This window comes from Hypanus sabinus, chromosome 7 (genome assembly GCF_030144855.1).
Source record: "Hypanus sabinus isolate sHypSab1 chromosome 7, sHypSab1.hap1, whole genome shotgun sequence".
NCBI lineage: Eukaryota > Metazoa > Chordata > Chondrichthyes > Myliobatiformes > Dasyatidae > Hypanus > Hypanus sabinus.
The window spans coordinates 90122596-90260377 of record NC_082712.1 but is presented as its reverse complement, the minus strand read 5'-3'; the positions used below and the strand labels follow the sequence as shown (position 1 = coordinate 90260377).

At 44.2% G+C, this 137782-nt stretch overlaps 2 protein-coding genes across 7 annotated transcripts; one reads left to right on the top strand and one right to left on the bottom strand.

The window, feature by feature from the left end:
- Nucleotides 1-35892: 35892 nt before the first annotated feature.
- On the bottom strand, nucleotides 35893-96711 carry LOC132396978 (coxsackievirus and adenovirus receptor homolog). Of its 6 annotated transcripts, XM_059975144.1 has the most exons (6): nucleotides 96600-96694; nucleotides 85341-85448; nucleotides 58921-58994; nucleotides 56782-57108; nucleotides 38482-38808; nucleotides 35893-36201 (listed from the first exon to the last, which is right to left on the bottom strand). In XM_059975144.1, exons 2-6 carry the CDS (start codon nucleotides 85385-85387, stop codon nucleotides 36104-36106), a joined length of 873 nt encoding a protein of 290 aa, XP_059831127.1. In that variant the 5' UTR covers nucleotides 85388-85448; nucleotides 96600-96694; the 3' UTR covers nucleotides 35893-36103. The 6 variants fall into 6 exon arrangements, with proteins under 6 accessions (XP_059831127.1, XP_059831128.1, XP_059831131.1 ...); XM_059975145.1 differs by lacking the exons at nucleotides 85341-85448; nucleotides 96600-96694 and adding an exon at nucleotides 76376-76558 and having other exon boundaries at nucleotides 35894-36201; XM_059975148.1 differs by lacking the exon at nucleotides 85341-85448 and having other exon boundaries at nucleotides 35896-36201; nucleotides 96600-96711.
- Nucleotides 96712-97428: 717 nt separating this feature from the next.
- Nucleotides 97429-124826, top strand: LOC132396980 (uncharacterized). The gene is made up of 5 exons (XM_059975150.1): nucleotides 97429-97634; nucleotides 108593-108678; nucleotides 114350-114700; nucleotides 115415-115513; nucleotides 124097-124826. Exons 1-4 carry the CDS (start codon nucleotides 97429-97431, stop codon nucleotides 115486-115488), a joined length of 717 nt encoding a protein of 238 aa, XP_059831133.1. The 3' UTR covers nucleotides 115489-115513; nucleotides 124097-124826.
- Nucleotides 124827-137782: the final 12956 nt, after the last annotated feature.

The window sequence follows — 137782 nt, the reverse complement described above, 5'->3', positions numbered from 1 at the left end:
ACTCATGTCCTCTTGTTTGAATCTCCCCTACTCTCAATGGGAAAAGCCTATCCACTCAACTCTATCTATCCCTCTCATAATTTTAAATACCTCTATCAAGTCGCCCCTCAACCTTCTACGCTTCAAAGAATAAAGATCTAACTTGTTCAACCTTTCCCTGTAACTTAGGTGCTGAAACCCAGGTAACATTCTATTAAATCTCCTCTGTACCCTCTCTATTTTGTTGACATCTTTCCTATAATTCGGTGATCAGAACTGTACACAATACTCCAAATTCGGCCTTACCAATGCCTTGTACAATTTTAACATTACATCCCAACTCCTATACTCAATGCTCTGATTTATAAAGGCCAGCATACCAAAAGCTTTCTTCACCACCCTATCCACATGAGATTCCACCTTCAGGGAACTATGCACCATTATTCCTAGATCACTCTGTTCTACTGCATTCTTCAATGCCCTATCATTTACCATGTATGTCCTATTTGGATTATTCCTACCAAAATGTAGCACCTCACACTTATCAGTATTAAACTCCATCTGTCATCATTCAGCCCACTCTTCTAACTGGCCTAAATCTCTCTGCAAGCTTTGAAAATCTACTTCATTATCCATAACACCACCTACCTTAGTATCATCTGCATACTTACTAATCCAATTTACCACCCCATCATCCAGATCATTAATGTATATGACAAACCACACTGGACCCAGTACAGACCCCTGAGGCACACCACTAGTCACCGGCCTCCAACCTGACGAACAGTTATCCACCACTACTCTCTGGCATCTCCCATCCAGCCACTGTAGAATCCATTTCACTACTTCAATATTAATACCTAACGATTGAACCTTCCTAACTAACCTTCCGTGCGGAGCTTTGTCAAAGGCCTTACTGAAGTCCATATAGACAACATCCACTGCTTTACCCTCGTCAACTTTCCTTGTAACCTCTTCAAAAAATTCAATAAGATTTGTCAAACGTGACCTTCCACGCACAAATCCATGTTGACTGTTCCTAATCAGACCCTGTCTATCTAGATAAATATATATACCATCTCTAAGAATACTTTCCATTAATTTACCCACCAGTGACGTCAAACTGGCAAGCCTATAATTGCTAGGTTTACACTTAGAACCCTTTTTAAACAATGGAACCACATGAGCAATATGCCAATCCTCTACATACATGGTAAATGGTAGGGCATTGAGGAATGCAGTAGAACAGAGTGATCTAGGAATAATGGTGCATAGTTCCCAAAAGTGGAACCTCATGTGGATAGGGTGGTGAAGAAAGCTTTTGGTCTGCTGGCCTTTATAGATCAGAGTATTGAACCATCCCCATTTCTAATGACGTTTGAAATATTTCTGTCAGAGTCCCTCCTATTTCTACACTAACCTCCCTCAAGGTCCTAGGGAATATCCTGTCAGGACCCGGAGATTTATCCACTTTTATATCCCTTAAAAGTGCCAGTATTTCCTCCCCTTTAATCGTTATAGTTTCCATAACTTCCCTACTTGTTTCCCTTACCTTACACAATTCAATATCCTTCTCCTTTGTGAACACCGAAGAAAAGAAATTGTTCAAAATCTCCCCCACCTCTTTCGGCTCCACACTTAGCTGTCCACTCTGATTCTCTAAGGGACCGATTTTATCTCTCACTATCCTTTTGTCATTAATATAACTGTGGAAACCCTTCAGATTTATTTTCACCTTACTTGCCAAAGCAACCTCGTATCTTCTTTTAGCTTTTCTAATTTCTTTCTTAAGATTCTTCTTACACTCTTTATATTCCTCGAGCACCTCATTTACTCCATGCTGCCTATATTTATTGTAGATATCTCTCTTTTTCCTAACCAAGTTTCCAATATCCCTTGAAAACCATGGCTCTCTCAAACTTTTAACCTTTCTTTTCAACCTAACAGGAACATAAACATTCTGTACCCTCAAGATTTCACCTTTAAATGACCTCCATTTCTCTATTACATCCTTCCCATAAAACAATTTGTCCCAATCCACTCCTTCTAAATCCTTTTGCATCTCCTCAAAGTTAGCCTTTTTCCAATCAAAAATCTCAACCCTGGGTCCAGTCCTATCCTTCTCCATAATTATATTGAAACTAATGGCATTGTGATCACTGGACACGAAGTGCTCCCCAACCCACATCTCCGTCACCTGACCTATCTCATTCCCTCACAGGAGGTCCAACACTGCCCCTTCTCTAGTTGGTACCTCTATGTATTGCTGCAAAAAACTATCCTGGACACATTTTACGAACTCCAAGCCATCCAGCCCTTTTACAGTATGGGCTTCCCAGTCTATGTGTGGAAAATTAAAATCTCCCACAATCACAACCCTGTGCTTACTATAAATAACTGCTATCTCCTTGCAAATTTACTCCTCCAATTCTCACTCCCCATTAGGTGGTCTATAATACACCCCTATAAGTGTTACTACACCTTTCCCATTCCTCAATTCCACCCAAATAGCCCCCCTAGACGAGCCCTCTATCCTGTCAGAGCTCCGCTGTAATATTTTCTCTGACAAGCAATGCAACACCTCCCCCTCTTGCCCCTCTGATTCTATCACACCTGAAGCAACGAAATCCAGGAATATTTAGTTGCCATTCACACCCCTCCTGCAACCATGTTTCACTAATAGCTACAACATCATATTTCCAGGTATCAATCCATGCTCTAAGCTCATCCACCTTTCTTGCAATGCTCCTAGCATTATAATAAATGCATTTAAGAAACTCTCCACCTCTTCCTCTCTGTTTATCTCTAACAATACAAATAACTCTTCTGTCTTCTTTTTCTTCCTTCTCCCATACATCTGTTCCTACACTCTGGTTCCCCTCCCCCCTTGTATCTAGTTTAAATCCACTGGAGCCTCTCTAGCAAACCTACCTGCAAGAATATTTGTCCCCCTCCAGTTCAGATATAAACTGTTCCGCCGGAACAGGTCCCACCTTCCCTAGAAAACTGCCCAATTATTTATAAATCTGAAGCCCTTCCTCCTGCACCATGTCTTCAGCCATGTGTTGATCTGCACCATCTTATTATTTCTAAACCCACCTGCACATGGCACTGGTAGCAATCCTGAGATTGCTATCCTGGAGGTCCTGTCCTTTAACTTGGCGCCTAGCTCCCTAAACTCACCTTTCAGGACCTCCTCACTCTTCCTACCCATGTCATTGGTCCCTATACGGACAACAACATCCAGCTGCTCACCCTCCCTCTTGAGAATACTGAGAACTCGATCCGAGATATTGTAGACCCTGGCACCAGGGAGGCAACAGACCATCTGGGATTCTTGATCTCTTCCGCAGAACCTCCTATCTGTCCCCCTAACTATCGAATCCCCTATCACTACTGCTCTCCTCTTTTCCCTCCTGCCCTTCTGAGCTGAGGGTCCAGTCTTGGTGCCAGAGACACAACCACTGCAACTTGTCCCTGGTAGGCCGTCCCCACCAACGGTACCCAAAACGGTATACTTATTGTTGATGGGAATGGCCACAGGAGTCCTCTGCTCTTCCTGTCTATTCCCCTTCCCTCTCCTGACAGTCACCCAACTACCTGTCTCCTGACTCCTAGGGGTGACTACCTCCCTGAAACTCCTGTCTATTTCTGCCTCTGCCTCCCGAAGGATCTGAAGTTCATCCAGCTCCAGCTCCAGTGCCCTAACACGGTTTGTCAGGAGCTGCAGCTGGATGCACCTTTCGCAGGTGTAGGGACAGCTGTGCTCGCCCTGATTTCCCACATACTACATACGGGGCACTCAACTGCCCCATCTGCTGCCTCCATTACCTACTCCTAAGCTAACTAGATTAATTAAAGGAGCTTACCCGGTCTTACCTCACCTGGAGTGAAGCTCATACTCAGCCTCTGCTCACCTTTTAAATTCCCTCGCCACTTCACGGGCTGACTTCCACGCGCTTGCGCAGTTGTGCCCCGTTCAACCTCGCCTCTGCCTGATTGAGCCAAAGCCGGTCCACTCCGACGATGGCTGCTGTATATGGCGGTCTTTCTTTTTAAACCTTTGGCACGCTACATCATGCGCCCGTGCAGTTTAGCCTCTTTGCCGTGATCAGTTTTAAAAAAACAGCTTCTCTCCGAGCTTCTTTTACCTCTTCCCTTTCCGCCTCTTGCTGCGCTTTAGGAGAAGAGAGTGGGCAATAGGAGAGAGGGAAGGAGAAGGGACCCAGGGAAGTAATAGGCAGATGAGAGGAAGTAAAAGGTCAGAGTGAGGAATAAAGGAAGGGGGGGGGGTGTAAATTTGTTCACCGGTAGGGGAAATGGATATTCACGCTGTCAGGCTGGAAGGTACCCAGATGGAATATAAGGTGTCGCTCCTCCACCTGAGAGTGGCCTAATCTTGGCACGAGAGAAACCAAGGATCAGCATGTCAGAATTAAAACGTTCGGCTGCTTGGAAGCCCTACTTGTGGCGGATGGCATCGAGGCGCTCGGCAAAGCAGTCCTGCAATTCACGACAGGTTTCACTAGAGGCCAGATCAGGAACAGTGGACATAATAGGCGACCCCAGCAGACTCACAGGTGAAGTGTTCCCTCACCTGGAAGGAGTGTTTGAAGCCCTGAATGGATGTGAGGAGGTGCAGAGATAGTTAGGTGTAGCATTTAGGCCTGATGGGGATGTACCAGGAGGAAAATTAGGGGGAGAGACAAATGGACAAGGGAATCATGGATGGAGTGATCCCTGTGGAACGGCGGTGGGGGGGGGGGGGGAGAGGGTAAGTAAAGGTAGGTTTGGTGGTAGGATCCCTTTGAAGATGGCAGAAGTTGTGAGGATAATGGGGTGGTAGGTAACTCAAAATGACTAATAAATTTGCTTTGATTAACAGAAAATTTTGGAGGAACTCAGCAGGTCAGGCAGCATCTGCAGAATTTGAGTTTAGGTTCTGCCTGACCTGTTGAGTTCCTCCAACGCATTGTGTGTGTTGGTCTGGATTTCAGACTCAGCAGGTCAGGCAGCATCTGCAGAATCTCTTGTGCTTAGATGCTGTCTGACCTGCTGAGTTCCTCCAATATTTTGTCTGTTGCTCTGGATGACCCATAATGAATTATTTAAACAAACAAGAATGCTTAATCAACCCCTTCTGGTTAGATGCTGCCTGACCAGATGAGTTCCTCCAGCATTTTGTGTGTGTATTACTCTGGATTCTGCAGGCTCCCCTGTGTTTACTATTTACTTCAAAAATTATTTCCCTCCATAGATCAGGGGTCATCAACCTTTTTTGCACCGTGTACCGGTTTAATATTGATAATATTCTTGCGGACCGGCCGATGGCTGGGGGCGGGGTGGGGGATGTTAAACACGACCGGAGTACAGCAATACTCGAAGGAGGTTCCTTATGTCTATTCCACAATTTGGTTTTCATGACTCTCAACACTTGCTTCTGTCCCGCTTGCTCACGTTTTTTTCCGCTCAAAAAACTCAACGGGTTTGTCTTTAAGTGCAGGGCGCTTGGACTCAAGGTACCGAAGCAGTTCTGAGGCTTCATTGCCTCATTCGACAGCCTCCCGCCCGCCGCCCGAGGCCTTGGCCAGGTGCGGCTGGCCGTGGGTGGGGTGAGAGGACGAGGTCAGGGCCGGAGCCGCAGCGATCGCAGTCCGGAGAGAGTGACCGACCGAGCGGGGAGAGCGGCAGGGCGCCCGCCCGCCCGCCCGCCTGCCTCGCTTGTAGGATCTACCGGCCGAGGGGTGACTTTCAGTCCATCGCAGCGAGGTAGCTGCTCTGCTTCTTCCGAAACCCTGAGCCCGAATTCGGTCGTCTGCGAATATTTTAGCACCGGGTTCCCCACGACCATTCGGTGTGGTGAAGAGGTTTGGAGGCGGCGCCACCCGTCCGCGCTCCGGGCCGGTACCAACGGCGCTTCCCGCCGGCCGCGCGAGGCGCCGGTTGCCCGAGGCCGACCGGTGATCCTGGCGCGAGGGTGCCGCTGCGGTTAGGTGCCTCGCCTGGGTGGTGACTCTTTCTTGAAAGCATCCAGAGAATTGACCTCCACTGCCTTCTGAGGCAGAACATTCCACAGATCCACAACTCTCTGAGCGAAAAAGTTTTTCCTGAACTCCGTTCTGAATAGCCTACTCCTTATTCTTAAACTGTCGCCTCTGGTTCTGGATTCCCCCTACATCCAGGGCATGTTTCCTGCCTCTAACATGTCCAATCCCTTAATAATCTTATATGTTTCAATCAGATCCCCTCTCATCCTTCTATGTTCCAGTGTATACAAGCCCGGTCACTCCAATCTTTCAACATATGACAGTCCCGCCATTCCGGGAATTAACCTTGTGAACCTATGCTGCACTCCCTCAATAGCAAGAATGTCCTTCCTCAAAATTGGAGACCAAAACTGAACACAATGCTCCAGGTGTGGTCTCACCAGGGCCCTGTACAGCTGCAGAAGGACCTCTTTGCTCCTATACTCAACTCCCCCTGTTATGAAGGCCAACACGCCATTAGCTTTCTTCACTGCCTGCTGTACCTGCATGCTTACTTTCAGTGACTGATATACAAGAACACCTAGATCTCGTTGTACTTCCCCTTTTCCTAACGACACCATTCATAGAAACATAGAAAATAGGTGCAGGAGTAGGCCATTCGGCCCTTCAAGCCCGCACCGCCATTCAGTATGATCATGGCTGATCATCCAACTCAGAACCCTGTACCGGCTTTCTCTCCATAGCCCCGATCCCTTTAGCCACAAGGGCCATATCTAACTTCCTCTTAAATATAGCCAATGAACCGGCCTCAGCTGCTTCTTGTGGCAGAGAATTCCACAGATTCACCACTCTCTGTGTGAAGAAGTTTTTCCTCATCTCAGTCCTAAAGGCTTCCCCTTTATCCTTAAACTGTGACCCCTTGTTCTGGACTTCCCCAACATTGGAAACAATCTTCCTGCATCTAGCCTGTCCAATCCCTTTAGAATTTAATATGTTTCAATAAGATCCCCCCTCAATCTTCTAAATTCCAGTGAGTATTAGCCTAGTCCGGGGGTCGGCAACCCGCGGCTCCGGAGCCACATGTGGCTCTTTTACGTCTGTGCTGCGGCTCCCTGTTGCTTTGGGAAATAATTGGTTGTGGCGACCCTTTTCCTGGCACATCCGAACCGACTCACAATTAGATAGCCTACGGGGGTTTGCGAGCACAGAGCTTTGGAGCCTCTGCGCCATGGGGGGCCGGTTGACAGAGGCTTAAAAGTGAGGCTGAAGATTTCGAATAAAGTTTTTTCCTTCGACTGCAGTTACCGACTCCGTGTCGTAATTTTAGCGCTGCGTGTAGCACACCGCTACATGGTCAGTATTTAATTAAAATGTATTTTATGTTAGTTTGTTAGTTTTTGAAATGTAAATCTAAATTCGATGATTTTGTGATCTTGTACAATCTAAATAAGACGTTGTGGCGACCCATTTCCTGACACATCCGAACCGGCTCACAATTAGCCAGCGTTCAGGCTAAGGGAGATAGCCTACGGGGGCTTGTGAGTACGTGTCTTTTGCAGCATCCGCGCCCATGGGGGGCGGGTTGAGGGAGGCTTAAAAGCAAGGCTGTTTAGTTCGAATAAAGCTATCTTTGACTGCAGTTTACTGACTGCGTGTAGCACACCGCTACAACGTGTTTTTATCGCTGGCTGTCCAGAGGGAAGGTGCTGAAACGCTTTGTCGCGTGTCTGGAAGAAGTGAAAACTTTCCTGGGCAGCAAAGGGCTCAACTTTCCTGAGCTGGAACAGCCAGAGTGGCTGGAAAAGCTACACTTCATGGTAGACATGACAGCGCACCTGAACACGCTGAACACAGCTCTTCAACGGGGTAAGGACGTACAGCCCTGCACATGTTGGAGGATGTTTTGGCATTCGAGCGCAAGTTGACGTTGCTTGCCAGAGATTTACAGAAAGGCACATGGTCTCACTTCCCCAATTTGAGAGAGTTCAAACAATGTCACGACATGATAAATTCGGAGTATTTACATTCTGCAATCATCGCAATGCAAACATCGTTTGGGAAACGCTTCTGTGAGTTCAGAGAGGAAAAAAAACACATTATCCTTCCCGGTCACTCCCCTAAGCATCGATCCATCCCTACTGAATACGACTGCATTGTCAGGTGTGAGTCAACCTGAACAAGTATGATAAATATTTTAATTGCCTATTATTTTGTATATTCATATGTTTTCATTGTTCACTGAAATAGTCCTTTTATTTTTCAGGTTGACAGCTGGCTGACGTTATTTTTGGTTTGCTCCTGGCGGCAAATTTAAGTTTGGCGTTTTTCATAAATACAAGAAGGACTCAAATAGACGTTGAGTATTTTACTTAAAAGTAACCTTCAATCCAACGTCTTTTTTTCGGAGTTCAAAATGTTTTTGTTGCATGCAGAAATGTAATTTCATTTTCTCTGCAGGAGTTCATCAATTTCATAAATGCAACACATAGCATAAAGGCAAAACAAAATGTTGTATGCAGTGTTATTTCATTTTAAATGTCAAACGGGTTTTGCGGCTCCCAGTGTTTTCTTTTCTGTGGGAAACGGGTCCAAGTGGCTCTTTCAGTGGTAAAGGTTGCTGACCCCTGGAGTCGATCCAGTCTTTCTTCATATGCAAGTCCTGCCATCCCAGGAATCAATCTGGTGAATCTTCTCTGTACTCCCTCTATGGCAAGTAAACTGCCTTCCTGTTCTTGCCACCAAAGTGGATAACCTCACATTTATCCACATTAAATTACTGCCCACTCACCCAACCAGTCCAAGTCTCCCTGCATTCCCCTAACATCCTCCTTATATTTCACACTGCCACCCAGCTTTGTGTCATCAGCAAATTTGCTAATGTTACTTTTAATCCCTTCATCTAAATCATTAATGTATATTGTAAATAGCTGAATGAGGAAAGGTCCGGCTGACTCATATCGTCAAATCACATCGTTTCCTTGTGGCCTGATAGCACATGCTTTGCAGTCCAGTGGTTGACGACCACTGCCATAGATGTCACCTGACATACTGAATTTCTCCAGCAATTGTGTATGATGCTCAAGATCAGCTAAAGTTTAGCTGACTATGTGTAGAGGGATGGGAGCTTTGCAAATTAAGCTAAACACTGGACTGCAATCCCGTGATATGCAAGGAGTATGAATGTCAATTAACAACAAGTTCTAATGAACCAAACAGCTTTATGAATGCAGTTGGAGGGAATAAGAATTAATGAAAGACTGCACCAACTTGGGTGTTCAATCACTGTGCAAAAGACAAACTGTGCAAATACAAAAATAAGGAAATAATAATAAACAATAAACATGGAGAACATGAGAGGAAGAGACACTGAAAGTGAGTCCATACATTTCAATGATGAAGTGAAGTTGAGTGAAGTTCCACAACCAATGGACTCACTTGGAAGGACTCTTCATCTCATGGTCTTCTGTGACCAGTGGTGTGCCTCAGGGATCTGTTCTGGGACCCTTACTCTTCATGATTTTTATAAATGACCTGAATGAGGAAATGGAGGGATGGGTTAGCAAGTTTGCTGATGACACAAAGGTTGGAGGTGTTGTGGATAGTGTGGAGGGCTGTCAGAGGTTACAGTGGGACATTGATAGGATGCAAAACTGGGCTGAGAAGTGGCAGATGGAGCTCAGCCCAGGTGGTTCATTTTGGTAGGTCAAATATGATAGCAGAATATAGTATTAATGGTAAGACTCTTGGTAGTGGGGAGGATCAGAGGGATCGGGGTCTGAGTCCATAGGACACTCAAAGCTGCTGCACGAGTTGACTCGTAGTTAAGAAAGCATACAGTGCATTGGCCTTCATCTACTGTGGGATTGAGTTTAGGAGCTGAGAGGTAATGTTGCAGCTATATAGGACCCTGGTCAGACCCCACTTGGAGTACTGTGCTCAGTTCTGGTCACCTCACTACAGGAAGGATGTGGAAATGATAGAAAGGGTGCAGAGGAGATTTACAAGGATGCTGCCTGGATTGGGGAGCATGCCTTATGAGAATAGGTTGAGTGAACTCAGCCTTTTTTCCCTTGGAACGACGGAGGATGAGAGGTGAGCTAATAGAGGTGTATAAGATGATGAGAGGCATTGACAGTGTGGATAGTCAGAGGCTTTTTCCCAGGGCAGAAATGGCTAGTATGAGAGGGCATGATTTTAAGGTGCTTGAAAGTAGGTACAGAGGAGATGTCAGCGGTAAATTATTTTTTTACGCAGAGTGGTGAGTGCGTGGAATGCGCTGCTGGCAACAGTGGTTGAGGTGGATATGATAGGGTCTTTTAAGAGATTCCTAGATAGACATATTGAGCTTAAGAGAAATAGGGGGCTATGGGTAACCCTAGGTAATTTCTAAGGTAAGGACATGTTCAGCACAGCTTTGTGGGCCAACAGGCCAGTTTTGTGCTGTGGGGTTTCTATGTTTCTATGCCTTGATATTAATTGTTTATTTAGTTATTGTTATTTCTTCTTCTTTTGTATTTGCACAATTTGTTGCTTTCTGCACTCTGGTTGAACTCCCTGGCTAGGTGGTCTTTCATTGATTATGTCATGGTTATTATTCTATAGATTTATTGAGTATGCCCACAAGAAAATTCATCTCAGGGTAACATATAACTCATTTGATAATAAAATATACTTTGAACCGCTCAGCCAGCAGATCTATCTCATTCCTCTACACCTCCTCATCACCAGCGATTCTGCCAGCATTAGTTGCATTGGCGAATTTATAGATGGTATTTGAACTGTGCCTATCCATACATTCAGGAATTCAGTGTCGAGCCGTGGGCTAAGCACGCTTTCTTGAGGTGCACCTGTGTTGGCTATCAGTGAGGAGATGACTGATCTGCTCTGACTGTGGTTGCCCGACAAGGAGGTTTAAGATCCAGTTGCAGAGGCCCAAGTTATGAAGCTTGTTGATTAGTACTGAATGGGTGATGGTGCTGAACACCGAGCTGTAATCAGTAATCAGCAGCCTGACGTAGGTATTGCTATTGTCCAGGCAGAGGGCCAGTGATCAACACCAGCTTCTGCTCCTCTTGAACTTCCTGCCCCCACTCTCCATCCCCCACTGAACCTTTCGCCCTCACGTCTCCGGTGTTCATCTCAGCCAAGCTCTGTACAACTCAGAGAGCTGCAACTGTGAAACCCAAATACCGGTCTTTTGGAAAATGGCCCCTCACAGCACAGGCGGCAGCAGGAAATGAGCCTGAGTCGCCTGTGCTGTAAGGTGTTGTGCTAACTACTACACCAGCGTGCTGGTCATTTTGAGAGCTGGGTTGATGGATTATTTTTTGGATGCAGGCTTATTGCTTATATGTAAACATTACATTTGAAAGCCCCGAGGAATGCTGTGTCCAAACCATTGGTTGCTGGACTAATGGGTAAGGACAGACTATTAAAGTGTCTGACTGATTTATGGGGCTTTGTTGTTTAAATGAAAGAAACCAGCCTGAGTTAATGTACGAACAAAGAATTTGCCTTGTTTCTGGCTCTCTTTGCCTTGTAGGGCTACCTTTCCCAGTTCTGTTGGAGTTCAACCAAGAGCTGGAAATCTCAGTGGTTTCACGAGTCTGAACGTGGAGAAGAGCAAGGAAATCATTGTGGACTTCAGGAAGGTGCAGATGAACCATGCCCCTCTGAGAATACATGGCTCCTCCGTAGAGAGAGTTAAGTACACCATGTTCCTGGGAGTCCCCATCACAGATGACCTCACTTGGTCCCTTAATGTCACCTCCCTGAACAAGAAGGCACAGCAGACTCTCCCTGTCCTAAGGAGACTGAAGCAAATGAAGCCCCCTCCTGCCATCTGAACTGCGTTTTACAGGAGCACCATTAAGACCGTCTTGACAAGTTGCATCTCCATCTGGTATAGGAGCAGCTGAGCATCGGACCGGAAGTCCCTACAAAGGGCTGTGAGATCATAGGGGTCTCCCTACCATTGATCAGAACTGCAGCTTACGCAGGGCCCTTAGTATTATTAAAGGTCCCACCCATCTGTCCAGCATCCTGTTTGACTTTCTACCATCAGGCAGGAGACTCGATGCATCAAGACAAGAACGGTCAGGATGGGAAACAGTTTCTTCCCTCAGGTCATTAGGCTTCTGATCTCCCTGCCACATCAAGTGTCAGTGGTAAATCTGTTCTGTACCTTACAATATTTCATTTGTGCCCTTCAGTTTATTTATGCATAATCCACCTGTAGCTTTCATCCTTATTTTCATGAGCTATGAGTCTTGTGCGTTATGCATTCCGCAATGCTTTACACCCTGGTTCGGAGAAACATTGTCTTGCTTGATGGTATAAGTGTGTTTAGTTAAATGACAATAAACTTGACAATTTGAGCGAGTCAGAATTTGGAGTTCCCCTGACAACAGCAATAATCAAGTGGTGACTAAGAATCACGAGCCCTCAAATCTTAGTGTTTTGCAGAAGTCTTTGTAACTTGCTCTGTATTTTGTGTGGTTTATGTGTGCCGCACACTTACTACCACATCTCCTATGCACCCACGTAGTTTGCGTATGATGAAGGCAGTCCCTTACACCCTTTCACCTCCTGTCCTTATTAAGTTTGCCTTCCCTAATGCCCATTTAAGGCAAATGGTCTTTGACCTGAAATGATGCAGTTTTTCTTCCCACACAACCCCAGCATTTTGTGTTTGATGCACAGTTTTAAGCTCTCATGATGGTACACAGCAATGAGGTACTTTCCACAGTTATGTAACAGTTAGTTTAACTCTATCACTGTACCAGCGACCTGGCTTCCAGCCCTGCTATTGTCTGATTCGGGTTGCTATGTTCTCACTGTCACCTCGTTTCCTCCCACTTTCCAAAGACGTTTAAAGTAAGTTTCTTGGCCGCATGGGTAAAATTGGGTGACGCTTGCCCAAAGGGCTCGTTACCTCGCTGCATCTCTGGATAAAGAGGGCAGGAATTGGGGGGAAAGGGAGAACCGGGGTCTCTGTGAGCTCAAGGGCTGTGCGGCAAACTGCCTGGTAAGCCGGATGCTATCCAGAACAATCGGGATTTCCGAATAGCTGGGCAACATAATCAGAATGATCCGGGCGGCAGTGGGGGAGAGACACACGCACACCCGCCCAATTTCAGGAACAGCTTCTTCCCGCCCGCCATCAGATTTCTGAGTGGATAGTGAGCCCATTGAGACTCCCTCAGTTTTTTTTTTACTTTTTTCCACTCATTATTTAATGTATATATATCTCATTGTAATTTATCGCTTTTAAAATTATGTATTACAATGTACAGCTGCCACAAAACAACTCGCACGACCCAGTGGTATTAATCCTGATTGAAAGTGGCAGCAGAAGTGGACAGGATGATAAAGAAACTGCATGGGGTGGGGGGAAGAGTTAAGAGGGAGAACAATCAACTGTGATCAGATGGGCTGAATGGCCTAATTCTGCTCCTTATGAGCTGAGCTCACTGACTACAGCAAGTGGCTCTGACATTTCCTCAAGCAGCCTGCAATGCACTTTGCATTAACCAGTTATATTTCCTTTAAAATATAAACGCTGCTACACACCCCCTTACCAACTTGTCAAAACAGCTCGGGCATGCGGTCTATCTGGACACAAGTCTTAGAAATGATGCGGCAGCTGATAACAAGCCTTCCAGTAACTCCCACATCAAGTGACGCCCATGATTGGCAAATCACACCACAGCAGCACATAGAGTCTGTGAGGAACCAATGGTGGGAGGAAGTCAAGTGATAGAGATGGTTATGTTGTAAGTGAAGGTTCTTAGAACCCCTTTAAACCCACTGGACTGGTGCTGCCCCCGCTCCTTGCATTCTTACTAAGGCACCCTTAGTAATAATACAAGTCTGTGGTAACCATTTTCCATACTTCCACTGAATATAGAAACATAGAAAACCTACAGCACAATACAGGTCCTTTGGCCCACAAATTTGTGTCGGAAATTTCCCTACCTTAGAAATTACTAGGCTTACCCATAGCCCTCTATTTTTCTAAGCTCTATGTACCTATCTAAAAGCCTCTTGAAAGACCCTATCGTATCCGCCTCCACCACTGTTACCGACAGCCCATTCCACTCACTCACCACTCTTTCTTGTAAAAAACTTAACCCCTGACATCTCCTCTGTACCTTCTCCCCAGCATCTTAAACCTGTGTCCTTTTGTGGCAACCATTTCAGCCCTGGGAAAAAGCCTCTGACTATCCACACGATCAATGCCTCTCATCATCTTATACACCTCTATCAGGTCACCCTCATCCTCCGTCGCTCCAAGGAGAAAAGGCCGAGTTCACTCAACCTGTTCTCATAAGGCACGATCCCCAATCTAGGCAACATCCTCGTAAATTTCCTCTGAACTGTCAATTCTTAAAAAAATATAGATACAGTATAATAGTCCCAAGGGTAGTCCTCCTCACCAATATCCCCAGAATTCCAGCCCTTGGTCAATGGATCCTTGCCTAGAGGTCCTCGTTTATTTATTGAGATACAGTGCGGAAAAGGGCTTCTGAGCCACACTGCCTAGCAATCCCCAGTTTAACCCTAACCGAATCATAGGACAATTTACAATAACCAATAAACCTACCAACCAGACTGTGGGAGGAAACTGCAGCACCCAGAGGAAACCCACGTGGTCACGGGAAGAGTACAATCGTGGCAGGAGGTGGGAACCTAGGCAGCGGCAGGATTTGAACCTGGGTCACAGCATTGTGCCAACCATGATGCCAGTGTGAATCCAGAGGTCCTAGATTCAGGGTAGAAGGTGAAATATTTAAGGAGAAATCCTTCACTGAGAGGGTACAGAGAGTGTGGAATGAGCTGGCAGCAGAAATGGTGGACTCAATTGCAACATTTAAAAAGTTTGGATGGGCTGGATATGGAGGGCTATGGTCTGGGAATGGGTCGATAAGAATATGCAATATAACAGATTGACACAAGCGAGATGGGCTGAAGGGCCTTTTTATATACTGTATGACTGATTTTTAGACAGCATCTGGAGAAACCTGAAAGCAGTTGTAGAGATTGATGGGGTGGGTGAGGAAGGCGTATGACATGTTTGCCTTGATTGGTCGGGGTACTGAGCCCAGAAAATTACACATACAAGGGAAAATCCGCAGATGCTGGAAATCCAGAGCAACACAGACACACACACAAAATGCTGGAGGAACTGGGTTAGTAAGAAGTGGCAGATGGAGTTCAACCCAGATAAGTGTGAGGTGGTTCATTTTGGTAGGCCAAATATGATGGCAGAATATAGCATTAATGGTAGTGTGGAGGATCAGAGGGATCTTGGGGTCTGAGTCCATAGGACACTCAAAGCTGCTACACAGGTTGACTCTGTGGTAAACAAGGCATACGGTACATTGGCTTTCATCAACCGTGGGACTGAGTTTTACAGCATTTGGAGTACTGTGCTCATTTCTGGTTGCCTCAATGCAGGAAGGACGTGGAAACCATAGAAAGGGTGCAGAGGAGATTTACAAGTTCGTTGCCTGAATTGGGAAGCATGCCTTATGAGAATAGGTTGAATGAACTCGGTTTTTTCTCCTTGGAGTGAAGGAGGATGAGAGGTGACCTGATAGAGGTGTACAAGATAATGAAAGACATTAATCATGTGAATAGGCAAAGGCTTTTTCCCAGGGCTGAAATGGCTAGCATTGAGGTCATAGTTTTGAGGTGCTTGGAAGTAGGTACGGAGGAGATGTCAGAGGTAAGTTTTTTACGCAGAGTGGTGAGTGCGTAGAATGGGCTGCCGGTGGAAGCAATAGGGTCTTTTAAGAGACTCCTGGATGGGTACATTGAGCTTAGAAGAATAGAGGGCTGTGGGTAGGCCTAGGTAGTTCTAAGGTAAGGACATGTTTGGCACAGCTTTGTGGGCTGAAGGGCCTGTATTGCGCTGTAGGTTTTCAGGCAGCATTTATGGATAAGAGTAACCAGTCAACACTTTGGGCTGAAACCCCTCACCAGAATTGGAAAGGAAGGGGGAAAGATTCAGTAAGAAGGTGGCAGGAGGGGAGGAAAAAATACAAGGGGGCGGTGATAGGCGAAACTGGGAGAGGGGGAAGGGTGAAGAGCTGGGAAGTTGATTGGAACTAGAGAAGGACATAAGAAAGGGAATGGGGAGAAGCATCAGAGGGAGCTGTTGGGTAGGTAAGGAGATAAGGCAGGAGGAAACCCTGTGGAAGGGGAATGGGTAATCAGTGCTCACTCACTGCTGCTGGAAGAAGGCATCTGTATGACATTCTCTCTCCCTCTCTTGCTGCTCCTAAAGAAAGGTCTCTGCGTTTAAATGGTCCCTCTCCCTGGATGCTGTCGGAAAATGATGCTGGAGTCCTGGGGTTCTGGGCAAGTTTTCATGGATGTGGTTTAGGGAGTGGATATTGTAGTTCACTTTTTGAGGTGCTTCTGGTTTCTGTTGCTATTTTAGGTGACTTTAAATTGGGGCAGCCTGCAGATAACGAACACTGAGCTGAACTGAATATGCCTGGATTCTTTTGATTTTGTGTTTTATATTTTTTGTTTATGTTGCCATTTGCTTGATATTAATTTTTTGCACAGTGGGAAATTGATGTTTTTTTCATAGTTTATTCAATTTTTTTTAAAAGAAGAAATATAAGGACTCAATTAATACAACATTTGATACACATTGAAAAAAATTAATTCAAATAGATTAATAAATCCAAGAGGAAAAAGAACACCTATCCCAAAACATAAGAGACAGAGGAAAGAAAGGAAAGGAGAGAAGAAGAAAGAAAAGAGAAATAAAAAGTAAAAGAGTAGGCATCCAGCTCTCAGAGTCAGTTTAAAATACAAATTTAAGAAACTAGCTTATAATAAGGGATATATTAATTTAAAAGAATTAAAATAAGTAAGTTAAACAATCCCGGCATTTAAGTAATCCAAATATGGTTGTCAAATCTCAATGAACATAGCGTATCTATTCCTAAGGGTATCAATAATCTTCTCAGGGGGTATACAACTTTGCATTTCTTTATTCCACAATCAATATGTACAAGGGAATTGGATTTCCATGTTACCACTATGCATTTCCTGGCTACTGACAATGCAATTTTAATAAATTTGGATTTATTCCTAGAGAGGCTAGCTTTCAAAACTGCCAAATTCCCCAGAGGAAACAATTCTGGGTCCAGGGGGAAATCCATCCCCAGAATCTTTCCCAGTACATCCCCCAAATCTATCCAAAAAGATCTGAGTTTCATACATAGCCAGGTGGAATGCACAAAGGTACCAACATCTATGCCACACCCAAAACACTTGTCAGAAATTTCATGTATTTTTTCAGGTGTGAGACATAAGTGATATAAAAAATTAAAATGTATCATTCTGTATCTAGAGTTCATAAGAGTGGTAACACTATCCAAACACAGATGTGACCAGCATTGGTGATCAATTACAATGCCCAAATCCGACTCCCATCTTTCCGTCGAACTATATATACCAGACTTTGGGCATTGGTCCCAGAATAAAGAATACACATTAGAGATAAATTTAGTTATATTCTCCTTTTGAATTAGAATCTCCATGTCTGAGCAACTTGGTATGGCCAGTGATGGACCCAAACAGACCCTCAAAAGAGATCGTAATTGGAGATAGCGGAAGAATGTATTATTAGATAAATTATATTTATTTTTAAGCCCCTCAAAAGGCATAGATTGCCTCTGCTGATTATAACAATCTTCAATGCACCTGAGACCATGTTGATACCAGGTGACTAGAAATTTATTACCCAGAGTCATGGGTATTAATCCGTTCTGAGATAGAGGCGCCTTTGAGGATATTCCTTTTTTCAGACCCATAAATTGTTTAATTTTTTTCCCAGACATAAATTACATGTCTCAGTAGAGGACTGATTGCTTTCTTTTTAATTAATTTGGAGTCCCATTATATATAAATTCTTCTGGCATCTCTTCTCCTACCATATGAAAGCCAATTGTAACTCAAGAAGGAATAGTCGTCTCATCAAAAAAAAAGAAGCAATGAAACGTGCTTGTGCAGCTAAACAATATTTTTTAAAATCTGGTAATTTTAACCCTCCCAATTTATAGTCCCAGGTCAATTTTTCCATGGAGATTCTAGATATTTTACCTGACCATAAAAATTATCGAACATGTCCATTGAGAATCTTAGAAAAATTATTAGGTAATGGGATAGGTAAAGACTGAAAAAAATACTAAGTCTTGGCATTATCCTCATTTTTATACAGCTTACCCTGCCCGTCAGTGTGATGGGCAGGTTTATTCACCGATATAGGTCCTCCTCGACATTCTGCAGCAAGGGGAGATAATTAAGTTTATAAAGGTCATCCAAATTACGATTAAATTGAATTCCCAGATATTTCATGTTGGAATTAACCCATCTAAACTGAGTGCCATATTGATATTGGGCATAGTCTCCTTTACCTAAAGGTAACATTTCATTTTTATTCCAACTTATTTTGTATCCCAAGACTATACCATAATTGTCCAGCAAGGCCCTAAGTCTTACCAAAGAGCCGGCCGGGTCAGCCAAATATACTAAAATGTCATCAGCAAATAAATTAATTTTATATTCTTCCTGGGTCACTTTAAACCCCTTTATGTCTGGAACCCATCCATCAGCCTCCGCCAATGGCTCTATTGCCAAAACAAATAGAACTGGAGATGGTGGGCAACCTTGCCTACTAGATCTATGTAGAGAGAAAACTGGTGAAATCCGCCCATTCGTAATTATTTTGGCCTTAGACTGGTGGTAAAGTGTTCTTATCCAATTTATGAATATTTGGCCTAGACCAAATTTTTCCATTGTTTTAAATAAAAAATCTCATTCAAGCCTATCAAAGGCCTTTTCAGCATCTAAAGCTGCTGCTACAGTTGGGTCCACCTTCGTCTTAGCTAAATGTAATATAGTCAATAGTCTGCCAATATTATCAGACAATTGTCTGTTTTTAATAAATTCTGTTTGATCGGATTTAATCAATTTTGACAGACATCGGGCTAATCTATTAACCAATGCCTTTGCTATAGTTTTATAGTCCGCATTTAAAAGTGAAATAGGCCTATAAGATGCTGGTTTTAGCGGATCCTTATCCTTCTTAAGAATTAATGTAATAGTTGCTGTTGAAAAGGAATCTGGTAGAGTATGGGTCTCCTCAGCCAGAGTCACAACCCTCATAAAAAGGGGCATTAATTGATCCTTAAATTCTCTATAAAATTCAGGGGGAAAACCATCATCTCCCGGCGATTTATTAGCCTGCAGCAAGCCCAGGGCTCTTTCAATTTCATCCCTAGAAAAAGGGGCATTTAATTCTTCCTGATCTTGTTGACCCAATTTGGGAAGTTGTAAATTAGACAAGAAATCATCAATTTTCGATGAGTCTTTCTCCAATACATTTAATTCTGTTACATATTTATTTTTTATACCCTTAACATATTCAATTATTTGTCCTCTTAAATAAGCTTTTAATGTATCCCATAATAAAATATTATTGGCAGTAGAGGGAGAGTTCATCTCACAGAACAGTTCTAATTGAGCTCTAATAAAACTGCAAGCTCCTTGTCTTTTCAACAGCAAAAGATTAAAACGGCACCTATATAATGTTTTTTGTTTATCAGGCATTTCAAGTGATAAAATTAAAGGTGAATGATCCAAGAGTAGTCTAATAGCATATTCTGTTTGAATGATCCTACTTTCTAATTTAGCTGATATTAGGAATAAGTCAATTCTAGAGTAGGAATCATATTGTTTTGAATAGAAAGAGTAGTCTCTTTCCCTTGGATGGTGCCAACTCCAAGCATCTATTATATTCAAGTCTTTCATGAAGGCCAGGGTGGTTTTTGCTGCCATGACCTTCATGACTTTTTTAACTGATCTGTCTAAAATTGGATCCAGACAAACATTGAAATCCCCTCCAATTAAGATATTTTCATATCCTTGTTTCAGAAAAATATTTTGAATAAATTTCTCGTCATCATAATTGGGGGCATATAAATTCAAAAGTGTCCAGAACTCTGAATATATTTGACAATTGACCATAACAAATCTCCCGGCTGGATCTATGATAGTACCCTCCACTTTCACTGGCAAATTCTTCCCTATCAATACTGCCATTCCTCTGGCTTTAGAATTAAAGGAGGACACTATTACTTGACCAACCCATCCTCTCTTTAACTTGTTCTGTTCTGTCACTGTAAGATGAGTTCCTTGAAGAAAGTTAATATTAATATGATATTTTTTGAGATATGCCAAGACTTTTTTCCTTTTTATCGGTCCATTTATCCCATTAACATTAAGACTTAAAAATTTAATTGCTCTATTCATAGTTATCAGATTTTATTAGTTGATAAATCCTGTCTACAAAAAAAATATAAATTAATCCCATTTCTTTGAGTGCCTCTGAGATATTTGGTGCCTTTCTCAATAGAGTATAGAAAATAGAAAGGAAACCAGAGAGGAAAGAAAATAAAAGAAAAAAAGAAATTAAAAAAAAAGAAAAAAAAAAGGAGAAAAACCCTCCCAACTGGCGCTCCAAGTCCACGGGGCCTTAACCCCTCTTACTGTGGGGTCCAATAAACATTGCACTAAAGATGGACATTCTTTAGCATGTAACATAATTAATCTTTTTTTTTAAAAAAGTGAAAAAAGATGATCCAGTCCCTAATAACTCCTTAATTAAACATCTGTAAAAAAACTAAATTATATTCCACACCCATTATTACTAAATATCTAACTAATCTATAATATTGAAAGCAAATATCATTAATATAGCAGTATATCCAAATAAAGAAGAGAATTCAAAGAAACTTCTAAATATAACCTTAAATATTATTATTTAATACATATCCAGCATACAAAAAATTAAACATATCAAAAATGATATCTATATAATCAAAATGATTCATACTAGTTATAACAAAATTAGATAAACTACATAGTTCCTAAGTAGTATAATTCAAAAGGATCCAGAAAGAAAAAAAACCTATATAGACTTAATAGGAAATTAATAGTCCTAGTGATTTCCATCCATAATCACATGGATTTTAAGTTCAATATTTTAAATCATAATAGTCTTCATCCATAATCATATTGATTCAAAGTTCAAGACTATAATGTTGTTAAAGTTAATCTATATTAATAAAGAAAATCAAATAATCTTCTTCATATATTTTGTCCAAAATACATCTTTCTAAGCTTGTTCCAGAAGATCTTCGGAATCACGATGTCTCAGATATTTTGAAAAAAGTTTATCGCCTCCTGGGGGTTAGTAAAAAATTTCCTCCCTCCATTAGACAGAGTAATTCTCAGCTTTGCTGGGTATAATAAAGAATATTGAAGACCTTTATTCTTTACTACGCTCCTTGTTAAGCCAAAGTCTTTCTCTTTTCTTAACAAGGCCACACTAATATCTGGAAAGAAGAATATCTTTCCCCCTGTAAACTCTAATAGGCTATTTCTCTCTCTGGCCTCTGTTGCTGCAGCTCGTAATACTTTTTGTTTATCTCGATACTTCAAAAAGCGTATAAGTATAGGACGCGGCCTTTGCTGTGGAAGTGGTCGGGGTTGTAAAGTCCTGTGTGCCCTTTCTATAATTAATTCTTTGTCAAAATGCTTTTTCCCCAGAACTTTGGGAATCCATTCTTGAAAGAAAGTTTCTCCGTCTCTTCCTTCCAGTCACTCTTTTAAACCCACTATTTTGATATTATTTCTTCTTCTATAGTTTTCAAGAGAGCCCAGTTTATCCATTATTTTTACTTTCTCAATCCTCCAGGAATCTTTTTCTTTTTCCAGGCTTTGTAATCTATTCAGAACATCATTCATATTATTTTCTAAATCCTGGGCTCGCAAATTTAAAGATTCCAAAGTCTGCTTCATTTCCTTAGATTCTTGAATGATAAGGTCTAAGTGACTCTCGAACTTGTCCATCCTACTGGTTAAAGTCCGGACTGCATCGGTCAACTCATGAATCATGGCCGCGAGGTCACTGCCTGAGCCAGCACTGCGTCGTGCTGCTGCAGTCTTCTGCAGGCTCGGAGGAACCGTCCGATGATCAGGCCTTATTATCGCTCTCGTGTCTCTGAACTCCATATGCCCCCGGGAGTGCGGGGCCAGCAGCACTAGCGCCAGTAGGATTTCCATGATTTTTCCTTTTAACCATCGCTTTTGTTAAAGTTATGTAAGAGCCTTATAAACAGGTTGTAAAGAACATTTTGTAGGAGTTATTCAGGGAAGCGCCCGATCAATGGCATGACATCACGTGAACCCCAGATTGATGTTTTTTAAAATGGATTTGATGTTTGTCTTTGTTTTGTGGCTGTCTGCGGGGAATATGAATCTCAAGGAGGTAAACTGCACGCACGCACGCACACACACTTTGACAATCAATGTACATTGAATCTTTGAATTGAATGGACTTTATTTCTTACAAACCATATGCATAAGAAGTAATAATCTTCATGTCACATTTCCGTCTAAATGTGCAATTTACAGTAATTTATAATAAATAGTATGTACAACAGGACAGTCAATATAACATAGGAATACAATTGTATCAACATGAGTTAATCAGTCTAATGGCCTGGTGGAAGAAGCTGTTCCAGAGCCTGTTGGTCCTGGCTTTTATGCTGTGGTACGGTTTCCCAGATAACAGCAGGGGAGTACATTGTGGTTGGGGTGACTCAGGTCCCCAATGATCCTTTGGGCCCTTTTTTCACATCTGTCTTTGTTAATGTCCTGAATCATGTGAAGTTCACATCTACAGATGTGCTGGGCTGTCCGCACCTCTCTCTGCAGAGTCCTATGATTAAAGGAGGTACAGTTCCCATACCAGGCCGTTGTTATGTACCCAGTAACTGGGTGTCTGACCAGCAGAGAAAGAAGAATCCATTGGAGTCTGGTGGTACTATATTTAAAGGTGTTTATTAATAAAAATAAGCAAAACCATATCAATAATGCAAATATACATATAACACAAGGTAGCAGTAATAAACCTAAAAGTGTAGGAATGGTAATAATCATTAATAAACAAGCTCTATCGATGTCTATGGGTAAATGAATTGTCATAGAATATAAAGTTCAGTTCAGTTCATGCGTGCTGAGGTAGTTATGCTTGTTGAGTTGTAATCGTTGGAGCGGGAGAGAGAGAGAGAGAGAGCGAGATGTAACAGCTACAGCAGCCAAACTTTCCTTTGCTTTCTTAATCCGTCGTATTGTTGCGGTCATTCAGTTATGACCCCTCTGGTCTTCAGCCATACCGTTCTTCTGTGGTGGACTCGTCATTCTGGCATGAGTGGACACACACACAAGTCCCCACCGGCCCTGCTGTTACACTGTGAGATTTACTGACCGATCTCCTGATTCGGTCTCCGAAGCCCCCACCTTTCTTGTGGGTTTCAACACTCAATCAGTGTCCACTGGCGTGTCTGGAGGGTGTCTCTCCAGACCTGTCTTTTTATCCCTACTCACGGGGTCTCAGCTATCCATCAATTCTGAATGACTGTGTTCATCAAATTAGACCACTCCTGCAGTCCACTGAGGAATGTTATTGAGCAAACTATTGGCCTTGCAGCGAAACAGTAAATAATTCAAAAAAGAATCACAATATGGTTAATCAGCAATTTCCCCCTCTCTCTTATCTGTCGCGGATGTTCTTGCCTGTTTTTCGTCTCTTTCTCATGGTCAGCATAGCAACAGTAATAGTTCGTGTTTCTCAGGGGGGGAATGATTAACTCTTTACCTCATTGTCCATCAGGTCTGTTCATCACTCATAACACCCCCATCCTTCTGGGAATTTTCACCAGGGGGAAAATTAACTAATAAAGCACATAACTGAATTACAGAGTTTAACAAAATACAAAAGTTGTCTTAACTACATGAATAATACAGATACACGTTAAAATTAACATCTAGATAAATAATCAGCAATAACATTATCACTCCCCTTTACATGTTGTATTTTAATATTGAATTCCTGTAACAACAGACTCCAATTTAATAATCGCCTACTTTTTACTTTTCATGTTAAAAAAATTCTAAAGGGGTTGTGTTCTTAGCTTAGGTGTATATTACAAAGTGTGAACCAATACATGCGTGATTATAATATAGCACATTACAAAAGTTTGTGCAAATACTAATCTCTATTTTACTTTTAAACTTAACATTCAAACAGTCAATCTTCCATGGTGTTTTTATCTTTCACATGCTTTGTCAAATTCCCTCAAAACCAGATCCTGTTATTCAAAGTGGCATTTGGTCAACCTTTGTCCCTTTTCCACTGAACTCTCACGTGGTTAGCTTGCTCACCAGTGTGGAATAGGCCTTCACAGTCTCCTTTCACAGGAGCTATCTTATCACCAATGTTTTCCAAACTAAGCCCATTTGTTGAACTTCCACATAATTTGTTAATTTTAAGCAAGTCATTAATTTTATCTTTAGGATCTTTCATTCTATTTGTTTTCAGTTTAACAGCAGCAGATGATCCCTCTTGGTCAAAACAACATTTCAAGTTCTGCCTCTCCAAATCACATACTTGAATAACATCAGCAAGTTGTTTATCTTTAAATTTCCAAACAAATTGTAATTGATTCACAGGCACCTTGTTCACAGGCCATTGTTCAGTTAATGGTCCCTTCCCTTTTGTCAATCCTTCTGAAACCAATTCAGACTTTAAATTTTCTTTATTCAATTCAGGAACAACACCTTTCCCTTCTCCTTCAATAATAGTCACATCACCAGCTTTTATCTCATCATTAATTTTTAACACACCTTCTAACACAAACAACTGAGAATTGTCACTTTCCACTGGTACCAAGGTTAACCCTTTCTTCACTGAACCAAGTCCATCTGACCCAAAAGGACTGCATTCCTTTTCAACTAAATCAGATACCGCAGACTTTTCCTGAGTTTCAATACTAGGTTCAGTACCCTGTGCATCCACACCCTTCACACCCTGAACACACGCAAACGGGACACCTACCTCTTCCAGGCTTTCAATACCAGTCCCCTTTTCAAATCCTAAATTCCTCTGATCCTCCCAGTTACTCTCTGGGCACCTTCCATCTGGAGTAAACTCAACCTTGCGGGTTAAAACAACCTTGTCTGCTAACCCAGCAGACTCCCTCAAGGTAGCGGCATCCTTTTCATCTAGGACAGCCATACATCATTATCGGGAACACATTTAAATTCTTCAACTGCAAACTGCTCTGTCAAGCCAGACAGATCATCCGTGTCCAACCCTGGACCTTCTAACTGCCTTATCTGTTTCTCATCTTTACCCTGTGCCTCCATAAAGTCCCTCCTGGCTAAGGGTGCGTAAAGGGGGTTTCTTCTTTTTTCTTTGTTACTGTGTATGTAATCAAAAGGGCTTCTTAGTTTTGTTAACTAGCAGGAATGCTTCTTTGTTGTGAGAGAGTGCTGGAAGCTTGTTGGGAAAGGGCTTCTTTGTTTTGTTAAAAGCAGGAATGCTCCTTTGTTGCGAGAGAGTGCTGGAAGCTTGTTTGGGTTAAAATTTACTGATAACGAGAATTGTATTCCTTTGTAAACCAAATGGGGATTAATGTTGTTCTTTCTTCTGAGTCTGTAAGCGGTTGTTGACGGGCTTTTGGGCAGATCGGCGCGAGGGGGTGTGAGAGAGAGGACGCAATGCTGTAAGCTGGGTGAGGATCGGACCCCAAGCGGGGGTCCGAGGCCAGGAGGTACTCCGAGGAGGGGGGATGAAGCTAGATGTGCTTGGTTGACCACTCGGAGGGTCCTGAGCTGCGAGTCGAGGAGTTCGGAGGGGAGCGAATGGTGGCCAGAAGACTTCAGTAATTGAGCTCCAACGGTTGTGCACGAAGTGGTTTGGACTTTGATAAGTTTGGCGCCTTTTCTTTATTTTTTTCTCTTCATATATACTGTATCATTATTAATCACTTAGTTATAGTAACCTTTATAAATTGTACTCATTTAATCGCTTATGGTGTACTGTCTGGTTTTGGGCGAGGTGGGGACATCACACAGCATCCACACCAGCTGATTACCCAGTTTGGCGGGGCCGAAGGCTGCTCCCCCTAGACGGGAACGAGCTGAGCGAGCCTGAGGTGACCCAGGGGGTTACAGGTGGATCTACCTCCTCTCCTTTACTCTCTTTCACCCCACTATCCTTTTCCTTCTCATCCGGTACCCCTTTTCATACAAGGTCAGCAAAAATGTCTCCGCTAAATCAACACTGGATTCATTTAAACTGGCTCTTTTCTCAGCCGCCTTTCTAGACATGCTGCGAGTGATTGCGAATGCAGGATAAATCTTAGAATCTATGGGTGGGTCCTCAGCATTTACAGGCTGGCTTGTCAGTTTCACTGCTGAATACACGTCACCACCGGCCAGATCGTTACCAAGTAGGACGTCCATGCTGTCCATCGGTAGTTTTGATCTCACCCCTATTTCGACTGGTCCAGATACCAGGTCACATTTCAAAAATATCCTGTGCAAAGGTACGACCTTGGTCCCTTTTCCGATACCTCTTCACACAGCCTCCCCAGTCTGGATCTCAGAACCAAAATCTAATACCTTCTTTGAAATCAATGACTGACCAGCCCCAGTATCTGTCCAGTTCCGCACTGGAACTGGTGTTTCTCCTTCCTTCACAGACACCGTCCCTTTCGAGATAAACCTCACGCCCTCTTGTGCTCTACCTACCTTTGCCTTCCTCATCGATCTGTTGACGGACTCAATGCAACCAGTAGGGATTGCTGTTTTCCCTTTTCCCGTCTCATTTTTCGGAGCAAAGCATTTAGAGGCTATATGACCAGCTTTCCCACAATTATAACAGGTAAAGCTAGGAACCTTCCTGCCAGCCTGCTTTTCCTCCTCCTTCCCTTTTCCACTAGCTCCCAGCTTATTCTCTGCCTTAGTCGGTAGGCTTTCTGTCCCTACTGCCTCTCTGGTAGTTATTTGAGGAAAACTTTGACTTGTGGGTTAAAGCATACTTGTCTGCTAACTTGGCAGTCGCAGACAGTCTCTGAATCCTTCTCGTCCAATTACGTCTTCATACTCTCAGGGATACAACTTTTAAATTGCTCCATCAGTCTTAACTGTAACAGTTTATCATAATCTTCATCAACCCCTTTTGAGGTGCACCAACGCTCACAATATATTTGCATCTCACGGGCAAACTCTAAATACGTGTGGTCCTACGGCTTTCTCAAGATCCGGAACTTCTGCCGGTATGCCTCTGGCACCAACTCGTAACTCCTCAGTGCAGCCCTTTTTACTTCCTCATAGTCCCTAGACTCATCCATGGACAATGCCGAATACGCTTGCTGAGCCTTCCCCCGAAGTACGCTCTGTAACAGAACAGCCCATTTCCCCTCTGGGCAGTTCTGATTCACAGCCACTCTCTCAAAATGGAGGAAGAACTTATCAACATCCATCTCCTCGAATGGAGGTACCAACTGGATCTCCTGACCAATCTTGAACCCCTCATTTGGGTCTGCCGCCCGGTCTCTTCCCTGCTGTACCTTTAATCTCTCTATTTCCAGCGCATGCTGGCTCTCTTTCTCCCTTTCCTCCATCTGCCTTTCAGCTTCTTCCTTCTTCCTCTCAGCCTCCTCTCTCCTCCTTTCAACCTCCCTCTCAGCTTCCTCCCTTCACTTCTCAGCATCCTGTCTTCACCCTGCAGCTTCTCTCTCTGCTTCCAGCTGCCTTATCCAAAGTTCATGCTGCCTCTTCCTCAGCCAACCTTAATTTTACTATCTCTAACTGAACCTCCCCCTTGGCTGATTTCCTCTCAGGGAACAGGTCCAATACATCTGGTGTGAACACACCCTTGGATACATAATGCATAGCTATTTCTCTCTGTATATCCACCTTTCTCACCGACGATTTCACCTCTGGGAGATCTAATCATTTTGCATCATTCACCAATTCAGCCTTCCTGGCAACCTCCAATGCCCCTGCAGTCGGGTCTTTTAAAAATTTGACCATGTCCATCTCTGCTGGTTTCCCGTCTGGTTAATCTCACAACCAGATCAGATAAGGGACTTTTATCCCGATTCACTGGCCCGTTAATTTGGTAATCAAATCTCGAGACGAGGCCCCAATTTGTTACGTACCCCGTAACTGGGTGTCTGACCAGCAGAGAAAGAAGAATCCATTGGAGTCTGGTGGTACTATATTTAAAGGTGTTTATTAATAAAAATAAGCCAAACCATATCAATAATGCAAATATACATATAACACAAGGTAGCAGTAATAAACCTAAAAGTGTAGGAATAGTAATAATCATTAATAAACAAGCTCTATCAATGTCTAGGGGTAAATGAATTGTCATAGAATATAAAGTTCAGTTCAGTTCATGCGTGCTGAGGTAGTTATGCTTGTTGAGCTGTAATCGTTGGAGCGGGAGAGAGAGAGAGAGCGAGATGTAACAGCTACAGCAGCCAAACTTTCCTTTGCTTTCTTAATCCGTCGTATTGTTGTGCTCATTCAGTTATGACCCCTCTGGTCTTCAGCCAGACCGTTCTTCTGTGGTGGACTCGTCACTCTGGCATGAGTGGACACACACACAAGTCCCCACCGGCCCTGCTGTTACACTGTGAGATTTACTGACCGATCTCCTGATTCGGTCTCCGAAGCCCCCACCTTTCTTGTGGGTTTCAACACTCAATCAGTGTCCACTGGCGTGTCTGGAGGGTGTCTCTCCAGACCTGTCTTTTTATCCCTACTCACGGGGTCTCAGCTATCCATCAATTCTGAATGACTGTGTTCATCAAATTAGACCACTCCTGCAGTCCACTGAGGAATGTTATTGAGCAAACTATTGTCCTTGCAGCGAAACAGTAAATAATTCAAAAAGGAGTCACAATACAGTTACTCAGCAATTTCCCCCTCTCTCTTATCTGTCACAGATGTTCTTGCCTGTTTTTCGTCTCTCTTTCTCATGGTCAGCATAGCAACAGTAATAGTTCATGGTTCTTGGGGGGGGGGGGATGGTTAACTCTTTACCCCATTGTCCATCAGGTCTGTTCATCACTCATAACACCATGATGCAGCCAGTCAGGATGCTCTCATTTGTGCCCCTGTAGGAAGTTCTTAGGATTTAGGAACCCATTCCAAACTTCAACCGTCTGAGGTGACAGAGGTGCTATTGTGCCTTTTTCACCACACAGCTGGTGAGTACAGACAACGTGAGGTCCTCGGTGATGTGTATGCCGGGAACTTAAAGCTGTTCACCCTCTCAGCCCCAGATCCATTGATGCCAATAGGGGTTAGACCGTCTCCATTCCTCCTGTAGTCCACAACCAGCTCATTTGTTTTGCGATGTTGAGGGAGAGGTTGTTTTCTTGACACCACTCTGTCAGGGTGATGGTTTCTCTGTAGGCTGCCTCGTTATTGTTTGAGATTAGGAAAGTGTAATGTCGTCAGCTATGTTAATTAGCAGATTGGAGCTATGGGTGTGACACAGTCATGAGTATACAGAGAGTAAAGGAGGGGGCTTAGGACACAGCCCTGAGGGGCACCTGTGTTGAGGGTCAGAGGGGTGGAGGTGAGGGAGCCCACTCTTACCAACTGCTGGCAATCTGACAGGAAGTCCAGGATCCAGCTGCACAAGGCAGGGTGAAGGCTGAGGTTTCTGAGCTTCTTGTCAAGCCATGATGGAATTATGGTGTTGAATGCTGAACTGTAGTCCAAGAACAGCATTCTCACATAAGCATTCTTCTTATCCAGGTGCATAAGGATGGTGTGAAGAGCTGTGGCTATTACATCATCTGTCGATCAATTGTGTCAGTGGGTGAATAGTAGGGAGTCCCGTATGGGTGGTAGTGTGCTGTAGATGTAGTCCCAGACCAGCCTCTCAAAGCATTTGCTTATTATTGAGGTGAGTGCCACAGGACGGCAGTTGTTCAGACATGTTACCTTGGACTTTTCATTACAGGGACAGTGGTAGATGATTTGAAGCAGGAGGGCACTCTACACTGGAAGAGGGAGAGATTAAAAATGTCTGTAAACACACCTGCCAGTTGTGCCGTGTACATCCTGAGCACTCACCATGAGATGTCGTCTGGTCCCGCAGCCTTACAACTGTCCACCCATTGGAGAAACCTGCGTACTTCGGCCCCACAGAGGACCAAGCTGCATGTCTCCTCAGGGCTCAGTATTGGCAACATTGAATCACGCATAGAAAGATTTAGCTCATCTGGGAGACGGGCAGCAATGTTGGGAATTCCACTGCGTTTAGCTTTGAAGTCTGCGATGGTGTGGAGACCTTGCCATAAGATGCGTGTGTTGCTGGTGGAGAGTTGAGTGTGGATATTGTCCCTGTATTGTCGTTTTGCTGCCTTGATGACTTTGTGCAGATCATAGCTGCATTTCTTGAGCTTCTGTTGGTCACTGGCAACGTAAGCTCTGTGTCGCGCAGTAAGAACTGCTCACATGGAATTGATTTGTTCTGCTTTTCTGTGTGAACAACACAAAATTTCCATGTTGACGGTGTTTTGATTGTACTGGAGAATCTAACTGAGGAAACAGCAAGCTCCGAAGTACAGCTCTGACAAAACTTCATGCAGCATTGTGCTGGTTCCATAGCCTTTGCTGTAGACAGTGGTCTCAGGCAGATAATAGCTAGTGAGGACCAGAATCTCAACATTAAAACTAGCTTTACATATAATGAAATGCATTGTTTGCATCAAATCAAATTAGCAAAGATAGTGCTGGGGCAACCTGCAAATGTCATCATGCTTCTGGCACCAATGTAGCATGCTCACAACTATTAACCCTAACCATACGTCTTTGGAATGTGGGAGGAAACTAGGGCACCCGGAGGAAACACATAGGGTCACAGGGAGAACGGACAAACGCCTCACAGATGGTGGCAGGAACTGAACTCTGATTTTACAGCTGGCACTGTAGAAGCATTATGTTAATTGCTATGCTACAAGCGGAAACTTTTGACAGTTCATCCACTTGGTACTTCTAGAACTTCCGCCTCAGTAGCTCTGACTCATGAGCAAGGAAAAGAAAGGATGTGTTGACTTTGGAGAGGGCCCAGAGGAGGCTCATGAGAAGATTTCAGGGAATTTCAGGGTTAAGATATGAGGAGGGTTTGATGGCTCTCAGCATATACACACTGGAGTTTAAAAGAATGAAAAGGATCTCTTAGAAACTTATTGAATACAGAAAGGCCTAGATAGAGTGGATGCGAAGAGGACGTATTGTGGGGGAGTCTAGGGCCAGAGGGGAAAGGCGTCTGTAAGGGCTTCTCTGTAATGTTAACTGCTGAGGTAATGGTTTCTCTGTAGCGGTAATGTTTGGGTTATAACTAAAGATAACGGTTGGCTATCCAATGGGAGAAATGGTTTTCTTCCTTGTGTGTCAGAAAGCTGTTGGCTTTGCGGGCTTTTGCCAGCAGGTGTGAGGGGAATGAAGTGAGGAGACGCGACTTGAGCGAGACGGCGGGCTGCCCGACCGGGTGGACTCCGGGCGGGAGCGCGGGGTTCGTCAACACCCATTGGAGATCGAATGGTGGACAGAAGATCTTGCTGAGTGAGCTCCAACAATTTGTGCGCAGACTGTTCTAATAAGATTGGCATCTTTTTCTTTCATATTTTGTTCTCTACTAACCACACAGTCAGAGTTATACATAGAGCCATAGAATACTACGGCACAGTACAGGCCCTTCAGCCCTCCATCTTGTGCCAACCCATATAATCCTTAATAAAAAAAGTACTAAACCCACACTACCCCATAAGCTTCCATTTTTCTTTCATCCATGTGTCTGTCCAAGAGGCTGTTAAATACTCCTAATGTTTTAGCCTCCACTACCATCCCTGGCAAGTCATTCCAGGCACTCACAACCCTCTGTGTAAAAAACTTACCCCTGATGTCTCCCCTAAACTTCTCTCCCTTAATTTTGTACCTATGCCCTCCGGTGTTTGCTCTTGGTGCCCTGGGAAACAAGTACTGACTATCCACCCTATCTATGCCTCTCATAATCTTGTAAACCTCTATCAAGTCCCCTCTTATTCTTCTACGCTCCAAAGAGAAAAGTCCCAGCTCTGCTAAACTTGATTCATATGACTTGTTCTCCAATCCAGGCAACATCCTAATAAATCTCCTCTGCACCCTTCCTTCCACATCCTTCTTATAATGAGGTGACCAGAATTGAACACAATAGTCTAAGTGTGATCTCACCAGATTTGTAGAGTTGCAACATGATCTCTCTACTCTTGAACTCAATCCCCCTGTTAATGAAGCCTAGCAACCCTTTGGCCTTCTTAACTACCCTATCAACTTGTGCAGCAACCTTGAGGGATGTATGGATTTGAACCCCAAGGTCCCTTTGTTCATCCACACTCTTAAGTAACTGACCGTTAATCCTGTACTCAGTCTTCTGGTTTGTCCTTCCAAAATGCATCACCTCACACTTGTCCGGATTGAACTCCATCTGCCATTTTTCTGCCCAACTCTGCAGCCTGTCTATATCCTCTTGTAACCTTCGACCACCTACAGCTCCAACCACAACTCCTCCAATCTTTGTGTCATCCGCAAACTTACCCATTCTTCTGCCTCTACATCCAGGTCATTTATAAAAATCACAAATAGCAGGGGTCCCAGGACAGATCTCTGCGGCACTCCACTAGTCACCGACCTCCAGGCAGAATACTTTCCTTCCACAAATACCCTCTGCTTTCTTCCTTTAAGCCAATTTTTTATCCAAACAGCCAAGGTTCCACTTATCCCATGCCTCATGACTTTCTGCATGAATCTCATGAGGGACATCTTAATCGTTTAACCACATAATATGTACTGTTCGTTATTTCTGGGTACTGATTTGAAACAGGGGACACATCGTGCAATATCCACCCAAACAAGACTTATTAGGTTTAGTCAGGCATGGTGAGGTGGTTATCACCCCCAAGGTTAAGCCGCTAGCTGAAGCGAGTGTTGCACGTCCCTTTAGAACAGAGATGAGGAGGAATTTCTTTAGCTAGGATTTGGTGAATCTGTGGAATTCATTGCCACAGACAGCAGTGGAGGTCAAGTCACTGGATAAATTTAAAGTCGAGCTTAATAGGTTCCTAATTAGCAAGGGCATCAAAGTTTACAGGGAGAAGGCAGGAGAATGGGGTTGAGAGGGATAGTAAATCAACCATGATCGAATGGCGGAAGAGACTCAATGAGTCAAAGCGGTTCATATTGCTCCTGTGTCTTATGGTGTTATAAAGGCAAACAATTATCTTGTGAAAGGGATTTCTTCTTTTATGTTACTGTTAAGGCTAATAAAAATGCTTCTTTGTTATGGTAACTGCAGAGAAAGTGCTTTTCTCTCACAGCTTGTTTGGGTTATAATTACTGATAACGAGAATTGTATCCATTTGTTAACCAATTGGGATAGATGTTATTCTTTCTTGTGGGTCTGTAAGCAATTGTTTCGCGGGCTTTGGGGAGAAGGCACAATGGGGATAGAGAGAGGAGACGTGATGCTGTAAGCTGGGCGACAGAACGGATCCTGAGCGGGGGTCTGAAGCCCAGGGTTTAGGCGAGGAGAGGAGATGAGGACAGATTCATGTGGATTGTGTCTGGTCGACAACCGTTGTTGGTCTGAGGTGGCGGGTCGAGGTCAGAGGGGATCGAATGGTGGCAAGAAGACTTCGTTAACTGAGCTCCAACAGTTATGCATGAAATGGTTGGACTTTGATAAGTTTGGCTCCGTTTACTTTCCTTTACTTTTGTATCTCTATTAATTACATTGTTCCAGTACGATCTATAAAGTGTAATAATTTAATTGCATACGGTGTACTGTCTGTGATTTGGCGTGGTGAGGACATCACACAGCATCTACACAAGCTGATTACCCAGTTTGGCGGGGCTAAAGGCTGCTCCCCCTAGACGGCAGCATGCTGAGCGAGCCTGAGGCTTACCAGGGGGCTACATTGTGGGGGCTCATCTGGGATTGGATTTTGTGGAAGCTGTGTGATCGCCCTCTTTAAATTATGCATGCTGCGGGGACGGAAAACTGGTGTGCGATTGCTGGTTATCACTGCATGCATGTTGGGTGGGGTGGTGGTTGGTACCCTGGGGGTTGTTGTTCGAGTTTAGACCAGCAGGAAATGGTGGTGGGACCATAGGCTGTTCATACTGTTGGGATAGAGAGGAAATACTGGTCGGAATGTTTCAGCTATGGTAGACCGGCTATTGGAATAATGTCCAGCCCTAAAGGGGTGTAGGCATGGGCAGAGCGGATCTCTCAGTTGTTAGGTGTTTGGCAGTACTTGGCTGAGGGAAAGCGACAGGGATTGATTGGAAATTTGAGTAGGCAGGCTGGTGATGTTGTTAGATCTGTCTGGTCCAATTACCTCAAAGTGACAACAGCCAGTTATCTGAAAGCGGGGGAAAATGTGTTTAGTTCAACTGGAAGTAAAATGCCGCAGCTGGGGGACTTACCATATCTGTTTCAGGAGATTGGTGGAAAGTTTTCAGGGTATCTTCTTTGGCTTGGGGGGGGGGGGCATAAATTGTTTGTGGTGCCAGGGGGATCAGCCCCTCCCTCAGTTGTTCAGCTGATCTGAGCGGTGTCAGGAAACTTAGAGGAGGCCTAGTGGGGGAATGGCTTGGGGTCGCATGTTCTCAGCAATGTACCAAGGAACTCCTGAAAGGAACAGACCCTCTTCCTGAAGGCTTAGAGGGACCATGCACTCGGGTGTTGTTACGGATGGATGGTAGCTACGCTAAAGCCCTCCTCGACACCGGGGCGCAGGTCAAGTTGCTGTACAGTTCATTTTACAACCGGTATTTGAAGCATTTACCCCTGTCAACATTGAGGGCAACTGGAGATTTAGGATACCAGTGCTGGTGATTATCCAGATGACGGTTATTGGTCAGTGAAACTGGAGTTCTTGGAGGCCAATTTGGGGGTGACTGAGGTTCGTGAATCATTAATGCTGATGTGTCCGGACACTGTCGAGATGGGCAGCGTTTCGATTCTGGAGGGAACCAACACCCCGCTGGTAAGGAGGCACATGGGGGCCTGCCAGGAGGAGGCGGATGAGCGCTGTTTGGAGGCATTGCCTGTGCACCCAGTGTTTCGAGCTGCTTGTGAGGACATGTGTAGCAGCATTGGGCCGGTACCAAATTTAAACGAGAGCTGGTGGTGGTACAGCCTCGGGGGAGTGCCTGAGGGTGAGTCCCTCTTAGTGGACGCTCTGAAATACCACGAGGGAGGGGAGTTGACTGCTGAAGACACCTCAGTGAGAGAGAGGTCGTGGCAACTGGCCCCATGGAAGATGTAGGCAGTGTGTGTGTGGATTATAGGACTCTGAACAGGCTCTCTGTCATTGACCAGAATACTGTCCTGAGGGCCGAAGAGGCGATGGTCTGTCTGAGTGGTGCAAAGTGGTTTAGGGTGCTGGATCTGAGGAGTGGATGTTGCCAGATCCCGATGAGTGAGGCCGACAAGGAGAAGACGGCCATTATAGGTCCTCTAGGATTCTTCCGGTCCAAAAAGATGCCACAGGGCATATCCAGAGTCCTTGCAACCTTCCAGCAGGGCATGTGGAAGACCATGGGGGATGTGGAGGTGTTTGGAGTTTTGATGTATGTGGACGATCGTCTACGGTTTGCGTTCACCTTGGGGAACTATAATGCGAGGCGAGTGCCGGAGCCCGGGTGACAAACAATTAATGAAGTGGGATACCTGAAAGATGACCTGGAAGAAGTCATTAGGAAGAAAAAGCTGGAGATAAGTTCAGTGAACACTAAACGGGAGGCTGACCAATCTTTAACGGCTGCTTTTCAGGTCAGGGTGCAAGAAGCTGGTGGAGTAACTGTGTTCCAGATGGAGATAAACATGAAGCGTGAGTCAGAACTGCTGAGACTGTGGCGAGAGTTGGAGGAGTCAGAGAAGAAGCTGATGTCTCGATTGCAGGAGGCTGAAGAAAATCAAACAGCAGCTACTGATCACTGCTCCCCCCAGACGGAAGTGAGCTGAGCGAGCCTGAGGCTTACCAGGGTGGGGGGGGGGGCTACACTTGGTTTCACCAACTTTATTTTGTGTTGATTTATTTCCACTGTAATCAGTAATATGAGGTACAAGACTCCATCTTCACAGGCTCGAGAAAAATTACACGGACTTCCTCTAGATCTTCATTTTAACACAGAGTCATCACACAGCTGAACAGAACCACCAGCAGTAAGGTTAACATGGAGTGATTGTGAATCAGAGTTGATTCTGCGCCGCTCCAGTTCTCTGTTGGAGAGAAGACAAACTGGATGAAAATTCGGGCACTTCAAGATCTGAGTTCCCTTCCCATTTCCACTCCACCCACTAGCAGAGAAACGATGCAGAAGCATGGCTTTATCTCCTGGAGAGCAGCCCAGTGCCCCCCCCATTAGACACCAGGAATCTTTTGACCCCTCCCACTCTGCTATCCATTCCCTCCCCCCCCACTCCCCAAACATGTAGCCATCTCCCCAGTGCTGGTGTACCTGTCCAACCAATTTTTGTAAGAGCAGAAAAAAATAGGAGCACAAGTTGGCCACCTGGCCTGTTGAGCCTGCTCTATTATTCCATAGGATCATGTCTGATCTGGTCATGGGCTCCTCCTCTTCGACATAACTTAATTTAGGCAAAGATCCATCTAACTGCATCCTAAATATATTTAATGGGGTAGCCTCTACTGATTCCCTGGGTAGGAAATTCCACAGATACATGACTCTCTGGGGAAAAAGTTTCTCCTCATCTTGTAACTTCATGGCCAATGATATTATGCTGATGTGGCGATCAAGAAAGGGCATCGACTGATCTACTTACACGGGCGTCTGTGAAGATTTGTATTGTCCATAAGGAATCTATTGATAAGGCAAGACAGGCTGCATCTCATAGACACAAGAAAGACTGCAGATATGGATGTTTTGAGCAATGCACATAAAGCACTGGAGGAACTCAGTGAGTCAGGCAGCATCTAAGGATGATTCCAGGAATGAAAGGGTTTGATGGCTCTGGGTCTGTTATTTTTGGAATTCAGAAGGATGGTGGTGGGGGAGTGGGATCTCATTGAAACCTTTCAAATGTTGAAAGGCCTTGACAGAGTAGATGTGGAAAGGATGTTTCCTGAGGTGGGAGAGTTTCGGACAAGAGGGCACAGCCTCAGGATAGAGGGGTACCCTTTCAAAACAAAGATGCGGAGAAATTTCTTTAGCCAAAGGGTGGTAAATTTGTGGAATTTGTTAACACTTGCAGCTGTGGAGGCCAAGTTGGGTTTGTTTAAGACAGAGATTGATGGGTTCTTGGTTGGACATGGCATCAAAGGTTATGGGGAGAAGGCTAGGAAATGGGGTTGAGGAGGAGAGGGAAAAAAAAAAGATCAGCCATGATTGAACGGCAGAGCAGACTTGATGGACCAGATGGCCTAATTCTACTCCTATGTCTTATGGAGAATGATTACTATTGCCAGTACTACCATCGGGGGGGGGGGGGGGGGGGGGAAGAGTTACAAGAGCCTGAAGACTCACACGCAACATTTTAGAAACAGCTTCTTCCATTACACATGGAAACAGAATTAGGCCTTTCAGCCAATATGGTCTGCTCTGCCATTTGATCATGGCTGATTTTTTATCCCTCTAAACCTTCTGCCTTCTCCTCCTAATCTTTGACACTCCGATTAATCAAGAAACTACCAACCTCCTCTTTAAATATACCCAATGACTTGACCTCCACGGCTGTCCATGGCAATTAATTCCAGATTTACCAGCTTCCGGCTAAAGAAATTGCTCCTCATCCCTTTTGAGGAGAGGCATCTTCCCTGTCAGCAGATTTCTGAATGGTTGCTGAACCCATAGCACTTCCTGACTATCCCTCATTCTGCACTAGTTATTTATCTACTTATCTATTTATTTATAGTTTTTTTTATTGGAACACAGTTTTTTTTGTCTTACACTATACTGCTGCTGCAAAACAACATATTTTCTGACATTCATTCTGTGGCCATTTTATTAGGTAAACCTGCTCGTTAATGCAAATATCTAATTGGCCAATCATGGGGCAGCAACTCTAAGCACAAAAGCATACAGACATGGGGAAGAAATGTGATCTAAGTGACTTTGACCGTGGAATGACTGTTGGTGCCAGATGGGGTGGTTTGAGTATCTCAGAAACTGCTGACCTACTGGGATTTTCACACACAGCAGTCCCTAGAGTTTACAGAGAATGGTGTGAAAAACACATAAAAGACCAGCCAGTGAGCGGCAGTTCTGTGGGTGAACACGCCTTGTTAATGAGAGAGGTCAGAGGAGAATGGTCAGACTGATTTAAGCTGACAGGAAGGTGACAGTAACTCAAGTAGCCAAATGTTACAACAGTGTTGTGCAGAAGAGCATCTAACACATTGAACCTTGAAGTGAATGGGCTACAGGAGCAGAAGACCACAAACTTAATAAGGTAGCAACAAGAGGCACCTAATAGCGTGGCCACTGAGTGAACGCCAGTGATCATAAACCCGATTCTGAAGCAAAGACTATTCCAAGTTACCTGTGATGACAACATTTATGACCGCACAACGTTCTTCAGTGGAGGCGTAATCTTTAAAGCAACATGTGTAGTTGCCTGCTTGGGAAGGTGTGATGTTTTGTAGCAGCAGAGTGGCATTTCCATTAATATAGTTGGCCGAAACACCAAGGTTCTGTTTTACTTGTCGCTCCTGGCCAACGCTCATGAAAGCAACCAAGTTTCTGTCTTGCTTCCAGGTTAGGTGTAGATTAGATGTAAAACATTTCAGATTGTGGGAAAAATGGAGGGTTAGATTTTCCCCTGCTTTTACTGTGACCTCTGTGGAGTTTGCCCAGACATCTCTTTCACCTAGGATGAAAAGAACATTTAACTATAAAGCAACAAGTTGTGCTCACCTTTCAACCTACCCTTAGTTCCTTCCCTCCAAGGTAACCCTCCATTTTCCTTTCATCCATGTGCCCAAGTTCTGTTGTTGACCTTGCTCCTTTCCACGCTTTGTGGCACATTGGGTGGGACCTTGCTGGTTCTTTAGCATTTTTTATCTGTTTCTCTTTACCAGGCCGAGTTGCTAGCTTGATGCTCAACCCAACACGGATGGACAGTGTGCAAGGAGCTGGCCAGATTTGAACAAAGGACCACTCACCTCAAAATCTGGTGCAGATGCCACTTTGCCACCGGCCGACAAATAATCCTCCCACATAATTCTCCAATTTTCCAATCATTCTTGTGCCTAAGTGTCTTTTATATGCCCCTGATGTATCTGCCTGTACCACTATTCCTGGCAGAGCAATCTACACACTCAGTGTTAAAACAAGAGTTTTAACAGAGAACTGACATACAGTTCCTCCCGCTGATCACCTTGAAATTATGCCATCTCGATTTAGCCATTTGTGACTTGCTGGGTGTCCATTCTATCCATGCCTCTTAAGTCCTAGATCACTCAATCTATCCTCATAAGACTTGCTCTGTACTCCAGGCAATATAAAAGTAAATCATTTCTGCACCCTCTCTAAAGCTTCCACATCCCTCCTAAAATGAAGCAACCATAACTGAACATAATACTCCAAGATGCTGTCTAATCAGGGCTTTATAGATCTGCAGTATTACCTCATAGCTCTTGAACTCAATCCCCCAACTAATGAAGAAACACCCTCCACCTTCGCAACAATCCTATCAACTTCCATTGCAACTTTGAGGGATCAAAGTTCATGCTGTACACCTCTCATCCTCCAACAGAGATTGCTGTTACACATGTTCATCATATCAACAATGATATTTTACCCCACTAATTGTAGGGAGGTTGAGGAAGGCCAGCAGACACATTGACTCCTTCAAATAATCTTCCCATTTGCCCCAATCTCACTGTTTTGTCATTGTCTCTAAGTATGGACTTAATGGACTTTTGAAGGCTTCTAATTAATCTGTCCTTAGTTATGAAATCATGTAACTTGTTTACTTCATACTGGTTAACATGCAGTACTGTGCAAAAGTCTTAGGCACATATATATAGCTAGGATCTATACCAGTTCTCAAAACAATGCCATTTCCCGACTTACTCCTCTGTAACAAACTGACTGTCTCTCATATACCCTTCAGCTTCTCCCAATTCTCCCACCTACTTCTGAGGCCTTGGTCAGCCAGAGTTGACCATGGATATTGCGTCCTAGCTGTCTAGATATGCAAACCTGGGCAGTATGATAGGGAGAGCAAGTTGTTGCCCATGTAGCAAACGTACCTTCCTCACACATTTGGTGAACCCAAAGGAATGGCAGAGTTTGGTACCAGCAGCGTCACAGGAGTTGCCAGTCAGCATTGAACTCAATGTCGAACCGTCTTAGGGACTCCAGCTCTGGATTTTTCCCCTCAGGGTTTTTCTCCCGAATCCTTCCCCATGACTGGATTTAGCCACAGGGCAGTGGAGGTTTGAGATTAGAGTTTTTCTTCTCCTAGAACAGCTGCCAACCATGGCTGACGAGCCCTATCTACTCGAAGTAACAGGTTTTAAGGTGCCAGTAACCCGCCTTTGCCCCTTCTCCTGTCAGAAACTGGTCCGCGGGGCTTAGTAGCTAGGTCACATGTGAAGGCCAGGAGCTGGACTTGGTTGACAGAGCCTATTTGAGGTGCACACAAATAGGAACATTTAATAGGCAGTGTGATCTTGGCCCCATTACCACCCCCAATGGGTGGTAATGGTGGTAATTACCACCTCACTCCCAATTGTGAGGGGAATCATGATTGGGAAGAGGGGAAGCACCAGACAGACATTCTGTAACAATCAATAAACCAACTGTTTGGATTCAGATGACCTTGCCGGTGTCTCAAGGCTGGGCGTGTCTGCACAAGTGCCACCCTCTGGTATTCCTCCATCCCACAGCCCTCCCGCAGCATTCCCAACATCCTTTGCTCCTGCCAGATTTTGTAACTCACCCTCCGCTCCATGTTGACAAATACAGTATTGTGCAGAAGTCTTGGGCACCCTGGCTACAGTATATATATGTGCCTAAGACTTTTGTACAGTACTGTATATGCACCCTGCAAGGAGTTTCACCTGGTTTACCACTGCACTTTAGCTATGTCCAATACTGCCTTCAACGTGACCTGTTACTCTTTATTGAAACATCTAATCTTTCAGTAATATTATCCTCTTGCTCAAGATACAAGAGACAGAATTATGCTTTGAGAAGAATGTACATAAAATACTTTGAAAAGAAATCAATATAGGGAAAGGCTGGAAGGCTAGGTCTTTATTCCTTGGAATGTGGGAGAATGAGAGGTAAACTTATAGAAGTGTTTTAAATTATGACAGGCAGAGATAAGGCCAGTGGTAAAAGTCTTTTCTCCAGGGTAAGTGGACACACATTTAGCTTGAGAGGGGAAAAGATTCAAAATGGACCCGAGGGGTAACTTCTCCACTCGGGGTGGACAGTATATGGAACGAATGGCTGAGGCAGGTACACCAGTATCATTTAAAAAGCACGTAGATAGTTAGGTGCAGGAGTGGGACTTGGAGGGATATGGGCTGGACGCAGGAGCTGAGAGAACAAAAGGAAAGGAAAATGTAGTCACAGTCATTTCATACTCAGACTAAAGATAACCAAAAATTCCAGTGTTAACAATGAACCTATAGGTAGGTAGGCCTCCGTTAGTCTCAATAGACCATGGATTTGCGTCTTGGAAAGTTTCCAGGGCACAAGCCTGGGCAAGGTTTTCTTTTTATGGATGACAGGCAGTTGCCCAAGTTGCAAGTCTCTCCTCTCCACGCCACCGATGTTGTCCAAGGCAAGGGCATTAGGACCCATACAGCTTGGCACCGGTGACATCACAGAGCAATGTGTGGTTAAGTGCCTTGCTCAAGGACACACATGCAGCCTCAGCCAAGGCTCGAACTAGCGACCTTCAGAACACTAAACAAACGCCTTAACCACTTGGCTATGCGCCAACACTATTAACCTATAACACTGCCAGGTTCAAGAGGCAAGACACATGCTACAGAAAATTACAAAGTTTCTAGAAAAAATACAGAAACAACTTTACCATAAGTAATGGCAAATTCACTGAACATGTATATGTATAGGTAGAAGTGGAAAGAGTGAACAATTTCAAGTTTCTGGAATTCCCACGTCCAACATATCGATGCAGTTACCAAGATGGCAGGACAGCAGCTATACTTCTTTAAGAGATTGAGGAGATTTGGTATGGTACCAAAGACACTCGCAAATATCTACAGATATACTATGGAGAGCATTCTAACTGGTTGCATCACTGGTGTGTGTGTGTGTGCGGTTGCTGCTAGTGCACAGGACTGAAATAAGCTACAGAAAGTTGTAAAATCAGTCAACTCTATCATGGGCACTAGCCTCCCCAGCATCCAGGACATCTTCAAGGAGCAATGCCTCAAAAAGGCAGTGTCCATCATTAAGGACCCCCATCACCCAGGTCATGCCTTCTTCTCATGACTAACATCAGGGAGGAGGTATAGAAGAAGACACAGTCTCAATGTTTTAGGAATGGCTTCTTCCCTTCTGCCATCTGATTTCTCAATGGACATTGAATACATAAACACTAAATACATAAACACTATCTCACTACTTAATAACTGTGTGTGTGTGCACGTTATATACATATATAATTACTGTAATTCCGTTTTTATTATCATATATTGCATTGTACTGCTGACAAAAAACAAATTTCATGACATATGCTGCTGATGTGAAACCTGATTCTGATACTTTTAAATTACAAACAGGCATAGCAAAGTTTAACTACAAGGAAAATAACAATTTCATTCAGGTCCTACACTTGTCTTCAACAAATTTTCTTTTTAATATTTGTGGAAGCATTTAGAAAAAGCAAAGATAAAGATCATCTTTTATCCATTCTAATATGCTTCCTCCTACACAAGTTTTTATTTTCTGCAGTAATCTTTGAGACAGGCCCTAACTAAATGCCTTCTGGAAATCTAAGAATAGTACATCCACCCTCATCTGGCAGTTCCCCCTTGATCCACAGCGTATTATTTATTCAGAGAACAGTCAAGTGTTCTAATGTGAATCCCGTTTCACTGATCCATGTTTACTCCGTGTGGTTACCTTCAATTTTTCAAAGTACCGTGCTATGACAGTTTAATAAGAGTTTCTAATATTTTCCGTGATGTTAAACTAATTAGAATTTGGTTTCCTTCTCTTTGAGTAATGGTTACTTTTGCTATTTGCTTCTGGTTGTTACCATCAGGAAGGAGATACAGAAGCCTGAAGGCACACACTTAGCAATTCAGGGACAGCTTCTTCCCCTCTGCCATCCAATTCCTAAATGGACATTGAACCCATGAACATTTCTTCACTTCTTAAAAATATGTATTATTTCCACATTTGCATTATTTTTAATCTATTCTATATATACACATACACACATATATATATATATTTACTGTATAATTACTTAATCTTTCTATATTATGTATTGCATTGAACTGCTGCTACTGCTAAGTTAACATATTTCACAACACATGTCGGTGATAATAAACCTGATTCTGATTTTTCAAATCTTGATGGAGTCTTCCATTAGTTGGGGAATACTAGAAAATCAGAACTAACACATCAGCTATCATGTTAAGCCACTTCTTTCAAGCCCCCTAGGATGAAGTTCACTGGGATCCTTGGACTAGTCAGCATGTAGCTCTGACAGTTTGCTCAACACCACTTTCTTAGTGATTGCAAATTTCCCCAGCTGCCTCCATTTTGCTCCCTATTGCTAATTCCTGGGGCACATTTTGAAAATGACCAAAGGTCACTTTGTTCAAAGGGAGTAGGTTTAAGATCAGAAGCAGGAGATTTAGAAGGAACATCAGGGGCTGCTTCAGCACGCAGAGGGTGGTGCATATTCGGAAAGAGCCACCAGAAGTAGTGGCACTTTAACGACATTTAAAAGCCATCTGGATAAGTACACAAATGGGAGTTTCAGCAGGCTAGGAGCCAAACGTGGGCAGATGGGACTAGCTCACTGGCCAACATAGTTGGCATGGATGAATTGGGCTGAAGGCCTACTTGCATGCTGTAGGATTCTATGACTCAAACTAGTTATCCGTTCTTACATTTCTGCTTTGTTTAATCTCATACTCATAAACGTTTCTCCTTAGAGTGAGAGGAGCTCTATGGAAATCAAGAATCCTACAAGAGGTGCAGGTATGAGCTCCGGAATGCCACCTCATGGGCAAAGTGGAGATTCCGGACTAGACTGGAATTAAAGAGGAATGCTCGAGAAGCGTGGTAGGGTTTGAACGCCAAAGTTAAATCTGGCCACATAGGGAAGAGCTGGGCTTCACTAACAGATGAGCTCAATGCCTCCTATGCTCGCTTTGACCGCTAGAACAGGGAGTAACCATTGCGCACCCCCATGTCTCCTGATGATCCTTTGGTCTCAGGTTCTGAAAGTGACGTGTGGACTGCCTTTGGGAGAGTGAATCCAAGGAAAGCATGCAGTCTGGATGGAGTACTGATGGTCTGTGCTAAAGGTTCAAAGGTTCATTTATTATCAACATAGACAACTCTGAAATTCTTCTCCAGATAGCCATGAAACCAAGAAAATCGTCAACCCCCAAATCCCTCCTCCTTTGCACAAAAGAAAATGAAACAGAAACGCCAACCACCAAATACCCCTTTCCCGCAGGAAAATAAGATGAGAAAGATCGGGTGAAAAACACAAGATTTAAATAACTATAAGATTAAAAAAAAGTCCATAGCCCAAGTCCATATCCATATCCAAAATGCAGAAAACTTTGGGCACAGTGGCAGGCCACACAGTTTCCTCTCTCCGATCCCACTAGCGATCAAAAAGCAGGCAGTCAGCGCTCACCACCTGCATTTGCCTCGATGTTTCAATCTCCCTTGCCGCTTTAATCGGCGAACAATGGAAGCTTTATTCAGCGAAATTAAGTCTCGATATTCCAATCTCCCTCATCATTTTAATCAGTGAACCAGGGAAGCTTTAATCAGCAAAATGGAGTCAAACATTGGCTCACAGCCTCCTCGCCACGAGGCTTGCGTTCGCTGCCTCTGTGTCCTGGAATCCTCTCGGAGACGGCAGAGTGCTGGATGTCCCAAACAATCGTCAGACTACAAATCACAGGCTTCAACAGTTCCAGAACCGCATTCAAGATGAAAAACAAGCGTAAAAGACATGAAAGTGAAATAAATAATTTCATGGTCTATCAGAAGATGTTGACCATGAGAGCATTGTACTCAGCTGCCATCTTAACCTGCCTTAATGGCAATCATCCAATGGGCCTTACATCCACAGTGATGGAGTGTTTTGAGAGGCTGGTGTTGAAACATATCAGCTTCAGTCTGAGTGAAGACTTGGATCTGCACCAATTTGCCTACCAAAGCAACAGGTCCACAGCACATGCTGTCTTCATTGTCTCTTCACTCAGTTATGACTAAGAAGGTGCTCAGGAAGCTTAACGGTCTGAGGGTGGATAAATCTCCTGGACCTGATGGAATGCACCCTCAGGTTCTGAAGGAAGTAGCTGGAAAGATTGAGGAGACATTAACGATGATCTTTCAAGAATCGACAGATTCTGGCATTGTACCAGATGACTGGAAAATTGTAAATGTTACTCCACTATTTACGAAGGGTGGGAGGCAGCAGAAAGGAAACTATAGACCTGTTAGCCTGACATCAGTGGTTGGGAAGTTGTTGGAATCGATTGCTAGGGATGAGATTACGGAGAACCTGGAGGCACATGACACGATAGGCCAAAGCCAGCATGGTTTCCTGAAAGGAAGATCCTGCCTGACAAACCTACTGCAACTCTTTGAGGAAATTACAAGCAGGGTAGACAAAGGAGATGCAGTAGATGAGGTGCTCTTGGATTTTGAGAAGGCCTTCAACAAGGTGACGCACATGAGGCTGCTTAGCAAGATAAGAGTTACAGGGATGTTACTAGTGTGGGTGGAGCATTAGCTGGTTGGCAGAAAACAGAGAGTGGGAATAAAGGGATCCTATTCTGGCTGGCTGCCAGTTACCAGTGGAGTTCCACAGGGGTCGGTGTTGACCACTGCTTTTTACAATGTATGTCAATGACTGGGACTATGGTATTAATGGATTCGTGGTTAAATTTGCCAATGATACATAGATAGGTGGAGGAGCAGGTAGTGTTGAGGAAACAGAGAGCCTGCAGAGAGACTTAGATAATTTAGGGGAATGGGCAAAAAAGTGGCAAATGAAATACAGCGTGGGAAATTATATGGTCATGCACTTTAGTGGAAGAAATAAACAGGCAGACTATTATTTAGATGGGAAGAGATTTCAAAATGCAGAGATGCAAAGGGACTTGGGAGTCCTCATGCAGGATACCCTAAAGGTTAACCTCCAGGTTGAGTTGGTGGTGAAGAAGGTGAATGCAATGTTGGCATTCATTTCTAGAGGTATAGAATATAAGAGCAGGGATGTGATGCTGAGGTTCTATAAGGCTCTTGTGAGACCACACTTGGAATATTGGATGCAGTTTTGGGCTCCTTATTTTAGAAAGGATATACTGACATTGAAGAGGGCTCAGAGAAGATTCACGGAACTGATTCCAGGTATGAAAGGGTTACTGTATGAGGAACATCGGGCAGCTCTTGGGCTGTATTCTCTGGAGTTCAGGAGCAGGAGGGGGGATCTCAAAGAAACATTCTGAATGTTAAAAGGCCTGAACAGATTAGATATGGCAAAGTTATTTCCCACGGTAGGGGATTCTAGAACAAGAGGGCACGACTTCAGGATTGAGGGATGTCCTTTTAGAATGGAGATACGGAGAAGTTACTTTAGTCAGAGGGTGGTAAATCTGTGGAATTTGTTGCCACAAGTGGCTATGGAAGCCAAGTCATTGGGTGTATTTAAGGCATAGATAGATAGGGTCTTGATTAGCCAGGGCATCAAAGGCTATGGGGTGAAAGCAGGGGAGTGGGGATGACTGGAAGAATTGGACCAGCCCACGATTGAATGCCTGAGCAGATGCGATGGGCTGAATGGCCTACTTCTGTTCCTATATCTTATGGTCTTATGGTTATAATCCTGGAACACTTGGACTGCAAAGATGCATACATCAGAATGCTCCTTGTTAATTATAGCTCAGTACTCAACACCATCTCCTCTAAGCTAATCAATAAACTACAAGACCTGGTCTGCAATACCCCGTGTGAAACTGGATCCTGGATTTCCTCACTTGCTGAACCCAGTCAGTTTGGATTGGCAAAAGCATCTCCTCCACAATCTCCAATGTGTACTTAGCCCCTGCTCCACTCGTTTTACATCTATGATTGTGTGGCCAAGTACAGCTCCAATGCCATATTCAAGTTTGCTGATGACACCACTGTTGTGGGCTGTATCAAAGGTGGTGATGAGTCAGCGTACAAAAGGGAGCTTCATAATTTGGCTGAGCAACAACCTCTCTCTCAATGTCAACCAGCCAAAGGAACTGCAGGGACTACTTGTAAACTTCAGGAGAGGGAAACCAGAGGTCCAAGAGCCAGTAATCATCAGAAGTTCAGAGGTGGAGAGGGTCAGTAACTTTAAATTCCTGGGTGTCAGAAACCCTGTCCTGGATCCATCATTTCAATGTAATTGCAAAGAAAGCATGGCTGTGCCTCTACTTCCTCAGGATACTGTGGAATATCATCAAAAAACTTGATAAAACTTCTATATGTGTGTAGTGGACGTGTACTCAGTAGCTGCGATAAGCCCTGGTAGGGAAATACCAATGCTTTTGAGCAGAAAATCCTCCAGAAGGTAATGGTTTCGGCCCAGCACATCATGGGCAAAGTCCTCCCAACTACTGAGCACATCTACATGAAATGTTGCCGTAGAAAAGCAGCATCCATCATCAAAGACCCTCACCACCCAGGCCGTGCTCTCTTCTCGCTGCTGCCATCACGTAGAAGCTATAGGACCCTCAGGACTCACACCATCAGGTTCAGGAACAGTTACACCCCTCAACCATCAGGCTCTTGAACAAAAGGGGATATCTACACTCAGTCTATTTCTGGTGTTCCCACAACAGATGGTCTCACATTAAGAACTGTCTAATCTTGTTTTATTTTCTCTCGTTATTTATTGATATTTTTATTTGCATTTGCACAGTTTGTTGCTCGTTGATCCTGTATGCAGTCACTGCCCTACAGATTTGCTAAGTACAATTGCAATACCTGCTTTTCTGCATTAATTACTCAGAAAATGTGGCCTGGTGTGCATGGGAGGGGGAAGGAGACTTCAGTATTTCCCCACCACCTCCCACCCCCATTTCATGGATGTCTGTGGAGAGTATGAATTTCAGGTTGGCTACTGTCTACATTCTAGAAAAACACAGAAACATAGAAAACCTACAGCACAATACAGGCCCTTTGGCCCACAAAGTTGTGCCAAACATGTCCCTACCTTAGAAATTACTAGGCTTACCTATAGCCCTCTATTTTTCTAAGCTCCATGTACCTATCCAAAAGTTTCTTAAAAGACCCTATCGTATCCGTCTCCACCACCGTTGCTGGCAGCCCATTCCATGCACTCACCTCTCTCTCGAGTAAAAATCTTACCCCTGACATCTCCTCTGTACCTACTCCCCAGCACCTTAAACCTGTGTCCTCTTGTGGCAACCATTTCAGCCCTGGGAAAAAGCCTCTGACTATCCACACTATCAATACCTCTCATCATCTTATACACCTCTATCAGGTCACCTCTCATCTTCCGTTGCTCCAAGGAGAAACTTCTCTGATATTGAATTGAACCATTAATTCTCAAGTTGTTTTACATTACTTCGGACAATGACATACCCTTTTCATCTCCAAGTCTGGGACACTGTCTTTAATTTTCCTTAGTTACGACAGATGGTGACTCCTCCTCTGAAATGCTCCCTCTACTTGGAATGTGTTTAATCTCTCAATTCTGAAATTTAAGATCCCCTTAAACGTTTGCCACTGAGTCATGATTCCTTAACCCAATTTGTTAGTTTATTTCTTACTGCTCTACTTTCACACTTGTGAAACTGCTTCTAATTTTAAAAAATCTAGTCTTTGTGCAATTTTTCTTTCTCCCTGACTTCCAAGATATCACAAGCATGCCTACCTTGGTGTGCCCTTCATTATCAGCTGGAGACACAGAACGTGGCTTGTGCACCTGTTAGCGTAATGTTATTACAGTGCCAGCATGCTGATTTCAATTCCTGCTGCTGTCTGTAAGGAGTTTGTATCATCTTCCTGGAAATCCGGTTTCCTCCCACATTCCAAAGATTTAGAGGGTTAACTGCTGGTATGGGTGTAATTGGGTGGAGGTGTAGCCTCCATTTACCTGCAGGTCAACCTTGAGCAAGGCGTAGCACCTGCTTAACAAACCTCACCTCCCCGCCCACCCCGATCAGGATCACATGAAGCCCTGGGAGCAGGTGGTGAATGGTCGTACGGGCAGCCGGTGCAGATCACAAGTCCTGGTTATGTGACCACTGACACCAGGCAGACAGGCTCTGAAGAGTGTTGATAATGGCCGGGGTCACCCGTCTTGTAAAGACTCTGCCCAGAAGCCAACACCAAACCACAAAGTGGGCAAGAAAGGTGGGCTCTCTATAACTAAATAAATAAACAGGCCCTTCAGCCCACTGAGTGCATGTTGACCACCAATCACACGTTTTCACTAACAGTACAGTTTAAGATCAGTAATCTATCCAAGTTGAGTATTAACCAGCTTTCTGGTTGGATTCAGAATGTAGACTTCTGAGAGACTGCCCCAAAGATACCATGATACTATTCCCCCAGGTCCAAATTAATCCCTTAGTTGGCTTCAGAAACTGCTTTTCAAAACAGTAACACTTATAACATGGCAACATGGGCAGGTGAACCATACTGTGAGGATCAGTGGCAAACTCAAGCGCAGGAGTCACAGAGACTTTGGCAATTCAAACCAGACTAAAGATTTAATACAGGCAGTCCCTGGGTTACGTACCAGTTCCGTTCCTGAGTCCGTCTTTAAGTCGGATTTGTACGTAAGTTGGAACAAATACATCCAGTATTATTTAGCATCAGTTAGTCAAACGTTTGTCTTAGTATATAGGATATATTTTACCTTTCTATGCATATAAAACCCTTAAGAAACATATCTATTCCAATAATTAAACCACTGCATTGCTTAGTAATATTTGTAGCTTTCATAGGGGCAGGGCCTTTCACATGCTCCATTATTCTCACTTTATCCTTTAAAATTGTTCAGATCTTTGACCGACTGTAGCCTAACAATGACCAATGACGTTTCAACTCTTTCCAATTGCTTTATTATTTCCACTTTATTTTCAATCGTGATCACTTCCCATCAACGGAACAGAAACACTGCAGGCCGGTCCCGAGTTCTGCCAGCTCCTGAGGTCCGCTGGGTCCTAAGGACCACTGCATTGAATTTCCCCGGGTCCGAAAGTTCATTGCACTGAGACAGGTTAAATGGGACAAGTGGGGGCTGTGCTGGGTTTGGGTACTGTATTTGATCCTCCACAATATTCTGTGTGGGAATTTAAACTAGAGGTGGCAGTGGTTTTTTTTTTACGAGGTTGTGTTGCGTGCTTGACGTCAACCCAGCACGGATGGTACGGGAGTCACTGGGACAACATCAACCCAGCACAGGAGTGGACTGTCACTTGATCGAACTTGGGAACCTCCGTTCTCCAGCCCGGCGCTGATCTCACTGTGCCACCAGCCAACCGGAAAGGAGTGGGAGTCAGGGAGAATCTTCCTAAGAAAAATTTAAGCCAAATACAAAGTTACACACTCAACACAGTGCCAACGGCAATGACTTAAAATGGCGGATGGCATCGCAATCCAACTTAAAATGGCGGATGGCGTTCTCCTTCCTCGGTTCGTAAGTACGAGTTGTAAGTAGGACATTTGTAATTCGGGGACTACCTGTACGTAAACTAACCAGTAAAACTAACAGGAGCTCAAACTGTACAGAATCCTGATGAATAGAAATCACTAACGATACACAGAAGAACTCAGTCTGAGATTCACATGACAAGGAATCACAGTGACACAAAAAAGAGGGGGTGGCATGCCCCCCCGAAATACACATGAAGGAATTCCAGACACTGACAATAACATGCTAATTCAACTACCACAATTTGAATAAAAGTGATTAAACATAGAGAGGTTAACAATCCCCACGATCCCAAATGAGACACCTGCAACACACAGTGAAGACCCAGAGCTCGTCCAAAGACAAACGATTAGACATAAATGCGAAACAATCCGAGGACATCACAGACCCATGGGTTGATACTGAGCAAATACAAACCACAGAGTAACTGACACAGAAATAACTGACCAAAACACGGCCCCTGGTTGTGACAAACATGAACTATTCATAACATATAGTACAGGGTGAGACAAAAATAAACTTAACGACATTAGCACACATTGAGGGAAGTGGACTCTGTGCTGCAGCCACCAGGCAGTGAGTAGGAACACTTGGGGTTCCCCAGTTGCCGAACTAGCGAACTCTGAAGAAAGATTTCATTGAATTACAACAATGCAGCCCACTCACAGAACAAGTGGCAATCCCCGGTGTCCGCGCATCGTGACCCCGAGGCAGTTCCTGAGTGAACTCGAGGGGAACCGTCCAACAGCCAGCACCACCATGTGGTGGGGGGTGGAATCGCAGGACATTGATATGCTTTTGGGACAGAAATACCTTCAACCCCCTGTATCTCGAATATTCACTCCACACTGCCAAATGGAGAGGGGGAACGTGTAAACATAGACCTGAATTGGGCCACTTCCAATTTTTTTTCTGATTCTTGCCCAAGTTCCATTTTCGTGGCATAAGGCGTCTGGCAGATGCTGGAAATCTTGAGCAACACATCAAAATACAGGTCAGATAGCATCTATGGAGGGGAATAAACTGTCGACGTTTTGGGCCAAGATCCTTCATTGGGAGTGGAAAGGAAGGGGCAGAGGAGTAGAAACTGGCAGGCGAAAAGTCAGACCAGGTGAGGGGAACGGGGGTGGCTGGGGAGTGTTTTGAAGCTGGGAGGTTAGATGAAAGGGGTAAAGGGTTGAAGAAGAAGGAATCCAGTTGGAGAGGACAGTGGACCATGGAAGAAAGGGCTGGAGGAGGGGAACCAGAGGAAAGTGATGAACAGAGAAGGGATGAGAACTACTGTGAACTCAAGTGCAGGAATCACGGAGACTTCAGCAAGTCAAACGAACTAAAGAATTATCACAGAAATTAACTAGAAAATCTAAAGAGAGCTTGGGCAAACTATACAGAATCTTGACGAGCTGAAAACACTCCTGATTCGCAGAAGAACTTGGTCTGATTTTCACCCGACGAGGAACCACAACGACCCAACAAAGAGGCATTGGCTAGCCTCCCTGAAATACACCCTGGAGCATGTAGGAATTCAGGGCCACTCAGACAACACAGATGACCAGACAAAACAATAATCCTCAAAGACAGCAGCTACAATGACAGACATCGACAATAATGCACTGATTAAATTATTCCAATTTGAATAAAAGTGATTAAAAACAAAGAGCTTAACAATCCCCACGATCCCAAATGAGACACCTGCAACACACAGTGAAGACCCAGAGCTCGTCCAAAGACAAACGATTAGACATAAATGCGAAACAATCCGAGGACATCACAGACCCACGGGTTGATACTGAGCAAATACAAACCACAGAGTAACTGACACAGAAATAACTGACCAAAACACGGCCCCTGGTTGTGACAAACATGAACTATTCATAACATATAGTACAGGGTGAGACAAAAATAAACTTAACGACATTAGCACACATTGAGGGAAGTGGACTCTGTGCTGCAGCCACCAGGCAGTGAGTAGGAACACTTGGGGTTCCCCAGTTGCCGAACTAGCGAACTCTGAAGAAAGATTTCATTGAATTACAACAATGCAGCCCACTCACAGAACAAGTGGCAATCCCCGGTGTCCGCGCATCGTGACCCCGAGGCAGTTCCTGAGTGAACTCGAGGGGAACCGTCCAACAGCCAGCACCACCATGTGGTGGGGGGTGGAATCGCAGGACATTGACATGCTTTTGGGACAGAAATACCTTCAACCCCCTGTATCTCGAATATTCACTCCACACTGCCAAATGGAGAGGGGGAACGTGTAAACATAGACCTGAATTGGGCCACTTCCAATTTTTTTTCTGATTCTTGCCCAAGTTCCATTTTCGTGGCATAAGGGGTCTGGCAGATGCTGGGAATCTTGAGCAACACATCAAAATACAGGTCAGATAGCATCTATGGAGGGGAATAAACTGTCGACGTTTTGGGCCGAGCTCCTTCATTGGGAGTGGAAAGGAAGGGGCAGAGGAGTAGAAACTGGCAGGCGAAAAGTCAGACCAGGTGAGGGGAAAGGGGGGTGGCTGGGGAGTGTTTTGAAGCTGGAAGGTTAGATGAAAGGGGTAAAGGGTTGAAGAAGAAGGAATCCAGTTGGAGAGGACAGTGGACCATGGAAGAAAGGGCTGGAGGAGGGGAACCAGAGGAAAGTGATGAACAGAGAAGGGATGAGAACTACTGTGAACTCAAGTGCAGGAATCACGGAGACTTCAGCAAGTCAAACGAACTAAAGAATTATCACAGAAATTAACTAGAAAATCTAAAGAGAGCTTGGGCAAACTATACAGAATCTTGACGAGCTGAAAACACTCCTGATTCGCAGAAGAACTTGGTCTGATTTTCACCCGACGAGGAACCACAACGACCCAACAAAGAGGCATTGGCTAGCCTCCCTGAAATACACCCTGGAGCATGTAGGAATTCAGGGCCACTCAGACAACACAGATGACCAGACAAAACAATAATCCTCAAAGACAGCAGCTACAATGACAGACATCGACAATAATGCACTGATTAAATTATTCCAATTTGAATAAAAGTGATTAAAAACAAAGAGCTTAACAATCCCCATGATCACAAATGAGACACCTGCAACACACAGTGAAGACCCAGCGCTCGTCCAAAGACAAACGATTAGACATAAATGCGAAACAATCCGAGGACATCACAGACCCATGGGTTGATACTGAGCAAATACAAACCACAGAGTAACTGACACAGAAATAACTGACCAAAACACGGCCCCTGGTTGTGACAAACATGAACTATTCATAACATATAGTACAGGGTGAGACAAAAATAAACTTAAGGACATTAGCACACATTGAGGGAAGTGGACTCTGTGCTGCAGCCACCAGGCAGTGAGTAGGAACACTTGGGGTTCCCCAGTTGCCGAACTAGCGAACTCTGAAGAAAGATTTCATTGAATTACAACAATGCAGCCCACTCACAGAACAAGTGGCAATCCCCGGTGTCCGCGCATCGTGACCCCGAGGCAGTTCCTGAGTGAACTCGAGGGGAACCGTCCAACAGCCAGCACCACCATGTGGTGGGGGGTGGAATCGCAGGACATTGACATGCTTTTGGGACAGAAATACCTTCAACCCTCTGTATCTCGAATATTCACTCCACACTGCCAAATGGAGAGGGGGAACGTGTAAACATAGACCTGAATTGGGCCATTTCCAATTTTTTTTCTGATTCTTGCCCAAGTTCCATTTTCGTGGCATAAGAGCTCTGGCAGATGCTGGAAATCTTGAGCAACACATCAAAATACAGGTCAGATAGCATCTATGGAGGGGAATAAACTGTCGACGTTTTGGGCCAAGATCCTTCATTGGGAGTGGAAAGGAAGGGGCAGAGGAGTAGAAACTGGCAGGCGAAAAGTCAGACCAGGTGAGGGGAACGGGGGTGGCTGGGGAGTGTTTTGAAGCTGGGAGGTTAGATGAAAGGGGTAAAGGGTTGAAGAAGAAGGAATCCAGTTGGAGAGGACAGTGGACTATGGAAGAAAGGGCTGGAGGAGGGGAACCAGAGGAAAGTGATGAACAGAGAAGGGATGAGAACTACTGTGAACTCAAGTGCAGGAATCACGGAGACTTCAGCAAGTCAAACGAACTAAAGAATTATCACAGAAATTAACTAGAAAATCTAAAGAGAGCTTGGGCAAACTATACAGAATCTTGACGAGCTGTAAACACTCCTGATTCGCAGAAGAACTTGGTCTGATTTTCACCCGACGAGGAACCACAACGACCCAACAAAGAGGCATTGGCTAGCCTCCCTGAAATACACCCTGGAGCATGTAGGAATTCAGGGCCACTCAGACAACACAGATGACCAGACAAAACAATAATCCTCAAAGACAGCAGCTACAATGACAGACATCGACAATAATGCACTGATTAAATTATTCCAATTTGAATAAAAGTGATTAAAAACAAAGAGTTTAACAATCCCCATGATCCCAAATGAGACACCTGCAACACACAGTGAAGACCCAGCGCTCGTCCAAAGACAAACGATTAGACATAAATGCGAAACAATCCGAGGACATCACAGACCCACGGGTTGATACTGAGCAAATACAAACCACAGAGTAACTGACACAGAAATAACTGACCAAAACACGGCCCCTGGTTGTGACAAACATGAACTATTCATAACATATAGTACAGGGTGAGACAAAAATAAACTTAACGACATTAGCACACATTGAGGGAAGTGGATTCCGTGGTGGAATTATGGTTTTGCAAGTGGTTTCAGGAACCTGATGGCAGAAGCTATTTTGAAACTTGAGCTGAGATGTGGGTTTTCAGACCTCCTGACTGATGATGGCATCGAGAAGAGGGCACAGCTCAGACAGTAGATGCTGACCACAAGGTTTCTCCCTCTCTGGCCCTCTCTCGCTCCCACCCCCCGCGCCCTCTGCTGAAGTATCCCGCTGTTGCTTCATCGTCACCGAGTCCAGATACCGGGAATCTCTCCCCGACAGAACCTTCACCAGAAGGACAGCCGCACCTCATGGACACAGCTCACCCTTCCTACACCCTCCCCACCACTCACATTCCTCAGGGGCAGTTAGGGGCGAGCAATAATTTCCAAACTGCGGGACACAGAGACAGCAAACAAGAGAGGGAGAGAGAGGTTTAGAAAGAGAAGGAGGAAGGGAGAAAGAGGGTGAAAGGTAGAGAGGGAGGGAGGAAGAGATTTAGGAAGAGAGAAGATGAGGCAGGAAATGATCTAGAGATAGATAGAGAGGAAGAAAGATTTAGAGATGGGCAGAAAATGAGAGAGTGGAGGTTTAAAAAGATAGGGAAAGGGGGAGAGTGACAGAGGAAAGAGATACTGTGAGAGAGGGGAAGATCAATAGGCTGGGTGAGACAGTTCATTGCATTTAATATCGGAGAACATACAACCTGAAATTCTTACTCTTTGCTTACACCCACAGAACAGAAAACACCAAAGAATGAATGAGAGAAACGCATTAGAACTCCAAAGCCTCTCTTCCCCCCCCCCCAGTTCCAGCAGGAAGCATCAGCACCCACCACCCATCAAGTACCCCAAAGAGAGTCCAATAAAAACCATTGTTCAGCCAGCCTTTCGATCTGCCACAAGCTCTCCATCTCTCAATAACAAGGGAGAGAGGTGTCACCCTTCCCACAGCAAGAGGGAAGACAAGCAGATCGCTGTTTCAGTGTTACAGTCCGAGTCCGAAGCGACACCATTTCGAGATTCATTACATGTGCATCCCATTTGTACAACTTAGGAGTTAGACCATACAACATAGGAGATGAATTAGGCCATTCAGCCCTATTGATTCTGCTCTGCCATTCAATCCTGGCTGACTTATTTTCCCTCTCAACTCTATTCTCCTGTCTTCTTCCCATTACCTACGACACCCTTACTAATCAAGAACCTATGAACCCAAGGTTGAATTCTTACCTGGATCTACCTCCAGGGTTACCGTGGAGTAAATTTCACTTTTGGTCTTTGGATTCAGACGGATGTTGCACTCGTAGGTGCCCGAGTCTGTCACTCTGAGGTCGTGGATAGTCAGATTGGCTGCTCCCGTTTTGCTCCATCCCAGTTGCATTGTCGTCCGGTTCCTGTACTGACTGCTTGGCACACCATGTGATACGTAGACCACCAACAGAGGTTTCTTCTTCTGCCAGGTTACCCTCATTCCCTCTCCTTCACCTGTGAAGGGGCAGGCAAGTACCGTGGTGCTCCCACAATTGGCTCGGGTGGTAGAGGTGCCTTCCGGTTGAACTGTAGGTGGTGGTGGGAGGGGGGTGATGAGAAACAAAAAGCAGGACTTGCATTTCAATAAAATCCGTTACAAGTTCAGACCATCCCTAAGTGATGCAGTGTCAATTTAAGGTGGAAATACGGCAGCTAATGTGGACGTTGCACCATCCCGCACACAGCAATAGTGTTAGTAGGATCCAAAAACATGTAGAAAACTCATCTGTTGGACAGATCCACAAGGTTTGTGAACTCAAGAGACCCTGCAGTTGTTTGAAATCTGTGGGAATACACACAAAATCCTGGAAGGACTCAGCAGGCCAGGGACCATCCACGGAGGGGAATAAATCGCCAACGTTTTGGGCTGGGACCCTTCGCCAGAACTGGAAAAGAAAGAGGCAGGAGCCAGAGTAAGGTGGGTGGAGGGAGAGGAAGGAGAACAAGCTGCCGGTCACAGGGGCAAGATGTATGGGAGAGCTGGGCCAGGGTGGGGGGGGGGGAGCGGAGGTCAGAGTTCAGACTGGAGACAAGTATTAGGACAGCCGAAGTTCCATTCTAAAGAATCTTGGACTCCAAATTATAAACATTTCTCCATCTACACAGCAAATTCCTCAAAGAAGGGAGGATTCCTTGCTGCACTTGGAGCAGAGTCACCTTTTTTTTATTGTCATTTCGACTATAACTGCTGGTACAGTACATAGTAAAAATGAGACACATTTTTCAGGACCATGTTGTTACACGACACAGTACAAAAACTAGACTAAACTACGTAAAAAACAGCACAGAAAAAAACTACACTAGACTACAGACCTATCCAGGATTGCACAAAGTGCACAAAATAGTGCAGGCATTACAATAAATAATAAACAAGACAATAGGGCAGGAAGGTGTCAGTCCAGGCTCTGGGTATTGAGGAGTCTGATGGCTTGGGGGAAGAAACTGTTACATAGTCTGATCGTGAGAGCCCGAATGCTTCGGTGCCTTTTGCCAGACAGCAGGAGGGAGAAGAGTTTGTATGAGGGGTGCGTGGGGTTCTTCATAATGCTGTTTGCTTTGCGGATGCAGCGTGTAGTGTAAATGAACAAGAGAACAAGAGAAGAACAAAACCTGACGGCAGCAAAACAAAGTTCTGAAGAAGCTTTACAGGATAGACATTATGAGTACATTCCCCAAGAGGAAGTAATCGGACACTGGAGACCTGGTCTCAGGATAACGAATCACTCATTTAAGGCAGAAATTAGGAGTTCTTTTTCTCAAATGCTAGCAATATTATAATCACATACAGCAGAGGATCCCAAGTTATCAAGTCTATGACTGATTCTTGGCCTCTTTTAATCTCAACGGTACATAGGGATGCTGGGTGGCAGGGTGGAGATACGCCAATACCAAAGGAGATGTAAGGCACTCCTTCCCTCCTCTAGCTTGCAGGTCACCCTTGGACAAGGTGTAGCACCTGCTTAGACCACCCCCCGCACACCTGTGATCAGGGTCACATGAAGCCATGGGAGCAGGTGGTGCATGGTCGTATGAGCAGCTAGTGGAGATCACAGGTCCTGGTTATGTGATCACTGACAATCTCTGGAGAGTATTGATAATGGGTGGGGGTCACCCGTCTTGTAAAGCCACTGCCCAGAGAAAGGCAATGGCAAACCGCTCCTGTAGAAAAATTTGCCAAGGACAATCATCTTTGCTTACGTCATTTGACATGGCACAATAAGAAATAAATGAACACAGGGATAGTGATCAGGGTGAGGATAACCACAATACATTTGGATTGAGGAAGATTTGAAGAGCCGTGTGGCAGACTCCTGTCCCCGGTGTAGTTCAGATTCTTACCATCATGGACGAGTGCACTCAGACACAGCACTTGAATCAAGAGCAGCATAGAAGAAGACACCTTAGACCTGAAACTAAAGCAGCAAGGGACATCATGTAACTGAGGGAGATTACCTTCAAAAAGACATTCACAAATCGTTCATGGTATAAGTTAAGTTTATTATTGTAAGCAATCGCCATTGTTTAAGTTTATGCCCAGGGTATAAATGCTATGTGAATCGTTTTCTTTTGCAGTAGCAAGCACCACTGGACATTACAGACAAGCACAAGTTAAAATAAACTGAAATTCACACCATTTTTCCAGAATTTACATTACAAAATAGGCATGATGACACTTGTGCAAGTTAAATGACAAAAAGAAAATAAAGGGTTAAAAGAACTGGATATTGCTAAAGCTTTATGACATCCTGTATTTTCCCAATTAAGCTGCAAGTTTACATAACTGAGTCTCAACATCAGTACAACCAAAGAGCTGATAGTGGACTACAGAAAGGGTAAGTTGAGGGAAGACAAACCAATCCTCATAGAGGGATCAGATGTGGAGAGAGTGAGCAATTTCAAGTTCCTGGGTGTCAATATCTCTGAGGATCTCACCCAGTCCCATCATAGTGATATAGCTATAAAGACAAACAGCAGCTTTATTTCATTAGGAGTTTGAGGAGATTTGGTTTGTCGCCTAAAACACTCGAAAACTTCTGCAGATGCACTGCAGAGAGCATACTGACAGACAGCATCACTGTCTGGTATGGGGCAGGGGACAAAGAAACTGCAGGAAATTGTAGAATTAGTCAGGTCCATCATGGTATCATCCTCCATAGTATCCAAGACATCTTCAAGGACATCCTCAGAAAGGCACCTTCATCACCCAGGACATGCCTTCTGTTACTATCAGGAAGGAGATACACACACACACACACACACACACACACACATACAACGATTCAGAAACAGCTTCTTCCCCTCTGCCATCCAATTTTTAAATGGACATTGAACACACAAATGCTATCTCACTTTTTAAAAAATTATTTCTGTTTCTGCACAATGCTTGAGTTAACTATATTTTATATATAATTACAGTAACTGATTTATCTTTTTCCTATATTTATCATGTATTGCACTGTACTGCTGCCGCTACGTTAACAAATTTCACGACGTGTTATTAAACCCTGATTCTGATTCAATGTGCTGGCCACAACTATTCCTTAGAGAGGTAACACAGCTGCACAGACAAGACAGATGAGCTACAAAACAACTTCTTGTCTTGCGAATGGGGGCGGGAGAGGGGGTGTTGACTCCACTCACTTGTCTGCCACCAGATATAAACACAAACAAGAGAAAATCTGCAGATGGTGGAAATCAGAGCAATACACACAAAATGCTGGAGGAAGGTGAGGGAGCATCAGAGTAAACAGCCGACGTTTCAGGACGAGACCCTTCATCAGGACTGAGAGAAAAGATGAAGTCAGAGTAAGAAGGGGGGGGGAGGGAGGAAGAAATACAATGTAGTAGGTTATAGGTCAAATTTAGGAGGTGGAATGTGAAGTAAAGAGTTGGGGTCAATTGGTGAAAGAGATACAGGGCTGGAGAAGGGGGAATCTGATGGGAGAGGACAGAAGACCATGGAAGAAAGGGAAGGGGGAGGAGCTCCAGAGGGAGGTGATGGGCAGGTAAGAGAGAGAGGAAAATAAGAATGGAGAACGGTGAAGTGGGGGCAATTACCGGAAGTTCGAGAAACCAATGTTCATGCCATTGGGTTGGAGGCTACCCAGAATATAAGGTGTTCCTCCAACCTGAGTGTGGCCTCATCACAGCAGCTGAAGTAGCCATGGACTGCCACTTCGGAATGGGAATGGGAAGTGGAATTAAAATGGGCGGCCACCGGTGACTCCCACTTCTTCTGCTGTATGGAGCATAGGCGCTCGGCAAAGTGGTCTCGCAATCTCCGTCTGGTCTCACCGATATTGTGCAGGCCACGCTGGGAGCACCGGATACAGTAGACGACCCTAACCAACACTCAGGTGTAGTGTTCCCTTACCTTGAAGGGTTGTTTGGAGCCCTGAATGGTAGTGAGGGATGAGTTGTAGGGGCAGGTGTGGCACTTGCTGATATCTTTGCAACTCTGAGTTCCACACATGTGGACTCGCCGTCATACCAGGTATCGAGCTTTATTTTAAGAATTCTCCAAAAGTAAAATAGTTCGAGGTAGTGTGAGGCTTCTCGAGGGTCAGTTCAAGAACCTGATGGCGGTGGGGAAGAAGGTGTGGTCGAAGCTTGAGTTATTTATCTAGAATCTAGATTCTAGAGGCTCCTGTACCTCCTGCCTAATGGCAGCATAGAGAAGAGGGCATGACTTGGAAGGTAGATCACTTTAGATCACCACTGAAAGATATCAATATACTTTCCCCTCAGGCCAAGTCAAGTTTATTGTCATTTAACTACATACATGTATACCGTCAAACCAGACGACATTTCTGCGAACCAGTGGACACATAACACACAGTACAGGTTTCCCCCGCTAGCTGAAGGTAGAGTGTTCCCATGAAATGGTTTGTAAGCCGGAATGTCGTAAAGTGAAGGAGCAATTACCATTTATTTATATGGGGAAAAATTTGTGAGCATTCGCAGACCCAAAAAATAACCTACCAAATCATGCCAAGTAACACATAAAACCTAAAATAACAGTAGCATATAGTAAAAGCAGAAATGGTCTGATAAATACACAGCCTATATAATGTAGGAATATTTTTCTGCAATTATTGCAGCACTGTCCACCGCAGCGAAAATCTCATGCAAGCACTCCCGGCAAAAGCACTCTTTCCAGAGCCTGATGATTGAGGGGTAATAACTGTTCCTAAACCCGGTGGTGTAAGTCCTGAGGCTCTTACACCTTCTTCCTGATGGCACAGTGAGAAGACAGCATGACCTCGGTGGTGGGCATTCCTGATGATTATTAACTGCTTTCCTGTGATAACGTTTCATGTAGATGGCTCGATGGACTTTACCTGTGATGGACTGGGCCATATCCAAAACTTGCACCTCACACTGTTTTAAACTTTCTCACTCTCACCTTAAATACATGTCCTCTGGCTTTTGACTTTTCTACTCTGGGGATAAAACACCCTGTCTACCCTATCACTGCCTCTCATAATTTTAAAAGCCACCATAGAGTTTCAGGTAGACAGAACGCTTCTTTCACCAAATCACTTCCATTCAAGCTGCTAGCATATTCTGGCAACATAATTACTAGGCATAATGTTCAAAATAAATTCTCAGTTCAGTATAGCTGCACTTTCCACAGAACATTACCACAGATGGCTATAGAAGCCCAGTCATTGGATATATTTAAAGTGGAGTAGACAAGATTCTTGATTAGTAACAGGAAGGGATCAAAGATTATGGGGAGAAGGCAGGAGAATGGGGTTGAGGAGGACTATAAATCAGCCATGATGGAATGGAGCAGACTGATGGACCGAATGGCCTAATTCTGCTCCTAGTCTTATAGGACACCCACAGAGAAGTCACATAATAGAAACAAAATTTATTGTTCTGGATTTCCAGCAGCTGCAGAATCACTTGTGCTTATGGTTTACAGTGTCCCTTTCCTGGCCTTCACATAAATTGTCCCTAGAGAGGCAATCCACTTTCCATCTCCAGGTATCGGGTCAGCTTGGACTGTGGCAGCACAGGGGTGTAGTTTGGGTTACTGTTGTACCATATACAGATTTACCTTGAAACCCAATAACCAGGTTAGTATACAATTGTGGAGCACAGAAATGGGCCCTTTCAAGCTACCAGGGCAGGTGCCAACCATGATGCCTATTTACACTAATACCACTTGCCAGCATTAGGCCACATCCTTTCAACAACTTTTCTATCGAGGTAGCAGAAAATCAGAAAGATTCAGAATCAGGTTTAGTATCACGGCATATGTTATGAAATTTGTTAACCTGGCAGGGCTACAGTACAACGCAATATGTGATAAAATATAGAAAAAAATGAATTATAGCAAGTATCTATGCGTGTGTTTTAAATAGTTAACTTAGATAAGTAGTGCAAAAACAGAAATAAGAGACCAGTGAGACAGTCATCATGAGTTCAATGTCCATTCACAAATCGGATGGCAGAGGGGAAGAAGCTGTTCCTGAATTGTTGAGTGTGTGCCTTCAAGCTTCTGTGCCTCTCACCTGACGGCAACTATAAGAAAAGGGCACATCCTGGGTGGCAAAGGTCCATAATGATGGACGCCTCCTTTTTGAGGCAGCACTCCTTGAAGACGTCTTGGATACTGCGGAGACTAGTACCCATGATGGAGCTGACTAGTTTTACAAATCTCTGCAGCTTCCTTCGATCCTGTGCAGCAGTGCCCACCGATCCAACACTTTGTAAACATGGTAACTGTTTCTGCCTTGACCACCTCCTCTTTCTACTGGTCCTCCCTGCATGATGAGCCAGATTTGATTAGGGAACTTAAGGTAAAGGAACCCTGAGCATAATTCACCCTGCAGTTCAGAGGGATAAACTAGACAGTTGCAAAAGTAAGGGGATTGCGGAGGGATGATCAAGGAGCTGTCCTGTTGATTGGAAGGGGTGAAGGCAGAACAGCAATGGCTGGAGTTTCTGTGAACAACTCAGAAGGCTCAGGAGAGATTTTACCCAAAATAGTTTTCTAAAGGGAGGATGAGGCAATCGTGGCTGACAGGAGAAGTCAAAGACAGCGTAAAAGCGAAAGAGAGGGCCATAATACAGCAAAAATTAACAGGAAGGTAGAGGATTGGGAAGCTTTTAAAAATGAACAGGCAACTAATAAAGTCATAAGATAAGACAGCCAACAATAACTTTGTCAAGGGCAGGTTTTACGAGCCCGATTGAATCCTTTGATTGAATTCGATTGAAACACATTGATGAAGGTAGGGCAGTGGAGGTGGTGTATATGGATTTCAATAAGGCATTTGGTAAGGTTCCCCATGCAAGGCTCCCTCAGAATGTGAGGAGGCATGGGATCCAAGGAGACTTTGCTTGTGGATCCAGAATTGGCTTGCCCACAGAAGGCAAAGAGTGGTTGTAGATGGTTCATATTCAGCGTGGAGGATCATGACCAGTGGCGTTCCGCAGGGATCTGTTCTGGGACCCCTACTTTTCATGATTTTTATAAATGACCTTGATGAGGAAATAGCAGGGTGGGTTAGCAAGTTTGCTGATTGCACACGTTGGGGGTATTGAGGATAGCCTGGAGGGTTATCAGAAGTTACAATGGGACATCAATAGGATGCAGAACTGGGCAGAGAAATGGCAGATGGTGTTCAACCTAGGTAAGTATGGAGTGGTTCACTGCAGTCGGGCAAATTTGAAGACAGAATATTAATGGTAAGACCCTTAGCAATGCGAAGGATTAGCGAGATCTTGGGAGTCTGTGTCCACAGGACACTCAAAGCTGCTTGACAGTGTTGTTCAGAAGGTGTATGGTGTGACAGCCTTCATTAACTCTAGGATGGAGTTAATGTTGTAATATTAAAGCTGTATAAGACCTCCGTTAGACCCTACTTAGAGTACTGTGTTCAGTTCTGGTCACCTCACTACAGGGAGGATGTGGATACTATAGAGAGAGTGCAGAGGAGATTTACAAGGATGCTGCCTGGATTGGAGAGTATGCCTTATGAGTTGAGTAAACTTGGCTTTTACTCCTTGGAGAGACGAAGGATGAGAGGTGACCTGATAGATGATGAAAGGCATTGATTGTGTCCATAGCCAGAGGCTTTTTCCCAGGGCTGAAATGGCTCAACACGAAGGGGTATAGTTTTAAGGTGCTTGGAAGGAGGTACAGAGGGGATGTCAGAGATAATTTTTTCACACAGGGAGTGGTGGGTGCATTGAATGCACTGCCAGCAACGGTGGTAGAGGCGGATGCAATAGGGTCTTTTAAGAGATTCTTAGATAGACAAATAGAGGGCTATATGGTAGGCTACGTGGTCGGCACATTGTGGGCCGAATAGCCTGTAATGTGCTGTAGATTTTTATGTCTTATGTTCTAATAATAAAATGGATACATGTTTTTTTCAGAATGGAATGAAAGAATGGAAAATTGCATTCACGAAGGGAGAGACTGAAGAAAGGCAATTATGGGCCAGTTAGTCTGACCTCAGTGGTTGGGAAGATGTTGGAGTCAATTGTTAAGGATGTGGTTTCGAGATACGGAGGCACATGATATAATAGGCTGTAGTCAGCATGGTTTCCTCAAGGGAAAATCTTGCCTGACAAATCTGTTGGAATTCTTTGAAGCAATAACAAATAGGATAGACAATGGAGAATCAGTGGATGTTGTGTACTTGGATCTTTAGGTCTTTGACAAGGTATCACACATGAGGCTGCTTAACAAGTTAAAGCCCAGGGAAGATACCAGCATGGATAGAGCAGTAGCTGATTTTTAGCAGGCGAAGAGTGTGAATAGAGGTAGCCTTTGCTGGTTGGCTGCCAGTGACTAGTGCTGTTCCACAGGGGTCTGTGTTGGGTCTGCTTCTTTTTACACTACTTGTCAATGACTTGGATGATGGAATGACAGCTTTGTGGCAAAGTTTGTGGATAATTCGAAGATAGGTGGAGGGGCAGGTAGTTTTGAGGAAGAATAAAAGCTACACAAGGACTTAGACAGAATAGGAGAATGGGCAAAGTGGCGGGGGGGGGGGGGGGGTGCCTGAAGAGTTAGTGGAGAGACTGTGGTGACAGACATTGGTTGGACCTCAAGGTCAGGAATCAAAAGGCTGAGCGTGGTGTGCCTAGAGTCTGAGCTGCATATACTTCAATGCAAGGATAGTAGGCAAAGCGGATGAGCTCAGGGCATGCATCAACAGCTAGAATTATATTTTAGCCAGTAGTGAGACCTTGTGGCAGAAGGGACAAAGCTGGCAGCTCAATATTCAGGGGTTCTGTTGATTTATACATAACAGAGCGGGAGGGATTAAAGAAGAAGGGGTCTTGGGGTTCACTTGTCTTGGAAAATGTCACGGCAATCCAGAGAACTCATCTATGGATGCTTTATGGGTGGAACTGAGAATAAGAAAGGTATGGTCACGCTAATGGGGTCATATTACAAGCTACCGAACAGTCTGCAGGAATTAGAGGGGCAAATTTACATAGAGACCACAGACTGTTGCAAGAAACATAAGGTTGTTACAGTCGGTGATTTTAACTTTTCACATATTAACTGGGACTCCCATATTGTAAAAGAACTAGATAGGATAGAGTTTGTCAAGTATGCTCAGAGAAGCTTCCTTAATCAGAACATAGAAGTCCCAATGAGATAGTCTGCAATACTTGATCTGCTACAATGGAATGAAACAGGGCAAATGACAGCAGCTTGTGTAGGGGAACACTCTACATCTAGTGATCATAATGCCATTAGCATCAAAATAGATATGCAAAAAAGTAGGTCCGGTTCACAGATTCAGATTCCAAATTGGAGACAGGTCAATTTTGATGGTATCAGAAATGATCTCACAAGTGTGCATTGGGAAAGGCTGGTATCTGGCGAAGGTGGATTTGGAAAGAGGAAGGCCTTTAAAAACGAACATTTGAGAGTACAAAGCTTGTGTGTGCCTGTCAGAATAAAAGGTAAAGTTAACAAGTGTAGGGATTCTTGGTTTTCAAGCGATATTGAGACATTGGTTAAGAAAAAAAAACAACAGGTGCATAGCAGGTATAGGAAGGCAGGAACAAATGAGGTGCTTATGGAGTGTAAGAAATGCAAGAGAACACAAGAAATCAGGAGGGCAAAAAGAGGCATGAGGCTGTTCTAGCAGCAAACATGAAGAAGAATCCCAAGGAATTCTACAGATACATTAAGAGCAAACTGACCATAAGGGACAGAATTCGTCTTCTGGAAGATCAGAATGATAATCCATGTGCGGAACCAGAAGAGATAGGGGAGACCTTAAATAAAGTTTTTGCACCTGTATTTACTCAGGACACGGACACAGAGTCTATAGAAGTGAGGCAAAGCAACAGCAAGGTCATGGACCTGGTACACATTACAGAGGAGGAGTGTTTGCTGTCCTGAGGTCCTTGGACCTTGTAGGTAAGTACAGAAATTGCCAGAGATCCAGGAGAGATACTTAAATTATCCTTGGTGACAGGAGAAGTACCATAGGAATGGAGGATAGCCAATATTATTCCGCTGTTTAAGAAAGGCTCTAAACATAAAGCAGGAATTATAGGCTGGTGAGCCTGACATCAGCACTGAGAAAGTTATTGGAAGTTATTGTAAGGGACTGGATATGTAAGTATTTGGATAGACATGGAGTGATTGAAGTGTAGTTGTATGTGGTTGTGCTTGTCTAACCAATCTTAAAGACTTTTTCGAGGAAGTTAGCAAAAAGTTGATGAAGGCAAGGCAGTGTACGTTCTCTGCATGGATTTTAGTAAGGCACTTTGACAAGGAATGTGCATGGGAGACTGGTTAAGAAGATTCAGACTCTCTGCATTTAAGATGAGTTAGTAAATTGGGTTAGACATTGGCTTTGTGGGAGAAACCAGAGGATGGTAGTAGATGGTTGCCTCTCTAATTGGAGGCCTATGACAAGAGGAGTGCTGCAGGGATCGGTGCTGGGTCCTTTGTTGTTTGTCATCTATATCAATGATCTGGATGGTAATGTGGTTCACTGGATCACCACATTTGCAGGTGACACCAAGATTGGCAGTGTAGTGGACAGCGAGGAAGGCTACCATGGCTTGCAGATGGATCTGGATCAGCTGGAAAATGGTAGATAGATTTTAATCCAAACAAGTGAGAGGAGTTGCATTTCAGTAGGACCAACCAGGGCATGTCTTACACAGTGAATGATCAGGCAGGGGAGTGCAGTAGAACAAAGGGATCTGGGAATATAGGTCCACAATTCATTGAAAGTAGTGTCACAGGTAGATAGGGTTGTTAAGAAAGCTCTTGGCACATTGGCCTGCATAAATGAAAATATTAAGTACCAGAGATGGTATGTTGAAATTCTTTCTTTTTCAAATCTTTTCATTATTATTATTATCCAAAATTAAGAAGAGTACATCAAAGTAGGTAACACTTACAATGTCTCAAGGGAAAGAAAAATATTATTTTAAAGATTGAAAAATTTTGGTGACTCACTAAAAAAGAAAAAAAACCCTACTAAAGCAAAGAAAAGTAAGAAAAAAAAAACCCATTAGGTATTCAACCCCGGAGCCATGTGTCATTCAAAAAGTTTCCAAAGAAACCGCCCACAAGGAAAAACATTACCAAACTTTACAATTAGATCGTGGAGGAAATCGTATCAATTAACTCAAATGATAGTAACGAGCAAATGAACCCCATCTTTTCTCAAAATCAAACATAGGTTCAAAGGTTTGACTTCTAATTTTCTTCAAACTAAGACATAGCATCACTTGAGAGAACCATTGTGACAGAGTGGGAGCCGACGTATCCTTCCACTTCAACAGAATGGCCCTCCCAGCTATCAATGTAACAAACGCAATGACATATTGATCAGACAAAGAAATACCGCGGATATTTTGAAGAATTATTCCAAAAAACAGTTAATTTGTTAGGTTGCAATTTAACTTTAAGTGCTTTAGAAATCGTAGAAAAAACTGACTTCCAGAACTGTCCCAGTATAGGACAAGACCAGAACACGTGTCAGTGTAGTTGTCTCAGTTTTACATCTATCACAGTAACTATTGTTATGATCCCAGCCCCCTCCTTTATGAGAATCGCAAGAGCACCCATTGGGGGGGGGGGGGGGGGTCAGTAGACCCAGGAAGTGAGAGAGAGAGAGACGTGAAAAATTGCATGTCCCACCAGGGATACAGAATAAGATGCCAGCAACTATTGCCTCATGGAGACCACGTGAAAAGTCCTCAGGCAAGGTGGGCTGGTTGAGAGAGAGATTGCATCATCCCAACCTGATTGACACCTGTGACCCCGTGAGGAAGTATAAAGGAGAGTCTCAGGGGGACAGCCCCTTAGACGCACCCAGAAGACACGAGAGAGTGATCCCGCAGCAGCGGGAAGCCATTCTGAAGGAAGCCACGTGCGTTAGATTCTGGGATTGGAATTTGTGGCTGAAATCACAGAAAACCGCTTTTAACTAACATCGGGAGAGGAAACCAACACTCCCCCGATTTCACGGAAGATTCATCAAGACTCGGCAAGTTCTTTCTCTTCTCCCCCAATCTCTCTCTCTCGGTCGCCCCAAGCAAAACCCAGCGATTTTCAAAGGGCTGAGGCCCGCAGACTTTCAGAGTGACTTTTATATTTCCAACGGACAATCTATTAACCCCTAGACACCAGCAGAGCTCACTTCTTAATGATGATTATTACTATACCCACGCTTTAGATTGAATGTTGACGATGTGCACTATCTGAATGTATGTATTAACCCTACTTTTGTGTCCCTTTATAAATAAAAACGCTTGAAAATAGTGACAACAGACCTCTCAATCTTTGCTGGTAAGTTATCCAGTTACGGGATACGTAACACTATCAACATTAGGAAACATTTTAGACAATCTCTCCTTCGTCAAATAGTAATGATGTACAATTTTAAATTGAATCAGTGAATGACTAGCACAGATCGAAGAAGAGTTAACCAACTTCAGAATCCGCGTCCAGTCCTCCGTCATAAAAGTCAAAATAAGTTCCTTTTCCCAATCTTATTTAATCTTAAATAAAGGAAGCTTACCCCATTGTAATAGTAAATTACAAATTCCTTCAATGGAACCCTTCATCAAAGGGTTCATCAAAGATGTAATAGTATCTAACAGGCCGGCATCCAATATGTAAGGAAAATTACTTAAAATTTTCTTGTAAGAAATAGTAGAAAATAAGGTATGTAAAAGCAGTTAAATCTCCATTTTCAGCTCCTTCTTGCAGCCCAACAATTTGTATATTCCTTCGGCAAGACCTAGTTTCCAGGTCTATAATCTAATTTCGATATATTTCCAAATGAGTTGTAGTTTTAAGCAATTTTTTGCTTATTTATCTTCAATTCCTCTTCGTGTGTAATAACTTGAGTTTCCAGGACTTTAAGTTTTCTCAGACATCATTTCATGACTATTCTTTTCCAGTTGTCTTCAATTAACCGATTCTGACCTTTAATATATCTTCAGTCCTCGGTGGCATTTCATCAGATCTTGCCTTTTCCGTTGCCTTTATCACTAGGTTCAGACAAGTTCTTTCTACTCCTCAAAGACATATTGTTCCCCCTCAAGAATCAGCAAATAAAATTTTAAAATTCAAAGTTTAAATTAGGAGCACTGGTGTCTGCCCCCATTTTTCCTACACAACATCAACGACTGCATTGGTGGGGTTTCCTGCTCCCATGAGGGGCTCATCGACTTCATCAACTTTCCCTCCAACTTTCACCCTGCCCTCAAATTTACCAGGTCCATTTCCGACACCTCCCTCCCCATTCTCAATCTCTGGACACAGCTTATCTACTGATGTCTATTATAAACCCACGGACTCACATAGGTACCTAGACAATACCTCTTCCCACCCTGTTACTCATGAAAATGCCATCCCCTTCTCTCAGTTCCTCCCTCTCCACCGCATCTGGGGTCAGGATGAGGCTTCCCTTCCTCCACCATCAACTGTGCCTTCAACCTCATCTCTTCCATTTCACGCACGTCTGCTCTTACCCCACCCTACCGGGGATAGGGTTCCTCTTGTCCTTACCTACCACCCCCACCAGCCTCTACGTCCAGCACCTAACTCTTGGAACTTCCACCATCCCCAACAGTATACCACCGCCAAGCACATCTCCCCCCCCCCACCCCCACTTTCTGTTTTCCGCAAGGATCGTTCCCTCCCCACTGATCTCACAGCTAGCCCTTATCCTTGAACGTGGAACAAGAGCTACACCTTCTCCCTCACTACCATTCAGCGCCACAAACAGTCCTTCCAGGAGAGGCAAGAAATCCCCCATGAGTCTGTTGAGGTCACGTACTGTGGCCGGTGCAGCTTCCTATATGTCGGTGAGACCCAACGTACATTGGGAGGCCATTTCACCGAGCACTTACCGCCAGAACAAGCGATATCTCCCAGTGGCCACTCATTTAATTCCACTTCTCATTCCTATTCTGATACGTCAATCCATGCCCTCCTCTACTGTCTCAATAAGGCCACAGTCAGGATGGAGGAACACCTTATATTCCATTTGCGTAGCCTTCAACTTGATGTCATTAACATCAATTTCTCAAACTTCTGGTAATGCCCCCCCAATTCCCCAACCCCTTTTCTCCCACTATTCTTATCTCCTTGCCTGCCCATCAACTTCCTCTGGTGCTCCTCCCCATTCCCTTTCTTCCATGGCCTTTTATCCTCTCCTATTAGATTCACCCTTCTCCAGCCCTGTCTCAACTTTTTACTTCATCTCTCTCCCTCCTGGTTTCATCTATCACCTTGTGTTTCTCTCTCCTCCCCCTACCTTTTAAATCTTGTCATCTTTTTCTTTCTCTCTAGTCCTGCCAAAGGGACTCAGCCCAATGTGAATAAATGTGAAGTTATCCACTTTGGAAGCAGGAACAAGAGGGCAGAGTATTGTCTGAACGGAGTAGAGTTAGGTAAGGGAGAAATGCAAAGAGAGCTAGGAGTCCTAGTTCACCAGTCAATGAAGGTGAATGAGCAAGTGCAACAGGCAGTGAAGAGGGCAAATGGAATGTTAGCCTTTGTTACAAGGGGAATTGAATACAAGAGCAAGGATGTCCTTTTGCATTTGTACAGGGCCCTGGTGAGACCACACCTGGAATATTGTGTACAGTTTTGGTCTCCAGGTTTAAGGAAGGACATTCTGGCAGTTGAGGAAGTGCAGCGTAGATTCACTAGGTTGATTCCTGGGATGGCAGGGCTGTCTTACGCAGACAGATTGGAGAGATTGGGCTTGTACACGCTGGAATTGAGGAGATTGAGAGGGGATCTGATTGAAACGTTTAAGATAATTAAAGGATTTGATAGGATTGAGGCAGGAAATATGTTCCAGATGTTGGGACAGTCCAGTACCAGAGGGCATGGATTGAGAATAAGAGGTCAGTTATTTAAAACAGAGTTGAGGAAGAGCTTCTTCTCCCAGAGAGTTGTGCAGGTGTGGAATGCACTACCTCGGAAGACAGTGGAGGCCAATTCTCTGGATGCTTTCAAGAAGGAGCTGGATAGATATCTGATGGATAGGGGAATCAAGGGATATGGGGACAAGGCAGGGACTGGGTATTGATAGTGAATGATCATCCATGATCTCATAATGGCGGTGCAGACTCGAGGGGCCGAATGGTCTACTTCTGCACCTATTGTCTATTGTCTAAAATGTCGACTTTACAATTTTCCATAGATGATGCCTGGCCCGCTGAGTTCCTCCGGCATTTTGTGTGTGTGTTGCTTAATAATGGTTGTTAGTCTTTTAAGTGGACAGGTGAAAATGGAATTTTGTGTAGGGCTTTGAAACGTCATTGCTTTATATCCAAATATCTGTATGTTTCAAGTAGTCAATTAGTTTTGTCATGAATTAACAAAAAGAGGGAATGTGGAAATCCACTTTTATTTGTAGTAACAAAATGGCATTTCTGTCTGTCAAAATGGAACCTTTATTGTACCAGAGTGCTTTGCTGATAGTTTTTGTGCAACATTATGCTGATAGAACCCAAGTTCTTGACAAACTGTAGATCCACAGATGCATTACTGAAAGAATGTCAAAATACAGTAACAGAATATATCCAACGTATAATCCTCCGTAACTTCCACCACCTCCTACAGGATCCCACCACTAGCCACATCTTCCCCTCCCCCCCACTCTCGGCTTTCCGCAGGGATCGCTCCCTATGCAACTCACTTGTCCATTCATCCCCACCGACCTCCCTCCGGGCACTCATCCCTGCAAACAGAAGAAGTGCTACATCTGCCCCCACACTTCTTCCCTCACCACCATCCTAGGCCCCAAACAGTCCTTTCAGGTGAGGCACCATTTCACCTGCGAGTCAACTGGGGTGATATACTGTATCCGGTGCTCCCGATGTGGCCATTTATACATTGGGGAGACCTGCCGCAGACTGGGAGACTGTTTCACCGAACACCGGCGCTCGGTCCTCCAGCAGTGGTGGGATCTCCCTGTGTCCACACACTTCAAATCCACAGACCACTCCTACTCCGACATGTCTGTCCATGGCCTCCTCTACCGTCAATATGATGCCACACGCAGGTCGATGGAGCAATACTTTATCTCCCACCTAGGTAGCCTCCTACCTGCCGGCAGGAACATTCACAGACAACTCACAGACCTCCATTGATACCCCTGCCCCCCACTTACCTCATCCCTATCTATAATTTTAGTCTGGTTCTCTTTCTCTCTCTTTTCCCCCCTCACTATAATCTCCCCCCAGCCCTACCTTTCAGCAATGGTGACAGTGCTACCCCAGAGTATTTCTACGTTACAAGGAGGTTTTGAAACGGCTACATCGCTTCGCCCTTGCCAGGTACAATGGAAGAAAGTTACGGGAGAGAGCAACAGGGACTTTCCCCCTCTGTTTCTCTCATTCTAGAGATACTACCCGACCCACCAAGTGTTTCCAGCACATTCTGATATTTTTCTTCATAGTCCCACGTTTTACGGGTATTAAACCCGAAACCTGATTTTGACTGGAATTATAAAGCCACACGAACTAACCTGTCGGTTTCCACGCCTGCACAACAACCTCCCTAGCGCCCCAGACCATCCCGCTGTAAACCCTCACCAGAACCCAAACCCCGGTGTCAGATACCATGGATGGAGCATATGACTTTCACGTGGGCCTTAGGCGAAAAGACCTTCAGTGCCGCGAAATTCTGGCTTCTGGACTTCCAGTCGACCAATCAGAGACAAGGAATCCAGCCAATCCGGGTCTTACAGAGTACGCACACAATGCTGGAATGCTCGAAGTACCCAATCGGGCTCCCGTGCCGGGTTGATGGTCGAGCTCGCAACTCGGCATCGTAAGGAAAACACTGCCAGCTCCAGTTTAAATTCCCATGCGGAATATTGTGGAGGATCAAATACCCAAACCCAGCACAGCCCCCATTTCTCCCATTTAGCCAGTATCAGTGTGGTGGTCCTTAGGACCCAGCAGACCTCAGGACCCACAGCCCACAGTGTTTCTGTTCCGTTGATGGGTAGCGATCACGATTGAAAATAAAGTGGAAATAAAAAAAGTGTTTGGAAAGAGGTGAAACGCCATCAGTCATTAGAAAAGCGTTAGGCTACAGACAGTCAACGATTGGAATAATTTTAAAGGATAAAGGATAAAGTGAGAATAATGAAGCATGTGAAAGGCCCTGCCCCGATGAAAGCCTCAATTATTACTAAGCAAAACAATGGTTTAATTATTGGAATACATATGTTTCTTAAGTGTTTTATATGAATAGAAAGGTAAAATATATACTGTACTATATACTAAGACAAATGTTTGAGTAACTGATGCTAAATAATACCAGATGTATTTGTTCCGACTTACGCACAAATCCGACTTAAAGACGGACTCAGGAACAGAACTCGTACGTAACCCGGGGACTGCCTGTATCAAATATTAATTGCCCAATAATAAAATCTAAGATTTGGCAAAGCCAAAACACCTTCCTTTTTTGATTTCTGTAAATATTTCTTACTTACCCTGGGATTTCTATACTGCCATATATATGAAGAAATTTTAGAATCAATAATATAAAAAAAAAGATTTAGGAATATAAATTGATACTGCCTGAAATAGATACAGAAATTTAGGTAAAATAAACATCTTAATAGCATTAATTCTACCAATCAAAGATAAGGACAGAGGAGACCATTTAGTAAACAGTTGTTTAACATGATCAATTAAAGGTAAAAAATTAACTTTAAATAGATCCTTACACTTCTTAGTAATTTTAACCCCCAAATAAGTAAAATAATCAGTAACCAATCTAAATAGTGATTGTCTATAAATTGGAACTTGCATATTTAATAGGAAAATCACACTCATCAAGATTCAATTTATAACCAGAAAAACTTCTAAACTGAGCAAGTAGTATTATTACTGCAGGAATGGATTTCTTTGGGTTAGAAATATATAATAACAGGTCATTCTATAACCTTCTATAAATGGGTAGTGGAGAGCATTCTGTCTGCTTCCATCAGCACATGGTATGGGATTCCTGGTGCACAGGACTGTAAAAAGTTGCAGAGGGCTGTAGACTCAACCAGTTCCAACATGGGCTTAAGACTCCTCCCATCAAGGACACACTCAAGAAGGCATAATCTATAATTAAGGGCCTTCACTATCCGGGACACGTGCTTTTCACGCATCTACCATTGCGGGAGTAGTACAAGAGCTTTAAGACCCTCACTCGATGTTTTAAGAATATCTTCTGCCCCTCTGCCATCAGATTTCCGAACAGTCCATGAAAACTACGTCGGTATTTCTCTTTAGCAGTAATCTCTGAAATTTATAGTAATTTTACGTCTTTGCACTGACTGCTGCCACAGAACAATGAATTCTGGTTCACAGCTCAGTAAGAATAAACCTGGAGTTTGATTGTTAGAGGATGCTGGGCAGAGATTACATCTGTAGGTGAGTGATGACTTGGAGGGTATCCTTTCACACCGCCCACCCCCCCAATTAAGGACATCTTCAAAGTTCAGAATAAACACACTCAGAGGAAATGAATCTCAAGGTCACAGACATACACGACCTATAAGAACATATATGTCACCATATGCTATACTACCCTGAGATTCATTTTCTTGCAGGCATTCACAGAACAAGCAGATACAGTGGAATCAATGAAAATCCACACACACAAAGACTGACAACTAATGTGCAAAAGAAGACAATCTTTGCCAATATAATATAATGATAAGTAAGTACATAACATACTAAGAATACAAGTTGTGGAGTTCCCTAGGTTGTGGAACTGAGATGAGTGGCATTATCCACGTGGGTTCAGGACTCTGCTGGCTGAAGCTTTCCTGCACATGCAGTACCCATCACCCAAGCACCTCACCACACCCGACATGGCGTGATACATCAAATATTTATCACCGGCCATTATCGCCAGTGATAGATAAACTGATTTTGAACACTTCTCGTCTGAGCTCACCGCGGAGAAGATCGTTTGGGCTACTGAGCTCAGGGATGGTAACAGTGCTACCCCAGAGTATTTCTACGTTACAAGGAGGTTTTGAAACCGTTACATCGCTTCGCCCTTGCCAGGTACAATGGAAGAAAGTTACGGGAGTGAGCAACAGGGACTTTCACCCTCTGTTTCTCTCATTCTAGAGATACTACCCGACCCACCAGCACATTCTTGTATTTTTCTTCATAGTTCCACATTTTACGGCTATTAAACCCGAAATCTGATTTTGACTATTATAATTATCAAGCCACACGATCTAACCTGTCGGTTTCCACGCCTGCACAACAAACTCCCTAGCGCCCCAGACCTTACCAGGACCCAAACCCCATTCTCAGTTACCATGCGACTTCCACATGGGTCTTGGGCGAAAAGACCTTCGGTGCCGCGAAATTCTGGCTTCCGGACCTCCAGTCGATCAATCAGAGACAAGGAATACAGCCAATCCAGGTTTTATTCGTCTTTTTTTAAGCAATCAGCGATTTTATACTTGCTGCTATTCCTCCTGCCGTGTTGCGGATAACGGAGCACAAAGTACAAACTTATGTCGGTAAAATAGAAACGCGCAATAAAATAGCATCCCAGACATTGAGCTGCGGAAGATCTGCGGTCGAACACAATCTGAAGCCTGTCTCCCGGACGGCTGTAAAAAAGCGACACCGCGACTTGAGCAAAACAAAATGCTGGAGAAACTCGGCATCTATTCGCTTTGGATTTCCAGTTTTTCATGTGAGCTCAGTTTATTTTTCCCCTGCAGCCCTGCCGAGGGGTTTCCGCCCGAAACGTCAACTTTCCGTGAAGCTGCTGAGTTCCACCTGCACTTTGTGATATTTCCAGTCTCGGGAGATTTTCTCTGCGCTCTGAGGCCTGGTGCTCGCTACGACCGAGAGCATGCATCTTGCCCCGCCGATATCAGTGAATCGGACTGGCAGGATCTAAATTAAAAGTGTCAGCAGAGTCTTGCGATCACAAGAAAAGCAACTAAGACGGTCGCTCGTTGTAAGACTGCAGGCCTCCTCCGGTGCGATTCCTCCGACGCGTGTCGGTCGCAGGCGGCCGCCTAAGTCCAGCTCCTTCCTTTTTATTTCCGCCAACGAGCAACTCGCTGATGTGATACACTTTAAGTTGTTAATGTCCAGCAGTGTCCTTGCGATCGGTAAAGAAAATGTGTAAAAATCACAATAACACCTAACACGTGGAAATCTGCAGATGCTGGAAATGCAAAGCAACACACGCAAAATGCTGGAGGAGCTCAGCAGGTCCGGCAACATCTTTGAAAAGGAATAAATAAATAGTCGACGTTTTGGGCCGAGACCGTTCATCAGGACACGTAGCTGTGATGCATTCAGATGGCACGCTCTCTGGAAACCAATAGATAGAGATTCCTGGTTTAAGAGGGTATAACTATCAGGAGAGGTTGAGCAAATCTGGGTTTTCTCTGCAGGGACATTGGATGATAGGTTTAATATTACCGGCGCATAAACGTGAAAAATGTTAACTTTGTGTCAGCGGTACAATGCAGTACATAACAATAGAGAAGAAAAAAAACTGAGTTACTTTGAGTATCTATATTAAATAACTAAGTTCAAAAAGTAAAACAAAAATAGGAATAAATAAAGTATTGAGGTAGTGTTCATGGGTTCAACCTCCATTCGGAAATCAGATGGCAGAGGAGAAGCTGAGAGGTTATAAAATTTGTGTTGAACTACGTATACCTGTCTGGACACGCCCCCCGCTGACTGCTCCTGTGGCTCCTACCACAGGCCCCTGTATAAAGGCGATTGGGGCCTGAGTCCGGCATCTCAGTCTCCAGGAAGTAGTATGATGGTCACCCACTGCTTGTCCCTTCTTCCAGTCAATAAAAGCCGATATCTCGCCTTCACGTCGCAGAGAGAGTTATTGATGGTGCATCAAAATTATGCGAACTTTATCATATAGACGATCAGAATTTCCCCCCCACCCCCATACAAATGACAAATACTGGAAAATTTATGGTAGGGGAGGGTGATTTTAAGGGAGATCTGCAGGGCAAGTGTTTTTTTTATACAGAGGACGGTGGAAGCAGACTCAGTGGTTTTTAAAGTGCAGCAGCTGGAGGGAAATGAGATTTCATGGCAAAAGAGATTTCATTTTAGTTTTGACGCACATGATGGGCCAAAGGGCCTGTTCATATGCTATGTTACACAGAAAGTGCGCTGCAGGAACTCAGCAAGCCAGGCAACATCTTTGAAGGGGAAGAAAGGATGAGGATGCTAGAGGATGCTGGGCAGAGATTACATCTGTAGGTGAGTGATGACTTGGAGGGTATCCTTTCACACCGCCCCCCCCCCCAAATTAAGGACATCTTCAAAGTTCAGAATAAACACACTCAGGGTAAATGAATCTCAAGGTCACAGACATACACGACCTATAAGAACATATATGTCACCATATGCTATACTACCCTGAGATTCATTTTCTTGCAGGCATTGACAGAACAAGCAGATACAGTGGAATCAATGAAAATCCACACACACAAAGACTGACAACTAATGTGCAAAAGAAGACAATCTTTGCCAATATAATATAATGATAAGTAAGTAAATAACATACTAAGAATACAAGTTGTGGAGTTCCCTAGGTTGTGGAACTGAGGTGAGTGGCATTATCCACGTGGGTTCAGGACTCTGCTGGCTGAAGCTTTCCTGCACATGCAGTACCCATCACCCAAGCACCTCACCATACCCGACATGGCGTGATACATCAAATATTTATCACCGGCCATTATAGCCAGTGATAGATAAACTGATTTTGAACACTTCTCGTCTGAGCTCACTGCGGAGAAGATCGTTTGGGCTACTGAACTCAGGAATGGTGACAGTGCTACCCCAGAGTATTTCTACATTACAAGGAGGTTTTGAAACCGTTACATCGCTTCGCCCTTGCCAGGTACAATGGAAGAAAGTTACGGGAGAGAGCAACAGGGACTTTCCCCCTCTGTTTCTCTCATTCTAGAGATACTACCCGACCCACCAAGTGTTTCCAGCACATTCTGATATTTTTCTTCATAGTCTCACATTTTACGGCTGTTAAACCCGAAACCTGATTTTGACTGGAATTATAAAGCCACACGAACTAACCTGTCGGTTTCCACGCCTGCACAACAACCTCCCTAGCGCCCCAGACCATCCCGCTGTAAACCCTCACCAGAACCCAAACCCCGGTGTCAGATACCATGGATGGAGCATATGACTATCACGTGGGCCTTAGGCGAAAAGACCTTCAGTGCCGCGAAATTCTGGCTTCTGGACTTCCAGTCGACCAATCAGAGACAAGGAATCCAGCCAATCCGGGTCTTACAGAGTACGCACACAATGCTGGAATGCTCGAAGTACCCAATCGGGCTCCCGTGCCGGGTTAATGGTCGAGCTCGCAACTCGGCATCGTAAGGAAAACACTGCCAGCTCCAGTTTAAATTCCCATGCGGAATATTGTGGAGGATCAAATACCCAAACCCAGCACAGCCCCCATTTCTCCCATTTAGCCAGTATCAGTGTGGTGGTCCTTAGGACCCAGCAGACCTCAGGACCCACAGCCCACAGTGTTTCTGTTCCGTTGATGGGTAGCGATCACGATTGAAAATAAAGTGGAAATAAAAAAAGTGTTTGGAAAGAGGTGAAACGCCATCAGTCATTAGAAAAGCATTAGGCTACAGACAGTCAACGATTGGAATAATTTTAAAGGATAAAGGATAAAGTGAGAATAATGAAGCATGTGAAAGGCCCTGCCCCGATGAAAGCCTCAATTATTACTAAGCAACACAGTGGTTTAATTATTGGAATACATATGTTTCTTAAGTGTTTTATATGAATAGAAAGGTAAAATATATACTGTACTATATACTAAGACAAATGTTTGAGTAACTGACGCTAAATAATACCAGATGTATTTGTTCTGACTTACGCACAAATCCGACTTAAAGACGGACTCAGGAACAGAACTCGTATGTAACCCGGGGACTGCCTGTATCGAATATTAATTGCCCAATAATAAAATCTAAGATTTGGCAAAGCCAAAACACCTTCCTTTTTTGATTTCTGTAAATATTTCTTACTTACCCTGGGATTTCTATACTGCCATATATATGAAGAAATTTTAGAATCAATAATATAAAAAAAAGATTTAGGAATACAAATTGATACTGCCTGAAATAGATACAGAATTTTAGGTAAAATAAACATCTTAATAGCATTAATTCTACCAATCAAAGTTAAGGACAGTGGGGACCATTTAGTAAACAGCTGTTTAACATGATCAATTAAAGGTAGAAAATTAACTTTAAATAGATCCTTATACTTCTTAGTAATTTTAACCCCCAAATAAGTAAAATAATCAGTAACCAATCTAAATGGTGATTGTCTATAAATTGGAACTTGCATATTTAATAGGAAAATCACACTCATCAAGATTCAATTTATAACCAGAAAAACTTCTAAACTGAGCAAGTAGTATTATTACTGCAGGAATGGATTTCTTTGGGTTAGAAATATATAATAACAGGTCATTCTATAACCTTCTATAACTGTGTAGTGGAGAGCATTCTGTCTGCTTCCATCAGCACATGGTATGGGATTCCTGGTGCACAGGACTGTAAAAAGTTGCAGAGGGCTGTAGACTCAACCAGTTCCAACATGGGCTTAAGACTCCTCCCATCAAGGACACACTCAAGAAGGCATAATCTATAATTAAGGGCCTTCACTATCCGGGACACGTGCTTTTCACGCATCTACCATTGCGGGAGTAGTACAAGAGCTTTAAGACCCTCACTCGATGTTTTAAGAATATCTTCTGCCCCTCTGCCATCAGATTTCCGAACAGTCCATGAAAACTACGTCGGTATTTCTCTTTAGCAGTAATCTCTGAAATTTATAGTAATTTTACGTCTTTGCACTGACTGCTGCCACAGAACAATGAATTCTGGTTCACAGCTCAGTAAGAATAAACCTGGAGTTTGATTGTTAGAGGATGCTGGGCAGAGATTACATCTGTAGGTGAGTGATGACTTGGAGGGTATCCTTTCACACCGCCCACCCCCCCAATTAAGGACATCTTCAAAGTTCAGAATAAACACACTCAGTGGAAATGAATCTGAAGGTCACAGACATACACGACCTATAAGAACATATATGTTACAGGGGAGAGCAACGGGGACTTTCCCCCTCTGTTTCTCTCATTCTAGAGATACTACCCGACTCACCAAGTGTTTCCAGCACATTCTGGTATTTTTCTTCATAGTCCCACGTTTTACGGGTATTAAACCCGAAACCTGATTTTGACTGGAATTATAAAGCCACACGAACTAACCTGTCGGTTTCCACGCCTGCACAACAACCTCCCTAGCGCCCCAGACCATCCCGCTGTAAACCCTCACCAGAACCCAAACCCCGGTGTCAGTTACCATGCGACTTCCACATGGGTCTTGAGCGAAAAGACCTTCAGTGCCGTGAAATTCTGGCTTCCGGACCTCCAGTCGACCAATCAGAGACAAGGAATACAGCCAATCCCTGGTTTTATTCTTTTTTTAAGCAATCAGCGATTTTATACTTGCTGCCATTCCTCCTGCCGTGTTGCGGATAACGGAGCACTAAGTACAAACTTATGTCGGGAAAATAGAAACGCGCAATAAAATAGCATCCCAGACATTGAGCTGCGGAAGATCTGCGGTCGAACACAACTTGAAGCCTGTCTCCAGGACGGCTGTAAAAAAGCGACATCGCGGCTTGAGCAAAACCAAATGCTGGAGGAACTCGAGGAAATCTGCAGATGCTGGAAATTCAAACAACAACGCACACAAAATGCTGATGCCTTCCTGGGCGAGGGTCTCGGCCCGAAACGTCGACAGCGCTTCTCCCTGTAGATGCTGCCTGGCCTGCTGTGTTCCACCGGCATTTTGTGTGTGTGTTGTTGCTGGAGGAACTCAGCAGGTCAGGCAGCATCTATAAGCTTTGGATTTCCAGTGTCTGCAGTTTCTCTTGTGAGCTCAGTATATTGTTTTTCCTCCAGCCCTGCCGAGAGGTTTCCGCCCGAAACATCTTTTTCCATGATGCTGCTGAGTTCCTCCGGCCCTTTGTGTGCGTTGCTGAGATTTCCAGTATCGGCAGATTTATCTCTGCGCTCAGTTTTTTATCTCTCCAGCCCTGCCGAAGTGAGGTAGTGTTCATAGGTTCAACGTCCATTCGGAAATCGGATGGCAGAGGAGAAGAAGCTGATAGGTTATAAAATTATGGGAACTTTAAATCATACAGACGGTCAGAATCTCCCCCCACCGCCGTACAAGTGACAAATACTGGAAAATTTATGGTGGGGGAGGGGGATTTTAAGGGAGGTGTGCAGGGCAAGTGTTTTTTTATACAGAGAACGGTGGAAGCAGACACAATGCTTTTTAAAGTGCAGCAGCTGGAAGGAAATGAGATTTCATGGCAAAAGAGATTTCATTTTAGTTTTGACGCACATGATGGGCCAAAGGGCCTGTTCATATGCTATGTTACACAGAAAGTGCGCTGCAGGAACTCAGCAAGCCAGGCAACATCTTTGAAGGGGAAGAAACAGTCAACGCCTCACGTCGAAACCGTTCATCAGAACTGGAAGGGAAGAGGGTACAAGCCAGAGTAAGAAGGTGGGTGGGAGGAGAATGAGTACAAGCTGCCAGGTGAGAGGTGAGACTGGGAGGGGACAGGTGGAAGAGGTGACTGCCTGAAGCAGGTGGAATCCGAGAGAAGAGCAGAATGGATCATGGGAGAAAGGGAAGAAGGGACACAGGAGGTAGGTGATGGACATGTGAGGAGAAATGAAGGGGGAAGGGAAAGAAATTGCCAGGTTAGAAAAATCAATGTGTTCATACTGATCTATGTTCTATATTCAGTAACACTCGTGATGTCATCAGAAAAATGATGATGTTAATATTTCAGCTTATTTTATGGGAGCTGAGATATTAAATATACTGCTCTCCATTCTCCCTGACCTGCAAATTTTAACAAGTGTTAATTCTGCGTTTTCTGTTAACCATTTAGACATCACTCTAATCTCACAACATGTCTCTGCGAGAGCTTCACTTTCATCCACAACTTCACTAAATCAGCTCTTGCATACACCTACACAGTTCAATAATCTTTCTGCCTATGTAACTGAAATATGCCAGTGGCTACATTTCATGAACGTCATTAAGAGGTATGGTAAGTCGCTAAAATATCTTGCATATTTCTAGAAATGTACCATGGGAGCTTTGTGACTGCTGGAATCAGCGTCTGGTATGGAGATGCCAATCCACAAAATCAGAAAAGGCTACGAGCTTTCTAAGCTCGGCCAGCGCTATCATGGGCACGAGCCACCCCAGCATTGAGGACTCCTTCAATAGGTGGCATCCATTATTAGAGACCCCCATCATCCAAGACATGTCCGCTTCTTACTGATACCATCACGGAGGAGGCAGAGGAGCCTGAAGACACACACTCACCATTTTAGTCCTGATGAAGGGTCTCGGCCCGAAACATCGACAGTGCTTCTCCCTATAGACGCTGCCTGGCCTGCTGTGTTCCACCAGCATTTTGTGTGTGTTGTTGTTTGAATTTCCAGCATCTGCAGGTTTCCTCGCATTTGCACCGTTTTAGTCATAGTTTTTTCCCCTCTGTCATCAGTCTTCTGAATTGACAATGGACCCGTGAACGCCACCTCAGAATTTTTTTTCTTTTTGCACTGCTTAGTAAATTAAATTTTCTTTTTTTTTGCATATAATCATTGTATCTTACAGTTTTCATTACTATGTATTGGAATTCACTGCTGCTTCAGAAAAACAAATTTCACAACATGTACCAGAAGTGTTAAAACTAATTTTAATTCTGGTTAATTCTAACAAATTTCTACACAAGTACGCTGGAGATTCCAGCTGCTTACATCACCATCCCCATAGAGAGATCACTGCACAAGATCAGAAAAAGCTTCGCAGGTTTCTAAGCTCAGCCAGCTCCATCATGGGCACTGGCCTCCTCACCATCGAGGACATCCTCAAACGGCGATGCCTCAAGAAGGTAGCATCCATTGTGAAGGACCCTCACCATCCAGGACATGCCTGCTTTCTCATTACTTGCATCAGGGAGGAGATACAGGAGCCCTAAGACATTAAGAACAGCTTCTTCCCCTCCGCCTTCCAATTTCTGAATGGTCCATGAACACTAACTCACTACTTTGCTTACTTTGTGGCATGACTTATTTTTGTGTGGCTGGGGGGAGATACATCTCCACCAAAGAATGTGTAAGACACTCCTTCCCTCCGCCAGCCTGCAGGTCACCCTTGTAGCACCCGCTTAGCGACTCTCCCCCCCCAAAAAATTAGGGCCACCTGAAGCCATAGGAGCAGGTGGTGGATGGTTAAACGAGCAGCTGGTGCTCATCATAAGTCCTAGTTATATGACCACTGATCGCAGGGAGACAATCTGAAGAGTGTTGATAATGTTTGGGGTCACCCATCTTGTAAAGACACTGACCAGAAAAAGACAATGGCAAACCACTTCTGTAGAAAACATTGCCAAAAACCATCATGGTCATAAGACTATGATCACCTATATCATATGATATGACACAAAATTGATGATGATAATTTCTTTCTATATAACCTTATTGTAATTTATAGTAATTTTTTATTTATAATGCTGATTGCTGCTGCAAAGCAAAAGATTTACTGAGATATGCCAGTGATAATAAACCTGATTCTGCAGAATTTGAAACATTACTTCCAAAACAAGATTGGTGTCATTTACAATAAAACCAGTGACTCAGAGCACTCCACTGGAGCCACAGAAACAAGCCATTCAGCCCAACTCATCTATGCCTACTACAGCATCCTCTCTGCTAGTCCAATGACTCGTTTTGGCCCATAACTCTCCAAGCCTCTCTGTGTACCTATCCAAATGCCTCTTAAATGCTGCAATTGTACCCGCCTTGACCACTACCTCCGGCAGCTCTTTCCAGGCACTTACTACCCTTTGTGTGAAGAAACTGCTTCTCAGGTCTCTCCCAACTTATCTTGTATCTGTGCCTTCCCAACTCTAGGGAAAAAGACTATGACTATCCACCTAATCCATACCCCTCATGATGTCATAGATTTCTATGAGGTCAGCTCTTGGCCTGCTACATCAATTGCCCTTCCTCCAGTTAAAGTATGACACTGACCTGTATTCTCTGCTCCCTTTCCATTGTGCAATCAGCTACCCAAATTACCAGATCAACATAAGACTTAATTACTTACTGCCAGTCACGCCCCTGGTGCTTCTGGCAGCAATGAAGGTCCTTCATCTCTGGTGGTGTTCAGGGCTTCCTTCATCGTGACTATAGCTTCCATTTTCCATTTTTAAATCTTTTTTATTTATGATTATTGAAGATCAACAAAAAAAGATACATTAAGGCAATATGTCATTATGTACAATAAATAATTAAATTAGCAAATAACTGATTAACAAAGCTAAGCAATATATCAATAATAATATGAAAAAATAAAGTGTTAAGAATTTTTTTTTTGAAAGAAAAAGAAGGAAAAAAACCCTACTAACTGAAAAAAAAACTGAGAAAAAAACCCTTTGGGAGCTATACATCATACAAGCCTCCATTAAAAAAATCAATCCGCCAACTCAAATCCATTTAAAGAAAAATCGCATGGAAACCATATTAATTAACTCAAATCAGATGATAGTAGCGGGTGAATGAACCCCACCTTTTCTCAAAATCAAATCAAGAATCAAAAGTTCGACTTCTGATTTTCTCCAAACTAAGACATAACGTCACCTGAGAGAACCATTGTATCAAAGTAGGAGCAGAAGCATCTTTCCATTTCAACAAAATAGCCCTTCTGGCCAATAATGTAACAAAACTAATCCTATAAATTAAAACTAACCCCAATCCTCCCACCACCCCAAAAAAGCCTGAAATTCGGCAAAAAAAGCTGAAATGCATCCCCATAGAGTAAAAAAGAGAGAGACTCCGCGAGCTGCCCATTTTATAATAGTGGTTTTAAAAAGCTTTCCTTAATTCCTCTCCCCAGTTACAAAGAAAACAACATACGACCCTAAAATAGAAAAGCCCTGCAGAGGAAAACAATATTTTGCTAAATATAAAAAGCCAAACACTACAGAGCAACACACCACCGTGGAAAGTCATATTAACTGGTTCTTCTGCCCACTTACAGGCCTTGCTTCTAACTGATCTATATGCAATTTAAATATCAATTTGCTTTAATGCCTTCCATTGCCTTCCAGAGTATTATTGTGCTGGAACAATGGACACTGGTGAGGCTGAGTAATCATTAAAACATGGAACGGATTCCCAGCTGAAATGGTTAATACAAGAGGACTCAATTTTACGGTGATCAGAAAAAAGTATAGGGATCTCAGAGAGGTTTTTTTTCATAAATCAGTGGGTACGGAAAGATCTGCCATGTGTAGTCATAGAGGCAGACACAGTAAGGACATTAAAGAAACTCCTAGATAGGTTCATAATGAGAGACGAATAGAATTCTCTACAAAACGGAAGCATTAACCTAATCATAAAGTAGATTGAAAGGTAAGCAGAACATCATGGGCCAAAGGGCCTGTACTGTGCAGTATTGCTCTACAACATCTGGTTCCCCATATCCAGCATAAAAGTTCAGAGAAAAAATGTTTATACTTAATCCTTAAAAACAAGCTGGGGAACACAGAAACAATCTCCAAAGATGCCAAAACAATAAAATTAAACAAAGAGAAAAATGCCTATGTAATCTCCATTGAAGAAAAATCAGCACCATTTTCCATTTAACTAACACGCCCATCGAAAAACTTTAAAAAAAAACTAATTATCTATTGACTAAGCACTCCCAACTATATATAAGAAAAAAAACCTTATGAACTATGGAAACTATCACTTAATTAATGAAAAAAGGAGGATAAAAGCAAATAATCAAACAATCTGTCCGTTGTATTAATTCGCTCAGTAGAACAAACCGATTTTAAAAAAGTCATTCATTCACGTCAAAAAGTTCACATCTTCTTTAAATGGTCGATCGATCAAAGGACATCTGAAGCAAATCAGAAATATTCAAAGCTTATTTTCTTTCCGAAATGACAATTATTCAGCAGACCTAAAACCATTCAAACCTCGGCTACAACTGGAATAAAGTTAACATAGTCCAATCCTACTTTGGGGTTGAGAAAAAACACGTGGAGTCAAATCTTTGAGAAGTAATTTTAATCGGGCTGGATATTGAAGTGATGGGAATAATCCCTTATCATAGGCTATCTTCATGGTTGGAACAAATTTAGACTGCAGGTCCATAACTTCCCGTGGGTAATCTTCATAAAAACGAATCTTGGAGCCTTTAAATTTAAAAACTCTGTGTTTCCTGGCATATTTTATGATTTGGTCTTTAACTTTGAAACGAAGGAAGCAGACCAAAGCTGACCTTGGTTTATCCCGGTTCCGAGATTTCGAAGTGAAAATTCTGTGTGTTCTTTTGATGTCGGGAAGTTGAGGTAAAATATCTGGAAACAGAAATTGAAACAAGTTAGCAAAATAGCCTAATAAATCTCCAGTCTCAGATCCTTCCTTCAATCCAACAATTCGAATATTATTCCGACGAGATCTTGCTTCCAAATCGATAATCTTCTGTTAATCTTTGAGACTTTTGAGCTGAAATCTCCATGATTTGACACTTTGCCTCTTTAAGTTCAGAATTCAGGGAAATATTATTTTACTGCACAAATTGAAAGCTCTTGTAATGACTTCATCTCAGAATAGGTAGCATCAAGTTTACCGTGTTGTCTATCTTCTTGTCGAGACCCGTCAGCGAATATTCTAGAAGCTCAGCCCAAGCTGGTGCTCCCTCCAGCTTTTTCCCCTTTCCATTGCTGGGTTCAGGAAGCTGCTTTCCACTTCTTAAAGATTGTGACATAGTAACAACTATTACCCTCTAAGATCCAACAAATAAAAGTTAAAAATTCGAAGTTTAAACTGGGGAAAAGGAAGAATTAATTGCAGCCACACAAATCCTTGTGTCAGTCCATAGACAGTAGGCGGAGTCTCCCTGTGACTATAGTTTCCTCTCGGTTTTCACTACTGTCAGTCATGCAGGTCCCGGGTGAAGATTTGGGAATACCGTCACACTCAGATGTAGAAAGACTCTTCATTGGTGCTTCCATAATAATTTTTGTTTTATCAGTCAGGGTTATTAGCCCTGAGCTGAACCCCCAGAACTGGAGGATCAGTGAACCATTCTTAGTCTGGCCTCTACCCTTTGACCTGTTTGGCCTGGGTGACCCTACCAAGAGCCAAATCATAAAGCCATGACTCCAGCTAACAGAACTCTCTGGGTCATCGAGGCACGCAAGCTTCGAAACCCTTGTAGTCCTCTTGGAGGATGACCATAAAACACAGGACCAGAATCGTGGCATTCTGGTTACCGGATGTTGGAGAACACATTGTTCATTCCATCGTGTTGTAGATCACTCTGGCAGAGTGAAACAGGAGCCACTGCCCAGCTCAGTCTGCAAGGTTGAGTGCATGTCCCTGTCTGTACCAATGGTGCTGATGTGGAGATGATACAGAATTTCGAATTTTTTGGTGTAAATATCACCAAATAATTTGCACTAGTCCAGCCACATTGACTTTCTGGTGATGAATCCTCAACAGTGTGCCCACTTCCTCAGGAGAGCATAAGGACATAAGACATCAGAGAAGAATTAGGCCATTCAGCCCATCAAGTCTGTTCCAGCATTCGATCGTCTGATTTATTTTCCCTCTCAAACCCATTCTCCTATCTTCTGCCTGTAACCTTTGATGTCCTTACTCTTCAAGAATCTATCATCATCCACTCTAAGTAAAGATTTGGTCTCCACAGCCATCTGTGGTAAGGAATTCCAATGATTCACCACCCTCATGCTAAAGAAATTCCTCATTTCTGATCTAAAGGAACATCCCACTCTGTCCTTGTCTTAGACTCTCCTACTATCAGAAACTTTATCTCCCCATGCCCACCTTATCTAGGTTTGTCAATATTCAATGCAATTTCTCCAAACCCCCATTCTTATAAACTTCAGTGAGTACAGACTCAGTGGCATTAAATGCTCTTCATACACTAATGCTTTCATTCCCGGGATAATTCTTGTCAACCTCCTCTGGACCTTCTCCAATGCCAACACATCCTTTCTTAGATATGGGGATTAGGAGGGTAAAAAGTTCAGCAAGTCTTTGTTGGCTTGCACTAATTTTTAGCAATGCACCATAGAAAGCAACCTTTCTAAATGTATCACAGCTTGATATGGCTACTATGCTGCCTAAATTGCTGAGAGTTGGGGATCATAACCACAAGAGATTCTGCAGATGCTGGAGATCCAAAGCAACACACAAGATGCTGGAGGATCTCAGCAGGCAGCATCTTATGGAAAAGAGTAAACAGTTGACGTTTCAGGTCAAGACCCTTAATCAGGACCGGAAAGGAAGGGGAGTAGAAAGGCGGGGGGAGGGGAGGAAGAAGTACAAGGTGGCAGGTGAGAGGTGGAACTGGGGGGAGGGAGGGGTGAAGTAAAGAGCTGGGAAGTTGGTTGGTGAAAGAGGTACAGGAGAAGGGGGAATCTGATAGGAGAGGACAGAAGACCATGGATGAAAGGGAAGATGGAGGAGCTCCAGAGGAAGGTGATGGGCAGAAGGAGAAAGGGTGAGTGAGGGAAACAGGAATGAGGAATGGTGAAGGAGAGGAAGTGGGGCCAATTACCGGAAGTTTGAGAAATCGATGCAGATGCTGGAAATGTAGAGCAACACACACAACAATGCTGGAGGGGCTCAGCAGGTCGGGAGCAATCTACTGTCGATGTTTCAGGCCGAAACCATGGAGAAGGCTGCCTGACTCTCCGAGTTTCTCTACCATTTTGCATGTATTACTCCAGAGAGTTGTGGGCACAACTCAGCACATCGCAGGCTCTCCATCACCGGCTCTGTCTACACCTCCCACTGCCCCAGGAAAGCAGCCAACATAATCAAGGAACCCTCCTAGCCTTTGTTCTGGGAGAGAAGAAAAACACCTTGCTCTCTTAATGCTGGTGCTCAAAGCAGTTGTTTATTTTAAACTGGAACTGATTTACAGAGTCTTAGCCCAAAGGGCGTGATTGCTATTGCTGTCCGGTTTGGTGCAGCACCCTCTCACATACACAGAAACGACAGCCAACAGTCAGGTCAACAGCAAAGGTCATTGGCTGCAGTCTACCATCACTGCAGGACTCGCCAGTGTCCAGGACAAAGAAGCGGGCGGAAAAATTAAGGCAAACACTACCCACCCTGCAAACTGCCTTTTCCAAAAGCTCACTTCTCAAAAGCGCGAGAGAATTGTTAAAACAAAAACTTCACGCCACCTTATAAGTTTCTTGCTCCAGGCAGTTAATCTGATCGACCATCCTAGTTAACCCACTATTACCCCCATCCCTGCACTGCACTTTCAACCAGTTTTTTAAATGCCGTTTGCATTGTAAATGGATGCTGGTATTTTCATATTTGTGCCGGCTGGTGGTATATTGATTTCCATACTGGGCTTCAAGGCGAGTGATCCTAGGTTTGGATCTGTCCAGCTCCTTGCACACTTTCCATCCAGCTTCGAGCTAGCAACTTGGCCTCATAAAAAACAAACAACGTGCTAAAGAAACTGTAAGGTTGCCACCCAATGCATCACAAGGCTCGGGAAGGAACAGCAACTTAAGTACTTACACGCATTTTATTCCATATCTGTACTTACACCTCTAAATTTATATTTTATATAATTCTTTACTCTTTATGATAATGGAATGTTGTTTTTTTTTGTTGCATGTCGCACCAACACACTTCAGCAAATTTCCTGAATATGGCGAATAAAGTGATTATAGTGGAGAAGTTGCAGAGATTCACCAGGATATTACCTTGGGATGAAACTCCTTAGCTATGAGGAGAGACTGGATAACTTAAAAAAAATTAAAAACTAGGAGTAGAATTAGATCATCTTTCCCATCAAGCCTGCTCTGTCCTTTATTAAGATTATATCTGATCCGGCCGTGTATTCAGTTTCACCGACCTGACTTTTTCCCATAACACTTAATTGCCCGCAATGCAAAAATCTATCTAACTGTGTCTTAAATATATTTAATGAGGAAGCCTCTACTGCTTCCCTGGGCAGAGAATTCCACAGATTCACTACTCTCTGGGAAAACCAGTCTCTCCTCATCTGCATCCTAAATCTATTCTCCTGAATCTTGTGGCTATATCCTCTAGATACCAGTGGAAACAACTTTCCTGCCACTACCTTATCTATCATTTTCATAATGCTGTATGTTTCTGTAAGTTCCCTTCTCATATTTCTGACTTCCAGCAAGTACAGTCTCAGGGGACTCAATTTCTACTCATAGGTTAACTCCCTCATCTCCGGAATTAATGTGGTGAATCTCCTCTGCAGCGCCTCCACAGCCGGTATATCCTTCCTCAAGCAATGAGACCACAACTGCCCAGTAGTCCAGGTGTGACCTTACCAATACCCTGCACATTGCAGCATAACCTCCCTGCTGGAAATCCAGTCCCTATACAATAAGGGCCAACATTCCATCTGCCTTCTTGCCAACTTATTGCACCTGTAAGCCAACCTTTTGCAATCCATGCACAAGCACTCCCAAGTCCCTTGGCACAACAGCATACTGCAGCCTTTCACCGTTTAAATAATAATCTTGTCCTCCATACCCCACTCTGGCCTTTTACTTCTTCTCACCTCCCTTTTACTTTCCCCTGGGTCCCCTCTTCCTTCCCTTTCTCCTATTGTCCATACTCCTCTCCCATCAGATTTTTTCTTCTCCAGCCCTTGACCTTTCCTTGCTACCTCACTTATCACCTTTCAGCTAGCCACCTTACCCTTCCCCCACCTTTTAATTTGGACACCTCCCCTCTTCCCATTCAGCCCTGACAAAGCGTCTTGGCCTGAAACATCAATTGTTTATTCTTATCCATCGATGCTGCCTGACCTGCTGAGTTCCTCCAGCATTTTGTGTGTGTTCCTCTTGATTTTCTCCTGTTTGTAATCTGAGCTTCTGTTTTTCCTTTTAAAGTGGATGATCTCATATTTAGAAACATTGTACTCCATCTGCCAGACTCTTGTCCATTCACTTAACCTATCTATATCTCCCTGCTGACCTTCCTCATCCTCTGCACAATTTGATTTTCCACCTAATTTAGTGTCATCAGCAAACTTAGATACACTAAACTGAGTCCAAGTCATTAATGTACATCATGAACAGTTAAGCTGTGTCTGTTTTCCTTGGAGCAGAGGTGGCTGAGGGGGGACTTGATAGAGGTGTATAAAAGGAGCCTAGGTAGTAGGAAATAAAAATAGATGTTGTTAATTCTCACTGCAGGCAGCATCTATGGAAAAAGAAACAGTCAAGATTTCAGGTTTTAGAAGCTTTGCCCCTAAAATATCATGTTTCTCTCTCCACAGATGCCGTCTGACCTGCAGGGTTATTTCCAATCACAAACAAGAGACGATTTGCAGATGCTGGAAATGCAAGAAACACATACAAAATGCTGGAGGAACTCAGCAGGTCAGGCAGCCAAGTTCAAGGTTTAAAAGTTCAAAGTAAATTCATTATCAAATCACATATAACCCTGGCATTTGTTTTCTTGAGGCACAGTCAATAGATCCAATAACCATAACGGAATCATCGGAAGACTACGCCAACAGAGTGGACAACCAGTGTCCAAAAGACAACTAGATGTTAAACAAAGCAAAAAATAATTAAAATAATTAATAAGCAATAACTGAGAATATGAGATGAAGAGTCCCTGAAAGTGAGTCCATAGCTTGAGGGAACAGATCTGTGATGGGGCAAGTGAAGTTGAGTGAGGTTATGGCCTCTGGTTACAGACCCTGGAGGTTGAGGGGTAATAACTGTTCCTGAACTTGGTGGTGCTGTCCTGTGGCTCCTGTACCTTCTCCCTGATGGCAGCAGTGGGCAGCGAGAGCATAACCTGGGTGATGGTGGCCCCTGATGATGGATGGTGCGTTTTTGTAGGATTTTCCATTCAAGGTCTAATGTGCTGGGACCTCTGGTGCTACAGGTTATATGCTGATGTTAATTGGGTAGGGATTTCTTCAAACAAGCCTGACTGAAATCTCTGACGATGATTTGAAATGAATCGGGGGGAAACGTTTCTTCTTTATCACACCCCCACTGTTTGCCTTTTCTGAATCAGCAGTTCTGCCCATTGTACGAAGACAACTGTTTATTCCTCTCTGCAGATGATGCCTACCCGCTGAGTTCCTCCATTGTGTCGTGTGTGTGTTCCCCTTAATTTCGCACATTGCTCTAAACCTATGGCTTCTAATTTTCGTCTCACAACCTGGGGAAAAAAACCTGCATGTATTTACCCTGATTATTCCATCTACATATGAACGGTCTCTCTCTTCCCCTCTCACTCAGTGAAGCTGCCTACGTATGGATGGTCTCTCTCTCTCTCTCTTGATGCTGCTGGAGGATGGTGTCAGACTGCTTGGGTTTTGGGCAAAGTTCAATTGACATTGGCTATGGAATGGACTCTGTAGTTCATGTTATGCTGTGTTTCTGGTTTCTGGACACTCAGTTTCTTGTTGCTGTTCCGGTGCTATTTTGATCGAGGCAGGCTAGAGATGTGGCCTGCAGATAACGGCGCTGGATTGAACTGAACTGAATATGCCTGGACTCTTTAGATGTCTCTGTGATTTGGCATTTTGTACTCTGTGTTTTTCACTCATTCTTTTTCCTGCTGTGCATGTGATTTGTTCTTTCTTTTCTGCATTGGGAGTTTGATGTTTTTCTTTAAACTGGTTCCATGGTGTTTCTTTGTTTTGTGGCTGTCTGTGTGAAGACAAATCTCAGGGTTGAAAACTGCAAACATATTTTGATGATAAATGTACTTTGAATCTTTGAACACCTCTATAAGATTTCTCTCCTCCTGCACTCCAGGGAATAAAGTCCTAGCCTATTCAACCTTCCCTTATGACTCAGGTCCTCGAGTCCTGACAACATCCTTGTAAATTTAGAGAGGAGATTTCGAGGAGAAATTTTTCACCCAGGGGGTTCTGGAACTTGCTACTTATTGCCTGAGGGATTGGTGGAGGCAAAGACGCTCCCAAACTTTAGGAAGTATTTTCATTGCCAAGGGATAGGAAGCTACAGAACAGGTGAATCAAACCCAAGAATTATTATCTCTGACTTATTGTATGTGCAATGAAGTTTGTTGTTTTGCAGTCATAGTGCAAAGATAGACTCAGTGACCTCTTTATTACACTTGTACACCTGCTCACTAATGTCAATCACGTGGCAGCAACTCACTGCATAAAAGCACGCAGACATGGTCAAGAGGTTCAGTTGTTGTTCAGACCAAACATCAGAATGGGGAAGAAATGTGAACAATGTGTCTCTGACCATGGAATGATTGTTGGTTCCTGATAGGGAGGTTTGACCATCTCAGAAACTGCTGATCTCCTGGGATTTTTACACACAACAGTCTCTAAAGCTTGTAGAGAAGGGAGCAAAAAAACAGAAAACATTCTGCGACGGGCAGTTCTGGGGGTGAAAGCGCCATGTTAATGGGCGAGGTCAGAGGAGAATGGCCAGACTAGTTCAAGCTGACAGGAAGGTGACAGTAACTCAGGTAACCACGTTACAACAATGATGTGCAGAACAGCATCTCTGAACGCACAACACATTGAACCTTGAAGTGGATGGACTACAGCAGCAGAAGACCATGAACATACACACAGTGGTCACTTTATTAGGTGCAGGAGGTACCTTGTAAAGTGGCCACTGAGTGTAGAGAATTACTATAAATTACACAACTAAATTAATTGTGCAAACAAAAGGAATAACAAGCTAGTATTACACTCTAAAATGCTGGAGAAACTGATAAGGTCATGCTACATCTGTGGAGGGAAATGAACAGTCAACATTCCAGGCCCAAACCCTTCATCAGGACTAGAAAGGAAGGTGGGGGGGGGGGCAGGTGCAGAAGCCCGAATAAAATGCTATGGGGAGGGGGAGGAGTACAAGCTCACAGGCCAAGTGAGAGGGAGGTTTGAAGTGGGAATGAAGTGAGAAGCTGGGATTTGACACGTGGAAGAAGGAAGGAGCTGAAAAAGATGGGATCTGATAGGAGAGAATAAGGGGGAGGAGGCGAGGAAGTGGAGGGTGATGAGTAGGCTGGGAGGGTGGGGAATAGCAAAGAGGGTCAAGGGTTTTAAGGACTGTTCAGAAATCCGAGGGTGTGGGGGGGGGGGTGAGAAGAAGCCGTTTATGAATCATTGAGTGTGAGTCTTCAGGTTCTTCTACCTCTTCCCTGGTGGTAGTTACAAGAAGACCGGGGTCAGAGATCCGTAAGGGTCTGGGAGTTGATGCCTGAAGGCCAAAATTGAGGCTGAATGGGCTGAAGACCAAAGTTGGAGCCCAATGACTGTGTGATTTTGAGAAGAGGGACTCACCCTGGGTGTGCGAGTGAGCAGACGGGAGGGATGAGTGCATGTCTTGCCGTTGGCATCGTGCTTTGTTTTTCCGTTTGTGTTGTCCCTTGGAACACTGGGTGGGTATGCAATCATTGGTACCGGAATGGCTCAAGGCCGAAGGTGGCCTACCCTGGGTTTAGGGGACTGCAGATGTGGGTGGGTGGGTGGGAGGGTTGGAGGAATGGGGCTTGTTTGGCTGCTGCTGCTTCACCACTTGGTATGGTCCGCGTTGTTCTGCCAAACATGGCGGTGTAGTTCGTTGGTGCTGGAATGTGTGACCACACTTGTGGGCACATCCTTGGGGTTGCACCACAAACAACAGATTTCACTGTATGTTTCAAAGTACTTGTGATAAATAAATCTGATTCTGACTCTGGTACATCTCGGGTGGCGAGATGATGCCACCTTCTCGAGACACCATTATTGAGTAAGCGTGGTGAATGAAATAAGTACCGAACATGATGGGCCGAGAGGTCTGACTGACTCTCTTTAAAACTTACATGAAAACATGGACTAATGCACTCAAACGTGGAACAAGTAGAAAGACAGCGGTTCCCAAATTGAAAGATTCCCAGCCATCACTACTGCAAGGTGTAAAAAGATGACATTTACAGACTCAGGATTATTCATTGTCTTTCTGCAGTGCTCACATGAAAGAAGAACAAATTGATTGCTACCCTGATCTGATGGCAGAGGGGGCAGCTGTTTCCCCCTCCACCATCAGCTCTCTGAACAGATAATGAACCCACGAGCACTACCTTGTAATATCGTACTTATTTATAGCAATTTTTATGTCTTGCTGCCACAAAACAACAAATTTTAGGGAAGTGTCAGGGGTAATAAATCTGATTTCAATGCTCCTGATATTATATTTTGGTATATTTGACCATTCATTTCCAATCCATTTGTTTGAATTCGAAATTAATTTTCCAGCCCCACCCCCCCCCCCAATCAAGACGACAGCAAAAATGAAAATGCGCAAGTCACTCTGTATCATACGTCACCAAGGCTGGTTTATCAGTCTTGTTGAAACGCCGGCCTTGGAGTGGGAGAAGTAAGCAGGCAGACCATTTTCAGCGAGGCCTTTCAGACGGTGAGTGCCAGGGTAACACGGCAGCCCCTGCAGACACTCGCATTCATTACAGCAGTCTGCAGTGCAGGACGTTTGCAGCTTGAGGGAAACCAGGCAGAACAGGGAGGAGGGTGGGTACAGCGACAGAGAAGGGAGGGAGGTGGAAAAGAGCAGGCAGGGGAGGGTGATGCAGGACCATGGAGAACGGGATGAAAGGGATGGGAGATATGAAGAGAGAGGAAGTGGTTGGAGGAAGAGAGAGACAAAGACAGAGGAGATACAGAGGAGACAGATGGTGAGGAGATACAGAAAGGAGAGGATTAGAGAGAGAGTGGTGGTAATAGGGAGATACGGGAAAAGGAGGGGTGAAGGAGCTGGATATAATGAAGGGAGAGCAGAGATATACAAAGGAAGAGAGGGGCAGGGCGACAGAGAGGGATGGAGAGGCAGAGAGGAAGAAAGAATATACAGCAAAATGAGGGGGGAGGTGATGGAGGAAGATAAAGAGATTTATAGGGAGGAAAAGGGAGAGTGGGGAGTGAGAGGAAGCCAGGGACAGAAGCGGGATCGGGGGAGAAAGGGAACGCAGAATAGAGATGGGGGGAGGGGAAGGAGAGAGAGCCCAAGGAAAAAGGAATGGGGGATGGACGAGGGGGAATCACTGAGGGAGATCCAGATAGTATGGACAGATAAGGGAAGGGCATGCAGTCGAGAGTAGCGGGGGTGGGAGGGGTGGGGAGAGGGAGAGGGAGGCGGATGCTGTCGGAGACGGGCACTGTGGCAGAGGGGCTGACTGATGAACAGTGTGGATCCAGCTCCGGCTGGCTGGCTGCCCGCCCCTGGCGTGAGGAGCCGGGCCTGCGGACGGCGGGCCGAGCGCTTTCTCTGCAGGGGCTGCGGGAACCGCAGACTGCAGCGGCGAGAAGGCGAACGGGGGGATCGGGGGATCGGAAGACCGGGAGGTATGGAGGGGAGCTGGGTGGGGGGGGGGGGTGGAGAGAGGAGTGGTGAGGGTGAGGGATGGCAGGAAGGGGGTGACTGGACGGAGGGGAAAGGAGAGGGGTGGGGCGGGATGGCAGGAAGGGCGTGACGGGATGGAGAGGGGAGAGGGGTGGGTGGGGGAGAGTTGTAAGTGGGTGTTGAGATGCAGGAAGGTATTGAGAGTTGGGGAAATTTTGATTGGGGACCGGCTGAGTTAGATTGCCGGGGGGGGGGGGGGGGTGGAGTTAGAGTGGAGCAGTAGGATGGGTGTCGGCACTGATGGTGTGGACATTGTGGAAAAGAGTGTGGGGAAGGGGAAGAGGTAGGGAGAGGAGCCAGGGAAGGGATTTCAGTGGTGGGGTAGTAGTAAGGGATGGGAATTGAGGGAAGTGAAGATTGTGGGGAGACTGAGGGCAGGGGAGTGGGGTAAGGAGGTGAGGTTGAGAGGTGTGAAGGAAGTAGGGAGTGCAAGAGTGAAACTGAGGGCTGGGGAGGTGGTGATCAATGGTGAGGAGGGAGAATGAGGGGTTTGGAGAGGGAGGCTAATTGGAGCCTAAGGGAGAGGGAAGCAGGGACAGGAGGAGGTGTTGAGTGCAGGGAGGGGCAGCAGGGAGTGTGACAGGGCACCAGGAGGGGAGAGAGGGAGAACGGAGAACACGAGTAGTAACGTTGGCTGGTTGGAGCCCGGCCTTGAGGGTGAAGGACCGGAATATGCCAGGGTGTGTGGAGAGGGGATCATGAGGGCACACTACACGGCAGGTGCTTTACTGACCTTGCCTAGTACCCAGCAGGGGCGTGGGGAAGGGTGATGCAATGCGCCCGGAAGGTGTTCAGACATAGTAATCAGCTGCTTGTTCCTGGGTACCAGGCAAGGTGAGTAACACACCAACTGTGGGAGCTTAATGTGGATGAACAGCTCACCAGTCACCTTGTCCCAAGCATCATTTTGTCTCTGTGTGGTTTAATTTACGAATGGGGCAATTAATTGATTTTTCGCGGTCAATGGAGGTCGTTGTGACTTCAGGCAATTCCGCTATGGAAGTACCACACCGGGTGCGGCTACCTCACCCTCAACGTAATGAATTCCTTCCAGAGACACGGATGCTGGAAAAGCACACAAAATGCTGGAGGAGCTCAGCAGGTCAGGCAGCACCTATGGAAATGAATAAACAGTTGACATTTCAGGCCCAGACCTTTCATCAGTTCTGAAAAGGAATGGTGGGTGGGGGGGGGGGGGTAGATGAGGAAGGAGTACAAGCTGGCCAGTGATAGGGGAGATAGGGGAGACCAGCTGAAGGGGAAGGTGGGTGGGTGGAAAAGGAGGGGTGAAGTAAGAAGCTGAAAGGAGATAGGAGAAAAAGGTAAAGAACTGAAGAAGAAGGCATTTGATAGGGGAGGAGAGTGGGCCATGCAATAAAGGCCCACCCACCCACTTACCTTTCCCTTCACCGGGTCTCACCTATCACTTGCCAGCTTGTAGTTATTTCCCGCCCTCCACACACCTTCATATTCTTCCCTATCCTGCTGAAGGGTCTCAGTCTGAAATGTCAACTGGTTATTCCCCTTCATAGATGCTGACTCTGACTCTCCCCTCTCACCCATCACACTCTCTCCCTCCCCCCCCAGTTTATCATTCATGTTCCCGAAATCGCTTCTTAAATTAGAATATATAAGCAACGTGCTTAATTTTAAGACTTATTGAGGCATTGGTCAGACCAGTATCGTGAGTGGCTTTGGTTTCTTGATCCCCCTATATCAGAAAGGATGTGCTGGCATTGGCGAGGCTCCGGAGTAGGTTCATGAGAATGATCCTGGGGATGGAAGGGTTAACGTATGAGGAGCATTTGATGTCTCTGGGCCTGTACTCGCTGGTGTTTAGAAGAATGGTGGGGTGGGGGGGGGGGGATATCCTCATTGAAACCTATCGTATAACAAAAGGCCTAGATAGAGTGGAAGTGGAAAGGATGATTCCTTCAAAGGGCACAGCCTCAGTATACGAGGATGTTTCTTTAGAACAGAGATGAGGAATTTCTTCAGCTAGAGAGTGGTGAATCTGTGGAATTTATTGCCACAGATGGTTGTGAGGGCCAAGTCATGCAGTATATTTAGAGGTTGAAAGATTCTTGATTAATAAGGGCATCAAGGTTGTGGGAAGAAGACAGACAAATGGGGTTGAAAGGAATAATGAATCAGCTATGATGGAATGGTGGAACAGACTTGATGGGCTTCTCTGTCATGTGATCTTATACCTTGCTGCCGAGTTTGGTGTGATCATACCTCTTTGACTACTCTCACACATCTCCCGCTACATAAATGGGAAGCTGTTGTAGCACGAGTAGCTTGGAGGCCTGTCCAAGACCCAAGCAATTACCTGTATACTGGGGGCTCTTGCGGCATGAGTCTGCACTAAGTCTGGAAATCCGTCCCCAAAGGCATGGTGGCAGTGACAGAAGACCCCACCTCCTTGAGGGCAGTAGGGAATAAACAATAAATGCTGGTCTTAGCCAGCGCCAATGCCTGAAAAATAACGCCCGACTGGAAAGGACGTCAGCAACTCAGATACCAGCCGCTCAGTCACCTTGTTCCTGAGCCTCCCAGCTCTGCATATTCTGTGATTGATCAGTTTCCCCAGGGATCTGACTCAGCCTCTGTCCCCACCCTCCCACCTGGCTCACTGCGCTATCCTGTCACACATCCTGCTTCGGGATAGTGACGGGAATTCGGCAAGACCGGGAGACTGATGGATTTGGAACATCTCCAATCCAAATTCTGCATTTGGTTTGCGGGAATTCTGTAGCTGAGAGAGGAGAGGAGCGGGCTTTATTTTTGAACAAAGGGTGTTCCTTGCACGGGTCAAAGTTGGACAGCCTTTGTGGGGAGGTTGCAGGATCATAACATGGAAGTCTGCTCTATGGCCCAACCCGTGGTGTCCCTCTGAATTTGTCCCATTTTCCGTGTTTTGCACATATCAAGGAGCAACATTATGTGCCATATACATTAGGAATGTGGTACACACACACACATATATATAAACACATACATTAGGACTGTGGTATTTTGGTCAGAGCATGACAGGCGACAAAAACAACAATGGTCAACAATTATAAGGAATTATATGAAAGTAACGTTGGAGTTAAAAGTATGGATATGGATAAAATTGGCATAAATACTAAATCCCAGCACATATTTACAATGAAAACCGCATTATAAAATATAGTTAAAAGTGGTGTTTACAGCACAGTACAGATGGGGTTAATAGAGATGGGTGTGGGGGCTAACTAGAATGGTAGATCATATTAATTGCCTGGTGGTAGAAAGTTTTAAGATGGCAAAAAGTTTTTTTTTTAAATAGCCTTGTAGCGTTTTCCAGAAGTGAGCTTTTGGAAAAAGCAGCTTGCAGGGTGGGTGGTGTCCGTATTGATTTTTCCTGCCTGCTTTTTTTATCTTGGACACAGACAAGTCCTGCAGTGATGGCAGACTGCAGCCAATGACCTTTTCTGCTGACCTGACAGTTGGCTGTAGTTTTCATATACTGTGAGAAAATGCTGCATCAAACCAGGCAATAATAGCTGATGTGAGGATGCTGTCTATGACAGCAGTGTAGAATTGCACCAGTATGCTCAAAGTAAGTTTATTATCAAACTATAGATATGTCACTATATACTACCCTGAGATTCATTGTCTTGTGGGCAAGCGCAGTAAGTACAGAGTCATTGAAAAACTGCACTCAACAAAGGCGGACGAACAACCAATGTTTAAAAGACAACAGACTGTGCAAGTACAGAAAAAAAGAAAATAAATAAACAAGCAATAAATGTCAAGATTATGAGTTGTAGGGCCCTTAAAGGTCAGTCTATTGGTTGTGGAAGCAGTTCAGATTTGAGGTGAGTGATTTAAGGTTCAAGAGCCTGATGATTTAATTGTTCAGGGGAAAGTGGAATTTTACCAATTGCCACATATCCCTGTGTGCTATCTCCCTATTGTGACACAATCTGCCACAACTGCTACATTTATGAAGCACTTGGGAGGACACCCTGAAGGATTGGGTCTTAATGTGGGTAGATGAGCAAAAAGACTGGCCTAAACCTGATGGGCTGAATGGCATTTCTCTGTGATCTGTGACTCGAGGTGCATCGTCCTTTGTTTAGGGTGTCAGTGTGGCAGCCCGATCTGTATGCAGACCTCCTTCTGGGTGAAGAGGTTGTCCCTCAGGTCCCCTTTTAACCCATTCCCATCTCATCTCAAGCCTATGCCCACCATTTCTTGAATCCCTAACCCCCTAGGAAGAAGACAGTGTGTGTTCACTTGAAAAACAAAGACAAAGTAAACGAACAATATTATCAAAGTATGCATGTTGTCATTGGAGAGAGTCCAGAGGAGTTTCACAAGGATGATTCCAGGAATGAAGCGGTTAACGTATGAGGAGCATTTGGCGGCCTTGGACATGTACACACTGAATGTGGGGGGACCTCATTGAAACCTCCCAAACTTTGAAAGGTCTAGATTGGGTGGAAGTGGAGAGGATATTTCCTATGGTGGTGGTATCCAGAACTAGAAGGCACAGCTCAGAATTGAGGGGTGACCTTTTAGAATAGAGGTGAGGAGGATTTTTTTTTAGCCAAGGTGTAGTGAATCTGTGGAATGCTCTGCCACAGACTGCGGTGGAGGCCAAGTCTGTTGGTAGAGTTAAGATGGAAGTTGATAGTTTCCTGATCGGTCAGGTCATCAAACGATGTAGATAGAAGACAGGTGTATGGAATTGAGTGGGATCTGGGATCAGCCATGATGGAATGACAGAGCAGATTCGATGGGCTGAATGGCCTAATTCTGTTCCTATGACTTATGGTCTCATATGTCACCATATACTGTCATGAGACTCATTATCTTGCAGAAACTCACAGGAAAATAAAGAAATTCAGTAGAATTTATCAAAATTATACACAAAGTTGGAGAAACAGCCAATGTGCAAAAGAAGACAGATACTGCAAATAAAAAATAAATAAATAATACCGAGAACATGAGTTGTAGATTATTTAAAAATGAGTCTGTAGGTTGTGGAATCAGTTCAGTGATGTGATGAGTGAAGTTATTCACGCTAGTTGATGGTTGTAGGGGAATGAGTGGGTTAACTTAATGAGCGCCAGAAAGCTCTTGTCTTGTACTCGCTGGAGTTTAGAAGAATGACAGGGGATCTCAGTGAAGCCTATCAAATGTTGAAAGGTCTACATAGAGTGGACATGGAGAAGATGTTTTCTATAGTATCAGAGTCTAGTGCCAGAGGGCGCAACCTCTGAGTACAAGGACGTCCCTTTAGAACAGAGATGAGGAGGAATTTCTTAAGTCAGAGGGCGGTGAGTATGTGGGATTAATTGCCATGGACAGCTATGGAGGTCATCATTGGGTATATTTAAAGTGGAGGTTGATAGGTTCTCAATTAGTGCCAAAGGTTATGGGGAGAAGCCAGGAGAATGGAGTTGAGAGGTGTATAAATCAGCCATGATAGAATGATGGAACAGAGTTGATTGGCTGAAAGACCTAATTTTTCTCCTATGTCTTATGGTTTTAATAACTTTTCCTGAACCTGGTGGAGTGGGAACGAAGGCTTCTGTATCTCCTGCCCGTAGTAGTAGTGAGAAGAGCTTAGCCTGGATTTGTGGGCGGGTCCTTGATGATGGATGCTGCTTTCTAATGGCAGCACTCCTTGTAAATGCACTCAGTGGTGGTGGGGGATTTGCCTGTGACGGACTATAACAAGTAGAATTTTCCATTGCTGGGCATTGGTGTTTCTATAGCAGGCCGTGATGCAGTCTGGCAGGATACTCTGCACTATGCATTTATAGATGTCCGTCAAAGAGGCTGCAGTTTACCGGGGATGGGACGGCCAACACCAGTGAGCTCCCTTCTTGCCTCACTGGCTCTCTGGCTGAAGAAATTTGCTCATGACCTCGGTTTTCCACAAGGACAAGGCAGCTTGGCAATCCTTGGCCTCCAAAGCATTACGCACACAAAATGCTGGAGGAACTCAGCAGGTCAGGCAGCATCTACGGAAATGACTTAACAGTTGACATTTCGGGTCGAGACCGTTCCTCAGGAATGGGGAAGATGCCAGAATAAAAAGGTGGGGGGGGAGGGGAAGGGAAAAGAGGATAGCTAGAAAGTGATAGGTGAGGCCAGGTGAGGTGGGTGGGAAAGGTAAAGGGCAGGAGAGGAAGTAATCTGACAGGAGAGGAAAGTGGACCCCCTCTCCTCTCCATCTTTGCTGTTGACAATCTGTCGTCGTGGTGTAATTGCTTCTGTCTCCTTAGACTGGGGATTGCCAAACTTTTTAATAGCATGGACAAATACAATTAACCAAGGGGACCATGGATCACAGGTTGGGGGCCCCTGCCTTAGACCGATGGTCACTCCTTCCTCTTTGAGGGTGAGGCCCTCCTGCAGTTACTCTCCTGTTGGCCCCCCATCATTATTACTAGGGAAGAAAAGTGGAGGGGGTTAAGATATATATTTATCTCAACATGGTGACAGGCTTAGGTGAAAGCAGTGCCTGATCTTGTTGGACCTTTAGTCATTGTACTGATCTTGAAAGTGTACAGAAGAGCTACCTCCTTCCTGGATAACAGTCAGAATCAGGTTTAATGTCACTGGCATGGGTTATGAATTTGTTGTTTTGCAGCAGCATAGAGCAAAGCGTAATAATAATTATAAATTATATTAAGAAATATCATCATTATGTGCCTTTTCATATGACATAGGTGATCACGGTCTTTCCATGACCATGACTGTTCTTGGCAATTTTTCTACAGAAGTGGTTTGCCATTGTTTTCTTCTGGGCAGTGTCTTTAGAAGACGGGTGACCCCATCAACATTCCTCAGAGATTGTCGGCCTGGCATCAGTGGTCACATAACCAGGACTTGTAATATGCATCACCTGCTCCCTTGGCTTCACATGACCCTGACTAGGGGATAAACAGGTGCTACACTTTGCCCAGGGGTGACCTGCAGCCTAACGGAGGGAAGGAGTGCCTTACACCTCCCTTGGTAAAGACCCTGGCATTCTTAGAAATGCACAGTGCCTATAAAAAGTATTCAATGTCCTCCTCCCAGCCCCCGGAAGTTTTCATATTTAATTGTTTTACAGATTTGACTCACAGTAGATCTAATTTGACTCTTTTTGACACTGGTCAATAGAAAAGCTCTTTCATGTCAAATTGAAAGCAATCTCTACAAATTGATCTAAATTAATTACAAATACAAAACACAAAAGAATTGATTGCTTAAGTATTCACCCCTTTCAAGTTAGTAGTTAGTAGCGACACCTCCATTACAGCCTTGAGTCTGTGTGGATAGGTCTCTATCAGCTTTGCACATCTGGGCACTGCCATGTTTCCCCATTCTTCTTTACAAAGCTGCTCAAGCTTTTTAAGATTGTATGGGGATCATGAGCGAACAGCCCTTTTCAAGTCTAGCCACAAATTCGCAATTAGATTGAAGTCTGGACCCCGACTTGGCCCCTCCAGGACATGAACTTTGTTTTTAAGCCATTACTGGCCTAAAATCTTTGGCTTTATGCTTGGGGTCATTGTCTTGCTGGAAAACAAATCTCCCAAGTCACAGTTCTCTTATAGACTGCATTAGGTTTTCTTCCAGGATTTCCCTGTATTTTACTGCATTAATTTTACCCTCTACCTTCACAAGCTGACCAGAGCCTGCTGCAGTGAAGCATCACACTGTGGGGATGCTTCACGGTAGGGATGCTGTGTTTTTGACGATGTGCAGCATTTGGCTTCAGTCTCCCACATGCCTTCTAGCAAACTCCAGCTGAGATTTCATGCGAGATTTTTTTTTTAACAGTGGCTTTCTCTTTGCCACTCTCCCACAAAGCTGTGACTGGTGAAGCACCCGGGCAACAGTTGTTGAATGTGCAGTCTCTCCCATCTCAGCCACTGAAGCTTGTAACTCCTGGTCATGGGCCTCTTCCTCACCAGTCCCCTTCCTGCACAGTCACTTGGTTTTTGAGTATGGCCTGCTCTTGGCAGATTGACAGCTGTGCCATGTTCTTTCCATTTCCTGATGATTAACTTAACTGTACTCCAAGGAATATTCCATGACTTGGAAATGTTCATGTATTCATCTCCTGACTTGTGCTTTTCAATAACTTTTTTTGTAGAGTTGCTTGGAGTGTTCTTTTGTCTTCATGGTGTAGTTTCTGCCAGGATACTGACTCACCAGCAGTTCGACCTTCCAGATACAGGTGTATTTTTACTGCAATCTATTGAAACACCTTGACTGCACACAGGTCTCCAAAAACAGATCTCCATTTAACTAATTGTGTGACTTCTAAAATCAGTGATGATTTGGCGTGTCACATTAAAAAGGGATGAATATATACAAAATCAATTATTTTGTTTTATTTTTGTAATTAATTTAGATAACTTTGTAGAGATGTTTTCACTTTGACATGAAGGAGTCTTTTTCTGTTGATCAGCATAAAAAAAAAGCCAAATTATATCCACTGTGATTCAATGTTGCAAAACAATAAAACATGAAAACTTCCAAGGGGGGAAGGGTTAATACTTTTTATAGACATTGTATATACTAAATTAAAAAGGTAGTGTAAAAAGAGAGCAAAGTGATGTAGCTTACATGGATTCATTGCCTGTTCAGAAACCTAATGGATGAGAGGGAAGAAATGGTCCCTAAAATGCTGAGTACATGTTTTCAGACTCCTGTACCTCCTCTTTCATGGTAGCAGTGAGAAGGCCAAGGGATCTTGTCCCTGGCCCTGAGCAAAGGGCGAGGAGTACAAGGGAGATCCAGAGGAGGCTCACGGGAATGATCCCAAGGGTTGATGTGCGAGGAGTGTCTGACATCTCCGGAAATGTACAATCGTAGTTGATGGAGTTCGGAAGGATGAGGGGGAATCTACTGAAAGTTGTGGATAGAGTGGAAGCGGAGAGGATAATTCCATTGGTAGGAGAGTCTTGGATCTGAGGGCACAGCGTTAGAATGAAAGGGTGTCCCTTTAGAACTGAGATGAGGAGGAGCTTCTTCAGCCAGAGGGTGGTGGAGTTAATTGCCAGAGATGGCTGTGCAGGACAAGTCGCTGGGTGTACAAGGCAGAGATTGATAAGGCAGTTTAGGGATATAGGGAGAAAGCAGAAGAACGGGGTTGGATAAAAATCAGCCATAATTGAACGGTGGAACAGAATTGATTTGATGAATGGCCTACACTGCTCCTCACTCACGGTCTCAGTGTGGGTGAAAACATTGGAGGAACTCAACAGGTTGGGCTATAGAGGTACCAGCCCAAAATGCTGGCTGTCCATTTCCCTCCACGGTTGCTATCTGACTCACTGAATTTCTCCCACACTTTGTGTGTTGCTCCAGATCCCAGTGTCAGCAGACTCTGTCAATGTGGGTGGGTGGGAGCTTCCTGGTGGAGGATTTCGCACACACCCAGAGGGTCATGTTATTCGGTATTCTGCCTGCCCTTCCTGGTGAGCTTTTCCTACCCCAGTATCAGAATCAGGTTTAATATCATTGGCATATGTTGTGAAATTTGTTGTGAGACGCAAGCCAAACTCTTTTTGACTCCAAACAATTGATTTATTGATTATTACAGAATGTCACTCTGGTGCTTCCTGCTCCCTCCCCTTGCCCTTCCCCCTTTCCCAAACATGATTCCCTTCTCCCTGCCCCCTTCCCACTCTCAGCCCACAATAGAGACCCATCTCAGAATCAGGCTTATCATCACTCACACATGTCACAAAACTTGGTTTTGTTTTTGCAGCAGCAGTACAATGCAACACATAAAATTATGTAAGAAGTGATGAAAAGTGTTCATGGCTTCACTGTCCATTTAGAAATCTGATGGTAGAGGGGAGAATCTGCTCCTAAATGATGATTCATTACTGAATGTGTGTCTTCAGGCTCCTGTACCTCCTCCTCAATGGGAGCAATGCAAAGAGGGCATGTCACAAGATCACAAGACAAAGTAGCAGAAGTAGGCCATTTGGCCCATCGAGTCTGCTCCGCCACTCCACCATGAGCTAAACTATTCTCCCATCTAGTTCCAATTTCTGGCTTTTTCCCTGTATCCCTTGATACCCTGACTAATTAGATACCTATCAATCTCTTTCTTAAACACCCTCTTGAGGCACCACCTCTTGAAGCTGACCCTGATGCTGGGGAGGATTGTGCCTGTGATGGAGCTGACTGAGGTTCTAGCCCTCTGCAGCCTTCTGTGACCTTGCACAGTGGCCCCTCCATACTGAGCAGTGATGCCACCAGTCAGAATGCTCTCCGCCAAACACCTAAGCAAGTTAGTAAGCATCGTTGGTAATATACCAAATCTCCTCATACCCCTAATGAAGTAGAGGCTGTTGGTGTGCCTTCTTTGTGATGGCATCAATATGTGGGTTCCCGGATAGATTCTCGGGGGAGGGGAAGATTATACTGGGTGGGGTATTAAAGTGGGATTAGGCTGCAGGGTGTGATTTATTATATGTGGACGGTGGGTTGAGATGTGTTGAGTGTTTTGGATGTGGAGTTGAGGGGAGTGGGAAACATGCATACTTTTATTTCTCTCCCCTCATATCTTTCTCTCCATCTCACTCTATCCTTGCCATCATTTTTCTCTCTTTTTCCATGTTTTCCTCTCTGTCTCTGTCTCTCTGTCTGTCTGTCTCTCTTCTTATCTCTATCTGTCTCTCTCTATCTCTTCTTGCATCTTTGTACCCACCCTCTTGTTGCACTTTTCAATATCACACTCTCTCCCTTTGTCTCTCTGCATGTATCTGTCCCCTCTCTCCGCCTGTTTCTTTGACTGTTCCTCTCTCCATCCCTCCCTTTTCTCCTATCCTCCCGAGACTCTCCCCCATGCTCGCTCACTCTCTTTCTCTCTCAATGTTGCCCATCCTCTTTTGTATTTCCTCTGCAGGTTGGCTCCCGTGCTCCCAGCAATGGCGGCACCCAGGGTCCTCCTGCTGCTCCTCCTCATGACACTCACATTCAGCTCTGCGAAGGGTAAGTCTCCACCACCTCCACTTTCCTCTGACAAGAACGCCCCAACCTTACCACATCTGTGACACGCTCCGATACTCCCAAGCTCCCTGGAAATTGGAGGCTAATCTTTGGTAATCCTCCTTCTCAAACATAGAAGGATCAATTCATTGGAGAATAAGTCTCTGTTTAGTTTCAATGGAGACTCCGTTCATTCAAATACCTGGATATTAGAGGGGTAGCAAAGGTCGGATAGACTGGGAGCGAGGTTAGCCACCAACAATCTCCTGGAGAAACTCTGTGGGACCATAAGACCAGCAAAGGAGCTGAATTAGGCTACTTGCCCCATCAAGTCTGGTCCACCATTCCATCATGGTTCACTCCTCATTTCTCTCAACACCATTCTCCTGCCTTCACCCTTTAATCTTTGATACCCTTAAGAACCTATCAATATCCATCTCAAATATATCTAATAACTTTGACTCCACAGCTGTCTATGACAATGAATTCCAGATTCACCAACGTCTTGCTAAATAAATTCCTCCTCATCTCTGTTCTAAAGGAACATCCTTCTATTCTGAGGCTGTGGCCACTAGTACTAGACTCACTCACCATAGGAAACATTCTCTCTACATTCACTTGGTCTAGGTCAGGGGTCAGCAACCTTTACCACTGAAAGAGCCATTTGGACCCGTTTCCCACAGAAAAGAAAACACTGGGAGCCACAAAACCCGTTTGACATTTAAAATGAAATAACAATGCATACAACATTTTTTGCCTTTATGCTATGTATAAACAAACTATAATGTGTTGCATTTATGAAATTGATGAACTCCTGCAGAGAAAACGAAATTACATTTCTGCATGCAACAAAAACATTTTGAACTCCGAAAAAAAGACGCTGGGTTGAAGGTTACCTTTAAGTAAAATACTCAATGTCTATTTGAGTCCTTCTTGTATTTATGAAAAACGCCGAACTTAAATTGTCCACCAGCAGCAAACCAAAAATAACGTCAGCCAGCTGTCAACCTGAAAAATAAAAGGACTATTTCACTGAACAATGAAAAAATATGAATATACATAAAATAATAGGCAATTAAAATATTTATCATACTTGGTTAATGGGATTTCTGCTCCTGGACCTCAGCGCACAGCGTCTGCACATCAGGGCTGTATGACGTCACCTTCATCTTTACACAGGATCGCAAGCTGTCATCTATGAGGCGTGCACGATGTTTGTTTTTAATAAAGTTCATGTTGGAGAACACCTGCTCACATACATATGTGGATCCAAAGATCGACAGGACTCCAAGCGCATACTTTTTAATGTTTACATAAATGTCGGGGATAGCATTCCATGTTTCGAACACAAGTTTGTCCGGTTTAGGGAGGTTTTCAACATCACTCCATTTGTGATTCTGAGCAAGAATGGCCTTCTGACGGGAACATCTTCAAGGTCTGCTGTTAAGCGTCTAAACTTGGACACCCATATGTCTTTGTCGGCTATGTCGGCCAGTTCCATCTCAACATCAGGTTGACTCACACCTGCCAATGCAGTCATATTCAGTTGGGATGGATCGATGCTTAGGGGAGTGACCAGGAAGGATAATGTGTTTTTTTCCTCTCTGAACTCACAGAAGTGTTTCCCAAATGATGTTTGCATTGCGATGATTGCAGAATGTAAATACTCCAAATTTATCATGTCGTGACCTTGCTTGAACTCTCTCAAATTGGGGAAGTGAGACAATGTGCCTTTCTGTAAATCTCTGGCAAGCACTGTCAACTTGCGCTCAAATGCCAAAACATCCTCCAACATGTGTAGGGCTGTACGTCCTTTCCCCTGAAGAGCTGTGTTCAGCGTGTTCAGGTGCGCTGTCATGTCTACCATGAAGTGTTGATTTTCCAGCCACTCTGGCTGTTCCAGCTCAGGAAAGGTGAGCCCTTTGCTGCCCAGGAAAGTTTTCACTTCTTCCAGACACGCGACAAAGCGTTTCAGCACCTCCCCTCTTGACAGCCACTGGACTTTGTTGTGCAGCAGGAGATCAGAATATGCGCTTTCCAGCTCGTTCAGCAACAAACGGAATTGACGGTGATTTAAACTTTTTGCCATTATTTTATTGACAATCTGAATGACAACATCCATTACTTCTGTGCATTCCAGAGGAAATGTTTGAGTCCACAGTGCCTCTTGGTGCAAGATGCAGTGAAAAGTCAGCAGCTTTCTGTCCAGCGACTTCTGCACAGTAAAGCCACAAATCCCTTGTGCACTCCTGTCATACTTGGTGCCCCAACAGTAGCTACTGACACCAGGTGGGTGGTCTTTATTCCTTTGGCTCTTAAACAATTCAAGACAGCCTCACAGATGTCCTCCCCCCGTGTTTGGCCTTTTAGAGATATCAACTCAATCATTTCTTCCTGTGGCCTGGCAGAGTTTACATACTGGCAGAACAACGCTATTTGTTCAATATCACCTTTGTCTTTAGACTCGTCACAGGCAATCGAGTAGGCCACAGCTGAATTGATGTCTTTAATTTGCTGTCTTGTGATGTCTTCTGCCATTTTTATGGTTCTGTCTTTGACAGTCTTTGCAGAGAGGGGCATATCCCTGATTTTCTGTACAATTTCACTCTTGTTTTTAAAGTCCGTGAATAGATGTTCTGAAATCTTAATGAAAGATTCTTTTATATATTCACCATCTGTAAACTGCTTCCCGTGCCTGACTATTTCCTGAGCGGTAACAAAACTAGCGTATGTAGTTGATTTTCCAGACTTCATCCACTTCTTGAAATGATTTTTGCTCAGATCAACCTTCCGCATCAGTTCCGAAACGGCTTTTTTTCTCTCATCTCCATCCGGATATTTTTGAGCAAAGGCTGCGTGTTTATTCTGGAAATGTCTTGCGACATTTGACTTTTTGTTGTTTGCTAGTTTCTCATTGCATATTAAGCATACCGGTAAACCAGTCTCGTCAACAGTGAAAGCAAATGAATCTGCCCACGTATCTTTAAACGTTCTGTTTTCTTCAGTCACTTTTCTTTTTTTAGAATTCTCCATAGTTAGCCTACCTTGGATTGAAAAATTAAAGAATTAAAGAAATCGCGCACTGGTAGGCATTGGCAGAGGTGACGTATATTAATAGCGACAAAAAACACGTTGTAGCGGTGTGCTACCCACAGCGCTAAAATAATGACACGGAGTCGGTAAACTGCAGTCAAAGATAACTTTATTTGAACTAAACAGCCTTGCTTTTAAGCCTCCCTCAACCTGCCCCCTGTGAGCGCGGATGCTCCAAAAGACACGTACTCACAAACCCCCGTAGGCTATCTCCCTTAGCCGGAACGCTGGCTAATTGTGAGCTGGTTCAGATGTGCCAGGAAATGGGTCACCACTACGTTTTATTTAGATTGTACAAGATCACCATAATCTTCAAATTTAGAATTACATTTCAAAAACTAACAAACTAACATAAAATACATTTTAATTAAATACTCATCATTTATTTTCCAAAACCACAGGGAGCCGCAGCACAGAGATGAAAGAGCCGCATGCGGCTCCCGAGCCACGGGTTGCCGACCCCTGGTCTAGGCCTTACAATATTTGATAGGTTTCAATGAGATCCTCCCTCATTCTTCTAAACTCCAGCGGGCACAAGACCAAAGCATTAAAATACTCCTCATATGTTAACCCCAAGTTTTGAGCAGAATCATTCATCTGTCAATTTCTCCCAACTCCACCCACTCTCCTTCCCCCCTACCTGAGACATTGACAGATGAATGATGGATAGAGGCAGACAAAGAGGGGCAAAGAGGGCGAGAGAGAGGTTAGAAGGGAGAAAATAAACGGAACGGACTAGAAGGGCCAAGATGGCCTGTTTCTGTGCTGTAATTGTTATGTGATTATTTGTTATATGATTAATACAGACTGAGCGAGGAGGTGGGGGTGTGGCACCTCCTGCTGGAGGGAGATAGAATCCAGTGAGAGGTGTACAGCAATTGTTCGGGGGAGCAGTGGAGGGGAAAAGATCCTGTGTGGGACATGTCTGGATGGAGACAGAGATGAATGAAGGGCAGGGGCGGATGGGTGCCTGGCAAAGGAGACATAACTGGGAGGCTCAGAGGAGAATCAGAAGGTTGGGGGGAAGGGAGGAATAAAAGAAGGTAAGGGGCAAGCATTTTGAATGTTAATAGTTAAGTGATTCATCTTCTGATTGGCACTGTGCCATGTCCATCAAGGTGACTGATGTATCATAGAATCATACATCATTGAAATAGACCCTTCAGTCCAATTCGTTTATGCCGAACACAGTGCCTTCTGAGTTAGTCCCATCTGCCTGCATTTGGGCTAACCATGCAGCAGCCAGCAGGCTGGGCAGCGTCCATGGAGAGAGAAACAAAGTCAATGTTTCAGGTCTGACACTCTTCATTGGAGGTGAGAAAGAGAGAAATGAATTGGTTTAGGTAGAGTCACAAATGTAAAACTTATTATCAGAGTTACCATACACAACCTTGAGATTCATTTCTTGTAGCCATTTGCTACAAAATAAAGAGATACACTAGAATTTTTGACAACATAAACAATGCCATGCAATATTTATTGCTTATTTATTATCATTATTATTATTTATTCTTTTAGTACTTGCCCAGTTTTGTCTGTTGCACGCTAGTAGAACACCCAATTTGGTGCAGTCTTTCATTGATTCTATTGGAGTTATTATTCTATGGATTTATTGAGATTGCTGCAGGAAAATGAATCTCAGGGTTGTATATGGTGACATGTATGCATTTTGATAAACTTACTTTGAATTTGACCCAGTAACACAGTGGGAATGTGACACAGTGTGTGTGTAGCCCAGTGTGAGTGTGATACCTGTGTGAGCATGACACCTGTGTGTGAGTGACTCTGGGTGTGAGTGTGACACTGTTTGAGTGACTCTTGAATGTAAGTGTGACTCTGGGTGTGATTGTGATGTGTGTGTGTGTGTGTGTGTGACACAGTAAGGCTGTGATGCTGAGTGTGACACCTGTGTAATTGTGGCACAGCATGTGACACTGTTTGAGTGTGAATCTGGGTGTGAGTGTGACCTCCTGTGTGATTGTGACACAGTATTAGTGTGACACACCAGTGTGTCACATTAGTGTCACACACAGAGCAGGGCTCTATGTGTGAGAGTAACGTTGGGTGTGAAACTGGATGAGTGTGACTCTGTGTGAGTGTGACACAGGTGTGGTAGTGACACTGAGTGACCCTGGGTGTTTGTGTAGCCAGTGTATGTGGCCCAGTGTGAGCGTGACATCAGGTGTGAGTATGATACACTGTGTGCATGGACCAGTGTGAGTGGACTCCAGGTGTGAGTATGATGAGTGTGATTGTGACTCTGGGTTTTTGTGACGCTTGTATGTATGACGCTGGGTGCAAGTGACTCAGTGTGCGTTTGACACCATGAGTGTGGCTCTGGGTATGAGCGTGGACACTATGAGAATGCCCTGTGTGTGTGACCCAGTGTGAGCGTGACTTCGGGTGTGAGTATGGTGTAGTGTGAATGTTATACAGTACACCGTGTGCGTGCGACTGAGTGTGAATGTGCCACAATGTGAGTGTAACTTTGGTGTGAATGTGGCTGGCTGTGAGTGTGACACCGGGTACAAGTGTGACCCAGTACTGCTTTCTCTACTGACATACCTGTGCCCCATTCCAGCGGGGCTCCAATGCAACAACAAGCAGAAGGAAGACATCGACGTGCCGAGTGGCTCCTGGGTCCTACTGCCCTGCCAGTTCAACTGGACAGGGGTGGTGCCCGAGGTGAAGCGGGCAACCTGGCAGAAGGACCACGTGGTGGTGCACGACACAAACCCACAGGAGCAGAAGAAGCAGGACCGCATGTATGCGGACCGCACCTCCATGGCCGCCAACTGGTTCGACAAGAGGGAGCCCCTGCTGAATCTGACCGGGCTCACTCTGAATGACACTGGCACCTACCAATGCAGGGTGAACACCAATCGGCCACAATTCTCCAGCATCTGTAATACCATCAAACTGACTGTCACTGGTGGGTCCCTCGGTGGCTCTTTGACTGTGGGAAGCATCTCATTCTGCACCTGGAAATGACTAGAGGGGGGAGTTGATGGGGCAGAGGGGTGAGGAATGGGTGGGGGTTGTGAGGGAAGTGGTGGGAGTACAAGGGAGTGGTTAGTGGAAAGGTTGGTGGTGGAGAGTTTAGGAAAGAAGGGGATGGGGATGGAGAGGGTGGGGGAGAGTGTGGCTGGATAATGAGGTCTCAGTGTAACCGTTGTTCTACCAATGAGGGTGAAGGAGGGGAAGGGGTATCCCGAACCTCACCCTGTTTTCCTCATCTCCCCCACTCCAATCCCCATTTCACTCCTCTATTTCCCCTCTTCCCTCACCCCTCTCTCCTTCCCTCCCTCCACACTCCCTTCCTTCCTCCATCCCCTCCTCCCTTCATCCCACTCCCTCACACTATCCCTTCCTCTCCCCCACCCAACCATCCCAGATCCTGCTTCACAGACTTCCCAGACTTTAACCCCTTGCCCCTCCCTCTCCCGATTCCCCACCCTGTCCCTCAATCCTCTACGCTCCTCTCTGTCCTCGCCCCGGGTTTCACCTCATTTGCTCCCTCGCTGTTGGGGGTGGGTGGGTCTCCTGCAGTTTGGTTGGGAGCTGCCTCGTCATGGGGGCAGACATTGGGGGTGGAGGGTGTGTGGACAGGTCGAGTGAGGTGGTGAGACTGTCTCTCATTGTGCAGATGCTGCCAGTGTCGTGTTTGGGCCCAGTGTACTCCTCTTCATCGGCCTGGCACTTGGATCCTTCTTCAGCTGATGGGATCCGGAACAGAACGTGTCAGGTGTGTGGGGGTGGGCTGGCGTAGGGGGCATGGCCAGAAGGTCTATGAAATTGCTTCTACCTTCCACCTCCCTGTCTCTCTCTCCTCATTTCTCTCCTCCCCCTCCCTCCCCAACCCTTGCCCCACAGGAACAGGCTCTTCAGTCCTCAAAGTCTGTGCTGACCATGCTGCTAATCGAACATAATCCCATTCTGCATGTGGTCTAGATCCCCTCAACCTCCTCCTGTTTAAATGCCACTAAATATTGCCATAGTATGTTGCAGGGTTTACTGGTGTAACTCCATTCGTGTCTGACTTTACCTTACGCTCTGAATTCAGTTAATGAATGACATTGATTAATATGTCCAACAGGACTTTTATTTATATTTTCTAACAAATAGAATTTCCATTTTATAAGTAATTTGATCCCCAGTCTTGACAGAGGAGATGTTGAGATACTTCCACCAGTGGGAGAGTCTTGAACAAGGGGACAATGCTACAGGATTAGATGGTGATCATTTTGAAATTAGGTCTTCTATCAGAGGGTATTTGACCTCTGGAAGTGTCTGCCCCTGAGGGAGGACGAAGGCTGGATCAGTCGATATAATTACAATGAACAGAGATAAATATTTGGACAGGTTGAGGGATTGAGGTTTATGGGGAACAGGCTCAGAAGAGGAGTTTGTGATCGGCAAGGAAAGGCTGAGCAACCTTGAGAGGTCTAAATGGCCACATGGTGGCAACGGAGAGGTTCCAGAGGTCCCGAGGAGGTTCACAAGAATGATCGCAGGAATGAACGGGTTAGCGTATGGGGAGTGATTATAGACAGTAGGTGCAGGAGTAGGCCATTTGGCCCTTTGAGCCAGCACTGCCATTCAATGTGATCATGGTTGATCGTCCACAATCAGTACCCCGTTTCTGCCTTCTCCCCATATCCCCTGACTCCGCTATCTTTAAGAGCTCTATCTAACTCTTTCTTGAAAGCATCCAGAGAATTGGCCTCCACTGCCTTCTGAGGCAGAGCATTCCATAGACCCACAACTCTCTGGATGAAAAAGTTTTTCCTCAACTCTGTCCTAAATGGCCCACCCCTCATTCTTAAACTGTGTCCTCTGTTTCGGGACTCCCTCAACCTCGGGAACATGTTTCCTGCCTCTAGCTTGTCCAATCCCTAAATAAACTTATATGGTTCAATCAGATCCCTTCTCATCCTTCTAAATTCCAGTGTATACAAGCCCAGTCGCTCCAATCTTTTAACATATGACAGTCCCGCCATCCCGGGAATCAACCTCATGAACCTACGGTGCACTCCCTCAATAGCAGGAATGTCCTTCCTCAAATTTGGAGACCAAAACTGAACACAATACTCCAGGTGTGGTCTCACCAGGGCCCTGTACAACTGCAGAAGGACCTCTTTGCTCCTATACTCAACTCCCCTTGTTATGAAGGCCAACATGCCATTAGCTTTCTTCACTGCCTGCTGTACCTGCATGCTTACTTTCAGTGACTGATGGCTCTGTGCTCTTCGATCACAGCCCAGGTTCAGGGTTTTGACCCAAAACATTGAGAATTCCTTTCCTCCCACAAATGCTGCTCATCCCTTACGGGGAGTGAGTGATGGCACTGGACCTGAACTCACTGGAATGGGGGTGGGGGGAGAGGTGGAAATCTTATTAGAACCTATTGAATATCGGAAGGTCTCATGGATATAAAGAGGGTGTTCCCTATAATGCCGTAGAATGCAAGGATGTCATTTTAGAGTCGAGGGGAGGAAGAATAGCTTTAGCCAGAGGGCGGTGAATTTGTTGAATTATTGGTACACATGGCTGCGGAGGGCAGGTCCTTGGATATATTTAAAGCTGAAATTGATAGGGTCTCAAAGCTTACAGGGAGAAGCCAGGAAAATGGTGTTGAGAGGTAACAAATCAGTCATGGTGGGATGACTCGAGCAGACTTGATGGGCCGAATAGCCTAATTTTGCTCCTAAGTGAAATGGTCCTGCTCATGATTTTCTTTTTGCTTTCATCAGTATTCACTCTTTGGATCATAAATATTGCTCCCTAGCCATTATTGATTGCAGCTTGAGAAGGTGGAGGTGTGCTACCGTTGAATATTTATTTTCTGATCCTTAGGATTCTTCCAACGATTGTTTATTTTAAAGTACAAATAACGTACTTTAAGCAAATAAGCAAACTAAATAAAGAGCTGAGAAATGATGCTAAGAGGTAAATAAATGGCAAAGAAAATGAAGACAGAGATGGTACCTCTGAAAAAGCCATCACTTTTATCATCAAGATAAGGAAAATTCCTAGGTAGATCTAACTAGTTAACAGGCTACATAATTAAAGCAATTACATCACGTGTGTGATGTGCCCATCATTAGCTGATTAAAAGTTAGAAAGGCGATAGACCGCCAGTTTAACTGCTGAACAGCTTCCTGCTGATAAGAGGGAACAAACCACCACATACTGTGAAAAATGCACGAGCCTGTTAGGAAGCACAAGCGATTAAACTACGCCTTTAGTCTTACGTTAATTCATTTTTAGTATTTTAAAAAAACAGTGGTTTCCAACTGGTTGCACCCCCCCCCACCAATTCTGTAAGAGACTCTGAATCTTCAGAATCCCTCATAGAATCAGATCTAAAAATTCAGAGGCAGAAGACACTTAAACTATCAGAGTAAGCAAAATCGACTTCCCAAAAACACTTAGAGTACTGCATCATGACTGGATGCATTTGGAATTTATATGAGATTGAGCCATTCTAGTAATAACTGCTTTTAAACAAACACAAAAGATGTAGATTATGATATTAATATCCTATAAAAATATCCAATAATTATATTTATGCTTGAAGTCTTCCCACAATTCTTGTCTTAATCTGGAGTCACTTTAGCTTGCTAGCAGTGGCTGGTGCGTATCCACTTACTTTTATCTTCTACGGTAACTGCTGAATTAGTAATTAACAATGCTTGACCTTCCCACCGAGTTCCCGGGAGTTCTTATGTGGTTTCTTGTTCCGGACCCACTCTCCAGGGATCAAGGCGTGTCCTTATTCCAATGGACCACTCCAAGCAGCAGAAGCCTATTGAGAAGCAGACGTTAGTTTTACACAAATATCAATGAAACTATCCTACGCAGCATGTATATCAGTCTCTCTGAGATCGGGAGCTCCTGGTAGTGACATAGGTCGCCTTGTCACCACTTCAGCTGGACTCGGTTTTGTTTTCTTGTTTGGGACTGCCTCGATGCTGCATAAAACCAAAGGTCTACAAGAAGGGTCAGAGCCGTCTCTATTTCCTGAGGAGACTGAGGTCCTTTAACATCTGCCAGACGATGCTGAGGACGTTCTATGAGTCTGTGGTGGCCAGTGCTATCATGTTTGCTGTTGTGTGCTGGGGCAGCAGGCTGAGGGTAGCAGACACCAACAGAATCAACAAACTTATTCGTAAGGCTAGTGATGTTGTGGGGTTGGAACTGGACTTTCTGACGGTGGTGTCTGAAAAGAGGATGCTGTCTAAGTTGCATGCCATCTTGGACAATGACTCCCATCCACTCCATGATGTACTGGTTAGGCACAGGAGTACATTCAGCCAGAGACTCATTCCACCGAAATGCAACACTGAGTGTCATAGGAAGTCATTCCTGCCTGTGGCCATCAAACTTTACAACTCCTCCCTCAGAGTGTCAAACACCCTGAGCCAATAGGCTGGTCCTGGACTGGTTTCCACTTGGCATAATTAACTCATTATGATTTAATTACTTATGGTTTTATATTGCTATATTTCTTCACTATTCTTGGTTGGTGCAGCTGTAACGAAACCCAGTTTCCCTCGGGATCAATAAAGTATGTCTGTCTGTCTTTCAACTTGCCCTGATGACTATGAATGATGTGAGCAATGTTCAATGTTCATCAGTCAACATCATTCTTAACAAATATTTCCAATGAAATGTCTTCCTTCGTCAGAGTTGATATGGCATGTCAGTCCTCATCTAGGAGTTTAGTCCTTAAACAGACTTTTGGCTGTGTGTGTGGCAGTAGCTGTTCTCACTAGGATGGCATCCATCCATCTTGGAAAATTGCCCACTGATAGTAACATGTCTGAATATCTTTGGCACTTTGGTAAAGTAATGTAGTCCACCTGTAGATGCAGAAATGGACCAAGTGAGGCAGGAGAACTTAACTGGGGTAGCTTCTCTGTTGAGCTGGTATTTGTTTTCTGGCACGTCATACATCTTTCAACTCTTTGTTGAGCTTGTATTGCACCACTTTTGGGTTCCACCACCATTGGGAGTATCTGTCGACCAATGTGAATCTGCTGTGCCAGGTAAGGAAGCAGCTCAGCTGGGGCTGCCAGTCTCTGACTGGTGCCCTATCTCATGCCCCATCATCGTTTAATAGCCCACCATTTTCCATCCAGTAACACTTTTCTTCATTTGAACACTGATTTTGCGTTTCTCGAATATCTTGTATGTTCGTCTGTGACGCAGTGTTAAACTTGGTTCCCGTTATTGGGTTTTCTTCCATTTCTTCAATTTTGTTTATTCCTTCTCTCGCTGCTCATTTTGCAGTTTTATCTTTCCATGGGCTTTCCATTGTGGCCGTTTTAGATACTGTATTTTAATTTTTAATACTGTAACTTCAGATGGTAGTTGCATGACTTCCCTGACTTCTTGTACTAGTTCATTCTTGTCCAGAGCTCCCATGGCTGTAAATCCTCTGTCTCCATAAATTTCCAAAGTCATGAACAACTCTGAAAGTGTACTGAGAATATGTAGATATTAGTTGATCTTCCTTCTGCCTGCCTACAGGTTTCAGTTAAAGCTTTCAGTCCAGCCTGTGGTGCAGAGGTACCAGGAGCCATGTTTCCTGAGGCTATCCCTTCACTTTCAGTGACAACAGCCTAACCAACCGTTTGAATTCCTCCCTCAATGGTTGAGGAGCCATCAGTGTACAGAATCAGAACTGGGCTCAGCAAAGACACTTGATGATAATTTGCATCTTCCTGGCACGTTATTGTTCTTGCACAGTCACGATTATCATTATCATCCATGTCCACTGACAGCAGTGTACATAAGCCATCAGACTTTTGCTCTACCACTGCAGATGAAGGTTGCAGGACTAGGCCTCGTCATTTTTACCACCTTCTTAATGTCTCCATTACTTCTGCAATTGTAGCCCGAAGTTGTGCCATCCAATCAACAGTTTTGTTTCCTTGAGGTCGAGGGCTGAGTTTGCTGTTGCCCTTGTGGTGAAGTTGATTTCTTAGGCCAAGAAGATCTCACCCAATGTCCTGTTCTACCACATAATTTGCATATTCAGTTCCACTTGTTCTGCTGGTTAGCAGGTGGAGACTGTTGATCCCTCTGTATCAATCTTATTTGGACGTTGATATCCCGCTCCACTTGCTTGTACCAGTTCACTGCAGGAAACAGTAGTATTGTAACAATTTGCTTTTATTACCTTCACCATTTTTGCAACATCTGGTTTCAAACCATCCATGAAAGTCAGCTTGAGAGGGCCACATATAGCCTCTTTGATAATCTTTGTTTATTCCTGGGACCCCTGAGTAACTGAGCCAAATTGTCCTATAGCGGCTTTCACGCTCAGAAACATCCTCTGAAGGCTTATGTTTGCAATTGGTCACTTTCTTCCAATCAATCTTGCTTGGGGCTTATACCTCTAACAATGCCCTAATTGCTTCACAACCAGCTGGTAAATTCTGTTTATCCTCTCCAATACAATCTTCAACTTGCCATGTCAATTGTTTTAATTGTTGAGTTATTAGCATGGGAACTAAAAATTTGAAAGCCATCACATAGATTAAATCTGTATATACTATTAATTTGTTGAAGTTCAGCCCAAGTCTTTAAGCTACTCTTTTTAGGATGTGGAAATTCCTTGGACTATTTGTCAATTATTTTCTAGATCTGGTGGCTGATGACAAACCTCCTTTTTCCTTTCATACTCTCCATCGTCATTCTTGCGTGTTTTCACTGTCTTAGTTTTTACTGGGCCAAGTCTTGCCACGGCTGCAAGACCAATTACCTCATTACTGTACTGTCATCATCACCTGAGCCACTAGAGGTCTCTACTGAGTCAGTATCACTTTGCAGTTCCTTGGAGTTCCCAAGATGTCGCTGTTTCTGAGGACTCGTCAGCGTCGGCTGCCTTTCAACATGATTGACGTCACAGTTAACACTGCCCACTGAGTTGGCTAAACTGCCCCCCCACCCCCGAAGGTCCTCCAGATCCTGTGCAGATTTGCCTCATTTCACTTTGCAAATTTTAAATAGAGCTTCTGACTAATGGCATTCTTGGCCTGCTGGTTTTGCACCCACTCCATTAATGCAGTGATTTGCTTTTTTGGTTGATCAATTATCCTCTTCATACTGTTGTTTTAGAATGTTATGCATCTTTCCTTTTCATCTAATTGGTTTTCTAAATCAGTGTGTTTGCAATTTAAAGTATCTATTTGTTCTTGCCTGTCAGGACACTTGCCTTTATGCAGCTTACTTAAGGCCTTTAGCACCCAAGCTGCTTCTTAAGTTCCCGACCTTTCTGATCTTCCGGCATATCGATTCAACATCACTTATAAGCCAATCTTCACTAGACTTAGCATCAATAGTATATTTCATAGTATGGTATCACATTTATCTGCATCCCTTAAGTAACCTCTGAGATTGTACTGAACTTTTCCCTCTCAGCTGGGAATTCAAGGGACCCACTAGTTTGTTTCAAAGCTTTGGTCATTGCATTAGTTTGATCTTTAAGGAGCACTCTTCATTTCTAGACGTCAAAAATCTCACAACTCCATGGTGACTGTAATATCAGGTTACAACCAAACAAACATCTGTCCAATATTTTAAAGCTTTTGTTGGCTTCATGTCCGACAACCACATTGTGACTATAATATCAAACTCAGGTTTTCAATCATTTATACTGGCCTCACTCAGGTTGTACAATCACGAAAAAGTTTGGTACAAATAAATAGAGTCCGATCACTCTTAAACTCCCTTTAAACAGTATACCAGAGATATTTGTTCTTGGACAATTAAGGAATGGAGGAATGTCTTATCTCCCAGCTGCACGCTTAAAGCTTCCTTTCTTCATTCACTTTTTTCTCTTCCAGGAGTCAGGAATGACGAGGAGTCTTCATTGTAAAGATAATTTATTTTTAAGTACAAGCAAACATACAAGTAGTAAACAAACAAAATAAAGAGCTGAGAAACAATGCTAAGGCATAAATGAACAGCAAAGAATGTGAAGATAAAAAGACAGCACCTCTGAAAAAGCCAGCAGTTTTATAGCCAAGCAAGGGAAAATTCCATAGATAGAAGTAAACTAGTCAAAAGGTTACACAATTACATCACATGGGTAATGTGCAAATACTTAGCCAATGAAAAATGAGAAAAGTGATACATCGCTAGTTTAGCTGCTATACTGCTTTCTGCCAGTGAGTGGGGATGAGCCACACATACTGTGAAAAATACAAGTTTGTTAGAAAGTACAAATGACTAAACTACAACTTCAGTCTCACATTAATTTCTCTTACAAAAAGCATTAAAAGCAGTGGTATCTAACACGGCCTACTTGGCTTCTGCAGTCCTTCTGGTGAAGGTTCTCCCACTGGGGGTTGTAGACTCTGTGTCATAAACAGACAATATAGTTTTTCAAACTGAGATATAGTATTAAACTGGCAATTCATCCATACAGATACAGCACAGAATATGTGCTTTTGGCCCTTTGAACCATGTCGTTCAGCCATCCCCTGATTTGATCCTAGCCGAATCACAGGAAAATGTATAATGACCAATTAACCTACCAATCAGTAAGCCTTTGGACTGTGGGAGGAAACCGGAGCACCCGGAGGGAACCCACGTGGCCATGCGGAGAACGTACAACCTCCTTACAGACAGTGGTGGGAGTTGAACCTGGGTTGCCTGTACTGTAAAGCAATACACTACCATGCCACCCTTGCAACGCACACAAAATGCTGGAGGAACTATGGAAGAAAACATTGACAATTTGGGCCGAGGCCCTTTATCAGGTCAGGGTCCGAAATGTCAAGTTTATTAATTTCCATAGATGGTGCCTGACCTGCTGGGTTCCTCCAGCATTTTGAGTATGCTCTGCAGGGTGTATTATTACAGTTGCACCGACAGTGCAGTGCAGGTTAAAATAAAGTTCAGTCCGTCTTTTGCTCAGGATTGTGGCATCTGCAGTCTTTGTTTTTCTTGGTTTATTATCATCACCATAGTACATGTCTGCATACCTTTATGCTTTGAGTTACTGCACATGACTGGCTGATTAAATGTTTGCAGAGATCAGGTGTACAGATGTACTCAGTAAAGTGGCCACTGAATGCATCTGGAGGATTAGTACAGATGGTCACATGGATATTGAGGGCTGAATGGCCTTTTCCTGTACTGTGCAGCTCCAAGACAGTTTTGAACATTCTTGTCCCTAATCCAACGGCAATAATCTTTATAACCCACATCCATCCCTTGTGAATAGTAAATCGGAGGATAATGTGGGGTTGGCATATTTATGAGCAAATATTATTGGTTAAAGCATGAATGATTCTTCTTCTTTTGGTTTCAGGTCTTGTACATATAATCTGAAGCAAGCACTTCAAAAGACAAGATGTTGTGTGCCTGTTCGTTTAGGAACTGATGCCAGAACTCCCCAACTCTAGTTAAAGTGAATCTTTGCATGTGACTTCTGCCTCACCATCCGTGTCCCACCCGTGTCTTCGCTGTGTCCTCATCCATTGCCCATTGTTTTTCCCACCTCTTCTCATTCAGGAAGGTGTCACTCAGGCTCTGTGTGTCTTCTGTGAACTTGGTCTCTGGGGTCCCCTATCAGACAACTGCAGGAGATAGGTAGGCGGACAGATGAACAGAGAGCAAGAGACAGATAACAGGAGAAAGAAAGGGAAGAGAGACAGATAGACTGACATAGAGAAAGAGAAATGGACAGACAACAGAGAAAGAGAGTGTGACAATGGAGAAAGCGAGAACACAGAGAGAAACACAGACAACTGACTGAGAGAGAGGGAGACTGAGAGAGAACAGAGAGAGGCAGATAGAGCTGACAGAAAGGGAGACAGAGACAGACAGATGATACACAGAGAAAGGGAGAGAGGCTGCAGAGAGAAAGAAAGACAGAGAGAGAAAAAACAGATAGACAAAGGGAAAGAGAGGGAAACTGCAAAAACAGATAAAAAGAGAGAAAAAAAACAGAAAAACAGATAGAAAGAGAAACAAAAAGTGAGACAGATGGAGAGAAAGTCTGAAGGAGGGAGGAAGTGAGTGAGAGAGAGAGAAAGAGAGTCATCTTTCTTGATCCAAGAGTGCAGTTGTGAGTGTGTGAGGGTTGGTGGTCAGTGGTTGGGTGGGGGGGGGGGTTGCTGTCAGGGGTCTGTCAAACTGATGTCACAGTGTGTGTGTGAAGACCCTCCCACAGTGCCTCTCTCCTCTCTCTCAGCAAGGAGATGCTGGTGGTTGAGTCAGACCCCCATATCCCTTGTCTGGACCAGCTCTGAATCTGCAGTTGTTAAGTAGAGCTCGTGGAGAATTTTGGCACGGGGGAGTCACCACATGAGAGAGATCAGTAACTCACAGTCCTAATCCTGCTTATTAATTTAAAATGTAACTACTATCCCCTAAACCACTCATTGATTCTGTTTCTAATCTCCAATTCCACTTATTAACCATTAACCTCTGCAAGAAGTTCCTAGCCTTAACTACTAACTTTGTTCTTGCTCCTAACACTGAACTGTAAATAATAACCACCATTATTGATCTCTAATGATGAATTTATGTACCCACCTCCAGCTGTCTGGATTTGACCACCATTCTGTAGCTATTAAGAAATTCTCTAATGATTCCTGGCCCAGATTCCCAGGACAGGATCACTAATCTTTATCCCAGTCACTAGTCAATTGTTACACTCACTAATAATACCAAAGCTAACCTCTAGTGCAAAGTCTTAATCACTAATTAATAACTAATTACTAGTATTAACCACTTACCACTAATTGAAACAATAACCATTGACTGTTATCTAACTCTAAAACTAACCCATTAAACCTCCAGCCTAAACACTAACTACCACCCTTAACACCCAGCCAAGTTTAACCAGTAATTCCACCTGTTAACTTCAATTTTTTTGTATATTATGGAAATTGAGGAGGGATTAAACAGAGCAGTGTACAGAAAAAGTCAGGATTAGCCATAGGATTAATTTACTTAGCTATGTTATGCTTGTTCTTCACATACTATAGAAGTTCTTAACCATGTCATTACTCATTAATCTCAATGTATCTATCAGTTAACCTTCTCCACCAACAACCATAATTCCAACCAATGACATTGATCCTAACTAACAATAGTCCACTGGCCCTCAAATTGGCACGAATAAGCATTCAGCTCTGTATTGCTATGGAAGCCAAATGTTGACCTGATCCAGAAGAAATACTGGTGTCATTCAGGCATAACAACAATTTTGCTAAATCCCAGAGCATTTGTGGGAATGTCAACTCGCAAGCACCGTGACCTTAAGTAGGGTGTAGGTGCATTTTCTCCAGCATTGCAACTATGAGAACATGTAAGCTTTGAACCAGCCACCCAAGATCTGCTGCGTTGCTGAACCACAATGACATGGTTCCTTCTCTTCCTCCCCCCCCCCCACCCGCCATTCATGATCAGTTGACTCCTGTGCTTGGAATTGCCACTGGACACCAGTGGCTTCCACAATGACCTTTGCCCTCAGACACTTGGGATGACCAACATCCACCCTTAGTCAGGGTGGCAGACCAACACTGAGATCTGGGCTCTCAGGAGATCACCAGGGAACAGGATACACAGACTGGCAGGAGGAACTCGTAGCTCCGAGTGTGATAAGCTACAAATGCCGAGAACACAACAGCCTTCTTGCAACCATTCATGCTTTTCTTTTTATTGTGTGTTTGGGAGGTGAGGTATACTGCGAGGTCACCCCTCGGTCAGTCAGACAGGGAACAGGCTACAGCGGGCCTTTGGCACGTAAGAGAAAGTTTAGGACCATTCAGTCAGAGAACAAGAGACATTGTCTCCTAAAGGTCACTGTTCAGATGCCAGACCTGCGTTCTTTTATTCATCTGGAATCTCATTCCTGGCCATTTCACTCTTCTGTTTATCGCAGAGTCACGGTGTTTAATTGTGAAAATTAGTAATGATTCTGAGCGTCCTTGAGGAGAGGCTCATGAGCCGTTGAAACCCTGATGATTGTTAACCTTGCTCTTGTTGCTGTTAATCCCTCGTTCATTACCCTGGTTTCTGTTGTCGTTCCTTTGGTGTTCACAGTCCCCAGTAGAGCCTTTGATGTCTGTTTCCCCCATTGGTGACATGTTGGTGATGTACAGTATGTTATTGAAACCCACCTCTCCATTGGTGTGTAGTTCGGTATATTTCTGGTGCCTCTGTCTTTCATGTGCACTCCCAATTTGGAACCACTTCCATATCTCTGTCAGTGTGTCCCTGCTGTCACTCTCTCTCCCTCCCTGCCCCTGCTGCCCCATTCCATGTTGCCCATCTAATGAACTCACTGCTCTAAACGCAAGCCTTGGCCGCTAGGCAAAGGCAACTCCTGCTCCACTAACCTTGCTCACTAAAGCCCGCCCTCCCTCACTAATTGCATATGAAGCCACTAACTCCTGGTACCTTCAAGAGCTGTGGAACTGGATGGCGAAGGGCAGGGTGTGGGAGTGGCCTTGGCTGTTTCAGTCCGAACCCATTTTGCTAATCGGTGATCTTATTCCTGACCTATATGTGTTCTTGCATGCACTTTGAGAAAGGGACTCTTTTGTGACGCTGTTTGATGTGTTACTACTAACCACTGTGTCATGGCTACTGACTGCTCTTTCGCCGGTAGAATAAAGCTGTGTCTTATGCACCTTTTCCAATCTGTCTTGAATATATTCTTTATTCTTTCACAAATCCTAATAAGCTTTGGCTTCCACTGCATTCTGATTTCTGGTGGCACTCGCAGGAGAACTTGAATCCTGCCACACCCAAGGAGCAAGTACAATTAACCGGACAATCCAATCTTTATTTACTGAGATACAATGCAGAATAAACCTTTCTAGCCTTTCCAGCCCGGCAATCTGCTGATTTAATCCTAACCCTAACCTAATCACAGGACACTCTAACAATTGCCAATTAACCCACCAACCGGCATCCACAAAATGCTGGAGGAACTCAACAGGCCAGGCAGCATCTATAGGAAAGAATAAACAGTCAATGTTTTAGGCCAAGACCATCTATTTTTTCCAGTCCTAACGAAGGGTCTCAGCCCAAAATGTTAACACGAGGAAATCTGCAGATGCTGGAAATTCAAGCAACACACACAAAATGCTGGTGGAATGCAGCAGGCCGAGCAGCATCTATAGGGAGAAGCACCAGAAACATCAACAGTGCTTCTCCCTATAGATGCTGCCTGGCCTGCTGCGTTCCACCAGCATTTTGTGTGTGTAGCCCAAAATGTTGACTGTTTACTCTTTTCCATAGATGATGCCTGCCCTGCTGAGTTTTTCCAGAATTTTGTGTGCTTTGCTTGGATTTCCAGAATCTGCAAATTTTCTTGTGTTTGTGAACTGATACATCTTTGGACTGTGGGAGGAAACTGGAACACCAGAGGAAACCCATGCGGTCAGAGAGAGAACGTACAAATTTCTTACAGGTCATGTCGGGAATTAAACGCTGCTACTTGGTACTTGGACTTGCTTATTGGCAACAAACACACAAAATGCCGGAGGAACTCAGCAGACTAGGCAGCATCCATGGACATAAATGAACACTGAGTGGCCATTTTATTGTACACATGTACACCTGCTTGCTAATGCAAGTATCTGATTGGCCTATCTCAGCAACAATGCATGAAGTCATGCTGACATGGTCAAGAGGTTCATTTGTTGTTCAGACCAAATATCAGAATGGGGAAGAAATGTGATCGGAAGGACTTGACCCTAGAATGAGTGTTGGTGCCAGATGGGGTGGTTTGAGTATCTCAAACTGCTAACCTCCTGAGATTTTCACACACAACTGTCTCTAGCGTTTACAGAGAGTGGTGCAAAAAATGAAAAAAAAAATCCAGCAAAGTGGCAGTTCTGTTGGTAAAGTGCCTTGTTAATGGGAAAGGTCAGGGGAGAATAGCCAGACTGATTCAAGCTGACAGGAATGCAACAATAACTGAAATAACCATGTATTACAACAGTGGTGTGCAGAAGAGCATCACTGGTACACATTGAACTTTGAACCTCCAGCAGCAAAAGACCACAAATATGCACTCAGTGGCCATTTTTTTAAAAGTACATGAGGTACATTAATAAAGTAGTCACTGTGTGTATAGTCAATATTTTGACCCAAGACCCATTATCAGGATGGGAAAGGAAGGGGGCAGAACCCAGTATAAAAGGATGGTGGAGGGGATGGAGTGCAAGCTACGTCATAGGCAAGACCAGGTTAATGGGAAGGTATTTGGGTGGGTGGGGGAGGAGGGATGATATGAGAAACAGGTCAGTGTGGGAAAAGGAGGTTGAATTGAAATAAGTGGCCACAGGGAGATCCTAGCCGTTGCAGTGAACAGAGTAATTGCATTGGCAGCTCTTCTCATCACATGCACTTGCACTGTACTGCTGCCACAGAACAACTAATGACTCATTATACATGGCTGTGATTCTGGCCGAACTTGATCTACAGTAAAAGGCTTTATCTATTGAGATACAGTGCGGAATAAGCCCTTCCAGTCCTTCGAGCTGTGCCGCCCAACGATCCCCCAATTTAACTCTAGCCTAATCACATAACAGTTTACGATGCCCTAACTAACCGGTACGACTTTTAACTGTGTGAGGAAACCAGAGCACTCGGTGGAAACCCTCATATTTCACAGGGAGGACGTACAGATGACGTCAGAATTGAATTCTGAACTCCGATATTTGACCAGCAGCCAATCCAGACATTGGACATGGGAAACTTGGAGAAGAGGGGATTTCAATCAGGTCCACTGCCCGACAATAAAAGGCAGCAACGGGTCAGAGTAGTGATCTCGAGGCTTTAGCTCTTCGAGGCTTCAGCCAGAGCAAGTAAAGGAAAGAAAAGCTCAAGTTTTTTTGTTCCGTTCTTTATATCTGCTCAGCTAGGACTGTAGAGATGTCAGACAGGATATTGAAATGCTCCTCTTGCGAGACCTCCGGTGACCATGACAATGACAACTGCGAGCAGCTTCTACCAAACCGCATTAGAGAGTTGGAGCTGGAACTGGATGTACTCCAGATCATTCAGGAGGCTGAGGGGATGATAGATAGGATCTATAAGGAGGTAGTTGCACCCAAGGTGCAGGACACAGGAAACCGGGTGACAATCAGGAAGGGGAAAGTGGTTAAGGAGCCAGTGTAGAGTACCCCTGTGGCCAGCCCCTCAACAACAGCTATATCATTTTGAATATTTTCAGGTGGGGGGTGTTGTTAGGGATGACCTAACAGAGGAAAGTCGCAGTGGTTGGCTCTCTGGCACTGAGTCTCCCTCTGTGACTCAGAAGGGAAGTGGGGGGAAGGGGGGAAGAAGAGGCACGCTGTGTTGATTGGGGATTCGTTCGTTAGGGGAATAGACAGGAGGTTCTATGGGCAAAAACGAGAATCCTGCATGGCATTTTGCCTCTCAAGTGCCGGAGTCCAGGATATCTCAGATCAAGTCCTCAGCATTCTTTAGCGGGAGGGTGAACAGCCAGAAGTCATGGTCCATGTAGGTACTAATGATACGGGTAGCACTAGTGATGAGATTCTCAACAGGGAGTTAATGGAGTCAAGTACGAAGTTAAATGGCAGGATCTCAGGATTGCTACCCATGCCACATGCTAGTGAGGTCAAACTAGGAAGATTATAGTGGTTAAAGAGTTGGTGTTGGGGGGGAGGGCATAAGATTTTTGGATCATGGGCATTCTTCCAGAGAACATGGGAGATGTATAGAAGGGAAAGCTAGCACTCAAACGGAAGGGGACTAATATCCTGGTGGGAAGGTTTGTTAATGCTGCACTGTGAGGTTTAAACTAGAGATGTAGGGGAATGAGAACCAGGGTGCCAGAACAGTTAGTGAAGAGGTTGTGGAGGCAGATATTGGTAAGACCTCAGATCAAGTTAAGAACTAAAAGGTAGGGTCTTGAGCTGCATATATTTCAATTCAAGAAGTATCATGGGAAAGGCAGACCATAGTGCTGAAGATGAGGTGGCCGGCTTACAAACAGAGTCAAAGTGTAGTGAGGAGAGACTGTTGATAGGGAAAAATTGCAGTCAACAAGATGAGCTGCAATGTGAAAAGCAGACAAAATTAAAAAGGGTGATTGCAGGACTGAAGGTGTTGTACGTGAATGCATGCATTTTACGGAATAAGGTCAATGAACTTGCAGCACAGCTACAGATTGGCAGGTATGATGTTGTCGGCATCACGGAATCATGGCTGGAAGTAGCTTATAGTTGAGAGCTTTATATTCAAGGGTACAGGTTGTACTGAGAGGACAGACAGGAAGGCCCGTAAAAATTAAATCAATCTATTAGAAATTTAAAGTGTTCCATAGAGCCCATATATCTAAAGATAAGCTGTCTCGTTTTTATTCGAATATATCTCCCTATTGTGATAGATCTAATAATGGAGAAGCTTCACTGATCCATATGTTTTGGACTTGTCTGAGCCTTGAAAAACATTGGAAGGAATTTTTTCAAACTTTTTCGATGTTTTTTTAAAGTACATTTCAAACCTAATCCTTTGTCTTCCTTATTTGGTATTGTTGGGGGAAATTATATTATTTTGGAGACACATGATTTGCATATTTTGGCCTTTATTTCTCTTATAGCCAGGAGGGCAATGTTGCTTAAGTGGAAGGATTAAGTGGAAGGACTCATTGGTCATATGATGTTATGCCTTGCTTAAATTTAGAGAAGATTGGCTTTTCAATTTCTGAACCTAGACAAGATTTTTTAACATTGTGGGGACCTTCTTTGAATTACTTCCAAAATCTTTGATTTGCTATTAAGCACAGATGTTGGCTAATATTATGTTTTACTATATATTACATCAAGCTGGCACAAGGTGGAGATTGGCATCATGACATCGTGCACTATCTCAGTGACACTGTTCTCCCGAGCTGTGAACATGCTCACTAAGTCTGCTGAAACGGAGTGCAGAGGGTCCAGAATGAATTCCGCTCAACCACAACCACCCATCAGGGCATTCATGGATGACCTCACAGTCACCACAGAATCAGTCCCAGGCTGCCGGCGGATTCTGCAGGGGCTCGAAAAGCTGGTGGAGTGGGCCCGGATGCGTCTCACACCAGCCAAACTAAGTTCAATGGTGCTGAGGAAAGGCAAGGTGGAAAACAAGTTCCGTTTCAGTATCGCAGGTTCAGCCATCCCAACCATCACAGAAAAGCCAGTCAAGAGCTTAGGTAGGGTTTTTGACAGCTCCCTAAGGGACACGGCATCCATTCAGGCGACCTGTGCCGAGTTGGATGGCTGGCTGAAATCTGTAGAAAAGTCTGGCCTACCTGGGAAGTTCAAAGCCTGGGTGTATCAGCATGGTGTTCTGCCCAGAATCCCGTGGCCCCTCCTTGTCTGTGCAGTTCCGATCTCGACGGTCGAAACCTCAGAGAGGAGGGTCAGTAAGCACCTCAGGAGATGGCTGGGGCTGCCAAAGAGCCTGAGCAGCATCGCCCTCTATGGACACCACAATAAACTGCAACTGCCTTTCAAATCCCTGGAGGAGGAATTCAAAGTTACAAGAGCCAGAGAAATGGTACAGTGCAGGGACTCAAGTGATCTGAAGGTGGCTAGAGCAGGGATTCAAGTGAGGACTGGCAGGAAGTGGAGGGCAGAGGAAGCTGATCAGGAAGCAGAGGAAAGGCTGCATCATAGGAGGCTGGTGGGAGTGGTCATATGAGGCAGAGCTGGGCGAGAATCCTTTCCAACTCCCCAAATGGACACCATCAGAGGGAAGGAAAGGCGCCACCTAGTTCAGGAGGAGGTGAGAGCAGCAGTGGAGGAGAGGAGAACCTGCAAGGTGGTGGGAATGAAGCAACAGGGAGCTCGGACAAGATGGGAGAATGTGGTGGAGAGAAAAGTGACCTGAGCTTTGGAAAGCTGAGCCACACCACATCCAATTTCTCATCCAGGCAATATATGATGTGCTTCCAAGCCCATTAAACCTTCATACTTGGGGCAAAGCAGAGTCATCAGTGTCCCCACTGTGTTCCAAGTGAGAAATCCTGGAGCACATCCTCGGCAGCTGCACAAGGGCACTTGGTGAGGGACGGTACCGATGGAGGCATGATCAGGTCCTGAGGACCATCACTGAAGCCATCAGCGCAGGAGTGGAGGGGGCGAAGTAGTCCCGACCCTCCAAGCAGACCGTTGCCTTTGTAAGAGCTGGGGAGCAGCCAATACCTGCCAAAAGAACATCGGCAGGTATCTTGACCTGTGCAAGGGACTAGCGGCTGTTGGTGGACCTTGAACGGCAGCTGAGGTTCCCCGACCATATCGCAGCCACTGCCGTCCGACCAGACATTGTCCTTGTGTCTGAGTCTACGAAGCAGGTGGTGATGCTGGAGCTGACAATCCCATGGGAAGATCACTTGGAAGAGGCCTTTGAAAGGAAGCTATCGAAGTACACAGGACTGGTCAACAAGTGCCAGCAGGCTGGATGGAGAGCGAGGTGTCTCCCAGTGGAAGTTGGTTGTAGGGGATTCGCAGCCCGTTCCTTAGCCAGAGCCTACAGCAATTTGGGCATTGACAGAGAGAGGAAGAGGAGGGCCATCCACAATACCACCAGTGCGGCAGAGAGGGCCCCAAGGTGGCTGTGGCTCAAGAGAGGGGAGCCATGGAATCATGTGTAGCTAGCCATCTGGACACAAGCTGGGGTCTGATCAGCCCTGGCTGGGTCACCAGAGAAGGGTGGATGATGTTGAAAGACCCGAAACACTTGATGATTCCAGGAACATCTCTGATGATGTGTCCAGAAGCATCAGTAGATGTATGTACACAACAGAACTTTTTCTTTTTTTTAACCAGACAGCTGTTTTTTTTTTGTTTCTGGTAATGGGTTTAGATTTTTTGTATAATAAAATTATTTCTTTTCAATTTTATGTTTAAATTTAATCTATATCGATATGGGGTAATTACACCTCATCTGTGGTTTCAATATATTGTAATTGATAAATGGTATATATCTTATATATTATATATTTTACTGTACCCTGTATTCTTTTATGTAAGAAATTAATAAAAATATTGAAAAAGAAAGAGAGGTGATACAGAGCCAGAAGGCGTTGAATCATTGTGGATGGAGCTACAGAACTGAAAGGGTAAAAGACCCTGATGGGGGTTTGTATACAGACACCCAAACAGTAGTTGGCCTACAAATTACAATGGGAGAAGATAGAAAGTGCATGTTAAAAGGGCAATGTTACAATCACTATGGGAACTTCAATATGCAGGTAGATTGGGAAAATCAGTTTGGTGCTGGATTGCATGATGGGGAATTTCTAGAGCGTCTATAAGATGGCTTTTTAGGGCAGCTGGTAGTTGAGGCCATGAGAGGGTTGGCTATTCTGGAAAGTGCAATGATCCAGAATTGATTAGAGAGCTTAAGGTAAAAGAACCCTTAGGGACAAATGATCAATATTTGATCGAATTCAACCTGAAATTTGAGAAGGAGAAGCTGAACTTATATTTATATTACAGTGGAGTAAAGGGAATTGCAGAGATATGAGAGAGGGGTTGTCTAGAATTGATTGGAAAAGAACACTGGCAGGGATGATAGCAGAGCAGCAATGTATAGAATTTCTGGAAGCAATTCAGAAGGCACAGGATATATACATCCCAAAGAGGAAGGAGTATTCTAAAGGCAAGATGACACAACCATGGCTAACAAGAAAAGTCAAAGCCAACATAAAAGCCAAAAAGAGGACATATAATAGATCAAAAATTGGTGGGAAATTAGTATTGGGTAGTTTTTAAAAACAGTGGAAGACAGCTTAAAAGTTACAATCTTTCAAGAGTCACTAGATTCTGGAATGGTTCTGGAAGACTGGAAAATTGCAAATGTCACTCCTCTCTTCAAGAAGGGAGAGAGGCGGAAGAACTATAGTCTAGTTATTCTGACCTCGGTGGTTGAGAAAATGTTGGAGTCAAATATTAAGGATGAAGTCTCAGGGTATTGATAAAACAGGTCATAATCAACATGGTTTCATGGGAAATCTTGTCTGACTAGTTTGTTGGAATTCTTTGAAGAATTAACAAGCAGAATAGACAAAGGAGAACTGGTTGCTGTTGTGTACTTGGATTTTCAGTTGGCATGTGACAAGGTGCCACACATGAGGCTGCATAACAAGCTACAAGATCATGGTATTACAGGAAAGATTCTAGGATGGATAAAACAGTGGCAGATTGGTAGGAAGCAAAGAGTGGGAATAAAGGGAGCCCTTTCTGGCTGTCTGCCAGTGACTAGTAGTGTTCCACAAGGGTCTGTGTTGGGACTGATTCTTTTTACAATATATTTCAATCATTTGGATGATGGAATTGATGGCTTTGTTGCAAGGTTTGCAGATGATAAGTTAATAGGTTGTTGGCACATAGTTTTGAGGAAGTAGAGAGGCTACAGAAGGGCTTGGTCAGATTAGGAGAACGGGCAAATAAATACAGTTTTAGGAAGAGCATGATTGTGCACTTCAGTAGAAGAAATGAAAGGGTCGGCTTTTTTAAATGAAGAGAAAATACAAAAAAATTGAGGCATGAAGAGACTTGGGAGTCCTCGTTCATGATTCCCTAAGGATTAGTTTGCATGTTGAGTCAATGGACAATGCAACGTTAGCATTCATTTAAAGGTGACTAGTGTATAAAAGGAAGGATGTACTGTTGAAACTTTATAAAGCACTGGTGACGTCTCACTTGGAGTATTGTGAGCAGGTTTGGGCCCCTTATCTTAGAAAGGATGTGCTGAATCTGGAGAGGGTTCAAAGGAGGTTCACAAAGATGATTCCAGAAATAAATGGCTTGTCATCTGAAGAGCATCTGATAGCTCTGGGCCTATATTCACTAGAATTCAGAAGAATGAGGGATGACTGTTGAATGGTGTTAAACCCTGTTGAATGGTGAAAACTGTTGGTAGAGTGGATGTGGAGAGATGTTTCCTCTGTTGGAAGTATCTAAGACCAGAGGATGCTGCCTTGGAATAGAAGGACAGCCTTTTAGAATGGAGATGAGGAGGAAATTCTTTAGCCAGAGAGTGGTGAATCTGTAGAATTCTTTGCTGCAGGTAGTTGTGGAAGCCAAGTCTTTATGTATATTTAAGGCAGAGGTTGCTAGATTTTTGAGTGGTCAGGGCATGAAGGGATATGGGGAGAAGGCAGGCTGAGAGGAAAATTGGATCAGCCATGATGAAATGGCAGAGCAAATTTGATGGGTCAAATAACATATTCTGCTTCAATATCTTATGGTCTGAAAGTAGTTTTGCCCTAACCACTATGCTACAGTGTGCCTTTGATTATTGCTTTCCTTTGTATGACTTCAATGCACTGTGTAACGAAATGATCTGCATGGGTGGTATGCAAAACATTACATTTCATAGATTCATAGAAAAGTACAGTAGAGAAACAGGCTTTTTGGCCCATCTAGTCCACACCAAGCCATTTAAACTGCCCTGTCTCATCGATTTGCATTAGGACCATTGCCCTCTATATGCCCACCATCCATGTACCTAACCAAACTTCTTTTAAATGTTCAAATCGAGCTCGTACGTAGCACTTGCACTGGCAGATCATTTGACACTCTCACAGCTCTCTGAGTGAAGATTTATCCTCACCTTTCACCCTAACCCATGAACTCCAGTTTTAGTCCCACCCAACCTCAGTGGAAAAAGCTTGCTTTTATTTACCCTATCCGTACCCTTCATAATTTTGTATTCCTCTATTAAATCCTCTCATCCTTCTATGCTCCAAGGAATGAACTCCTGATGTATTTGATCTTTCCATACAAGTCAGGTCCTCCAGACCTAGCACCATCTTTGTAAATTTCCTTCGTATTCTTTCAACCTAGTTTTCCCCTTTCCTGGAGGGAGGTGACCAAAACTGCACATAATACTCCAAATTCAGCCTCACCAATGTCTTATACAGCTCCAGTATAACATCTCATCTCCTGTACTCTGAGTTATGGAGGGCCAATGTATCAAAAGCATTCGTTCTGACCCTATCCAGTTGTGATGCTACTTTCAATGGATTTATGGGCTTTTCTTCCCAGATACCCCTGTTCTACTGCACTCCTCAGTGCCCTACTATCCACAATGTGAGATCTACCGTGGTTGGTCCTACCAAAATGCAACGCCTCATACTTATCTGCATTAAATTCCACCTGCTCTTTGCAGCCCATGTTTCCAGCCAGTCTAGATCCCACTGCAAGCCATAACAGTCTTCCTTGTTGCCCACTACATCCCCAATCTTGGTGATATCTGCAAATTTCCTGATCCAGTTAACCACATTATCATCCAGATTGTTCAGCAGGACAAGATTTCAGCATGGAACTGTACTTTTTTCCATAGGTACTGCCTACCCTGCTGTGTTCCTCCAGCATTTTGTGTGTGTTGCTCAGATTTTCCAGCACCTGCAAATTTTCCCTTGTTTGTCACAACACAAAGTTACAACCAGCACTTACAGCCACAAAGTAATATTGGCACAAGTCCCTGAGTGACATGGACTAAAGATAAACATGTTGACATAAAGTGGGAGGTGTACATGGCACCCTGTACCTTTTATATTCAAGAACGGCGTCTCCCTTCCTTCCCATCCTACCCATTTGTGTGGCAACTTCCAAAGATCTATGGACTTGTATTGCAAGATCCCTATGTACTTCAGTGCATCAGGGGTCCTGCCATTTGCTGTATACTTTCCTCCACACGCCCCTCTAAGCTGTGCAGGTGCATGGCCTTGTAGTAACTGAAGAGTTCCCACGCACGTAGTCTTTGTTGCTGTGCAGCTGTTTTTTAAATGTAACACAAAAATATTGCTGCAATGCTGAGACCTCACATTTGTTGGTTCTAGGAAACTTTAGACTGGTTGAATGAAGAAATTCACTGATATGTTGAACTATTTGCTTAGAAACGAGAATTCTTGTTTACATCACTGGAACATTTCAAGCTTCTAGTGCTGACTGTGAAGGTGGATTCAGTCTTATGAATTCAATCAAATGCATATCCAGCAACAGACTAG

Coding starts and splice junctions, on each gene's coding strand:
- LOC132396978 (XM_059975144.1), bottom strand. CDS start 85,387: ATGAAGGACCTTCATTGCTGCCAGAAGCACCAGGGGCGTGACTGGCA. Junction 58,995..85,340: donor CACCAGGGGCGTGACTGGCA/GTAAGTAATTAA, acceptor TTGCTGCTTTAG/TTTCAGGTCTAAGGTGTCTT. Junction 38,809..56,781: donor AACCCTGGAGGTAGATCCAG/GTAAGAATTCAA, acceptor TTTTCATCCTAG/GTGAAAGAGATGTCTGGGCA.
- LOC132396980 (XM_059975150.1), top strand. CDS start 97,429: ATGCTGTCGGAGACGGGCACTGTGGCAGAGGGGCTGACTGATGAACAG. Junction 108,679..114,349: donor CACATTCAGCTCTGCGAAGG/GTAAGTCTCCAC, acceptor GCCCCATTCCAG/CGGGGCTCCAATGCAACAAC. Junction 114,701..115,414: donor CATCAAACTGACTGTCACTG/GTGGGTCCCTCG, acceptor CTCATTGTGCAG/ATGCTGCCAGTGTCGTGTTT.